Consider the following 121,896-nt stretch of genomic DNA (forward strand, 5'->3'; position numbering starts at 1 on the left):
TCTCCAAGCTCCAGTACTAAAAAGGTTTGCATTTCTGGTCCGACTGAAGTCAACAACAATCACTCACATTGTGTTCCGACACCTTGAGAAAATCTTTATCACCGTTCAACAAGCGAGGTCTCGGTTCAAAGTTTTGACAGTTCCGGTGAACTTGATGTTCAAAGGGAAAAATGAGGGTTTGTGTCGGAAAGGGGAGAATTAAGTATGAACCAGTGGCAAGATTGTAAGATATGAGTGTTCGTCTTCGTGTCTTTATTTCTTAATAAACTGCTAAATTCTCTCTGAAAATAGATTGCTTAAAAGGGATAATTTTACAATACAGTTATGGTCAGCTAAAGTTTTATGATAAAAAAAGTGGGTGAGAAAGTACGAATTTGGCAGAGGTTTTGTAATTTCTCTGCGTCTTCTCTCAACACCCAAGCCTTGAAGAAGAAGAACATTAAGCACATCCAAAATCATCCCCCTTTTTTTTTTTTTTTTAATTCAAATTCGATAAATTTGAAGATTCTAAAAACGAGAAGAACAACAAACATATCCAAAATTGTGTCGTTCTTCTTCAAGATTTAACAAGAAGGCGAAGAATAACAAGCACATTCAAAGTTATGCCGTTTTTCTTTAAGTTTTGACAAATTCAAAGAATCATCAAATAACACTATTCGAGATCAAACTTGGACAACCCTCGATTAGAAATTGTTGACGGTCTTCCTCAATTACAAGTATTTGAAAAAGATTTTCAACAGTCCAATTCAAGATCAAGTTTCAACAACCCTTGAATCAGACCAACAAAGGAGATCGAATTAGAGAACAAATTCTTTCTTCTGTAAAGAATACCCTAGAGTATTGTACTAATTTTTTTTTAAATCAATAAAATTATAATTTGCTCCATATTTCGTTCTTAATTTGTACATACGAAATTTGTGTGTAAAATTTTCTAGCGCGCCCGATGGGACTTCTTGTGCCTCTCATCTCTTTCTCCTCCATCAAATCATCAAGACTCCTTTTCGTAAATATCCATGTCTTCTCCCTAGGTTCAAACAAACAAGAATGCTCAAAGGAACATCGATGCCTCAAAGGCCAACGTTAAAGCTGTTGCGAAAAATGGCACAAAGGCTAAGAACCCGTCGAACTATGGAAGTTCCTCGATAGGCCATGTGACACATAGCAAGTCCCAGACAATCAAGATATCCAAATACCAACAAGATTAGGTAAAAACCAATCCTGCTAAACTATCGAGTATGAAAACTTAACCATATCAGTGTGACAACCCAAATTTTTAAGAGATGAATTTTTATTTATTTCATTTGTCATCATTAACTTTTGTTTTAATTAAAGACTTGCCAATTAGAGATTTGGGTTATTGATTATTAAATTGGAGACTATGATTTATATTTAATCTATTTTAGAGATTTTACCCACATGAGATTTTATTGGTTTGATTTTCTCCCGAAGCATGATTATATATGTTATATATATTTAGTGTATCAGTTGAAGCAATGGGATGCACCTGCTGAATTCAAAGAGATAAAGTTATGGGTTTATATATATATATACATGTGATTCAATCTTATAGACTAGTGTGGTGCTGGTAGCGAGATTGAGAGAAAGAGAATTGAATGGAAAATGGTTATTTCACGGGGCCCACAGGGAATGATGTTTAAGGAATTATTGTTTTGTTTCATTTTATAGGATATATTTACATATATAGATTGTCTGATGGAGCTAGAAGGAGGGAGCAGCGAAATTGGAAATGGAAAAGGTAGTGTAATGATATTTTTATGGGACCCACAAGATTGATATTTAAAGTGATAATGGGATTTGGTTTTGTATACATTGTATATGTATATATTTATGTTTCTTGTCTGATAGAGGAAGCTAGCAGCTGCCGACAGAAATTGTGGCTTTTATTTGCGGGTCCCACTAGGATTTTATTTGGGCAACCTTTTTGACCTTGGTTTGTTCACGTGGGGCTGTTGAAGTGTGTGTTGTCTGTATATCGCAAATCAAAGAGTAGAAAATAAGATGAAATCAGGAAAATTAAAGTGGAGAGCAAAAAGTGGTTGGCAGTACATTATCCCTTCATATTGATATCTTTTTTGTAGGTGAGGCTATTATAAATTGCAGGGGTTGTGCACTATGAAAACACAGTGACCGAAAGAAAGAGAGTGAGAAAGCCTAAATATAGACAGTGAGTTTTGAGGGAAGACAGCGGGTCGAGAGTTGCAGAGGCCACAACGGAAGCATGAAAGCTTGATGATCCAGTGAGGAGATAATTCATTTTCAAAGTAGGGTTCTCTATACCTTGAATGGCATGGGGAGGTTTTGATTAAATGTTTTATTAAATGTTTTGATTAAATGCATATTTATTTTGTCTATATACTCACATGATTATGTACGTTTTGTGAAGCAGTTTTATTTAAACCTCCATGAGATTCTTGTTATGGTTTTTCCTACTGGGACTCTTGTCTCATCCCCTCCCAGTTTCAGGTACCGAAGATGGACGGGAATTGCTAGATTCGGGCTTAGGTTGAAGAGTTAGCGTGGCAGGAATTTTTTTTTTATTTGGAGATTTTTTTTGTGTATTTGAGGAAACTGACTTTGTATAAAAGAGAGGGCAATTTTTCTGATCCTGGGTGTATTTTGATGTATTTGTATATGAATAAATGGAGAATTTTATTGGAATTGTCGGGTCGTGACAATCAGTACCCTTGCTGCCTTGAAGGTTAAGAATTCTAACGTTGCCCTAGAAAAAGGGCTTTGTCATCATATTCACCTTATTCTATCTCTAATGCCAACTCTAGCGTAGGTTCACCCTCGGAGTCACCACGTGAGGCTTCAGAATAATCAATCACTTCAAAGAACGTTGACTCTCAAGGTCTTTCCTATTCGGATGTTGTTGCTGCTATAATAACTGAAATAGACACGGTGGAAGGCCAACTAGCAATGACGACACATGCGATTAGCAACCTCACAAGGACTGTTGAAGAGAAGACTTGCAGATCACTACACTGATGAACAAATTGGAAGCTCAAATGTTTGGCGAATCGGCACAACTGTCTGGGGATTCTACGAATTCTGCGGCACAAGGTACTCGCACAGAAGACCCCGAACATACGCTCGTGATAGAACAAGCGACTGGCCAAACCAATCATATTTCTCCACTCTCCTCATTATCTTTCGAGCAATTGCAGGTTATGACAATGAATACGATCTGAGCACAATATGGAGGTGTCTCCAAAAAGCATTCTTATGTACTCAAAGCCCTAAAAAAAGAGAATTGACAGTATGAGGATACCAGTGGAATACCAACCTATGAAGATTCAGCAGTGGGCAACCCCAGTCAACACATTACCCATTTTGTCTAAACTTGAAACAATGTCGGAACTGAGGGAGATTACTGGTCAAACAGTTTTTCCACTCTTTTAAAGAAATGCGTTCGAGTGGTATACCAACTTGAAACCTGAATCGATTGATAGTTGGGAGCAAATGGAATGAGAATTTTTGAACAGGTTTTATAGCACTCGTCGTACTGTTAGTATGATATAATTTATTAATACGAAGCAATGGAAGGATCCACCTGTAATCGACTACATCAAAGTCATGCCCATAAGATGTAGTAAGTTCATAGTTTGGGTTACCATGATCTGATCAATATGTTTATATAGTTTAGGCTTTACCATGATCCGATCAACACGTGTTTCGGTTTAAGGACCCTAAGGCAAGTTCTTTTGTGGGCCGAGTATGGATTGGGCCTATTCTCCGTTTGTTGAGTGTGGGCCTGCCTGCAAAATGGGAATAATATTTTATCTTGAAACCCTCCAAAAGATGAAGTCTATCAAAAAGTTGGATAAATTACATTTACCTCTTTTGAAATTTGGACAAATCACACATAGTTGGAGCGTTTAACCTTTTTTACTTTGACCTCCCTTAAAATTTGGTGTGTGTTCTTATGATTCCCCCTTTCTCTCTCTCTCAAAATTTCATAAAATGACGAAATTACCCTCACCTTTTAAGAAAAGACAATAATAGCCTTAGAAGTTTTAAACCCACCATTACGTGTATTGAAATACCTTTACAAGACCAAGTAAAATTACATACCCAAGTCTCAAATTTTATTTTATTTTATTTTTTTGGTGAAACCCACTTGCTCCCCCACACCATCGCTCACCACCACGGCGTACAAATCAATCTGGAACCATAGCCTCCATTAGGATTTTCTCTTTCTCGCTGACATTTATATGTATTTATATACAAGTGAATCTAACACCTATACATCTATACATATATGTATGTGTGTGCAGAGATGAATTTAGAAATTCATATGAGGGAGGGCAAATTTATATAGAAAGGATGTGGACATAAATGCAAAAAAATACAAATCTAAGAGTATAAAATGTAAAACAAATAATTTCAGTGGGGGCGAATGCCCCCTCTGAGCCCGCAGTATATCCATGCTTGTGTGTGTGTGTTTGGGTATATATACATATATTGTCTCTTCATCCTTTGCCTTAATGCACAACAAATAAAGGTTTTTTCAATGGGATTGTTCTTGTTGTTCTTTGAAGATTTGATAATTGATGATGAATGGTTGGGTGACGGTAAAACGGATATTATAAATATTTTAGGGAGGTTAAAGTAATAAAGATCAAACGCTTCACTCATGTATAATTTGTCAATCTAATTTATCCCAAAAGTTCCGTCAAATGATTTGCTATTTATATAATGACCCGAACCCGAGGGTTCAAATCACTAACCGGGTCCTTACCCAAACGCGAGGTCAACAAAAGACGTTACCATTCATTCCTATAGCAATACATAATATACGTGTCATCCTAGGGTTTATAAATAATAATAATAATAATATGGATTATAGCTACAAAATAGGTCAAACAGTCCACTAACCCATCAAAACCTGTGGAGAAATGTCGTCCGCTACTTCATTTCCCAAACCTGAAAAATGTTAAAATAATGGGTTGAGCTTAAGCTCAGTAGGAGGTATCTAAGACACAACTCTTATGAGCCCGTGAATCCACGTATAGAATAGAAATCAAGAGAACGGGATCATACTATACCAGGGATGTAATTCATATCCACAACGTCAAATATAAACGCAATGTCATCCAAGTCACAAATACACCATATATGCTAATGAAGTGCAATGCCATGCCCATGTCGCTCACCATTTCTGAAACAATTCCGTTTCAACTTCCAAACAGTTAGTGTAATCCGACCCAAGGCACCTCCAAGGCATCACAAAAGGGGGATTAACTAACTATTCATGACCACAAGGCACCTCCAAGGCATCACATCCAGCCTAGTTAGCCTAATCCCTAATCCTCTCTAGATTACACTAACACCACGGACCACTAGGCGCCTCCTAAGCGTTCGGGTTTTCACAAACATTATTCCAAAAACTTTTTATTCCAAAAACAATTTCATTTGTTTTTAAAACAAACATTTCCCTTTTACTTTTCCCAATGAATGCATGAATGCTTCATACTTCCGAATGCCAAATTCAACAATAAAATTTTACATACTGTTCTACATCATCATCATTTTATTATTATTATTATTATTATTATTATTATTATATATTTTTTGATAGAAAATTCTAAACAATTATTTCACAATCACAATATAAATTTTCATAGCAATTGGGAATTCACAAGTCACACAATATACCAAAATTAGATATGCTTCTTCACAATAATGTAAATAGCCATGTATATAACTCAATTAGCATGTAAAACACATTCGTCATTTTGAGCACATACAACCACAATAGCAATGGACAAGATAATTAAAATTAAGCATGCTTAAGGTCAAATTAAAGAGAAAAATTCACAAAAATCCAAGAAGTCATGGATTAGAACACCCCTACCTCAATTTTATAGAAAACCCTTAAATTTGCCGAATCCAAACCCTAGAATTCGAAATTCTTAGGGTACACCAAAACCACCTTTGCTCTAATCAAATCGAAGATCTCGACGCACTCTTTAATTTGCCGCAAACGGCATCTAAAAACTCCAAATGGTGAGGGAGATATCAAGGTTTGAATTTTTTAAGCAAAAGGAAAAAGAAAAATCTAAAAAGAGAATGAGAGAGAGACAGTTACAGGAGAGGAAGAGAACTGAGAGGCCTAATTGGCTTCTTTGCCTTTAAAAGAGGTGGTGGGTCCCACCACAAAAAACATTTTCTTTTTCTTTATTCCTTTTCCTTTTATTTTCACCACACAATTTATACATATATAAATAAATTACAACCATTACAATCTACCCTCCTTAAAAGATTTCATCCTCGAAATCTACCCTCCTTAAAGGAGGAGACCCATAACCACACACCTTCCCGAGAACACCTCATAAAACCCCAAAACCATGAACTCACCAACATTATTGCCTTTGACATCGGACGTCACCAGACAATCACACACCATTGTCATAAAAACACAATGCTCACCACCCTATGAGGGTATTCATTACTCACAACATCAGAACACGAGACCAGCTAGGCGCTACATCCGACTCTCAACGGACATCATTCTATTCTACACTGCTACATAAGACTCCGAAGCCCGAAAGAATAGTGGTCTCTAGACCACCGAACATGACAATATCCTATCTCAGCTCATCCTTTAAAGGACACATAAAATCCCAAACAAGGAACCCCGTTCATGACACAATCAAGCTCAACTCTAACCTATACATCTCTATCAGACCGAACACTTACTACCTAATACTTAACTACACAATTACATACCTGTACAACTACTACCAACCACACCAAGTAGTAATCACTAAACTTATTATCCTCAAGATGACTAAACAACAAATCTCCCAACGACTGCATAATCATGAGTCACTAGAGCAATAAAACGTACTATCTTGAACTTAGAACCCAAATCCTCAAAACAAGATTTTCGATAATCAATGATCATACCGCAAACCCTTTACTAGGCACTTGGTACTACCTAACATACTACGTCACCCAAAACAAACTATCCGAATCCACACTGTCACACCGACACAACTCGCGATACCGTACTCTCACTATTCTTGACAACCCAAAACAATCATGGACCTTTGACCCGACATCGTGCTAAAGAGGGATTGATTCAGGAGAAATGGTTGGCCAGGCCATTCTCATCCTCAATCCGGTCTCAACACAGATGTTGTCCCTGTTCTCAGGTTTAAACCTCAAACACACAGTCCACAAAATAACTAAAAGATCCACTCACTATCCACCCATCGTTCCACATAACCTCAATAACTATACAGTCACATATCAACATGCTAAAAGCAACACGACAATTATTCCTCGATCACACAATCATAACAAGCTAAAAACAACACGACACCAAACGTCACAATCATCGACCAATATTAAAGATCCTTAATTTCCTCATAACATCCACACCAGGTAAACAACTCATAACATTACTCGTTTCAATTCTTACCATATCAAAACACACAATGCGATTATCTCATGCCTGAAACCTTAAAAACCAAGGTTAATCATTCATACAGTTCTTCAACAGAATCCCATAATCACACTTTAGCTGCAAAACATTCAAACAATACCAACACTTGTCCTCAAGACACTACTAGAATCAATCACCTCTAAAAATATCCAAATACATGAGTCACATCACATCACCTAATTATCCTCAAGCTGTGATTCGCGACACATTTCCTAGCCATCACCGCTAGTAATAAACATCGGAAACACAACCCCTATTCAGCAATCCGTGCCTCACATCCTCCAGTCAAAACCACTCTCAAATCAAACACTACAAAAATCGAAGACTTCACCTCCCCCCATGGCAGTGAGTCAACCCCTTCAATCAGGACCTGAATCGATGAACTCTAACAGCGTAACAAACTGCTCACAAATCCGTCCGCCCACGAATGCGCACAACTCCTAGATGGAGTACAAGTCTCGCGACAAATGACGTCCTTGCCAGGACTAAAACAAATGGAAAGGGTAACAAACCCAACTCTCACAAGAGACTGACGACTCGCACCTGAATGCACCCGACACCTTGTCACATGCTACACACCAACTGACCAACCATAGACACCTAATCTCACCTGAGATTCACTAAACTCCTTACACACAAATAGAAGAACCAAATAGATACCCGTACGAAAATACGAACTCAATAATAGGCCACCCTGCCACTAACGGACCATCATATACTATTAACACAAAAACTTCGCATACGATACCCCGCAACACCCATGCCAACCAAAACCAATCAAATCCCTACCACCCATTCGTTGAGTACTAAGATACAACTCACAACACAACCATCAGACAAGAACATCAATGCTCACAACACACCAACACTGGAAACGATCACAACCCATCGAACATCGTATCCCGTCATTCCCAAATGACAACCCCTATGCCATAAAATGACACTTTACCACCTGTTCCATCACTACCTTCCCAGACGATACTGCCTCGATCACCGTGCACACTCAACTCGTGACCTTAGTCACAACAACCCACTGACTCGTCAAAAGAAAAGGGTGCCTATCTGGCAACATCGTCCTCACTGGCTCTAAAGACTAAGCTGTGTAATGGGTATGAATATATATATATATATATATATATATATATATATATATATATATATATATATATTAAAGTTATAAAGTGTTTTTTTTTAAAAGCAAGTGGGCCCCACTAATGTATTAAAAACACCACAAAGGGCATAAAGCCATTTCACAGACCAATTTCTCTCTCTCTCTACGTCTCTGTCCAGAAGCTTCCCTTTCTTTTATTTTCTTTTTCTTTTACAATTTTAAGCTTTGATTCCTCTTACCATACTTGGAATTTTTGGGTGCTATTTGTAGCAAATCGAAGAGCACGGCGAGCTCTACGTGTGAGTACCAACAATTTCAGTTTTAGTGCACTCCAGGGAGTTCGAAATTCTAGGGTTTTTGCGCTCAAATTGGGGGTTTTCATCAATTTAAGGTAGGGGTGTTCTAATCTACAATTTCTTGGCCTTTGATGAATTTTTCCCCTTAAATTTGATCTTAAGCATGCGAAATTTTAATTATTTAGCTTGTTGTTGTTATAGTTATGTGTAATTACAATGATAATTGTATTCTATGTGTTATTTGAGTTCATATACATGTCTATTTTTATTACGGTAAATGAGCATGCTTAGTGTTTGATGTGTTGTATATTCCATGATTATTTATTTATTTATTGTCTTGAAGAAACATGGGTGCTATGGTTATAAATAAATAAATAAAAGAAATGAATGTTTAGAAATTTTCATTAAATTGTGATGATGATGTAAACGGAAATGTGTGAAAACATATAGTTAAATTAATGATTTGAAACATGAAGCATTCATGCATCCATTGGGAAAGAGAAAGGGGGAAAAATAATTGTTAGAACAAATAAAATTGTTTTGGGGAAAATATTTTCTAAAAGTGTTGCGAAAACCGGACGCCTAGAAGGCGCCTAGTGGTCCGTGATGTTGGTGTAGTCTAGAAGGGAATGTAGTTGAGTTAACTAGGCCGGATGCGACGCCTTGGAAGTGCCTTGTGGTCGTGGATAGTTAACCAACCTTCCTTTCGTGACGCCATGGAGGTGCCTTGGATCGGATTACACTAACGGTTTGGTTGTTGAAACGGAATTGTTTCGGAAATGGGGAGTGACATTTGCATAACATTGCACTTCATGACATCGTGGTAAATTTGTGATTGGTTGATATTTGTTATATACTTGTTATTGTGGTTGAGAATGTGTGTTTTCCGATGGCATGATCCTGTTCACTTTTTATCTATTCATTGTATGGATTCACGGGGACATAAGAAGTGTGTTTTAGACACTTCCAACTGAGCTTATGCTCACCCCATTATTTTTAACATTTTTTCAGGATATGGAAAAGAGGTGGCGGACGACGGTCCACCACAGGTTTAGATGAGCTTGAAGACCCATTCTACTTTGTTATCTTTTGTATTAGACTCTAGTATTTTGTAAATGTAATATTAACTACCTTGTGACACTTTAGTTTAATTAGTATAATATTGTAAGCTATGGACTTTTAATTCTAGCTACATTTTATGGACTGTAATTTGATGTAACTTAAGTGGGTTCCATGTTTGGATGAGATGGAGGAACGGGACTTTTGTATGTATGTAACCATTTTAGGAATGTAGTATAATATCTGAATTGTGCGTTGGGACATGATAAGTTAGATTTAAGGCCCAGTGAGGCCATTGCATTTATTTTTTTGTATTTCAACAGGTTGTTGAGGGACATTTTCTACGGAGGTCATGCCAAAATTTTTATAGATTTTTATTATTATTTTGGTATCTTTTCGGATCATTACAAATTTGGTATCAGAGCCATGGTTCGAATACCATTGGGACGACGGGTAGAGGCCTACCTAGAATTGCATGGGGAGTTGAGTTATTTGCCTACTTGTTTAATTGCTTACGTGATTGTATGCTTATATATTTATGTGTTAAGGTGTTTAATTATTTGAAAGGCATGCTTAATTGTTTAAATGCTTATATCATTACGTGTTAAGTGATTAATGTTGTTGTATATTATTATGATTATGTTTATCCTTAGTTGGGTATTTTGGAAGTATGGAAGGTGTTTTTGTGTTTCCATTCTTGTCAAGTTATTCGTGTGAAGACTCCATTCTCGTGCGTATTTTAGTGTCAACGTAATTGATCCGTTTTCTTTTCTTATAGCTTCATGGCAACACGAAGGGATCCCGGGGAAAGTTCTAGCTCCAATCCCGTGGAAAGGGATCAGGAGCAAGTTGAGGAAGACATCTTATTGCATGATTTGGTCCCACCAAGAGAGGGACAAGCGAGGGGGACCGTTGATCCACCCTTTCAGATAAATAGGGAGCAGTTAAGGTTAGCCATTCAGGAGGCTATTTTTGATGCATATCGACCGACAGGTGCGTTATCGTCACAGTTTGTGCCACCACCGGCACCACCACCACCACCACCAAAGAAAAATGAGTTAGAAGATACTCTTTACCACATTGCAAAGTTTGTGAAATTGATGCCAACTTTGTTTGAGGGCAGTCCAGATCCGTTTGTTGCGGATAGTTTCATGGATAGGGTGGAGAAGCATATTAATGCCATGAATTTGGCAACGGACAAGTTGAAGATTATATTGGCTACTTACAATTTTATGGGCGATGCTGAGATTTGGTGGAGGACCGTTTCTCACACCCATAATCTGGATACTATGACATATGCTACTTTCAAGAAGTTGTATTATGAGAAGTACTTTCCGGCGCCTAAGCGGAGGGAACTAAAGAAGGAGTTTGATGGGTTGAAGCAAGGAAACATGACAGTTACAGAGTATGAAAACAAGTTTACATCACTTTTGAGGTTTGCACCGGGAATTGCTAATGATGAAGAAGGAAAGATAGAGAAATTTGTTGATGGCCTTGATCTTACCATTAGGCCAATTGTAGCTGCTTCAGAACAGACAGAGTATGCAAAAGCAGTGCGAAAGGCTTTAGTGGTTGAGGCTGAGAGCAAGGACAACAAGGCTATCAGGGAGTCCTACAAGCACAACAGGGGTATGAGTACTTTCTCCGAGGGTCAATCAAGTAAGAAGCAGAAGCATGAGCAATCAGGGTTCAAGGGACAGCAGCCAGTCAGATCTGCACCCACTTACTTGTTTCAGATGCGGGCAGTTGGGACATTACAAGTCCCAATGCACTCAGACTCAGGTAGCTCAGGTGATTTGTTTCAAGTGTGGGCAGCCAGGGCATCACAAGTCCCAGTGTACTCAGATTCAGTTAGCGTCTGGTGGATGTTTCGGGTGTGGCCAGCAGGGCCATAGGGTGAAAGATTGTCCACAGCGGGGCAGTGGTTTGGGCAGAAGTGGAGGTTCACAGCAAAGGCAGATGCAGTCTGCCATAGTTCAATCTGGGTTTCGACCACCACCACCACCTCAGCCGTCTCAGCCAGCTATGTCAGCCCAGAGTTCTCGACCTGGTAGGGGAGCTTCTTCTAGTGCACTTACTCAGCAGTCTGGTTATCAGGTAGACAGTTCTCAGGGGTAGAGGACCCAAGGTCGCGTGTTTGCACTCACTCTAGCTGAGTCACCATTAGTACTTCAGTTGTTGGGGTTATGTTTCTTGTGTCCCATTCTTAGGCTCGTGTATTGTTTAATTCCGGTGCTTCTTCTTCATTCATTGCTTTATCATTTGCACGGGCATTGGGTTTGGAGGTCAGTCAGTTAGACAGACCGTTTTGTGTTAACACGCCTATCGAGGGTTCAGTTGCTCTTAGTAGAATTTGTAGGAGTTGTTCCATCATAATTGCCGGACGTGTTCTTGAGTTCGATCTCATCCTTCTCGAGATGACGGGATTTGACGTCATTCTTGGGATAGACTGGTTGTCATCCTTCAGAACTGTCATTAATTGTTTCAGGGGCAGAGTTTCAGTGTGTACCCCGGATGGGGATTGTTTCTGTTTTGTGGGAGATCGGTGTGATCCTCTTACTCATTCATTTTATGGTGTTAGGGGTCGAGATCGGCAGACATTCTTCTTGGCTAGTCTTCTCGCTGATGATGACGTTGAGTTTTACGGGGTTGATTATCCAGCGGTTGTGCGTGACTTTCTAGATGTGTTTCCAAAGGACTTGACTGAGTTGCCTCCACACCGAGAGGTATAATTTGCTATTGATTTGATGCCTGGTACCACGCCAATCTCTATGGCACCGTATCGTATGGCACCGATTGAATTAGAAGAATTGAAAAAGTAACTTGATGATTTGAGAGTGAAAGGCTTTATACGACTGAGTGTGTTATCGTGGGGTGCACCGATCTTGTTCGCTAAGAAGAAAGATGGTTCTTTGAGGTTGTGCATTGATTATCGAAAGTTGAATCATGCCACCATCAAGAACAAGTATCATTTACCAAGGATAGATGATTTATTTGATAAGTTGAGGGGAGCCAGTTATTTTTCGAAGATTGACTTGAGGTTAGGCTATTATCAGTTACGGGTTAGAGAGGAGGATATTCCAAAGACCACGTTCCGTACACAGTATGAACATTACAAGTTTCTTGTTATGCCTTTTGGTTTAACCAATGCGCCGGCGGCATTCATGAATTTAATGAACCGTGTCTTCCACGATTACTTGGATCAGTTTGTGGTAGTTTTCGTGGATGATATTCTTGTGTATCCACGGACTCGGGAGGAGCACGAGGTCCATTTGGGTATAGTGTTGCAGATTCTACGGGAGCACCGTTTGTACGCCAAGTATGAAAAGTGTGAGTTTTGGCTACAAGAGGTGAAATTTTTGGGTCATGTTGTCTCGGAAGGTGGGGTTTCAGTTGATCCTTCAAAAATAGAGGCAGTTTTGAGTTGGGAGCAACCTAAGAATGTCTTTGAGATCCGGAGTTTCCTTAGCCTAGCGGATTATTATCGGAGATTTGTGAAGGATTTTTCCCGTTTGGCAGCTCCTATGACCAGATTGACCAGGAAAGTTATCAAGTTTGCATGGAATGAGGCCTGTAAGTCATCCTTTCAAGAGTTGAAAACAAGGTTGACTACGGCTCCAGTGTTGGTGATACCTGAGCGTGGTTTGGGTTATGTGATCTATTGTGACGTCTCACGTGATGGTTTGGGTTGTGTACAAATGCAAGATGATAGAGTAGTGGCTTATGGGTCTCGACAGTTGAAGACTCACGAGCTTACCTACCCTACTCATGACTTAGAGTTAGCGGCAGTTGTATTTGCTTTGAAGTGTTGGAGACACTATTTGTATGGTGAGAGATTTAGGGTGTTCTCGGACCACAAGAGTCTCAAGTACCTTTTCTCCCAAAAGGACTTGAACACTAGACAGAGGCGATGGGTTGAATTCTTAGAAGACTACAACTTTGATTTGCAGTATTATCCTGGCAAGGCAAATGTGGTAGCTGATGCTTTAAGTCAGAAATCTCGTGGGACTTTGGCTAGTTTAGCCATTCGGAAATGGAAGATACTGGAAGATTTGGCTGAAATGGGATTGTATTGCTTTGAGGATGATGATGGCAATGAGTTAGCATTCTTGTTTAGTCTCGTGGCTTAACCTACTATTGTTAGACTGGTGATTGAGTCACAGAGACAGGATTCAGATTTGGTTGCCATTTACACTTTGATCTCCAGTGGCGAGACCGTGAAGGATTGGACCTTACATGCAGATGGAGGTCTACGGTTTAAGGGTTTGTTGGTTGTTCCTACAGTTTGTTGTGAGGACGTCTTACGGGAGTTTCATACTTCCCGCTTTGCAGTTCATCCGAGTGATACCAAAATGTATCACAATCTGAGACGTTAGTATTGGTGAAATGGAATGAAGAAGGATGTTGCACAGTTTGTAGCTAAGTGCCTTACCTGTTAGCAGGTGAAGGCCGAGCACCAGAGACCAGCTGGTTTATTGCAGCCGTTGCCGGTAGTGCAGTGGAAATGGGAGGAGATTGCAATAGATTTTGTGACAGGTCTTCCTAGGTCACGGAGGGGAAATGAAGCCGTATGGGTCATTATCGATAGATTGACCAAGACGGCTCACTTCTTGCCTATTAAGGCAACAGATGACGCAGAAGCACTTAGTGTACTTTATGTGAAAGAGATTGTGAGATTGTACGGAGTTCCAGTGGATATTGTGTCGGATAGGGATGCTAAGTTCACCTCGAAGTTCTGGGAAGGACTTCAAGCAGCGTTTGGCTCAACATTGCACTTTAGTACTGCATTTCATCCACAGACGGACGGCCAGTCGGAGCGTACCATCTAGATCTTAGAGGATATGCTTCAAGCCTGTGTACTTGACTTGGGTGGTAGTTGGGAGGATCACCTTCCACTTATTGAGTTTGCTTACAACAACAGTTATCAGGCGAGTATTTAGATGGCTCCATTTGAGGCGTTGTATGGTAGACCTTGTAGGTCTCCTGTCTGTTGGACTGAGGTGGGTGAGACAGCCGCCTTAGGACCCGACATTATACTCGAGACTACCGAGAAGATTAAGCTGATCAGACAGAGATTGCTTATAGCTCAGAGCCGACAGAAGAGTTATGCAGATAGGCGGAGACGACCGCAATCCTTTGAGGTGGGAGACTATGTTTTTCTTCAGGTTTCTCCAAGGAAGGGGTTGATGAGGTTCATAAAGAGTGGCAAGTTGAAGCCACGATTTATTGGACTTTTTGAGATCTTGGACCGCGTAGGAGAGGTTGCCTACAGACTAGCATTGCCACCACAGATGGACAGGGTTCATAATGTCTTTCATGTGTTGATGCTACGGAAGTACGAGCCAGATCCGTCTCACATTTTGAGTTGGGTTGATGTGGACATTGATAAGGATTTTTCCTACGAGGATGGACCAATTCAGATCCTTGACACACAACAGAAGGTGTTGAGGAAAAAGACGATACCGTTGGTAAAGGTTCTTTGGAGGCATTATGGAGTTGAGGAGGCTACTTGGGAGCTCGAACAGGAGGTTCGCTCCAAGTATCCAGAGTTGTTTTCTCCCTCAGGTATGGCCTGATTTCGGGGACGAAATCTTTTAAATTTAGGGAGAATGTAATAGGTATATATATATATATATATATATATATATATATATATATATATATATATATATTAAAGTTATAAAGTGTTTTTTTTAAAAAAAGCAAGTGGGCCCCACTAATGTATTAAAAACACCACAAAGGGCATAAGGCCAATTCACAGACCAATTTCTCTCTCTCTCTGCGTCTCTGTCCAGAAGCTTCCTTTTCTTTTATTTTCTTTTTCTTTTACAATTTTAAGCTTTGATTCCTCCTCCCATACTTGGAATTTTTGGGTGCTATTTGTAGTAAATCGAAGAGCACGACGACCTCTACATGTGAGTACCAACAATTTTAGTTTTGGTGCAATCTAGGGAGTTCAAAATTCTAGGGCTTTTGGGCTCAAATTGGGGGTTTTCATCAATTTGAGGTAGGGGTGTTCTAATCTACAATTTCTTGGCCTTTGGTGAATTTTTCCCTTTAAATTTGATTCTAAGCATGCTAAATTTTAATTACTTAGCTTGTTGTTGTTATAGTTATGTGTAATTACAATGATAATTGTAAAAACGTGTTATTTGAGTTCATATACATGTCTATTTTTACTACGGTAAATGAGCATGCTTAGTGTTTGATGTGTTGTATGTTCCATGATTATTTATTTATTTATTGTCTTGAAGAAACATGGGTGCTATGGTTATAAATAAATAAATAAAAGAAATGAATGTTTAGAAATTTTCATTAAATTGTGATGATGATGTAAACGGAAATGTGTGAAAACATATAGTTAAATTAATGATTTGAAGCATGAAGCATTCATGCATCCATTGGGAAAGAGAAAGGGGGAAAAATAATTGTTAGAACAAATAAAATTGTTTTGGGGAAAATATTTTCTAAAAGTGTTGCGAAAACCGGACGCCTAGAAGGCGCCTAGTGGTCCGTGATGTTGGTGTAGTCTAGAAGGGAATATAGTTGAGTTAACTAGGCCGGATGCGACGCCTTGGAGGTGCCTTGTGGTCGTGGATAGTTAACCAACCTTCCTTTCGTGACACCATGGAGGTGTCATGGGTCGGACTACACTAACGGTTTGGTTGTTGAAACGGAATTGTTTCAGAAATGGAGAGTGACATTTGCATAACATTGCACTTCATGACATCGTGGTAAATTTGTGATTGGTTGATATTTGTTATATACTTGTTATTGTGGTTGAGAATGTGTGTTTTCCGATGGCATGATCCTGTTCACTTTTTATCTATTCATTGTATGCATTCACGGGGACATAAGAAGTGTATCTCAGACACTTCCAACTGAGCTTATGCTCACCCCCTTATTTTTAACATTTTTCAGGATATGGAAAAGAGGTGGCGGACGACAGTCCACCACAGGTTTAGATGAGCTTGAAGACTCATTCTATTTTGTTATCTTTTGTATTAGACTCTAGTATTTTTTAAATGTAATATTAACTACCTTGTGACACTTTAGTTTAATTAGTATAATGTTGTAAGCTATGGACTTTTAATTCTAGCTACATTTTATGGACTGTAATTTGATGTAACTTAAGTGGGTTCCATGTTTGGATGAGATGGAGGAACGGGACTTTTGTATGTATGTAACCATTTTGGGAACCTAGTATAATATCTTAATTGTGCATTGGGACAGGATAAGTTAGATTTAAGGCCCAGTGAGGCCATTGCATTTATTTTTTTGTATTTCAACAGGTTGTTGAGGGACATTTTCTGTGAAGGTCATGCCAAAATTTTTATAGATTTTTATTATTATTTTGGTATCTTTTCGGGTCGTTACAAGCTGCTCACCACCACCTCGACTGATGCACAACCCCCATCACCTACCTGAAAACATACAACAAACAACTCATAATCTCCAAACCACCCTATGATCATACCCCAAACCATTATGCTCATCAATACTAAACATCACGTCATAACGCCTCTACTACCATCATCCTTGAATGACAACTCAAACCTTTCATCTTACCACATCACCAAGTAATTCAACTGATGACACCGTCATAACAAAAAAATAAGCATTACTCTCAATACCTTCCACAACAACCACTATTTACCACTAGGAAATAACCTCCATACGATAATGTCATGCCGACAAATCCTCAAAACAAATTGAGCACAAATCTCAGAATGTTCAACACTCAACTGTTACCTCAAAACCATCAATGAGGCAATCAATCACAAACGTTTATCTGGTTACTCAAACCACTCATCCTAAGACAATCTATGTGCCTAAACAATAAAACTTCATACCCCAGGTTCAACATCACTACCTCCCCCTCTACAACGTTCCTCAAAACACTCTTGGCCCCGATAAAAGTCAAATGGGGCTACCAACTAGACCTACGAGATCACCCTCGTTCCAATCATTTTAATCATCTGTTTATCTCTTCGGATCCTTAAACAACATGTATTACTTCCCTATACCCTAGACACAACATAAAATTCAACTCTAGTCCACAGTTTTCAATTTCAAAAACACAATCCATTAGATACACCATACTTATCCTCTTTCACTCAGTCCTCAAATGACCTAGTACTCCAATGACCCCATACTACCTACCTTATCGTGCAATCTTACACTACACAGCTAAAATTATCCACTATACACCACCTCGAGACTCTCTCGACAACTGTGACAACCTATAATCCCACTCATCCACCAAGCCATGAAATTAACTCACCGAGAGTTAATTACCCGCAACTGTGATAACCCAAATTTTTTAGATTTTAATTTATAATTTATAATTTATTTTATTATTATTATTATTATTTTATTTTATATTTTATTTTGAGTATGTTTTAGTGGAGGTTTAGTCTTGTTATTTTATATAGTTTATATATATATATTGTATCTTGTTTTGGAAAAGATAGAGATAAGGATGGGTTAGATGGACGGCTGAGACGAAAAGAAAGGAAGAACAGGTTGGTCACGTGGGCTGTTGCTTGAAAGATATATCAGATGAAATGAAATAATGTTGTCTGACATTTTGTTTTTTAAGTGTGCTGAGCAGATTGAAGTGTGTGTGGAGTCGGTGGAGAGCAGTTGGTGAGTTGGGTCGGTGGAATTGCCTTTAAATTGGGTGTTTATGACTTGGTTTGTATGCAAAAGCAGAAGGAAAAATTAGAGTGATATAGAGAGAGAGAGAGAACAAAAAGTGAGTTTTGAGGAAAGACAGATGGTTGAGAGTTGCAGAGGAGGCCGGAGCTTGAAGGTTGATGATCCAGTGAGGAAATCTTTTTCAGTGTAGGGTTCTCTATACCTTGAATGGCATGGGGAGGTTTTGCTTAAATGTTTTGATTAAATGTTTTAATTAAATGCATATGTATTTTGTTTATAAACTTACATGACTATGTATATTTTGTGAAACTATTTTGTTAAACCTCCATGAAATTTTTGTTATGGTTTTTCCTACTGGGACTTTTTGTCTCACTACCCTCCAGTTTCAAGTACCGAAGATGGATGGGAATCGTAGGTTCGGGCTTAGGCTGAAGAGCCGGCGTTGCAGGATTTATTTTATTTAATTGGAGAATTTTGTATATTTGAGGAAATTGACTTTGTATAAAAAGAGGGCAATTTTTTTATGATCCTAGGTGTATTTTGATGTATTTGAGTTGAACAAATTAAAGATTTTATTAGAAAATTTGGGTCGTGACAGCAACACACTCCTGTAGCTTCCCGAAATGGGAATCACCCTTGACTAACAAGTCTCTAAGACATACTCTTACATGACCATGAAATGATCCACATCCCCCAAACTGGTCCTACGTCACCCTAGACCTACAGAGTCCAACAAGTCCCATTAACAATCAAAACCAACATGCTTCTTTATACCGTACCAAAATACCCGAAATACACGTCTACAACCCATAGACTGCACTCGTGACTCAAGCAACCTCTATCACACCCACCATAAACCGGTTCGAAGAAAACCTCAATACTAAATCGTGACCTAAGTACAAACACTAAACCCCTAAGGTCATACCTTTCTCCTACGAAACCCTCACTCGTACACCTGACCTCCACGATCATAAGAACCCATACATCGATGCATGAAACTCACACACAACATAGACACCGTGCCATAAAATGCGAGCTCATTTTAAAGTCGTGCTCTAAGTACCGTACAAAATGCAACAAGAAGATCAAAATGACTACACTCCTAATCACTCAATCCATGAGCTAGAAGTCAACACCTGTAGTTCGATAAGAACCAGTACCTAACAACCCTGGAGCAACCGAGATCCTCTCTTACTTAGGTCAAAACTCACATAACCATCCTTGCTTGACTACATAAACACATACGAAAATATGTATATACACAAGACATACTTATATATATACACAATAACTGAAGCATAACTCTTGACACAACCGTGTCCTATCACATAAGTTTAACCAATGAATCCATTAAATTATTATGTGAAATTAAATATTCCGTTCATTCTCATCATCATCTCATATAATACACACTTGCATAACTCGTGCTCAACTGTCCGTCACATTACAATGCACCACTTACATGCCATAACTCATACTTACAGCTCGCTATTTTATTACGTATAACATGCTTTCAATCATTAATACATAAACATTCTAGCCATGTAACACATATTTTAACATTTAAGCACATAAGCATGTCAACACTTAGCAAGGAAACATGTCTCTTAAAACCGTAAACACAAAAGCAATAAAGCAAATAATTAGTTATACATGATTTTCAACAATTAAGCACCTTAACACATAAACATATAAACATGTAATTCAACTTCTCGTGCAATCCTAGGTAGGCTTCTACTTGTCGTCCTAATGGTATTCGAACCATTTCTCTGATACCAATTTTGTAACGACCCGAACCCGAGGGTTCGAATCGCTAACTGGGTCCTTACCCAAACGCGAGGTCAACAAAAGACGTTGCCATTCATTCCTATGGTAATACATAATATACGTGTCATCCCAGGGTTTATAAATAATAATAATAATAATAATAATAATAATAATAATAATAATAATAATATGGATCATAGCTACAAAATAGGTCAAACAGTCCACTGACCCATCAAAACCTGTGGAGGAATGTCGTCCGCCACTTCCTTTCCCAAACCTGAAAAAAGTTAAAATAATGGGGTGAGCTTAAGCTCTATAGGAGGTGTTTAAGAAACACCTCTTATGACCCCGTGAATCTACATATAGAATAGAAATCAAGAGAACGGGATCATACTATACCGGGGATGCAATCCATATCCACAACGTCAAATATAAACACAATGTCATCCAAGTCACAAATACACCATATATGCCAATGAAGTGCAATGCCATGCCCATGTCGCTCACCATTTCTGAAACAATTCCGTTTCAACTTCCAAGCAGTTAGTGTAATCCGACCCAAGGCACCTCCAAGGCATCACGAAAGGGGGATTGACTAACTATCCACGACCACAAGGCACCTCCAAGGCATCGCATCTGGCCCAGTTAGCCTAATCCCTAATCCTCTCTAGACTACACTAATACCACGGACCACTAGGCGCCTTCTAGGCGTCCGGGTTTTCATAAACACTATTCCAGATGAGCGCTGAAAAGTGCATATTTAAACCCCTTAAGCTTAGGCATTCTAGTACCCTTATTTATCTTACTTTACCATTTTAGATTGATTTCGTATTATTTCCATTTTCAGGTACTTATCCTAAAAATAAGCTAACTCAGCCAAATAAGAGCAGAAATGAAGTAATTCTGGGATGAATCAAAGAAAGGAGCCAAGTGGAAGCAAAAGGTGGAAATCAACATCTTTGATCGATCTCAGATCAAAGTTCGATCGATCTAATATGATCGATCTCAGCACTTCAAGATGGATTAAAGCCATGATGACATTTTCAGAGATCTCAAAAGTTCGATCGATCCAACACCATTCTTCGATCGATCGAACTATTTTGTCCTTATCCAAATGATTGATCTTATATAGTTGTATCACCCTACCAACCACTTTTGTCCTTTTCCCAAAAATATCTTCAAAATATCTCAGATTTGTCTTTATCCAAAAAGCGCCACCAATGAAGATCATTCTAGCCTAAGTTCGATGGATCTCAGCAATGTTCGATCGATCCAAGTCCAAGGTTCGATCGATCGAACTACCTCCAGTGCGAAAAAGTTAAATTTCCAACTCATTGAAAGTTGTCCTTTATCCAATCATTAGGGAATATTGTGTGCATGACCGCATCTCATTTTGGGTGTCATTTGACCTACCTATATAAGGATAAGGATTGCTTTTTACAAGGGGGAGCTAATATCATATCATATCATCTCTTGGAGAGGAAACTTAGAGGATGAGGAGGCTAGAGACACAATTGGAGACTCTTCATCATCCAAGGAGCAAACCTCTACTATGGAGTTAGCCCTTGAGGGTTGGAGAAGCACTACCATGAGTGGCTAGACATCCTCTTGGGGCTAGAGTTAGCCCCAAGCATGCTTTCTACATCCTGATTTTGTGTATTATTGAGGGATTAGTGTTGTAATACAAGTTTTGACACTTTTATATATATAGATCTTGTTTATTCAATGACTTATGTGGTTTAATGCTTCCAATTGATCATTTCATTCTATCCATATGTCTATGTATGCTAGAATAGATGTTTATGTGTTTATCTCTATTTCTTGTGTTATTGATGCATGTCTATGTGTAGTAATGCTATAGATTTAAGATTGTCAAAACATTGTGCTTAAAAGAATGCTTTTGCGATTTTCTAGATGGTCCATGCTCATTTCTTGATGGATTGTGTCTCTCCCTTAGCTTAATTAGTTTAATTTCATGTCATTAGCTTAATTGTAGTGTAGGGGTAGCATAATTGTTAGATGGGAAGACAATCCATGCTTGTTGTTTGATGTTCCATACTTTTGAATGCAAGTAACATATGTCTCTAACCTTGTGGTGTATTTGGCTTGTGAGCTTAATGAAAGGATTAATGACTTGCTAGATATGTTGTGCTTTTCACATGCTATTTAGACAATATATACTTAATTGCTAGATATATTGTGCTTTTTACATGTTGATTAGATAATGTATGCTTAATTGGTCACCCTTGCTAATTGAATCAACCAAACACACACACACACATCAATATTGTAACACACATTACCCTCATTAGTCACTAATTAAGGGTGTAGAAAAGCATTGCTTGGTGGTGACCTCTAAACCCCAAGATCTCTCTCTCTCTTACTTACTCTTATTTGCATTCAATTATTTAGTTTAATTTGCTCTCTAGTTTAATCAACCAACCAATCATTTGTTTGATCACTCGACCTACTAACCTTAATTGTGATTCTACAACCTTATTCGACCCTCACAATCCCTTGGGACAATCCCTACTCACCCTAGCTATATTTATAGTGAAAGGTAGTAGTGGCTTTTATTTGACCTAAAAGGCTTTTCTTGAACCGCACATTCACTACATCAATTTGGTGTATAGGAACGGCCTTCCGACCAAATTTTTGCGCCGTTGCTGGGGATCTAGGCAACGTCGTATTTGTGGAATTCATTAGAAATTAGTACTCTTTTGATCATGTCTTTACTTTGTTTTTATTTTTCTTTAGATTACTTATTGTGTTTGTTCATCTTTGACAAGGAGCATTGAGCTGGGATCCAAGCAAAGGAGCATCCAAGCAAAGAAGCTAAGTAAGCAAGAAAAAAATGCTATAAATTTGGAGTTGAAGTGCTATAGGACCTTTATGAGCTTTTTCTTACTCAATCCCTTAGTTAAATCGTCAGCCCGCGTGGAAGCTTGTTTTTAATTTCTTAGATAAATCGTGAGCCCGCGTGGAGGCTTTCTTAATTGTTCTTGCATATTGTTGAGCATGGGAGTATGGGAACATTGTATGTGGAGGAGGTTTGCTGATTGTTGATTTGTTGCGAATGAGGAGTGCTTACTTGTTTTGTTGTGTTTTGTGTGTCACTTGTAGTCTTGTATAGACTTTGTCATATCATTCATTCTAGGCATTCACATGGAAAATCTAGAGGGTAATCTTGGCTACTTAGGCCCACAATTCATGCAAAACCTACCTCTTAATCAACATGACCCCGCAGTTCAAACTCCAATTCCTCCAATGGTCCTTCGTGATCATTATAATCTTCATGCATACCATGCACCTATTTGCATTGTGTTGCCTAATTTTGAGGCTAATCAATATGAAATCAAGCCCGAGACCATTCAAATGTGTCCACTCTTTTATGGCTTGGATGAAGAGGAACCATATAGGCATTTTAATGAATTTCTTGAACTATGTTCCACCGTGAGGTACATGGATGTCCCAGAGGAAGTACTTAACTTACTTCTCTTCCCTTTCACGCTGAAAAATAAAGCAAAGCATTGGTTCAATACTTTAGGGGTAAATTCAATAACATCTTGGGCACAAATGTAAAATGAGTTTTTTTAAAAAATCTACCCCATAAGTTTGACCAATGTAATGTGAGCTTCAATTAGAGAATTTTCTCAAAGGAAAGGAGAGTTGTTGCATGAGGCTTGGGAGAGATTGAATGACTTGCTAAGAAAGTGTCCACACCATGGTATTCCAAAATGGCAAGTTGTCCAATACTTCTATGAAAGCCTATCCGACATGCAAAAGGACATAGTTGATACTTCATGTAGAGGTTCGTATTTTGGAAAACATGAAGATGACATTTGACACCTCTTTAAAAAAATGAGTGAAAACTCTTTGCATAAATATTACATTTCTCGGCTTGATCATGGTTTTAATAAAAAGGAGAAAAGTGTAACAGTGTGTCAAATTGAAAGTTCAATGGAAATTGTAGCCGAGGTTAAAACCCTTTCTCAAAAACTTGATCAATTCTTGTTGAATCAAAAGCTGGCTATCAATTCATCTCCTTTTCATCATACAACTCATCTTTGTGAACCTTGCATGACATGTCCAAGTGTTTTGCATACTAATTTCAATTGTCCCCATGGACATGTTGTTAATAAACACTTTGAACAAGTTAATGCTATATTTGCTCACCCCTATTCAAATGCATATGTTCCATTGTAGAAAGAAAGCTCAAGCCCTTATTAAGAAAAAAAATTTCAAAGAAAATATATTCCACCTCATAAAAGAAATGGAGGTTTTCAAGGGTTCGTCTCTTCTTCTTTCCATCATCAAAGGATGAATGACCTCTCACCTTCTCAAATGTGTAATTCCCAAGTTGGCTTTCATTATCCTTAAGCACTTCCTAGTAATTCCACATTTGAAGGCAAGGTTTTGATGGCCTTTGGTAGCTTAGAGAATGATACCAACTTGTTGCATTCCCACTCTCAATCCATATCAAAGCTTGAATCCCAAATTGGGACCATAGCTAATGCCTTGAATGAAAGAGAAATTGGGAAATTACCTAGTTGTGATAGGATTTTCGAATGCGAGTTGGCCAAGCCCACGCCCGAATACCCGAGAATATCAAAAACAAATCGGTAATAAACGAACATAGAGTACAAAAGAATAAAGAAGAATAAATAAAATGCTGACAAGAAACTAAAATGATAATCTAATAATAAACCTCAGAATATATTTCCATTAATTAATAAACTCTTCTGATACAACTGACCCTCCAAAATACAACTCAGGAATCCATACTGTGTGGACCCCTAAAAAATTTAAACTAAACAAATGACAACAATAACTGTCTAAATCAGGAAACTGAATCATAAAGGAACTCCTATGTAGCATCGGAAGAATGAAGTAGACTGATCCCTGCTTAGCACGAACAACCTCTACTCCTAACGAACACCTGAAAAATAATGGTGGGTCAGGCCCACAAACAAGTTCTACTCTACTACAGTCCAAGCAGAGATCCGATACACGTATACATCCTAGTCAATCCAACAGTAACTAGTAATCCGTATATATATATACACACACTAAAGGAACCTCACTAGACTATAGGGTTGTCTCAACCTGAATAGTAGGCAACATGCAAAATGCACATATAGTGGGCATGAGTACCTATACCTACCAGGGTATACAACTACACTGTATCTAGCTATAAATCCCTGGCGATATACGCGCCTTGACCACTGATCCTGAGACTCTAGCTCATATCATGGCACCATACTTATATATATATATAATTTAGTAACCATCCTATCCAGTATAAATTAATCCCCCATAAGTCATTCAACTTGTTCAGCTGACCTGACTTGAATATAAGTAGGACTTAACATTTTAGTTAATCCATTCCCTTATATAATAAATTAATCCTCCATAAGTCATTCAACTTGTTCAGCTGACCTGACTTAAATGTAAGTAGGACTTAACATTTTAGTTAATCCATTCCCTTATATAAAATAGGTAGGACTTAACTGATAAGTTAATCCGTCCCTAGAATGCCACCGTCCCATACCGGTGCATTAAATCACACAATCTAACAATTAATGTAACGATTAAGGAAATACATCAAACAATCCAGAAATAATTATGATAATATGATATCAAGTTATCACAAAATAGGAATGACTTATTATTTATTTAAGCTTCCTATATCATATGTCCTACACAAACTGAATCTTATACATGATGATATTTTATTATACCGTCAAATAAGCATTCTCCGTATCCAATTCATCCTACACATTTAATCTTAATTGCTAAAACATTTTAAAAGATTAAATCCATTCGTTTGTTTAAAACATTCAAATAGCAAACATCATTATGATTGAGTCTATTTAAATTTATTTAAACCCAAACTTAGTTCTTATTTAATGTTCAGGAATCCTAGGCATGTTTCTACGTTCCATCATTCCACAGATATGAAAATTACATAATTTAAACATATAAAAATTCACACCGAAAATCAAATCAAAATCATGCATTTATCAATTCATAACACAAGAACAGATATGAACCAATTTCATAAAACCTATGTTCTAATCCAATTAAACATGCATAATTATTTAATTTTATGTGTTTAATAAATCCTGGAATTTCCTAGGCATGTACAGAAACACGAATCAAAGGGAAAGAGATAGAAGAAAAACTTGCCTTAAACTTTCGGATCAAAAGTTAAACTTCTTCTTCCTTGATCTTCTCTCTACAGAGTTTTTATTCTCCTTCCTTTCTTTTTCTCCTTCCCTCTCTAACTCTCTCTCTCTCTCTCTCTGGAATATATCACGTGAATATTTCAAACCCCCTCTTATAACCTATAGCTATATATTTATAGGTTAAATAAAATAACCCTAACCCTTTTCCAAATCCAAGTCAACTTAAAAAATAAAAAATAAAATATTAAAAAGGTAAATAAAATATGTTAAGTATATAATTTATGTATATCTTTATTAAATAAATAAATTATACACATCCCATTATTTATTACTGGATTATCCAATAATACTTAAGTTACCATAATATTATAAAGTAACTTAAAACATAACACTTATCAAATATATGTATATTTTTATTATTTAAATATAAAACATATACATCAAATTAAATATTACTACCCAAGTTACCATAAAAGTAATTAATAAATTACTTTCCCTTTTATATATATTAAAAAGGTAAGTAAAATATGTTAAGTATATAATTTATGTATATCTTTATTAAATAAATAAATTATACACATTCCATTATTTATTAATGGATTATTCAATAATACTTAAGTTACCATAATATTATAAAGTAACTTAAAACATAACACGTATCAAATCTATGTATATTTTTATTATTTAAATATAAAATATATACATCAGATTAAATATTACTACCCAAGTTACCATAAAAGTAATTCATAAATTACTTTCCCTTTTATATATGTATATAATATATATCTATATATATACATGCACAACTATCCATGGGTAATAATCCATACACATCTAACCTCCTATCCAAGTAATCCGTGAGACCCAATTGGTTGGCTCATTACTATTAACCATAACCATAAAAGAAAAATAAAATAAAATAATAAAAGAAAAGAAAACATTTAATTTACGATTAATCAAAACACAATTTAAGCACATAATCTAATTAAACAATTAACACATAGAAAAATACAAATAATACATAGACTCATAATCAAATAATCAAGTAATACCTAATTCAATTAAACACATAAGCAATTAGTCAAATAATCAATTAAATAATTGACAATACAATTAAAAGAAATAAGTAAATACTGAGACTATCCTTTTAAAATTAGGGGTATTACATTCTTCCCCCCTAACAAAAGGAATTTCGTCCTCGGAATTCGCCGTTACTTTCTTCTATTATGCTTGGAAACTGTAAGCGAAAAACATCATCCTGTTCCCAAGTAGACGCAACCTCACTATAAGGGCTCCACTTAACTCCAATATACCAAGTGGTATACAGGGTTCCTATATTTTAAGAAGCACAATAATCATACGATGCGTAGGTTGTATCAAATAACAACGTAATCCTCCTATGTCGACAAGGGAATGATCTACATACCTCCAAGTGCTATAGAATATACACATAAACTCCTATGCACCCAGTGCTAGTAATTTGGTAACGCTAATTCAGAGGTGACTGCCTCAATTGCGAAACACAATCTTCTAAAAGTCAATGTAATAAGTAAAATTGACCTTTCTCCAAAAATCGCCTTCTTCCTACATAGAAAACAGAACGAGTAAACTACTCCCTGATAGAAAAACTCTAGTATACGAGTTCAACTATTTACATCATCCTACTGTTGCCTCCCAACCGCATTTCAATACAAAGGGAAGTATCTCTTTCCGGCATATTTTTAAATGAAGTCGAGGTCTGATTGTACAACCCTTACTTCCATTTCCAACCAACAAATGAGAGGTATGCATTGTGAAAGATACAAAACCTCCAAAGTTCACACTAACCTCCTCGTGCCAACAATATCACAGACAAAATTTTGACAAGTGAAGTAAACATTTCCAACTATCCATGAAAATCTAGGATATACGCCTCAAACATATCCTGTATAGTCTAATTTAATCTCTTAATTAATTCCTCCGTCTATAGATATGAAGTACAGCTGCTGCTCCAAAATCTTCATAAAGCTCATTCGAAATAGCACTTTACATCCACTAATATGGACATTCACATGTTATAACACCACTATCACTAAACTATAGAACTACTATGAAGTTCTAAAATAAGCATCACTCAAATTTATGTCCTCAAGCGATCTTTCTCAATCCACCACTCGGATTACATATGGAAAATTGAAATTCCAAATCAATGTCGATCCTTCCCACCGACCGTCAAACCTGTTTAGTTCAACTTCCATATTTGTTATAGGAAATGGCTAAAGATTCCTGCGATATCCGATGATCAACTTTCCACCTTTGTAGCAGGTTTTACACTTAGGGCAATTATATATGCATCCTTATCCGTATCTGTTCACCAAAATCGACATTTGATGTCATGATGTATCTTCTAATTGTCTGAGCACACCGAGAAAAATTATAAACTTTCCAGCTTAGTCGCCCGATCGTCATATCACTATTTACAGAAACTACTAAATCCTCCTCGAGTACCGTAAACTCCATTTGAGTAAGGTAATACCGTCTCCAAGGTCAGCTCCAATATTCAAAGTTGACATTCTCAACTACCGTAGTAATAACAAGTGTTATTATAACACTTGCCATAAATGCATCTGATAACTCAACAACTAACCGAAAGATTTAAATAGTATATCGTTTGTTGAGAGCATCCATTTACATCATTACTTCCACCAGACGGAACTTGATATAAAGTGTGAATCACCACTGTAATCTATCTAAACCGTTTCGTGATACATTATATTTATATGAACTGAAGTCCTACCAGTTCGAAATAGACAAGAATCAAGCTAACCTAATGTATCAGTCAACCAATATCCCATCCAGAATCCTGACCATTGTGTAAAATCAGAAATCCCGTAACTAAATCTGTAAAATGCTCTCTCATTTCCACTTTAGTATAAGAAATGGCTTCAAAGGATCTAATGATCTTTGATGGTCCATCTCTTCTATCTAATAAATATTAGACTTGGAGAGAAATCACTATGTCCCTTTTCCTACCTATCGTGAAGCATCATGTTTCCACCAGGATGAAGCACTAAAAGTTGTGAAACTCAGTCCGTGCATCCTCCATCCAATTTGTTTATAGAAAGTATCGTTAGTCTGGTACCACCAGCTTTCGTCTGTACCCAACGTTTAAATTGGAGCATCTTCAAAAGCGAATTCTGTAACTAAATCTATCCACCACTGATCCGTGATAAACTTGTCTATATTGAAAATCAATCGGTAATTCTATTTATCAATAGTCAACTATGACTTTAACTCAACAAAAGTCAACAAACTATAACCTTTCCATACATACCATGCACCTCATCTTTATATAAATGTTTGGTCTCACCATCTTGTCTTTGACACACCCTGCTTCTTTAAGACAAGTTAATGACAATCCGACTTCTTTGTCTAACTTCAAAAGAATATGAAATCTTTCCATCCTCTACATAAGTCATCAATTTCCTTGCAACAGCTAATTGTTGCAAATTGTGACTAAAAAAAATAATTCCATATTATTTATGGAAATGAAAAGACTTAGTTTCCTCTTCCTTGTGCAACACCAGCAAATTCCTCCTAATGACACACCCTCTTGAATAAATTCTTGATTAAGAATTTACTGATGAATATTTATTCAGTCTCCTATCCTCACTCGGTATCATTCCAATAAGTACTTAATCCAGTACTAAATCCTCCATCCGACTTGGTAACAACTTCTAAAATTTTCAATAAGATATTCAGCAAATCCAGCACCTCTGACAAATCATTATGGCGTTACAGTGATCTTTATTTACCACTACCTCACGCATACCGAAACATTAACAATCACCAATATCATGGCGTTGTAATATGATACGAATCCATACCTAACGTAAAGTATATCAAACTAATCGTTCTAGATTGTTTGACTCGTAGTGATGGTTTAATTATCCCATCCCCAAATACACCATAATGACACATGTCCAAGTCCAATAGATTGGCTAGATTTATGTGTATCTACCAAATCCTACGACCGTATGCTCACAAATCTAGCGTAAATAGCGCTATGACACTATGTTATTAAAACAATAATTGGCTGATCACACACTTATGTCCCCAACTAAACCACATACCAAATCCCGAGTAATTAACAAAAAAAAAAAAAAAAAAAAAAAAAAAAAAAAAAAAACACGTATGATAAACACAATAAAACAAAATATATTCCTACTTAGGACATCGTTCTTTGTAGAAAAGAAAATCTCCTTTGAAATCAACCTTACTAGATTGTTTCAAAATTTCCTTTTATAGTTTCATAAATAATCATCCAACCTCAAAACATATCCTTTAAAACATAGTGTAAAAACATAAATGTTTGCCTAAGCAAATACTAAGGGATTAACCCTCATCCTTCTTATATGCGGAATGTAAACTGTCTAACTTAGTTTTATAAAGCAAATTAGAATGTCACAACATAATACCAATGCCCTCTTGTATGTGATTTAAAAATTATGTATTTCGTTCTGATAAGAATACATCCGATTCCCAAAATCCTGAACAATACTTCTTATATACCTCTTTTAGAGATGATAAGAAAGCTTAATTATTTGTAGATTGATCAACCCCAATTCTACTAATAACATTCGCTCTACTATTAGCAATTCAGATCACCTCGCGCGATCACCATCTTCAAGATTTAGTACCCTCTCTATTAGATGCACATAAATCTCCTCCATTAGGATCCTCTTCGGCTCTTACTCCTTGCTTGTCTCCTTTTTGAGATCAACTGAAGTTGTGTTGGCCCTGATATGCGGTGACCTATCACGTACACCTAAATCCTTCCTTAGCTTATACTTTTAAAGTAACGCCAAACAAACCTAAACCATCGATCCCTAACTCTGCCTTCTGGCAACGAAATCGATAACGTACTCCTTTACTCCTTTGTATCTTTATCGCTTTCGCCTTGAACCCATCTTTTTCCTAGTGCTAACCATTCTATGACTATAGAATATAATTGACATCAGCTCCTCCTAACAAACCGTAAATAGAGTACAACGAATCTTAATACGGGCTCTAAATTTTAAGAGACGCAACGCAGAAGTCACATAACGAAAGATACTCCTAAGGACACTTGAACCTGGAGTGCTCTGATACCAACTATGATACCCTCGGATTTTCGAATGCGAGTTGGCCAGGCCCACGCTCGAATACCCAATGATATCAAAAACAAATCGGCAATAAACGAACACATAGTACAAAAGAATAAAGAAGAATAAATAAAATGCTGACAAGAAACTAAAATGATAATCTAATAATAAACCTCAGAATATATTTCCATTAATTAATAAACTCTTCTGATACAACTGATCCTCCAAAATATAACTCGGGAATCCATACTGTTTGGACCCCTAGAAATTTTAAATTAAACAAATGACAACAATAACTGTCTAAATCAGGAAACTGAATCATAAAGGAACTCCTATGTAGCACTGGAAGAATGAAGTAGACTGATCCCTGCTTAGCACGAACAACCTCTACTCCTGACGAACACCTGAAAAATAATGGTGGGTCAGGCTCACAAATAAGTTCTACTCTACTACAGTCCAAGCAGAGATCCGATACACATATACATCCTAGTCAATCCAACAGTAACTAGTAGTCCGTATATATATATATACACACTAAAGGAACCTCACTAGACTATAGGGTTGTCTCAACCTGAATAGTAGGCAACCTACAAAACGCACATATAGTGGGCATGAGTATCTATACCTACCAGGGTACACAACTACACTATATCTAGCTACACATCCCTGGCGATATACGCGCCCTAACCACTGATCATGAGACTCAAGCTCATATCATGGCACCATACTTATATATAAAATTTAGTAACCATCTTATCCAGTATAAATTAATCCTCCATAAGTCATTCAACTTGTTCAGCTGACCTGACTTGAATATAAGTAGGACTTAACATTTCAGTTAATCCATTCCCTTATATAATAAAGGGTTAAATGCAAAAATTCCCCCTAAACTATTGGGGTTTTGCAAAAAACCCCCCTGAACTAAAAAAAAAACCCCCTAAACTATGTTTTTGTTGCATTTTACTCCATCAGGTGATCGGAAAAGATAAAAGACAATTTCACCCTTGTTATGAAAGGATGTAGTTTTGAACTTTTTATATATATATATATATATATATATATATATATATATTTCCCAACCAGAGAGAACTTCCCACTTCCATGGCGGTCAGTCGCCGGCTATCACTTCCTCACCTCCCACCAACAACACTGACTCTGCCGCTCAACGTGAAACATACGCCACCACGCAAACCTAGTGGCACCACCCCAAACATACACCACTGTCAAACCCAATTTAACCACACACAAACCCACTACCATTACTCCAAAACATACACCACTACCACACCGTCAAACCCAATTTAACAACACAAACCCATTGCCATCACCCCACCATCGCCGTTACTTCTGTATATAACTCAAATAATTCAGTGTGATTTAGGGATTTAATTTTGGGATTTTGTCAAAATGAATAAGGGTTATACAGTCACGTCCAAACACTACCTTCCCTAACTGAGAATTGGAAACACCATATCAGCTTTAAAATTTGGCGACCAGGCAAATCGGCGAGACCACGGCGAATCACAAATCTACAGTCTTTCTAGCTTTTTTGTTCACTGGTCATCCAAACAACGACGGATTGGTTAAAGAAGCCCTAGCTGCGACCGAAAATCAATGCATCTCTGAACAATGCCGAGATGAGATTGCCCTCGGAGTACTCTTCGGTCATCTTCAGAACCTCTCCGGCGCAGCGAAGAGGCGCGACGTTGGACAGCTAGAGATCGATCTTGATGCCGTAATAGAACTTCGCGGCGGTTTCAAAAGCCTCAGAGCAGCAGAGATTATTTGGACTCTTCTGGGTTTGTCTCTTGCTCTATTATCAGCTCGTGAAGCTTATTACTTTTAACATCAGAGAAACTGAAATAGTAAAACAAAAACACATACTAACACACATCGCAGAAAACTCTAAAATTAGGGTTGAACCCTCTGCAATCCAGTCGGGTTGGGCCTTAGCAGGTGGGTCAAAATCCACAAGCACTGGACACAGCGATGACGACGACGAACAACGAAGGCGACGACGGCGATCCAATTGGGTTTCAATTTGAACATCAATTCGGCGACGAGACAATGCTCTCGATTTGGGTTCGGCGAAACAAGCAATTGGGTCTAATTGGAACCATCAATTCAGCGACCAGTGAAAGGGAGGTGTGTCGCCGGCTGAGTTACGGTTCCGATGAGGAGTGTGAGGGTATCGACGGAGAGGAGTGGTGAGGGTTTGTTTGGATTTCAATCCCTCTGTTCTATTTCTCCGGCAAATGCTTCCTCTGGATATCTTCAATTCTCCGAACAAGCACACACATACACACATATATATACACACACACACACACACACACACACACATAGAGGGAGGGAGAGAGCGGCTGCTTACGCTGTCGTAGTTGGAGCGACGAATATTGTAGCTGTGATTGACGAAGAAGATAAACAGTGTAATGATAAGGCTGTGTTTGGGTAATTAGGCGTAACAGTACACTAAGGCTGTGTTTGGGTGTAATGTTCATAATAAGGGGTAATACAGTCTTTTTATATTCATAAGGGCATTATGGCCATTAAGTTTATATTGTGTGATCATGTGACCGCACGTGATGGTTTTAACGGCGAAATTCAATCGGTCGGTCGCCGAATAGAGCTGTTTGCAACAAAAATTATAGTTCAGGGGGGTTTTTTGAAAATTTTGAAGTTCAGAGGGGGTTTGTTGCTGATTGACTAATAGTTCAGGGGGGTTTTTTGCATTTAACCCTATAATAAATTAATCCTCCATAAGTCATTCAACTTGTTCAGCTGACCTGACTTGAATATAAGTAGGACTTAACATTTTAGTTAATTCATTCCCTTATATAAAATAGGTAGGACTTAACTGATAAGTTAATCCATCCCTAAAATGCCACCGTCCCATACCGGTGCATTAAACCACACAATCTAACAATTGATGTAACGATTAAGGAAATACATCAAACAATTCAGAAATAACTATGATAATATGATATCAAGTTATCACAAAATAGGAATGACTTATTATTTATTTAAGCTTCCTATATCATATGTCATACACAAACTGAATCTTATACATGATGATATTTTATTATACTGTCAAATAAGCATTTTCCATATCCAATTCATCCTACACATTTAATCTCAATTGTTAAAACATTTTAAAAGATTAAATCCATTCGTTTGTTTAAAACATTCATATAGCAAACATCATTATGATTGAGTCTATTTAAATTTATTTAAACGCAAACCTAGTTCCTATTTAATGTTCAGGAATCCTAGGCATGTTTTTACATTCCATCATTCCACAGATATGAAAAATATATAATTTAAACATATAAAAATTCACACCAGAAATTAAATCAAAATCATGCATTTATCAATTCATAACATAAGAACAGATATGAACCAATTTCATAAAACCTATGTTCTAATCCAATTAAACATGCATAATTATTTAATTTTATGTGTTTAATAAATCCTGAAATTTCCTAGGCATGTACAGAAACACGAATCAAAGGGAAAGAGATAGAAGAAGAACTTGCCTTAAACTTTCGGATCAAAAATTAAACTTCTTCTTCCTTGATCTTCTCTCTACAGGGTTTTTCTTCTCCTTCCTTTCTTTTCCTCTTTCCCTATCTAACTCTCTCTCTCTCTCTCTAGAATATATCACGTGAATATTTCTAACCCCCTCTTACAACCTATAACTATATATTTATAAGCTAAATAAAATAACCCTAACCCTTTTCCCAATCCAAGTCAACTTAAAAAATAAAAAATAAAATATTAAAAAGGTAAATAAAATATGTTAAGTATATAATTTATGTATATCTTTATTAAATAAATAAATTATACACATCCCATTATTTATTAATGGATTATCCAATAATACTTAAGTTACCATAATATTATAAAGTAACTTAAAACATAACATGTATCAAATATATGTATATTTTTATTATTTAAATATAAAACATATACATCAAATTAAATATTATTACCCAAGTTACCATAAAAGTAATTAATAAATTACTTTCCCTTTTATATATATTAAAAAGGTAAGTAAAATATGTTACATATATAATTCATGTATATCTTTATTAAATAAATAAATTATACACATTCCATTATTTATTAATGGATTATTCAATAATACTTAAGTTACCATAATATTATAAAGTAACTTAAAACATAACACGTATCAAATCTATTTATATTTTTATTATTTAAATATAAAACATATACATCAGATTAAATATTACTACCCAAGTTACTATAAAAGTAATTCATAAATTACTTTCCCTTTTATATATGTATATAATATATATCTATATATATACATGCACAACTATCCATGGGTAATAATCCATACACATCCAACCTCCTATCCAAGTAGTCCGTGGGACCTAATTGGTTGGCTCATTACTATTAACCATAACCATAAAAGAAAAATAAAATAAAATAATAAAAGAAAAGAAAACATTTAATTTACGATTAATCAAAACACAATTTAAGCACACAATCTAATTAAACAATTAACACATAGAAAAATACAAATAATACATAGACACATAATCAAATAATCAAGTAATACCTAATTCAATTAAACACATAAGCAATTAGTCAAATAATCAATTAAATAATTGACAATACAATTAAAACAAATAAATAAATACCGAGACTATCCTTTTAAAATTAGGGATATTACACTAGTCAACCCGAAAGGAATCCAAAAGCCCAATTTTGTGTGGATGCAAACCCCATATCGGGGTGTTTTTCCCAAGCTCAAGCGCAAGCCATCACCACCTTGAGAAGTGGTAAGCAAGTGGACAATAGAGTTGAACTACCAAAGGAAGATAGTGAATCGGTGCAACCTAAAGTTGTCACCCATCCAATTCCCAATTCCGCTCCTACTCCTTTGAATGAAAGTGTTCCTAACCAGAATTCTCAATCTTCTCCATAATCCTCTCAAATTATAAAGTTTTGTGAGCCAAAAGCTCCATTCCCTTATACTTTAAAAGAAACTTAGCCTTATGGGAGGCAAGAAGGGAAAACACATGACATGATGGAAGTTTTTAAGCAAGTCAACATCAATCTTCCTCTTCTGGATGCCATTAAGCAAATTCCGCCTTATGCAAAATTCTTGAAAGATCTTTGCACACAAAAGAGGAAGAGGAATGGACCAAGCCCTAAAAAAGTGTTGCTCACGGAGCAAGTGAGTTATATTCTTCAACAAAACACTCCACTTGAGTTCAAAGATCCCGGTGTTCCGACTATTTCTTGTGTAATTGGAACTTATAAAATTCGTAGAGCTCTTCTTGACTTAAGTGCAAGTGTCAATTTGATTCCTTACTCCGTATATGTCCAATTAGGGTTGAATGAATTGAAGCCAACCTCGGTGGTGCTTCAAATGGCCGATAGATCCGTCAAAACACCTAGGGGCATGGTTGAGGACATCCTTGTCAAAGTGGATAAATTCTACTTTCCGGTTGATTTCGTAGTTCTTGATACTGAACTAGTTACTAATCCCTCCAACCACATCCCAATCATCTTGGGAAGACCATTCCTTGCCACCGCAAATGCAATAATTAATTGTAGATCCGGGATTATGGACCTCTCTTTTGGCAATATGATGATCAAACTTAATGTTTTCCATGTAAGTCGACATCCCATAGATGAAGATGAGTGTTGCCTTGTAGATGTGTTAGATGAGGTTGTTGAGGAATCAATTCCAACGATGGTAATGAAATAACCAATTGAGGATAGTCTTTCATCTCTTTTATCTGATGATCCTCTTGCTTCTTGTCTTCTTGAAATGTATGGAAGTTGTGGGTTTGATGATGAAAAATCAATGAATAAAGTAAGCAATCTCATGGAATCTGTTGCAAGCTTAGATTTTCCATGTTGGAAAACTCCAATAGAACTTCTTCCTCCACTCTCTAGCACTCCACCGGTCTCATCTTTAGTCTCTCCACCAATTCTTGAGCTTAAAACTCTACCTTCCAATCTCAAGTATGCATTCTTAGGACCAAAAGAGACTCTTCTGGTTATCATTTCTTCAAGTCTTGAAAAAGACCAAGAAGATGCTCTCTTAAGTGTGCTTAAAGAAAATAAGGAAGCCATAGGATGAAGTGTGGCGGATCTTAAAGGAATTGACCCTTCTATTTGTATGCATCGCATACTTATGGAAGAAGATGCAAAACCCTTTAGGGATGCCCAAAGGAGACTTAATCCAAACATGAAGGAGGTAGTTAAGAAGGAAGTTGTCAAACTCTTAGATGCCAGAATCATTTACCCAATCTCCGACAGCAAATGGGTGAGTCCAACTCAAGTAGTTTCCAAAAAATCGGAGATTACGGTGGTGGAAAATGCAAAGGGTGAGGAAATCTCTAAGCGTACCGCCAATTCATGGCGTGTATGCATTGATTACCGCAAATTAAATGCCGCCACTAGAAGTGATCACTTCCCCTTGCCATTCATTGATCAAATTCTAGAGAGATTGGCCGCGCAAAAATATTATTGCTTCCTTGATGGTTATTCGGGGTACAATCAGGTAGCTCTCGACCCACTAGATCAAGAGAAAACCACCTTTACATGTCCATTCGGCACATTTGCTTATAGACGGATGCTTTGTGGTTTGTGCAATGCACCCGTCACATTCCAAAGGTGTATGATGTCAATTTTTTCGGATATGGTGGAAGAGTGTCTAGAGGTTTTCATGGATGATCTTTCTGTTTTTGGGTCTTCATTTAATGCATGCTTAAAAAATTTAGATCTAGTGCTTAAGAGATGTCGTGAAACCAACCTTATACTTAGCTGGGAAAAGAGCCATTTCATGATTCAAGAGGGTATTGTTTTGGGTCACGTTATCTCAAGGAGAGGAATAGAGGTAGATAAAGCGAAGGTCGAGCTTATTTCTGAATTGCCTCCACCTTCAACGGTGAGAGAGGTTCGCTCTTTTCTAGGTCATGCTGGCTTTTACAGCTGTTTTATCAAAGACTTTAGCAAAATTGTTTGACTCTTGTGCAATTTTCTTGCTAAGGAAACTCCTTTTGTCTTTGACCAAGCATGCCTAGATGCTTTTCATAAATTGCGTGAATTATTATCATCTGCTTCTATCATGTAACCTCCCAATTGGTCATTGCCATTTGAAATCATGTGTGATGCTTCTGATTATGCCATGGGGGCAATTTTGGGACAAAGAGTAGGTAAGCTTCCTTGTGCCATATACTATGCAAGTAAAACTTTCACGGGAGCTCAATTGAATTACTCCACTACCGAGAAAGAATTACTTGCCGTAGTGTATGCTCTTGATAAATTTCGTTCCTATCTCTTAGGGTCCAAGGTTGTTGTTTATTCTGATCATGCCGCCTTGAGACATCTATTGACAAAAAGGGAAACAAAACCTAGGTTAATTAGATGGATTTTGCTTCTTCAGGAATTCGATTTTGAAATCAAGGATAAGAAAGGCACCGAAAATGTGGTTGCCGATCATCTTTCTATGTTATCGATAGAGTCTTTCCCTAGTCTACCAATTTGTGACTCTTTTTCGGATGAACAACTCTTTCAAATTTTCAATGGAAAAATGCCTTGGTTTGCCGACATTGTGAATTTTTTGGCAATAGGCAAACTACCAACTTCTTGGTCGAAGAACGAAAAGAATCGTTTCTTTGCCAACATCCGGAATTACTATTGGGAAGACCCTGTCTTATACCGATATTGTTCGGATCAAATTGTGAGAAGATGCATTCCGGAGAGTGAAATTCCAAGCGTCCTAGTGTTTTGTCACACTCTTGCATGTGGTGGGCATTTTAGTGCAAAGAAGACCGCCTTGAAGGTTCTTCAAAGTGGGCTCTTTTGGCCCACTATTCATAGAGATGCCTACAATTTTTGCAAATCATGTGAGGATGTCAAAAGATGGGGACAATGTCTAGAAGAGATATGATGCCCTTGACCAATATACTTGTCGTTGAGATGTCGTTGAGATCTTTGATATATGGGGCATTGATTTTATGGGTCCATTTCCTATGTCCTATGGTTTTCAATACATTCTTCTTGCCGTTGATTATGTTTCCAAGTGGGTGGAAGCATGTGCTACCAAAACAAACGACCACTCCGTGGTTATTCAATTCATTAAATCCAATATCTTTGCTCGTTTTGGTATGCCAAGGGTTATAATAAGTGATGGAGGAAAATATTTTTGCAATCAATTCTTGAGGCACTTATTTCTTAAGTACTTCGTCACTCATAAGGTAGCCACTCCCTACCATCCTCAAACAAGTGGGCAAGTTAAAGTGTCTAACTGGGAAATTAAGCATATTATTGAGAAAATGGTTAACACCACCCAGAAGGATTGGTCTAGGAAGCTAAATGATGCTTTGTGGGCTTATCGGACGGCATACAAGACTTCCATTGGCATATCTCCTTATAGGCTTATTTATGGAAAGCTTTGCCATCTTCTGGTCAAGTTAGAGCATAAAGCCTTGTGGGCGGTTAAAAAACTCAATTTTGACCTTGATAAAGCCGGAGAGAATAGGCTACTTCAATTGAGTGAGTTAGAAGAATTGAGACACAATGCTTATGATAATGCCAAACTCTACAAAGAAAGAACTAAAGCCTTTCATGATAAGCAAATTGTGAAAAAGTCTTTGGAACCCGGTCAAAAAGCCTGGCTTTTCAACTCTAGACTGAAACTCTTTCCTGGGAAATTGAGAACCAAATGGGAGGGTCCTTATGAAATCATCTCTATTGCACCTCATGGGGCGGTTGAAATCAAAAATTTGAAGAAGGGAAACATTTTTAAGGTTAATAGACAGAGGTTGAAACCTTACATCGAGGGTCAAATCTTTCAAAGACATTTGGAAGCTGCATATCTAGTTGACCCGGTGTATGAACACATAGAAGATTGCATTGACAAGGGATCAGAAGTTTCGTTTGAGCTTAATCCAACAAGTTCTTCAAAGAACCATTTATTGGGTGGAGTTCAAAGCATCTATCACCCCAACAAGGAGGGGATGCATTACAAGATCTTTGATCCGGGCTAAAAGCACCCAATGTCTTGCTAGAGACGTTAAAGACTAGCAAAAACATTTCGTAGGGTGTCAAAACCCTATTATTCCCTCATTTCTATCTTAAATTTCATTTCTTGCGAAGTCTAGATAATTGTTTTTGGTTTATATGCATTGATAGGAACTGTGATTAGGATTGCATGAAATTTTGTGTTGTGATTGAGCATTTTGCATAAGTTCGATCGATCGAACTTCCACCTGCATTCAACACTTAGAAAAATTTTCTACCTGCATCCACCTGCATCCAAATCACCTCTCTATCCCATCGTTCGAACTTATTATTAGATCGATCAAGAGACCTTCTATCGATCCAACTTCAAAGTTTGATCGATCTCATGATCCAACACTTAGAAAATATTTGAGCTTGCATCAACCTGCATATTTCACCTCTCTGTCTCATCGATCGAAACATTTCAAGATCGATCGGAAGTTCTTCGATCGATCCAACTCCGATGTTCGATCGATCTTTAAGTTCCAACACTTAGCCAAATTTTTGAACCAAAAACCTGCATATTTTTGCCCTCTGTCTGATCGATTGAACATTTTGTTCAGATCGATCTCAGTTCTCCATTTCATTATTTGACTTTGTTTTGACTTTTTCAATTTTTAAAATCCAAAAATATTTTTATTTTATTTCTCAAAAATATTTCAAAAATACAAAAAAAAATTGTTTTATTTTATTTATTGTTTATTCAAAAAAAAAAAAAATACTTTGTGAAGAGATCATTCAAAGTTCGATCGATCTGTGATTCTAGTTCGATCGATCGAACTAAAGAGCGACAGTTTTTAAATAGAACCGAGGATAAGATCTCATTCTCCCTCATCTCCAAACCCTAGTTCCTACACCGCTGTAACCTCACCCATTTCTTCCATCTCCGGCGAGATCTTCGAAGTGAACCAGGTGTCGATCTCTCCCTCTTCTCGAATCTTCTTCCTCTTCACATTTCATCTCTCCTCTCTTTGATTCAAGGTAAGATCCGAGACTCTATTATTGATTTCACACCTCGATTTGTTAAGAGTATGCTTTAAGTGTTTGATCCGTTCCAATATTCATGATGATTGTGGACCATAGATGAAGTTTTAAGCTTTTCATATATATGTCTATATTCGTCTTTATGCCGTGTCCATTGTAATGAGTTACTTTGATTTTTGGGAGTGTGAGCCATTGGGATTGATGTTTGTTGTGTTGATGGGCCCACGAACATATTGATGTGGGTTCTGTGCTTTCACAGTCACAGATCTGTGACTTCTCGTTTTTCACAGAATACAGTTCGATCGATCAAACTTGTGTCTCAGATCGATCGAAGTTGTGAGATCAATCTCATTTACTTTCGATCGATCCAACCTTTGTGATCGATCTCACATACACACTTCATTCATCTTATATTCACTTCATGATATCATATTTATGCCTAACGCCTGTGATATTCCACATTAGATGCATTTCATACTTACATTGCTTAGCATGCTTCACATCCTATCACTTGCATAGATTCCTGTCATATATGTTTTGTCTATCTTATTTGACATACATGTTTCTATTGTGCTTTCAATTATTTATTCTAGCGCTAACTCCCATTGCAAGATTTCCTTTTTGCAGACCATGACTAAGAATGACAATTCTTCTACTTCAGCTACACCTGAGGCTCATGATCAGATATGTCACTTAGAGGAGTAACTTCAGAGTTTGGAGGATATACTGGTTGCCCTTAGAGCTGACATTGCTACTTTTTGTCTGAATATGATGGCTGCTATTAGAGCTGACATTGCTCGCCTCTATACAAAGATCTTGACTGCCAATGATGACTTAGCCAGGGAGATCCGCGGAGTTCGCTCTACTCGTCCTGCCCCCTTTGCCTGAGACTTCCAGTCTCTTTATCTTTTTATGCTCTCTATCTATGTTGTGTGTCTACTACACTTGTGATACTATTATTTTTGCAGCCAGGTCTGTCGGTTTTGACACTGGATGTATTACACTTTATTTTTGTTTTTATCTATGATGGATGTCATATGCTTTTATTGATACATCTGTTATTTTAACTCCATCAGGTGCATCACAGTGACTTCAGTGAGAGAGTGCAACCCGATTTTCAGGACCACCCTTATACCTCTCTCATCTCTTTATCTGTTTATCCCATTTACACTTGCATATCCACTGTGCACTAATTATCCCATTTTGTTATCTGATGAGTTTATCCAAGTGCCAATTTTCAGGACTACAGTTCATCCCAAATTTGGGGGGGCCATGCCACCCACTTCGGATATTTCAGTCTCAATCATTCTATGCCTTAGTTGCACTAGTATACTCTTTCCTTTGTTCTCTTGCACATTGAGGACATTATGCCATTTAAGTTTGGGGGGAATGGTGTTTTGCAGTGTTAGCTTTAAATTTCAAGATTTTGAGCATGACTTGTGTAATTGAGGGATTTTTCTATGATTGGTCCATATCTAGCGATGATTTTGATCTTTTGAGGACTATATTGCTTAAAATTTAAAAATTGCTTGACTTGAGAGTCCAATACTCCTTGTATGCCTTATAGATGCCATTTAGGAGTAAAATTTTTCGAAAGATTAATATCTTGCTTACACTTGTGGTCCACATAATCCTGATTTTGTGATTGTTTTGAGATTCATTTTAGTATTCTACATTAGTACCGACACACACTAGCATTCATTTGTAGGGTACATGCTTTGTTGATTATTGAATTGGTTATATCCCAATTGAGTTAGTAGTGCATTGAAAGCTTTCATTCTTGATAAAGGTGGATAACAACCCCTTTTCACTAAATAGTCGGGATTCTAGCCTCATCAAGCACTGAACTTCTCGTGCCGAAAGGTGGAGGGCCCAAACTCTAGGTTAATAATTGAACTTGCTTATAAAAAAAATTAAAAAAAAAAAAGAGCAAAAGCAAAAGCAAAAGTAATAAAAAGTGAGGACTTCTCCCAAAAGGTGAGAAGTGGGAAATGATTAGATGGAGGTTGTCTTGTCTTGATTTGTAGCGTAGTTGATTTGAGCTTGTAAGTCCGTAGGGGTATTTGAATGCCTAATGCCCTAAAGTCGTCTGGTTTGGGAGTCATTGACATAACGCTCGACCTCATGAAACATTAGAAAGCTTAATAAATCAACACATTGCACCATGCTTCCATCTTTGATCCTAAAAAAAAAAAAAAAAAAATCGAGTGAAAAGAATAAGCACACCTAGAACAATAAAGCTTTAATAAAAGGTCCACTTTTTGTCTTGATGATCGGTACTAGATTTGTGTGCTAGTTTGAGAGTAAGGATGTGATTAATTCTTTAGTTGGCTAAGATAGCAACACATTTGATGCCGGTCCACTCAAAAAGGATTTTAGAGTTGTTTTGATTTGCATGATCATTTTCTTGATGTGTGGAGAACCATACTTGCTTGCTTGATGTTGAGATTTTGGGAGATTGCTTGGAAATGTTTGAAAAATTACATATTTGAGGTAGTTTTCTCCCAATACTTGTTTGCAATATTGGTACCTCTTTTGAAAGAATGAGCTTAATGTTTGTGGGTATCATTTCTGGAAACCCTCACAAGACTTCACTCGTCCACTAGGGATAACCTAGGGGTTTAAAAGGCTTGTTGCATATGCTAAATGCAATCGTGTTCCCTACGAAAGTGGCGTTATCCATTTATTGTTTTCTAGATTCATACTTGTATAGTTGTTCATTTCATTCCTTTACTTTCTAGTTCATTGCTAGGGACTAGTAATATTTAAGTTTGGGGGTGTGATGAGCACTAAAAAGTGCGTATTTAAAACCCTTAAACTTAGGCATTCTAGTACCCTTATCTATCTTACTTTACCGTTTTAGATTGATTTCGTATTATTTCCATTTTCAGGCACTTATCCCGAAAATAAGCTAACTCAGCCAAATAAGAGCAGAAATGAAGCAATTCTGGGATGAATCAAAGAAAGGAGCTAAGTGGAAGCAAAAGGAAGAAAAATGTGGAAATCAACATCTTCGATTAATCTCAGATCAAAGTTCGATCGATATAACATGATCGATCTCAGCACTTCAAGATGGATCAGAGCCATGATGACATTTTCAGAGATCTCAAAAGTTCGATCGATCCAACACCATTCTTCGATCATCGAGCTGCTTTGTCCTTATCCAAATGATTGATCTTATCTAGTTGTACCACCCTACCAACCACTTTTGTCCTTTTCCCAAAAATATCTTCAAAATATCTTAAATTTGTCTTTATCCAAAAAGCGCCACCAATGAAGATCGAACTAGCCTAAGTTTGATAGATCTCAACCATGTTCGATCGATCCAAGTCTAAGGTTCGATCGATCAAACTTCCTCCAGTGCGAAAAAGTTAAATTTCCAGCTCATTGAAAGTTGTCCTTTATCTAATCATTAGGGAATATTGTGTGCACGACCCCAGCTCATTTTAGGGTGTCATTTGACCTACCTATATAAGGATAAGGATTGCTTTTTACAAGAGGGAGCTAATATCATATCATATCATCTCTTGGAGAGGAAGCTTAGAGGAGGAGGAGGCTAGAGACACCATTGGAGACTCTTCATCATCCAAGGAACAAACCTCTACCATGGAGTTTGCCCTTGAGGTTTGGAGAAGCACTACCATGAGTGGCTAGACATCTTCTTGGGGCTAAAGTTAGCCTCAAGCATGCTTTCTACATCCTGATTTTGTATATTATTGAGGGATTAGTGTTGTAATACATGTTTTGACATTTATATATATATAGATCTTGTTTATTCAATGATTTATGTGGTTTAATGCTTCCAATTGATCATTTCATTCTATCCATATGTTTATGTATGCTAGAATAGATGTTCATGTGTTTGTCTCTATTTCTTGTGTTATTGATGCATGTCTATGTGTATTAATGCTATAGATCTAGATTGTCAAAACATTGTGCTTAAAAGAATGCTCTTGCGATTTTCTAGATGGTCCATGCTCATTTCTTGATGGATTGTACCTCTCCCTTAGCTTAATTAGTTTAATTTCATGTCATTAGCTTAATTGTAGTGTAGGGGTAGCATAGTTGTTAGATGGGAGGACAATCCATGTTTGTTGTTTGATGTTTCATACTTTTGAATGCAAGTAGCATATGTCTCTAACCTTGTAGTGTATTTGGCTTGTGAGCTTAATGAAAGGATTAATGACTTGCTAGATATGTTGTGTTTTTCACATGCTATTTAAACAATATATACTTAATTGCTAGATATATTGTGCTTTTCACATGTTGATTAGACAATGTATGCTTAATTGGTCACCCTTGCTAATTGAATCAACCAAACACACACACACATCAATATTGCAACACACATTACCCTCATTAGTCACTAGTTAAGGGTGTAGAAAAGCATTGCTTGGTGGTGACCTCTAAACCCCAAGATCTCTCTCTCTCTTACTTACTCTTATTTGCATTCAATTATTTAGTTTAATTTGCTCTATAGTTTAATCAACCAATCAACCATTTGTTTGATCACCCGACCTACTAACCCAATTTGTGATTCCACAAAGTAGTACGACTCCAATCCCTTGGGACGATCCCTACTCACTCTTGCTACGTTAGTAGTAGTGGTTTTTATAAATTTAAATTTGACCTAAAAGGTTTTCCTTAAACTGCACATTCACTACATCAATTTGGCGTGTAGAAACGACCTTCCGACCAATTTCAAAAACTTTTTTTTCCAAAAACAATTTCATTTGTTTTTAAAACAAACATTTTCCTTTTACTTTTCCCAATGAATGCATGAATACTTCATGCTTCCGAATGCCAAATTCAACAATAAAATTTTACATACTCTTCTATATTATCATCATTTTATTATTATTATTAATATTATTATTATTATTATATATATATTTTTGATAGAAAATTCCAAACAAATATTTCACAACCACAACATCAATTTCCATAGCAATTGGAAATTCACAAGTCACACAATATACTAAAATTAGACATACTTCTTCACAATAATGTAAATAGCCATGTATATAACCCAATTTGCATGTAAAACACATTCGTTATTTTGAGCACATACAACCACAATAGCAATGGACAAGATAATTAAAATTAAGTATGCTTAAGGTCAAATTAAAGAGAAAAATTCACAAAAATCTAAGAAGTCATGGATTAGAACACCCCTACCTCAATTTTGTAGAAAACCCTCAAATTTGTCGCATCCAAATCCTAGAATTCGAAATTCTTAGGGTGCACCAAAACCACCTTTGCTCCGATCAAATCGAAGATCTCGACGCGCTCTTTAATTTGCCGCAAATGGCATTTAAAAACTCCAAATGGTGAGGGAGATATCAAGGTTTGAATTTTTGAAGCAAAAGGAAAAAGAAAAATCTAGAAAGAGAATGAGAGAGATAGTTATGGGAGAGGAAGAGAAGTGAGAGGCCTAAATGGCTTCTTAGCCTTTAAAAGAGGTGGTGGGTCCCACCACCAAAAACATTTTCTTTTTCTTTATTCCTTTTCTTTTTATTTTCACTACACAATTTATATATATATATAAATAAATTACAACAATTACAATTTATATAGTGAAGGAAACACAAATTTGAATAATTAAATCCAATAAACCATGTCAACCAACAATGTTCATGAAATCTGATGTTGAGCCTATTGTTTTAGATTCGAATTATTTCGAGTGCAATTAATTTTTTAGAGGTTACGATCGCAAACATTGTCTAAATTTTACTTGATTTGTATGAAGGAGTCACTTTGCACGAGTCCATAAATTAGTTGGAGCAAAATTCGATCACCCCAATTATCCAAAAAAAAAAAAAGAAGAAGAAGAATAATAATAGCAAAGTTGGCCATTTGCTTTTTTAATGTAAACAATGTGTTGTTTGATAAAAACTTTGCCTACAAGTTAGCGGGAGGAAAACTAGATATAGATTCAATCTTTAGAATTAAAAAAAAAAAAAAAAAGAAAAAAAAAAAGAAGGGTGATTACTAAAGTAAAACGTGCGTATTCATGCTTATTATCAGTTTTTTTAGCATTGCCACTAAACAATTATGCTAATAACATCATAATATAGTTAAATACTTTGCATCAAATGCCTTTAATATTATGTAATTAATTACATTCAATATTGTAAAAACATAAATCCAATTTACAAGGTTTTCATTAAGTTTTATGTTTTAAAAAATTCATCTGCTTAAATTATTCAGCACTTCCAATACTAATTTTTAAGACCTCAATTTTCAATTTTATTGTATCCCTTTGTAACACAATTAAATTTAGAACTTAGAAGCATGTTTTCCACTAACATAAAAAAAATAATAATAATAAAATAAAAAATTCAACTTACAACCTACATTGATTTGACTTTCTGAATATATTTTTAGTTGAGGTATACAGTATTAATAATGCATTCATTAGATAACACCACTATCTCAGTCTATATTATTCTGTTTTAATGCCAATTAATCAATTTCCTAACAAGTAAGTCAACTTACTATTCGAGAATTTTTTAATATAAAATATTAAACTACATGTAACGGTTCTTTTTAACATGATAAAATATTCAACCATGTAACTTTGATTTTTACTTGAACTTTAAGGACATTGAGGCTCTTTTTGACATAATAAAATATTCAATAAAATAAACTTTGATTTAATTGAACTTTTAACGCTTTTGATCTAATAATATACTGTATTATACATAAACATATATTAGAATGTTAGGTCTAGGTAGTGGTTTCTTCACCATATCTGCCCACGATGGATCGTACGGTGGTGATAGAAGATGGATCGTACGGTGGTGATAGAAGATGGATCGTACGGTCTAATCACACCATAGTGGCGGGGACTAACCAATGCTGGACTGGCGCGAAAAGACAGCGGTCCAAAGTTGGCAATTCAAATCCACGCCATTTTTCTTCTCAATGGTCGTGCATTCCACTGTGGTCCACACTCGTTTCTCTCTCTCAAATTCCATTTCGATTCATTTTCTTTCCTTTATTTTCTCGGCCACCAATCAAGCCATAAAGATTTTGTACTCCTGTATTTAAGATCATCGTTGGAGCTATTAAACTAATTTGAATTAAGTTATTACTACTATATCGTAACCCAGCTAGATACTTGATGTGCAAATATTATGGTTTGATTTTCTTGCAGTTTCTTAGTAACCAAACAGGTAAAATGGAATCCAACTCAGCACTGAATAATGTTCTTTTTCTCTGCATTGACGAAGATCTACTTTCGTTCTCTATTGTACGGTTTATCCAAGTGTTATATTAGGTCAACTTTGTGGTTGACGTTCATAAAGCTATAATCGAGTCACATTTGCACCACCACCATTGCCTTTTGAACATTATCTCTCTCATTATGATCTTTTACACATATATATACATACATTTATGTGTGTGTGTGTGTGTATATATATATATATATATAATTTTTGTATGAAACCGAAATTTGGTGGGATTTAATTCTGCGAGTGTCCAGCTTGAATCGGGTTGGATTCAGCTCAACATGTCTTTTTCTACAGCTTTGATGGATTGATTTAGAAAGTAGATTACTCTTTACGGGATTAATTAATATTTCGTGAGCTTGTCATTGCTGTATGTGGGGACTACTGTTCTGCTACTGATCTGTATAAATTTTGCATTACATGTTTGACTCGTTGATGCAGTTGTTGTTGGTTTCGTGTTTGATTTTCTAGGCTGTATCCAAAATTGACGGTGGAGAGATGCCTCCATTCCCGTAAATCATAGTCAAGGATTTTGAGGTAATCAAGAACTTGCCTTTTTATATGATTTGAATTTGAATTACAAATAAATTTCATTTGGTTTGACAGATTGGTATTGCCAAATGCATTGTGTATAAATATCAATTCATGATGTTCAGCTTCCTATTTATTTTTTCAGCTGTTAATATCAGCCAGCTGTTAATATCAGCCAACTTAATTGTACCCATCCATGTGCTTCTGTTTTTTTTTTTTCAAAAGGGGAACGCATCCCAAGAGAACAAACACAGGGCCAAAACAATCCTTTAAGCCTTCAAAGAGGCCAAGAAAACAACACCATCCATGTGCTTCTTTTGCCACCTATGTCTTGTTAATCCCATTATTCTGTAAACTCTTGAATCAAAATTTTGTCGGGATCTTCATTTTTCTTTCTTTCAAGTACAAAGCTTATGGTATTAAATCAACCTCTGTACTTAAAACTGTTAGTTATGAAAAGTTGAGGTTAAATTTTTAAATGAAAAAGGACTTTGTGCAGTTAAAATATTTTCAACTGTTTCTTCTTGTTTGATTTATGGTTACCGAGTGTATAATAGAACAAAAGTTCTATTCTTCTTTACTTTGTTCTGTAAATGAAGTGAAATTTTTTCTTTGAAGGGAAAACTAAAAAAAGTGCTTCACCCACCTCCACAATTCCATGAAATTTAGTATTATGATGATCTCTCCTCTTTTATAATTATTATCAAACTAAATGTTTTTGTGAAGGAGGAGAAATTTTTTATGACAATTCCTAATTGCATTTTTACATTTTCCGCTTTGAAGCATTACATCATATTTCTTGATATTTTGCTACTGATTTAATCAATTGTTTTTATACTCGCTCTAAGTACTAAAAGTAGTTTTCTTAATGAATTTTGTCAAACCTGAGTTGTTCATTAAAGTATAAAACATTGAAAATTGCTGGTGCTGACAAAATTTCAAGCCTGTATTTGTTTTGCTCACCTAACCAAAGAACTTTTTATTTCCTCGTCTATCTGTTGAATCAATGTCATTGTCACATGAAGCAGCTGTACTTATTATACATGGTGTGAAAGCAAGGTTATTGCATGCTAATTCTATTTATACTGGCTCCTATTGCCGGTAGGCGTGTGTTAGATATTTTTAAGTTCCGACTTTGTCACCCTGTACTCACTGCTTTTCCCAAAACACTATTTTTGATGAGAATTCTCTTGTAATTAACTTGCTTTCTCCAGTGAAGAGAAGAGTATACCATATTTTGGTGCTTCGACGGAACTTGGATCTTGGATCAACCTGCGTGCAGAGCTGCTTGCTTGGTAGAGTGCTATTGGTGTTGAAGGTCCAAATTGTTTTTGACATTATCACTAAGGAGCTTTAAGGTTAGAATTTGTATTACTTATTTTTTGGTATGTAGTTACTGATATATTCATCTTGCTGTATGTACGGGATGTTGTGAATACTTTATTAATTATACAAATGAAGGTTCAATTCAGAGTCTATAGATTGCTTCTTTTGATATGCTAATGTTTGGGGCTTTAGAGGGATTGAAATTTGGGATCATAGATTAAATACATGAGATACCATCTTGTCTTCTATCAACACTCGTGCATGTCACAGTAAAATTTTGTTGATTTTTTATTAATTTGTCATGCTAGTTCGATGCCAAGAAAATGACTAAATGAAAAGCATGTTTGTCTCTCTAATCTGCAAGTTCTCCTATAATTCCATTTCGGTTAAGAGATTCCCTTTTCTGTAATACCGTCATATGAACTGCGATGACTGATTTATTTTACGTTTCTGGAATGCACCAAATTATGTGAATATTCCTCTTCTGAATTTTTTCATGTCGACGTCATCTATGTAACGAGTCTGATTTTTTGTTGTACAGACTCTAAAAATTGGTAACATAAGATGGAAATGAGCATATTGTCATAAAGTGCTTGAATTAGTTCAGATATTGCTCTGCCCTGTTAGGGTTGTCGCCAATTGATCGTTCTTGTTTCAAATAGAATACTACCAGAAAATGCATACCATTTCTTGAACTTTATGCCAGAAGTAATTTAATTCCCCTTGTTCTTTCTGTCACGATAGGGTTACTTCGTGACCATATCTGAATTTATGAGATTACCTGACACTGGTTCTTTCAAGTATTACCTTGAAGGAGATAGCTTTGGACTCGGATGATAAACTGGTATAAAATGCGATGGAAATGGGGTTAATACTTGTTAAATTTGAGGAAGACGTGTATAATCATTTTATCAAATAAGGCAATAGAAAGATGAAATTGAAAGTTCATACTTTACGAGTGATGAGTGGTATGCTGGTATGGATGAGAGTTCTAGTGCATTTAATGACAGCTAACACGGATATGCTCCATATGTATCTTCATTTCTTTAAAGCGGCATCTAGTGTTTGCTCTTTAATTATTATAAGAACCCTGTATAACAGAACCATTTAATTTGTAGGTATAGTTGCTTTATCATGGAAAACAGCAAACATCAGGGTTTGGCAGAGCAGAATTCCCCTGAAGTGATTCCATCACTCATCAAATTTATAACTGCAAATGAAGGGGCCAAGTTTGATGGTGTTAAAGGACAGAGTACTTTGAATGATCAGTTTCAACCAACCGGCTTCAATTCTTTCAGCCCCTCAGCTGCCGTAAGTTTTAATCGTTGTTCTGTTCTTGATGGTCTAGCATATCCATGTAAACATTTATTTCTATATGACTCTTTAGATTTGTGGTAGGTTTGTCCTTAGACATGGTTTTCTTGAGGATATCTTTTCTTTTTAGGGTGGTATAGAAGCTGAGCTACCCGATGTAGCTCTTCGACGCATCATGAGTGAAACCTGAGATGGCTTGTGGGCCACGACTAATTTTTATGGCAAGTTCATTCAGTTACATTAGTTTGAGCTATCATATGGTGCTTAGCTTGGTTTAGGCTTTAATATTTAGCATATGCATGTCATTGTGACTAACAATCAACTCTGATATTTTGTTAGTGCTTTTGGCTATAGTTTTAAAATACCAAGAAGGATTGAGAAAATATACGTAAAAGTAAAACAGGCTATTTTGTTAATTTGGTGATGCATCGAAATCTTATTACACAGTGCTTCCTTAAATAGACACAGAGAAAAACTAATTGATAAGATATAGTAATTCAAAAACTCTTTATCCTATCCTACCAACTTATTTTAATTTCAAATACAATAAGATAACAATGAAGTTACGTTTGAATTAACTTCTAACAATATTTACTTACCACTTTATTTTTCCCCATTTTTTTTGCATCAGCATGAACTCTGATAACACTCTATCAGAAGGTGTTAGATTTCTAATGCTTTGTTCTTAGATACATGGTATCGTAATGTTCTTAAAACCTGAAAGAAAAAAGAAATATAATCTGATCCACACATAGCAAGACCAAGCTGTAAAACTCACATTTGTGAGTGTGACTTTGGAACTCAGGTCTGTTACTCAGAAGAGTCAATTTTCAGAACTTGCCATTACAATTGAGATGACTCCTATCATACTCACGATAAGAGGCATCAACTTGTTTCATTTTGCAGCATAAGAAGTATCGAAGCACTCTTCTTTCAGTCGAAGCTCAAAAAATAAGATAAATTGGGCTGTTCTGGGAAATTATTTACACCTGAATGAGATGAGTTCTACAGGGAAATTTTAATGCAAAACTTAATAAATTTGCAAATTGGGTCAAATAATTTTCCTCTTATTACTAACAATTTAGTTTTTTCATAGGAGAAAATAATTATATTTCTTTCAATTTGCATCTTTTGAGTTATAGTCCCCATCCTGTTCAGTTGATTTAAGATTTGATGCCACATGCAATAGTGAAAAGTGACTTTACTTGGTTCAATGGTAAAACCTGGGCTGAGATATGTGAGAATGTGGTTTCATGTATGAGAGCAGCCACTTTGTGCAAAATAAGACCAAAGCTAGGCCTGACTAGCATTGGCCTTGTTATATATTCACTTTAAGAATTCTGGTAGCGTCTACTTACAATATTTATCTGACTCTGGATTTTAATAATAAACTCAGGCTGCTTTTTTAAATTATTTTTTGTCAACCTGGCCAGTAGTTTGTTTTGTTGTTGATATTTGCAAAAGTTGTAAAATTTGTGCTTGTTTTGTTGCCTCATGTGGATCAACTATTAGGTAGAGTGTTATTGCATTGGCTTAATATTTTCTTTTTCATTTGCAACAGGGAACTGAAGCCGAAGTTTCTGAAAACCAGACTGATCTTCCCCAGCACCAAAGAATGCATTCTGTTTGTATCAGCATGCCGTCCTCTCCTATGGATGTTCATTTACATAGCAGTAAAAGAGTTCCCTTCAAAGACGAGGAAACAATTTTTGACAATGATATTGCAAATTCTTCCGCTACATTGAATACTGCTGGCTCCAAAGTGGCAAATCAGGCAAAATTTCACTCTCAGCCAATACCTACAGGATCTGCATTTGATGAGGCAGTTGCAAATGGAAAATTTCCCTACCGTCCAAAGCTTCCGCTTAGGAATCCAAGGATTGAGAGACTGAAGGATAACAGATTTGATTCATTCAAAACATGGTCTGGGAAACTTGAGAGACAATTATCAAATTTGCATGGAAAGCAGAGGGAAAGTGGGCTAGAAGCAAACATGTCTCAGAATGTGGAGGTGGAGACTTTACCTGCGGCTCGATACTTTGATGCCTTGGAAGGGCCAGAGTTGGATACCCTTCGGGTATGTGCTTTCTACCCTCCTACCCATCCATGAAATTAGTTTTTTTTTTTTTTTCCTGAATTTTTTGAGTCCAACATATCTTGCAATTTTCATAATTGACATCACCTATTCTAGACGTCTACCGGACAACTTCATTTATCACTTTATGAATTATTTTTATTACATATGCCCTAATAAATTAATGTAATAGATAAAATTACGCACATTTTATAATTTATGTGGTTCCCGAATTGAATATTAATATAAAAATGCCATTATTTGAAACTCGGAAGATGTGATATATAATCTCTATTCTACAGGCTTCAGAGGAAATACTGCTTCCAGAAGACAAGCAATGGCCATTTCTTCTTCGCTATCCCATCTCTTCATTTGGTATCTGCCTTGGCATAAGTAGCCAAGCCATACTGTGGAAAATGTTGGCCATTTCTGCTTCCATGAAATTCCTCCATGTAAGCCTGCATGTAAACCTCATACTGTGGTGCATATCTGTTGCTCTAGTAGCCATTGTAGCTTTCATTTACTCTCTGAAAGTGATTTTCTACTTTGAAGCGGTCCGTCGTGAGTACTACCACCCAGTCCGTGTTAACTTCTTCTTTGCCCCATGGATAGCCTTTTTGTTCTTAGCTCTTGGAGTTCCACCTTCTGTTACTCAAAACCTGCATGCAGCTCTCTGGTACATTCTTATGATACCAATCTTTTGTCTAGAGCTTAAGATCTATGGACAGTGGATGTCGGGAGGACAGCGCAGGCTCTCAAAGGTGGCTAATCCTTCAAACCATCTTGCCATTGTTGGAAATTTTGTCGGAGCATTACTTGGTGCATCAATGGGACTAAAAGAAGGACCTCTATTCTTCTTTGCTGTTGGATTGGCTCACTACACTGTCTTATTTGTAACTCTCTACCAGAGACTTCCAACAAATGAGACACTCCCTAAGGAGCTCCATCCTGTGTTCTTTCTGTTTGTTGCAGCACCCAGCGTTGCGTCTATGGCTTGGGCAAATATTCAAGGCTCCTTTGATTATGGTTCACGAATTGCTTACTTCATTGCCTTGTTCCTCTATTTCTCTCTGGTTAGTCTCTCTGCCACTTAAAACACATGCATTATTTGCACTGTCATCTTCACTTAATCTCAGCCAGGCACATTAGGATCCTTTCTTATGTAACATTATGGCAGTATTTTTTATGTGGGTACCAAAATTATGTTTTAGCTTCACAGGTTGCTACTAAATTAATGGGCAAGTATAATCCAGCTTGGGCTAGAACCCTTAGAACTTCACAGACAGGCTTTCCGAGGCCCTTATACATTTTCTCTTGTAAAACCTAACTCATTGAGTCATTGGTGAAGACAAGAAGTTTGTTTAACCAACTCTGGGAAGGATCTACTCTTGTAAAGAAAATATATTCCTAGGCTGTTTTCACCAACCAAACAAGACCATTAGGGCTTTGTTCAGGAGTGGGATGACAAAGGACCTAAGTTTGGTCTGGCTTTTGATTCCGTCTTACGTACCTTGCAACTTGATGGTAAATTGAACCAAGTTGCAGCCCTATCACTGACACAAGTAATAGTTCTTTTCGTTATGGTTGCTGGCTCTAACTTGGCTGCTTTTTCTCTGTTTTTACAGGCTGTTCGGGTTAATTTCTTTCGAGGGTTCAGGTATAGTACGACTTACATACTTGGCATCTGAAACTGCCTTCCAATTCCTCTTTTGGTTTTATATTCTGAAAGTTCATTTTCACTGTTTTTACAGGTTCTCATTGGCTTGGTGGGCCTACACTTTTCCAATGACGGGAGCTGCAATTGCAACAATCAAGTACTCAAACGAGGTCACAAACATAGTAACTAAATGCCTTTCTGTTGTGCTTTGTATCGCTGCCACACTCACAGTAACAGCACTGCTTATAACAACTATCTCCCACGCCTTCGTGCTCCGAGATCTCTTCCCAAATGACAATGCCATTGCAATTAGCGACAGAAAGCCAAAAACATCCCGGAAATGGTACCATCGGAGAACTGGCAGCTCAGACACCAAAGACATTGAAAATTATCTTAAATTTGCAGACTCAGATAGCAAAGATATTGAGGCTGCTTTGAAACCTCCAAGCTCCACTACTAAAGAGGTTTGCATTTCTAGCCTGACCTGAAGTCAACAACAATCACTCTCATTGTGTTCCAACACAATGAGAAAATCCTTGTCGTGTGTGAATTATCACCGTTCAACAAGCGAGGGGCTAGGTTCAAAGTTTTGACAGTTCCGGTGAACTTGATGTACAAAGGGAAAAATGAGGGTTTACGTCGTAAAGGGGGAGAATTATGTATGAACTAGTGGCAAGATTGTAAGTTATGAGTGTTCATATTTGACATTTGTGTCTTTTTTTCTTAATAAACTGCTAATTTCTCTCTGAAAATAAATCTCTTTTAGTATCCAGAGTGTTCATATTTTAAATCTCTCTCTTTTAGTTATAGTGAGCTAAGTTTTATGGTACAAAATGTGGGTAAGAAAGTATGACAAACCCAAAATAGAAGTGAATTTGAAATTGATGGGTAGCGTGGAGTCTGATAGATACTGTATACCTGTTGGCACCAAAACTTGGCAGCCACCTCAGCGGTGACGTGGACCAGCGATGGGCCGACACTTGTTTAGTATGATTTCAAGAAAAGTCGGCCAATTGAGAAACAAGAGGAGAAAATCTAGAAATTTAGCCACATTATCCAATAAGGTTGTTGCTGAAATTTGGTAATTAATATTTGAGTTAATTCAAATATATTATTTGAGTTTGGATAAAAGAGATTTAGTTGGAATGAGATTCCTATGAAATAGGAATTTCGTTGCAAAGGAATAAGGAATTCAAAGGAGAGGCCGTCACGTGAGGGATAATTTGGGCAAAAGTTATAAATGGTCTTCCAGCCATTTAAGGGAAGTTTTCAGCCTAACTTAAGGAAAGGAGTTGCTAAAAGTTAGCAACTTTCCAGCAACTTTTCAGCATATTTCTCGACAACTTGCATTTGACTGGATCAATGAGAGATTTCAGCAAGGACTTTCCTATTGAAGCAAGAAGAGAAGAGACGCAAAAGACTACTGGAACGTGGTTTAGTTTGAGTAATAAAGTGAAGAAAATCAAGGAGCAAAGAGATTTTCTAACAATTAATTAGGAAAATAAGTTGAGATAGAACTTCTATAAATAGAAGTATTGTATTCCATTTCCAATTCGTCCAGCACCACCACAAAACATGCATTTCAACTAAAAATGTTTTCAATTGACTCTACGTCATTTTTCCTATCAATTTCTTTATTTCAATTTAATGGCAATTGATTAGATCATTGTCAACTATTTCGATTCAGCCATTTACTTTCTTTCAATTTCAATTATGCCAATTTTAATTACGCAATTTTAGTTAAGCTTTCAATTCAATGGCAATTGATTAAATTCTTGCCATTGAATCGTAGTGACAATTGATTAAATTCTTGTCATTACTTGGCTGATGGCAATTGATTAAATTCTTGCTATCACGTTTTAGTGGCGATCGATTAAATTCTTGCCATTGTGTTTGGCTGATGGCGATTGATTAAGTTCTCGCCATCACGTTCGGCCGGCGATCGATTAAGTTCTTGCCGCCTGTCTTCACTCGGCTATTCCATCCATTCGAACATTCATCAGCCGTTGCATTTCTTTAGACACTCTAAAAAGTCCTTGCTACAAACAAGGCATAAAAGAACCTTGCTGGGAGTTCTTACTAGTCTCTCTCCCACACAATCGCCTGAGAGTCAGCCATCGGAAAAAGGGATAGGCTGGTGTTCAATTACATATTTTGGGTATTTTGTACAAATACTCTGGCACGCCCGCGAAGAGTCTATCGACCGGCGTAGGGAACAAAAACCGCGCGAACACGTTTTGGCACGCCCGGTGGGACCACTACTAGAGTGTTATAAAAGAGGCAAATATGCCGCGGCCCACAAAAAATTCTAAGGCCGTGGCTACTGATGAAGATTTGGAGGAAGGCGATCAGCCAGTACAGGCTGAGAACTCTGCAGCAGGTCCTACTGATGAGTTAGCCGTACTTCAGGCACAGGTTAGCTCCTTGGTAGATGTAATGGGAAGGATGGGAGCACGCTACAACGACTTGCATGAAAATATGTCCCAACTCTCAGCCTTTATTTTGAACAAGCCGACTCAAGCTAGCAGCTCCAACAATCAGGAATCGGCTTCTCAGCCGAATCTATCCCAAGCTGCTCGGCCAGAGAGGGCCATTGAAACATCACAGCCATGGCCGCCAGTAGTGACACTCCAACCAGTTGCAACATCAAGTCAGCCGGTTCATACGCTACTCACCTGGGCAGAAAGCTATCCTCAGCCTACGTTGGCAGGTTCTAATCAGCCACCAGTAGTAGGTTCGCAGCCACAGGTAATTCTACCAAACCCTCCTCGGATGCCTTTGAACTCGGGGGGCAATCAGATCAGGTGGAGGCCACCGAACCCACTGTATACTCATGTGCCGCCACAGGTAGGGCTCAGGGGGCAGAATATGGCTAATCAGCCACATGATTGGCCGAATTGCTATCAACCAGCGGCTAATCAGCCGTCAGTTTTTAATCAGGTACCACCAATATTAAATCAGCCACCTCAAGTCATGTTAGATAGAAGACAATTAGCTGATTTACTCACAGAAGAATATGGCCTGGAACTTAGAGGTACCGGCCGACCAATTTATAGAACTCCTTATCCAGAAGTGGTAGACCAAGTTGAGTTCCCTAGAGGATATAAAGTCCCTGACTTTGTAACCTTTAGTGGAGAGGGGAATCAATCGACCGTGGAACACATTGGCCGATTCACGGTTCAATGTGGAGAGGCCAGTGTTAGCCCGTGGTTGAAATTGAGACTTTTTCCTAACTCTTTGATAGGGGCAGCTTTTTCATGGTATATTCGTCTACCTCCTAACTCTGTTTTTAATTGGCCACAGATGGAGGAATTATTCCACAATCAATTCTACCGTACAGAGACAGAACCTACTCTGGCCGATTTATCCAGGCTAAGTCAATTGCCTAGTGAATCGGTCGAGACATTCATTGCAAGATTCAGGAGAGCAAGATTAAGATGTCGTGTACCTCTTCCAGAACAGGAGTACATTCGTTTGGCTTTGAACGGCCTTGATTTTGAACTTCGGAAGAGGTTTGAAGGAGTTCCATTTCGTGACATGTATGACCTGGCCGAGAAAGCTACCAGGTATGAGTTGGTTCTCAAAGAGGAGAAAGAACGAAAAAATTCCTCTAAAGGTACGTACTATAGGGACCCCAACTATGAAGTTTATTCAACTAATGTGGTTGAAGAGGAAGATTTTGAAGCTAATTTAGCCGAAATCATTCTAAAGAAGCCTTATGTATGTGACGCTTTAACAAAACCAAATGTATCCACCAGTAGTACTCAGCCATCGACTTCATCGGCCAGGAAGGGTACGACTGATACTGGTAAGGTTTATACGTTTGATCTGGCCAAAACAGAACAAATTTTTGATCATTTGTTGGCCGACAAACAAATCGTTTTGCTAAAAGGACACAATAGACAGAATCATGAAGAAATCAATCGATCAATATTTAGAGAAAATGGGCCGAGGGCAGTGAGAATCATTCGGTCATCGGTGGCCGATAGAGTCCTGCCAGACCAACATTTTTATCCTAGTTTCAAAAGGAAACCAACAATTCAGTCAGAAATATGGGTTCAAAAAGGAGAAGAATCTAGCCGTGTAAGAACGGTTAGACCTCCTTTGGTTGACCATGGCAGATGGACTCGAGTAAGTCACCCAAAGTTTCCTAAGCAGCCTCCTACACGTACCCAAAAAAGGAGGATGCAGAACTCAAAAGGAAGGAGGACAAGATCGACCATGATCAACTAGAAAGGAAAAATGAACCAATGGTGGCTGAAGACATGGGGGTCGCTACGTCCTTAGAGAATAAGGCATGCTTTTATGAAGAAACAGATGATCAGCCCGACCAGGATCCAAAGCATGCGGCCAAGTACAGAATTCGTTTTGGTTCTCTTCCGGATAAGGTAAATTATAACATGGTATTTGTTTTGCCTTCTGTGTTTGAAGCAAGGATAGAACCAACGGTGAACAGGGATGTTGAGTCAGCCAAGCAGGAGGAAAAGGCTGAATCTTCAGAAATTAAGAACGATTCGACAAGTTCATCGGCCGGGATAGGATTGATCTCTCAGGATCAGCCATCTAAGGCCGATAAAATCATTTTTGAAAAACCACCTTTGTCCATGACACAGCAGTTGAGGCCGTTGTATGTTAAAGTATGGGTTGAGGGTCAGCCAATCAATAGGGTTTTGGTTGACAATGGTTCGGTGGTGAATGTCATTCCATCAACTACTTTGAAGAAATTGGGTAAAACCATGGATGATGTAGTTCCGACCGACGTGGCCATCAGTGGTTTTAATGGAGGATCTAGTAACACCAAAGGTATTCTACCTTTGGATATTACTATTGGCGGTAAGACATCCTTTACGGCTTTCTTTATCATTGATTCAACCGCGGCCTATAATCTCCTTTTAGGCCGAGATTGGATTCATCCTAACATGTGCATCCCATCAACCTTGCATCAAATGTTGATTTTTTGGGATGGAAATGAGGTAAAAATTGTTGAGGCCGATAACAAACCCTTTATAGCTAGGGTGTATTCGGCTGAGGCTGCACTTTATGATGAAACTGTTGTACCTATCAAATTTGTTGGCATTAACAGGATGGGACGACCAGCAGCGGCAACAATGAAGAAGAATTTAATTAATGCTGATATTAAAGAATTATTGTCAGAAGCAGCTCGGCCGAAAATTGATATTTTCAGGTCGACCATCAAGGACATTGAAGATGTTACTGATGGATCACAAAACCAATGAAGAAAAGAAGCGGCAAGCTTTCAGGGCCGCTTGCATCAGACTGAAAGCATATCTGGCTGAGAAGAGACTGGCCAAAGAAGAACAACTATATGAAGAGGTATCGGCCAGCACGGCCGATATAATTGAAGAGGGTTTCGAAAAACTGGATGCAATCCAACTTGAAGATTTGGAGTCAGCCCCTTCCAGGATGGAAGATAATAAAGCAGAGGTGCAAGATCCTTTATTGGAAATAAATGTTGGTACTAAAAAAGATAATCGGCCATTATTTGTTAGTGCTTTGCTTGAGCCTAAATTCCAGGCCGATTTGATTAAATTATTAAATGAATATAAGGATTGCTTTGCTTGGAGTTATGAAGAGATGCCTGACCTGTCTAGAAAATTGGTAGAACATAGATTACCGATCAAGAAAGATTTTCAGCCATATAAACAACCACCAAGAAGGATGTCTTCGGAAGTAATGCTCAAAATTAAAGAAGAAATTGAAAGACTTCTTAAGGCAGGATTTATTCGAACAGTTAGGTATGTTGAATGGTTGTCTAATGTTGTTCCTGTAATGAAGAAGAATGGCAAACTTAGAGTTTGTGTGGATTTTCGCAATTCAAATAATGCCACTCCAAAAGATGAATATCCAATGCCTGTAGCCGATCAACTTATTGATTCGGCCGCTAAGCATGAAATATTGTCTTTTATGGACGGCCATTCAGGTTATAATCAAATCTATTTAGCCGAGGAGGATGTTCATAAAACGGCCTTTAGATGTCCTGGGTCAATTGGTACTTTTGAGTGGATTGTGATGCCATTTGGCCTAAAAAATGCCGGGGCTACTTATCAAAGGGCAATGAATTCTATCTTTCATGATATGATTGGCCGATTCATGGAAATTTATATAGATGATGTGGTTGTGAAATCATCGGCCAAGAGACAGCATTTGGAACACTTGAAAAGGGCCTTTGAAAGGATGAGGATTCACAAATTGAAAATGAACCCATTGAAGTGTGCATTTGGAATTTCAGCCGGGAATTTCTTGGGGTTCTTGGTACATAAACGAGGTATTGAAGTTGATCAGAACAAGGTCAAAGCTATTATAAATGCTAGGGCCCCAACCAACAAAAAACAAGTGCAAAGGTTCCTCGGCCAGGTAGGTTTTCTTAGAAGATTTATTTCTAACCATGCTGGCCGAGTGCATGTCTTTTCGACTTTAGTGAAATTAAAGTCACATGAGAAATTTCATTGGGACGAATCCCATCAGAAGGCCTTTGACAAAATAAAAGAGTATTTGGCAAACCCCCCGGTTGTAATGCCTCCAAGAAAGAAGTGGCCGTTAAAGCTTTATTTATCGGCCGTAGAAGAATCAATTGGTAGTATGCTCGCACAAGACAATAAACATGGAAAGGAGTAGGCTGTCTACTACCTGAGTAGAATACTAACTGATGTAGAATGCAGATATTCCTCAATTGAGAAGCTTTGTTTATCTTTGTACTATTCGGCCATGAAGTTGAGAGTATACATGCGGCCTGTTGATGTTTACATTCTTTGTCAGACTAACGTGATCAAGTATATGCTATCAAGGCCATTGATCACTGGCCGAATAGGTAAGTGGGCTTTGGCTTTGATGGAATTCAATTTAATCTACGTCCTACAAAAATCAGTAAAAGGAAGGGTTCTGGCTGATTTTTTGGCCGATCATCCTTCAACTGATATTGATCCATGGGTTTATGATGAATTGGAGTCATCAACTATATTCTTAACTCCTTGGATCTTGATGTTTGATGGATCAAGCACGGCTGATGGAGCAGGAGCAGGTATTGTTATTATTTCGCCAGCTGGCAGAAAGGCTTCATTCTCTTTCTTTTTAGATTTTAAATGTTCAAATAATCAGGCCGAATATGAAACGCTTATAATCGGCCTGGAGATTTTAATTGAAATGGCTGTTAGAGATGTAAAGATTTTGGGAGATTCAAACTTAATCCTTAGCCAAATTTCGGAAGATTTTAAGTGCCTAAGTTGGCAATTAAGGCCGTTTCATTCTCTAGCCACTTCATTAATCAATTAATTCGATAATGTTCAACTTAAGTTCTGGCCGAGAGGGCAGAATAAGGAGGCCAACAGCATGGCCCAAGCAGCCTCAGGAATAAGAGTACCAGCCGAAATAGAAGATCAGTTGATAAAGATAACACGAAGATCTTTGCCATCGGCCGAATTGAGAAATACTATATTGTTTGATACTTGGACAATTGATGTAGAAGATTTGGCAGACGATGACTGGAGGTTACCATTTATAATGTTTCTTCGAAATCCAAACATCAAGGCTGATAGAAGTATTAAAAGAAAAGCGATCAACTTTGTGCTTCTAGATGGGGATCTATACAGAAAAGGGTTAGAAGATGGGCTCCTACTACAATGCACAAGCAAGGAGGAATCACTTCAGGTTATGGCCGAGGTACATGAGGGCAGCTGTGGGGCTCACCAAGCTGGGATTAAAATGAGATGGCTGATTCGCAGGTATGGATATTATTGGCCGAGAATGAGAAAAGATTGCATAGATTACTCAAAAGGTTGTCAAGCTTGTCAAAGACACGGGCCGATTCAAAATGTACCAGCAAAAGAATTACAGCCAATAATCAAACTTTGGCCATTCAGAGGTTGGGGCCTTGACCTTATTGGTAAAATTAATCCACCATCAAGCGAAGGCCATCACTGGGTGATTGTTGCCACAGATTATTTTACTAAATGGGTTGAGGCTAAGGCTTACAAAGCGGTTGATCAGCAAACAGTGATTAATTTCATGGAACAAAACATCATCCACAGATTTGGGATTCCAGAAACAATTGTTTCAGACAATGCAACAGTATTTAGGGCAACTGATGTACTACAATTCGGCCACAACATGAATATTCATATGTCAGCCTCTACGCCATACTATGCTAAAGCAAATGGCCAGGCCGAATCTTCAAACAAAATTTTAATAGAGATCATTGAAAAAATGATCAAAGATAAGCCAGAAGGTTGGCCGAATTATAATCAGCCGCTGGTGGTAAATCAAGATCGACCGGTCATTGATTATCTTAATCAGCCAACGACGGTCGATAAGGTTCAGTTGGCTGATCCTATTAAGCAAGAATATGGTAATGGCCTTAAGCGAATAGGTCGACCAATGTACAAAAAGCCAAAATCAGCCACATCCGACACTCAAACATCTACCATATCTGCCAAAAAGGAAGCAGATGATGAAGTCATGGAGGTCGATAATGATATTTTCATACCAGGTAGTAATGTGATTGGCCAGGCTCCCAAAAGGAAGGTTGATGAAGGGAATCAGCCTAAGGTTACCGAGAGTACACCATCAGCCATTCCGAATGTCAAGGCTCTCATACAACACGATTGTTGCCCTGAATGGAAAGGTAAAAGAATTTCAGAATTAAATCGGCCAGATTACCAGAATACTTGGCCGAGAGTGGTATCTAATCCTCAGCCAGAATCATCATTGGCTAAGAGAATTCTTTTAGCCTGTCGTTCTCAACCGAATTTCAAGAAAAGAAAGCGGGGATGGAAACTAAAAAGGGTTAAGTGAAGAAGAAATTCGCGGAAGAAAATGAATCGGCCAATTAATGCAAAATTTTGCATGGCCGATGCAGTGCTACATGAAGAAAATAAAATGGAGCGACCAATATCGGCTATAATGAAAAGAAGTCTAGCTGATATTAACTCTAAAAGGTTAGTCAGAAAGGTATTTTGGCTGAAGATAATGTTTCATCGGCCAGCTGTTGAGGTGCCAAATAAAAAATCAAGGACGAGACAGGCCATAGCTGCTGGCATTCTAAAAGCTTACCCCGGCAGATAAAAAATCGGCCACAAAAGAAATGCTATTCTTGGTATTTTTGGCTGATATAGCTGAAGTCATCAAAGAAAATGACTATTCAAAAACATGGGATGGCGTACTTTCAGAAGCTCCATGGGAGTATAAAAATTCAAGAGGATCAGCCATCAGAAAAGCTCCATACTAGCAGAATTTTGTTCTTTCAAAACAGAAGCCAGTTAGATCGGCCCAAATGACATTACATAACTGCTTGATCCCGGCCGATCACGATCATGCCTTACTAGTAGAGTTGGGAAACTTCAATGGTGAGGTCTATCATGGGTTTATAAATAGCCAATATTTTGAGGGGTATCAGCCAGCTTTAAGGGAATAATGGAAGAACCAGGATCGGCCAGTTCTGGCTGACGCAAAATAAAGACCAACTTGAGGTGGCCTGGAAGAAATAAAGTTTAGAAACTCCTAAGCTGCCAGTTTCTTTTCAATACATTTTTAAATTCCAAAAATCTTATCGGCCTGAGTGGCTGATAAGACATTTGAAATTCAGGGGGCATTTGTTGGCACCAAAACTTGGCAGCCACCTCAGCGGTGACGTGGACCAGCGATGGGCCGACACTTGTTTAGTATGATTTCAAGAAAAGTCGGCCAATTGAGAAACAAGAGGAGAAAATCTAGAAATTTAGCCACATTATCCAATAAGGTTGTTGCTGAAATTTGGTAATTAATATTTGAGTTAATTCAAATATATTATTTGAGTTTGGATAAAAGAGATTTAGTTGGAATGAGATTCCTATGAAATAGGAATTTCGTTGCAAAGGAATAAGGAATTCAAAGGAGAGGCCGTCACGTGAGGGATAATTTGGGCAAAAGTTATAAATGGTCTTCTAGCCATTTAAGGGAAGTTTTCAGCCTAACTTAAGGAAAGGAGTTGCTAAAAGTTAGCAACTTTCCAGCAACTTTTCAGCATATTTCTCGACAACTTGCATTTGACTGGATCAATGAGAGATTTCAGCAAGGACTTTCCTATTGAAGCAAGAAGAGAAGAGACGCAAAAGACTACTGGAACGTGGTTTAGTTTGAGTAATAAAGTGAAGAAAATCAAGGAGCAAAGAGATTTTCTAACAATTAATTAGGAAAATAAGTTGAGATAGAACTTCTATAAATAGAAGTATTGTATTCCATTTCCAATTCGTCCAGCACCACCACAAAACATGCATTTCAACTAAAAATGTTTTCAACTGACTCTACGTCATTTTTCCTATCAATTTCTTTATTTCAATTTAATGGCAATTGATTAGATCATTGTCAACTATTTCGATTCAGCCATTTACTTTCTTTCAATTTCAATTATGCCAATTTTAATTACGCAATTTTAGTTAAGCTTTCAATTCAATGGCAATTGATTAAATTCTTGTCATTGAATCGTAGTGACAATTGATTAAATTCTTGTCATTACTTGGCTGATGGCAATTGATTAAATTCTTGCTATCACGTTTTAGTGGCGATCGATTAAATTCTTGCCATTGTGTTTGGCTGATGGCGATTGATTAAGTTCTCGCCATCACGTTCGGCCGGCGATCGATTAAGTTCTTGCCGCCTGTCTTCACTCGGCCATTCCATCCATTCGAACATTCATCAGCCGTTGCATTTCTTTAGACACTCTAAAAAGTCCTTGCTACAAATAAGGCATAAAAGAACCTTGCTGGGAGTTCTTACTAGTCTCTCTCCCACACAATCGCCTGAGAGTCAGCCATCGGAAAAAGGGATAGGCTGGTGTTCAATTACATATTTTGGGTATTTTGTACAAATACTCTGGCACGCCCGCAAAGAGTCTATCGACCGGCGTAGGGAACAAAAACCGCGTGAACAATACCAAGTCCCAATTTTGCGAATATGCTGTTGCTTTTGAAGGGTATTTTGATAATTTTGGCACTTGTTATGTTGCCCAGTGCAGGGGTATTTATTCATTCAAAACTCTTTGTATCCGCTGCTGTTTTTGATCATCAGAGTGAAAATCCCTGCAATCTTTGAACGTATCCAGATTTTGAATGAAGCAAGTAAAATTTGTGTATTCTTGTGTGTGTGTGTGTGTTTGATCTCTTTTTTGTGTTTTCTGTTTAATTTCGCAACAAAAATAAGAGTGTTAAGATGCAACAGTGACAATACAAGAAACGTTGGAAATAGTATCAAATGCCATATTTGAAAGAAATTATGATTAAAGTGGAAGGTGCTGTGAAACAAAAGGAATGTCAAAATGAGAATGGGCTTTGGAAATGAGAAAAGGCATGTGGTATAATGGTTTATATGACCTGAGAGAGCAATATAAAGAAAAAGAATTTGTGTGTGTGTTTTGTCTCCATGCATTTCATCTACTCAAAGTGGGAAAAATTACTGTTGTTTCATTCTTGAATCTTGATTGGTAAAGAACCAAGATCTACTTTAAAAATATTTTGTCCCCATGCTTTTTATTTACTCAGAAATGGTTCGGCAAACAAGTGATTGATATTAACCCTGTCCTGCACGTTGGATGTTCGCAGACAGCATCACAAGGTCTGAACACACAGAAATATTATGTAGTACAAAATGTGTAGCAATGACCTTAGCCTGAATAATTCCGACATGCCTATAGCATGCAACAAGGTTTCCATCAGCCAGATTGTTTACTTCCACATGTGACATGTCTACATGTAACATGTGTTTCCAAAAAAACCTATGCAACACATTTCTTTGCTATAAAGATTGCCTCTTTAACCACTGGGCCGATCTTTAACCACTGGGCCGATCCGACAGCCCGATTCCTTCGGTCGGAACAATATGTACTTCGGGGTGCTATGCTGGAAAGGAAGAAAGAAAGAGGGGCGGATGAAAAATAAAAAAGAAAGAATAATGAGAGAAAAGATAACACGAGGATGGGTCTTCTTTCTTCTTTATAAATTTTTATTCATTTAAATATGGCCGAAGACAGGAAGGAAGACAAATAGTTCTATTATAATATTATCCTCTATAAATTATAATATTATAAATAATGATGGATGAAATTGTAAAAATAATTTAAAACTCTAACTTTTATTCTCTTATGAGGAACATAATAAATTGTGAATTTGTTTTATTCTATTCCAACAAAGTGAATAAAAAGATGAAAGTACATTATCTATTCTCTAGGATGTCTCATTTATTTCACACACACATACCTCAACTGAGACTTGAACCCTTAATATCCTTTTGAGAAGTAAGAGCCTGATACTGCTAAACCACCGGCCTGTTGGTTTAAATTTTTTTTTTCTTATTGAAAGTGAGTATTATTAATGTATGTGTTTGCTTTAATTTTCAAAAGTAAAATATAATAAAAATAATAATACAAATTTACCTCTTTACACTAACCTTAATCACTTCTGCTTTTTATTTGGTTCTATTATCTGCAAATATTTTTAAAAGCAGTGAAAAAAAAAAAAAGGTGAAAGCAGAAACCATTTCAAACAACAAAAATAAAATATTACCTTATTAAATGAATAAAGATGTGCACAAAGAGATTAAAAAATTTAAGAATTAATTTTTTTAAAAAAAAAAAATAGCAGAAAACTAAACATTTTTCCATAACCGATTAATCTAACAAGAGCTGAACTAAGACATAAAAGAATGTGGTGTAGAAAAATTGGAATTAATAAAACAAATTATAGACTAAACAAATATGAAAAGATATATGCATTGGACATGTGGATAAAAATGAGTAACTAAACAAACAATGTACTAGCAAACGCAAACATAAAAACAAAAATCATACTGGAGTCACTGGACTGGCATATGCATTGGGTTATGATGTTGTGTTTCTGATGTATTGGAATTAGTTGATACCATTGACTTTTGATATTGTGTACCTGAAGTAAAGGAGAAATATTTTAATGAGTTTATAGCCACATGTTAATAGAGAGTTCTGTTATCACATGGGCTGTTTACCATGTGGGTTCAGATTGGGAGGCAAAATATTTTGGAATGTTATTGTGAGGGCCTTGGCGCAACAGATAATTGTGGAAGTCAGCAAGGGTGTGTGTATACGAGCCTCACCGATTTAAGTTATACAATTGTTGCTCTTGTGTTCCAAACACTTTTTTATTTTCGTATTTTTATTTATATATATATATATATTTTTTTTTTTTTTTGTGACTTAAATTTTGTTATTTTCATACTCTCATTTTCGAATTCACTCCCATTTTATGTGATTTATTTCTTAACAGGAATCTCATACATGAATTAACTCTTTGATCAATTTCATTTATATGTTGCAAAGACAAAAATGACACAGTATGATTTGGGGAACGATTTCAACTCTTACTTGGGACACTTAGCGAAATTTTGTAAGATTTGGAAGGGCCAGATTTCAAATATCCAAAACTCAATACCAAAATTTATTCCCATTTTGTATGATTTACGGAGTATTTTTCAACAAGAACCTCGTGCACTGAACTAGCTTTTTCATCAACTATATCTATTTGTTGCAAAGACAAAAATGACACAATATGATTTGGGGGGTGGGGGGGCAGATTTCAAACATCGTAAACGCAAGACCAAATTGAGGGGTAAAATTTTGGGGGAGCCCTAATTGATGGTGGACTAAAAAAAAATTAAAAAATGGTGGTTGATGGTGGTATTGACGGCAATACTTGAACAATTCCCCTAGAGCTGGCAGTTCATCTGGCCAGAGAAGACAAGAAGGTAGGGGATTGCAGTAGTTGAGGTTGATTAAAATAAAAATGTTACAACCAAAGCGCATGCTCAAACCTAGAATTAATGACTTAGAAAAAAAAAAAAAAAAAAAAGTCAGAAATGGTTGATTAAAATAAAAGTATGATAATCTTAACTATTCTCTGGAAAGTCCCTCCTACCAGCACCCTAGAATAAAAGGTTGGTAATCAACACCACAAAAATGTAGAATTCATGATCTTATCAAAGGTTGTCATCTAATATAAAGGAAAACAATTTAGGAAAAATATATATATATAAAGGAAAACAAGAAAAAGATAATATTGATTTTCAGATGAATAAATGAGGTTGAAGAGATTCCTTCTAGCCAGAAAAATTCCTATCACAGGGAAAATACATACAGAATTATAACTGATCATTTTTCTCTCTGCTCAAATTGCTATAATTTCCCTAAAAAGACAAATGGGTATTATCATTGCAGGAGAAGAAGAAAGGGACAAAGAACAAGTGATGGGCGATCACTGAATTTCTTGAGACGTCTCATTTCCTTCCTTTGATTGTGTATCTCCTTTCTTCTCTCTCTTGTTCTCTTCTGAGCAAGACATCTACATTTTCACTTGCCTGAAAATAACAGAGTTCAATAGAATATCAAAAACCTGAGTGAATTTTTCCATTGGCAGTATAATGTTAAATCTTCAAGTAAATGGACATACCAATGGATCTTTTGCAGTGGAGAACCGCTTCATAAATTGAGCTCTCGTCATCACAAGACCTACGACAATTATCAGCAGAGTAAGCTACGCTTGGCCTTGGAGGTGTTGCCGGAGAATATATCCAGTGCTTCAATTCTTGCATCTTTGTACCTAAAGTATCAGCTCCAGAGCCAGATCTTCGACCTCCCAGTCTTTGACACAGTGGCCTGAGAAAATCCAAGTACTTCCAAAACAGTCGCCTTGATAATCTTCGACACCTTCTTAATGATGAACAACGGAATTTATTAGCTGAATGCACACTTTTTTGCGCATGTGAGGAGATGGGTTGTAGTGGAGTGGAACTTGAAGCATCATACTCTTCCATCTTCGATGGCTTCACAAAAAGAGGCACAAGGAAGCCGTTGGAGATGAGCTCATCGGCATGAACAAGAGAAAGAGGAGACTGTGATGCAGGAAAATCAAAGTTGCAATCTTGGGAGCCACTAAAGAACCTCTTTGAGGGTGGTAATTTTGGGTCCATCTCGATGAAGGAAGCTTCTTCGAACGTGTCAATGCAGGCCAGGAGGGTGTCGTCTAGGCTCTCATAAGATGGCTTTATGTTTACTAACCATCTATACGAGAAACTTTCGATGGAGAGTGGTTGACAAGTTTCCATGGTTGCCAGACAACTGGAGTATGCACTATACACAGAATGTGAGGAGAACAGACTCTTAACTTCTAAGGTGTGTGTAATGGCAGAGGTCCTATCATGGACCATATCTCCAATTTCTATATATTCCCTTACAATCCTCTCCATAACAATTCTATAAGTGGTTGTCTGACTACAGACAATCATATTTAATAATTGAAAAATATATTAAAAAAAAAAAAAAAAAAAGGAGAAAAGAAACAAAAATGCAAGGCCCACAATCATCCATAATGTAGTCTTGCATCTTTAGTTTAGCCTGACTTTTCCTCATCATATTCAATAAACTTCTCAAAGAAGATGGTCTCTCTTCAAAACTTTAATATACTCATAATAATAGATAAGAAGCAATCAAAAGAAATCAAATGCTTAGGGAAACACGTTATCAAGCACACTCCATAGGACCATAAAATATTCCAATTGCTTCGAATAACTAAAACAAAGGGATAAAAACCAGAACTAAGGCTCCATAAACTGGTATTTTTATTCATTCTGCACATTTTAATTTTGTTTTGCATGTTTTATTTTGTTACTATCTTCTATTTAATAAATTTGGGTGAGCAGAACCAGATTAGTGGTGCTCTACTAATGTTACTATAATATGATTTCAAGAGGGAATATTAAAATTTATTGTATGTAACCTACTTTGCATGCTAAGGAAATATTTAGCATCAAACATATAATATCATACTGCAATGTTTGTTAGGCAACTCAGGTTACCTTAATCTGTTCAGAATGGGTCTAGTCAAACCAACAACAATGAAAAACAAGTGAGACACTCTAAAAGAATTCAGAAAAGCATCAAACAATTATACCATGGACATGCCTACCCACTCTATAAAGGATGTGACAATATTTGAAGGACAAAGTAACTAGTGGCTTCACTTTCACCTAACATAACCTTTAACTTTATATAGGAAGTTACCAGATAAAGAGACCAAGTCCCAACATATTCTTGATTCCAGTGAGAAAATTAAATGCCATCTGCTCATAATATTCATCAGATTTCACTCACAGTACCTAAAAGGCAGAATCAAATATATGGTGAAGGAGGGGGGAAAAAATAATTGGGTGAATTGAATACATTTAGACATTTTGATCCATCAGACAAGATATATGTTTTGTTTTAGATTACTAATCACATAATACTCTTTCCAACCACAAACTCAAAAGCAATTTACAAGACAGAAAATTATATTTCTAACACAGAAAAACAAACAAACAAACAAAAGAACAAAATGATATCCATCACCATGTAGCTATATGTTGACCTTGAAGAAGATATATATATATATATATATATATCTGAAATCTGGAGAAGAAAATATCACAACAGTTCTCTTGGTAAGGAAATCTCAGGCTTTTACATCCACTAACCGTCTTGAGTGGTGGTGAGTTCAACTCCTCCCAGGTTTTAATATAAAAGAAAGTTGTGTCCTTTTCATTCAAAATTTTTAACTAATTATTATTTGCAAACAATCTAAAAAATATGCATATCCGGACGGGGGTCACCAGAGTTGTTGGAAAAAGAAATGAACATCAGCCAACATTACAGGGCCAAACACAAGTAATAGAAAGTGATTTGAAACCAATTGGTCCCCTACAATGTTTCCCTCCAAGAAATAAAGGCAAAGTATCTAAAATTTTGTAGGCACAAGGAAATTTCAAACAGTGTTTCTGATTGTTTAAAATTTTATGAAGTGGTGGAGAAACAAAAGTTTCCATTCAGCATACCATGACCACAAATTTACTGCTATGCAATCACCATAAACTTCATCCACATGAAATCGGATAGTTTTTATTCCATGGCCAATAACAATATCTAGGATCTAAAAGGAGAGGCCTATCACCTGTGTCACTAGGAGGAGTTGACGCACCGACGGACAAGACAAGATTACTCTGTACATATAGTAAATCCCATTCTTCTTCATTTTTTATTAATTTTATATTCCAGTTAAAACATATATAGTCAATCCCCTTGAGTGGGCTACTCTTGGAAACTGGAAAGTGGGATTATGTGAAAATTGGAAGATTGATCCCAGGACTTGCACTTGTCTTATGGAAGTATTGATCACCTTCATATTATAGGTTAGTAGTCAAGAACTTTTAAAATGAACAACTACACGTAGCAAAGGGACAACAATTGGTCTGTCATATAATTAGACCTCTAAAACAAAAGCTTGACCACATCCATCACCAGATAAAGCTTCTCTCGTGTAATTTTTCAGCTCACAAGTCACCAGCCAATATGCACCACATCAAGACATCAAGAGTTGTGAAAGAGCAGAACAGAACGTCTAATCAAACCCCCTACCCCTGGCTTTTTGGAGAAACAATAGCAGTATGCTCCATATTATTATGTGACACATGGTGGAGTCAGGATTTTCAGAGTTTGTCAAATGGCCTAACCGTTCCAAGTAGCATGAACTGCATGAGAACATCCTCTAGATAAATTGTGGGGAATTCCTATCAAACAACAAGATAAGTAAACACAGCAAGAAAAGAGATGGTAACTTAGACCTGATTAATGAATATAAAATACACTAGAAGAATGTTATTTCATAAGATCTAAGAATACAAAGGCATTCCAGAGGCTATGCAAGAGCATGGATGCTAACAGGTTCCTTGATCGCGCAAAAACAGCACCCATCACCACCCCAAGGAATACAAGTGGCAGCATCCTTTGCACATTGAAATGTGCCAAGGCAAATGCTACTGAACTCACAAGAATTGCGCACCATACAGGCATGTACCTGGTTAAGGAGGGGAGAAGAAACCCACGGAAGACTATTTCTTCCCAAACAGGGGCACAAACTGAAACTACTACGGCATAAAGGGCCATTGCCACTGGATCTCGTGCGACAATTGATTGTTCAACACTTGAAACTGTGACAGGCGTGGAGGGAAGAATGGGCAACAAATTTAAGTTGACCTGTGAGAGCCGATTGACCAGGGGAAACATGAGACAGCCCAACCCAACATCAAACTGCCAGTTCCCTTCAAGGCTGAACCTGAACCAGTCGGAAGGAAGGGGATAAAATTTCGCAAGGCAGCGATGAAGGATCGCAATTCCAACAAGACCTTCAGCCACGTCTGTCAAAAGGCTGTACAAGGCTTGTCCTCTGTATGTCAGGGTTTCCTTTCTGAAACCTGCTGAGTGAGCCAGGAATGGAATTATCCAAGATCCTACCAACCAGAATGAAGCTATCCAGAGGAGCATGACCTGCACACCAAACAATTTCACTTTATTACTCTCTATATTTGTTGTTTTCCATGTGCTTGTATCATAAACTTCAGCAACAAAAATGATTTTTCAATTATTTGCATTAAGTATTATGGTGTCCAAGTGTGTAATATAGCATGATTAAGTTAGTTAACCTGCATCTGATTTTTTTTGTCAGGGGCAGACTGAAGACACAGTTCAAGCTGCTTAGAGACTTGAACTATCATCAACCTTGCCATTTCTCCTACTAGATTTAATTTTTAAAAAATCATTTTTTATCACTTCATTCCATGTTAGTTTTGGAGACCTCTTTGTCTTTTACCTTGTATGAAAATCAATTTTCCTCTCCTCACTGGTGCATCTATAGGTGAGCGTTGAATATGTCCATACCACCTAAGTCTACTCTCTCTTATTTTCTTGCTAGAGACTTGCACTATCAACATGCTTTATTAGCTATTCTAGCTGGCACCTTCAACCTTCATCTGAACACATAAGAAGTAAATCATGATCTAATCTGGTAAATTATGTCAAGAGATAATGCTTTGTGTTCGGAACAAAAAAATTCTTGTGTGTCTACAAATGTACCCTGTATTTCTAAATACCCAGATGATGAGTATAAAATTAATTTAAAAACACGCTTAATAAAAGCTGATTTCTAGAAAAAATTTAGTATTAAATTTGTTAAGACTAAAACACACTGGTCCTCATGGTTGGGATCACCGCCACCATAGTTGCTGCCACCTAAACAAGTTATGGTTATATAAATGATTTCAATTAAATCTAATTAAAATAGACTATAAAATTACACCTAGACCAACAGTATCAAGTTTTCAATATGACAACAGTAGAACCTAATCAATACCATCACCACTACCACAAGCAGTGCTAACTGCTTCCACCACCTTCACCACAACCACCGCTACTATCACAATTCCACCCCCCCCCCCCCCCCCCCCCCCCCCCCCCCCCCCTTGCACTGTCTCCCATAGTTAACCTATCAATGGCATAACCTCTTGCCCCACTACTATTATCAACTCCACCACCACCACCACCACCTCACAAACCAGTTAACATCACCATCATCTTGTGACCATCACTTATTTGTTAGATCCCCATCATCACGTTAACAATTCTATCACCGCCATTTTGTCACCAGCTGCTAATCAAGTAATGCAATTACTGCTACAAAACTATCAACTCCACCATCACAGCCCTTATTTATTTATTTACTTATTTTTAATTGCCACTTCTGCTGTCATAGCCATCACACCACCCACATTGTTGCCCCGCTACAACATGATACCTCATTTTATAACCACCAACATGCTGTTGGATTGTTTGCCACCAAGAGCACTCATGTTGAAGTACCAGATATAAGTCCACCTCTCTCTCTCTCTCTCTCTCCTGTCAAACCCCCAGAGGAAGAAAAAATATTCTAGTTTTGGCCCCCACTAATCTTCATCACCATCTTACATTGCCAACCCATGCAACTAGCTACTATCACCTCCCACCACCAACGCTACCTCTTTTATCACAAAACCAACACTGAAAAAAACACTAAGCCCCATTGCCTGGAATCATATAATTTAATATATTTCTAAGAAGTTTGTCAATTATATTTGACAATATTATTATCTAACGCACTCAAAGGCTAATTCACCAAAGTTGCCAAGTCCAACACTGTCATGTTGAATTCCAAAATATGTTCCAAAATATGTACACATGGCAACATAAATATTTCAAATGTTGAATATATAAAACCTTTATGTACAACATTTCCAAAATTTTGATAATTGGGATTTTTCTTCAATATATTTTTTTTTATAAGTAAGATTTTATTGAAAACGCTCAAAAGGGGAGCGGAACCCAAAGAAACACAAGGGCCAAAGGGCGCCTTAGACCTTCAAAGAGGCCCAAAAAACAATAATCTCCTCTGTAGATCTATAATCTCTCCCTGAGACCCAACAAAAAAGAGTGGAAATAATAGAGAACTTTAGCATAGAAATAGGTTTCTTCTTTCCATCAAAATATCTCCTATTTCTCTCTAGCCAAATGCACCACCAAATACAAAGAGGCGTAACCCTCCAAACATCCTGAATGAGAGCCCCAACAGAGACAACTCTCCAAGCCTCGATCAACCCTCTAAAGGAACAAGACATAACCCAATGGGCCCCAAATAATCCAAGCATCAAATCCCAACAGTCCCTGGCCATGCTGCAATGTAAAAGAAGGTGATCAACTGTCTCCTCATCACACAAGCACATATAACAATGATTGACCACCACTTGATTCCTCCTCCTCAAATTATCCTGAGTTAAAATCTTACTCAAGACGGAAGTCCAAGCAAAGAAGGCTACCTTGAAGGGAGCCTTAGAACGCCAAATAGACCTCCAGGGGAAATGGTCACCGGAACCAATCGAAAGGCACCTGAAAAAGGACCTAACCTCGAAACGACCCTGCGAGTTAGGATCCCAGAGCCAACAATCCGACTCCCCAACAATGATCACCTGGCGATACAGAACCTCCAAAAAACGAGAAACATCCTCAATCTTCCAGTCTTGAAAGTGCCTCCTAAACTGAACATCCCAAGTCAATCTCCCATTATCAAGGTGATAACAGTTAACCACCATGGCCTGTCGGTGAGAAGCAATCCTGTAGAACTGTGGGAAAGCAAGAGCAAGAGGAAGCTCCCCACACCAAAGATCCTTCCAAAATCTGATCCCCCTACCATCCTTAATCCGAAAACGAACATGCTTGCAGAAGTCATCCCAACCCCTCCGAATGTAAGTTTAAACCCCCACCCCCCTAGGACCACGCATCTCAAGAGAGCACCACCCACCATTGTTTTCCCCAAACTTGCACGTGATAACTCTCCACCAAAGCCAATGCCTCTCAATCCCAAACCTCCATAGTCATTTACCAAGAAGAGCCTTACTGAAAGGTAACAACCTCCTTAACCCTACGCCCCCACTCCGAATAGGACGGCACACATGCTCCCATCGAACCAGATGATACTTGAACTCCTCTCCTCTCCCCCCCTAAAGAAAGTTGCACTGTAATCTCTCAATTCTCTCAGCCACTGAGGAAGAAATCTGAAAGAGAGAGATGAAATAAGTGGGGAGGCTAGAAAGGGTGCTCTTAATCAAAGTAACCCGACCCCCCTTAGAAAGATACTGCTTTTTCCAACCCGCCAACCTCCTCTCGAATCTATCCACTACCGGATCTCAGCTCCCCACACATCTTAAAGGGGCTCCCAAAGGCAACCCTAAGTAAGAAATGGGGAAAGAACCAGTGCAACATCCAAGAATCTGAGCAAACATCTCAATCTCAGGAAAATCCCCAACAGGCACAAGAAGGCTCTTGCCAACATTCACCTTAAGACCAGAAACAACTTGGAACCAAATCAAAACGCATCTCAAATGTCTCAACGGGGACGCATCAGCATCACAAAGCACTAAAGTATCATCCGCAAAAATCAAATGGGAAATCTCCAATTGACTAGCAACATCCCTGCCCACCCTAAAACCTCTCAAAAAACCCAACTCCACAACCCTCTTCAGCAATCTGCTAAGAGCTCCATCACAAAAAGGAACAAGAATGGAGAAAGCGGATCCCCTTGTCTTAAACCCCTCGAGCTAGAGAAAAAACCTGTCGAAGCTCCATTCACAAGGGCAGAAAACCGAGCACTAGAAATGCAGAAAAGAATCCATCTCCTCCAACGGCCACCAAACCCCATCCTCTCCAATAAGTAGAGGAGGAAGCTCCAACTCACATGGTCATATGCCTTCTCGATATCCAGCTTACATAAAACACCCGGAACTCCGCTACTCAAACGGGAATCCACACATTCACTGGCAATAAGAACTGAATCCAAAATCGGATAACTTCCTACAAAAGCATTCTGAGAGTCAGAAATGATGCCATCCATAACCTTCCTCAACCTAGAGGCCAAGACTTTCGCAATCAACTTGTAAAAACATCCCACCAAACTAATAGGGCGAAAATCCAAAAAAATATTGAATACGCCCAAAAAAATGATTTTAAACTAGACTATGAAATTTTGCATGATCAATAAAGGTTAGATTTATCATATTTTTAACCCTTGGTTTATTACCTACATCAGAAAGATGCCGCTTAGCCCTTAAATTAAAATTCATGTCAATGAGCACATTAAAGAAAATTTCTGAAATTCATTGACTTGTTGTTTAGTGGTTCAGTGGAATATGAGGCCAAAATGGACTGTTTCAGAATCACTGAGTGATAAAATAAAAAACTCTTTACCTGCAGTAAGGTCTTTGCTGTCCATGGAACTGTCCAAGGTTCCGCACTAAAAACTGAATCTGTAGCCTGACACATAAACAAGACAACTCATTAATCTGGAACAGTCTGATGTGTTACAGTTTTACTCTTTCTATGAAATCAATAGACCTTAATGGAAGGGGAAACAAGTTGTGGCGCAATCCTTGAATTTGATGTCAGCACATATTTTCTAAATCTCCCTACTTCAATAAAATTAGAAATAGGATAGAAAAAGAGGACATCGCACTTCAAAATTTAATATCAACACCCGTTTTTCAAGTTTCAACTTAGCCTCTTTGAGAACTGAAATTTACCTACATATTTTCTTAGAAACTGAATATTATGCGAGGATTACATGCATGGACACGAAGTTCCCCATTATTTTTTTTTTGATAAGTAAGATTTTATTAAAAACGCTCAAAAAGGGGAGCGAAACCCAAAGAAACAAAAGGAACACAAGGGCCAGAGGGCGCCTTAGACCTTCAAAGAGGCCAAAAAAACAATAATTTCTTCCACAGATCTATAATCTCTCCCTGAAACCCAACAAAAAAAAGTAGAAATAACAGAGAACTTAAGCATAGAAACAGGCTTCTTTTTCCCGTCAAAATATCTCCTATTTCTCTCAAGCCAAATACACCACCAGATACAGAGCGGCGTAACCCTCCAAACATCCCTAATGCCAGCCCCAACAGAGACGCCTCTCCAAGCCTCAATCAACCCTCTAGAGGAGAAAGGCATAGCCCAATGAACCCCAAATAAACGAAGCATCAAATCCCAACAATCTATGGCCATGCTGCAATGTAAAAGGATGTGATCAACAGACTCTTCATGACACAAGCACATGAAACAGTGATTAACCACCACCTGATTCCTCCTCCTCAGATTATCCTAGGTTAAAATCTTACACAGAACAGAGGTCCAAGCAAAAAAGGCGACCTTGCGGGGAGCCTTGGACCGCCAAATAGACTTCCAAGGGAAGGGATCTCCATGACCAAACGAAAGGCATCTGAAAAAGGACCTAACCTCAAAACGGCCATGCGAGGTAGGAATCCAGAACCACTGATCTGATCCCCCAATAGAAAACACCTGGCTATACAACAACTCCAGAAAACGAGAAACATCCTCGATCTCCCAATCCTGAAAATGCCTCCTGAAACGAACATCTCAAGACAGTCTCCCATTATCAAGATGATAACAGTCGACAACCATGGCCTATCGATGAGAAGCAATCCTGTAGAGCCGTGGGAACGTGAGAGCAAGAGGGAGATCCCCACACCAGAGATCCAACCAAAAACTGATCCTCCTTCCATCTTCAATACGAAAACGAACATGCTTGCAGAAATCATCCCAACCCCTCCGAATACAATGCCAAACTCCCACTCCCCTTGGACCACGCATTTCCAGAGAGCACCACCCACCACGACTTTCCCCAAATTTGCAAGCAATAACTTTCCTCCATAACCAATGCCTCTCAATCCCAAACCTCCAGAGCCATTTACCAAGAAGAACCTTATTAAAAGGTAACAACCTCCGAAACCCTAAGCCTCCAAACCGAATTAGACGGCACACTTGTTCCCATCGAACCAAGTGAAATTTGAACTCTTCACCTTCCCCCACCCCCCCCCCCCCCCCCCCCCCCCAAAAGGAAGTTGCACTGCAATCTTTCAATTCTCTCAGCCACTGAAGAAGGAATCTGAAACAGAGACAAGAAGTATGTAGGCAGGCTAGAAAGGGTGCTCTTAATCAGGGTAACCCGAACCCCCTTGGACAAGTACTGCTTTTTCCAACCCGCCAACCTCCTCTCGACTCTGTCCACAACCGGATCCCAGCTCCCCACACATCTCGACGGAGCACCCAAAGGCAATCCTAAATAAGAAATGGGAAAAGAGCCAATGCAACAGCCAAGGATGTGAGCAAACACCTCAATCTCCGGAACATCCCCAACAGGCACAAGAATACTCTTACCAACATTAACCTTAAGGCCAGAAACAACTTGAAACCAGATCAGAGCGCATCTCAAATACCTCAACTGGGACTCATCCGCATCACAAAACACAATAGTGTCATCTGCAAACATCAAATGAGAAACCTCCAATTGACTAGCAACATTCCTGCCCACCCGAAAGCCACTCAAAAAACCCAGTTCCACAGCCCTCTTTAGCAATCTGCTAAGAGCCTCCATCACAAAAAGGAACAGGAAAGGGGAAAGCGGATCCCCTTGTCTCAAACACCTCGAGCTAGAGAAGAAACCCGACGACGCTCCATTCACAAGGACAGAGAAACGAGCGCTAGAGATGCAAAAAAGAATCCATCTCCTCCATCGCCCACCGAATCCCATCCTCTCTAACAAGTAGAGAAGGAAACTCCAGCTCACATGAAATGAAACTAACCTACACGGACCTCCCCTCCTAGTGACGGACCATCAAATGGACTAACGGATCTGTTTAATTTACTCTTCTTTTTATTAAAAAGAGGTTTTTCTCTCTAATTTAATCTTTGTTGGTTCTTTCTCTCTCTTCTCTCATTCTAGTCCTCTAATTATTGTTGCCAGAACGAGAATCAAATTACCAAAGAGAGGAGAAAGGGAGCAACAACTTTCCGATTGAACGAGCACAACCGGAGGAGTTAGAGAAGATGCCAGTTGACCTCGGAGAATCTAGACTTTGCCGAAAAAGCTGCTTCAAGGCGGAGATGAAGTCCTCTGTCAGATTGGCCGGAGGACTCAAAAATCTGAACTTGGTGCAGAAGCTCAAGTGCCGATTCAGTGCTCTTCGGTGCCAATTGGCCTCTCCGACCTCACAATCTCGTCTTCCACTGCCTCTGAACAGAGTCCGCATATCAACGGCCTTCATACCTTCCGCGAACGCCGGAGTACACTACTCCGTCAATCCACAACACTCGCATTTCGCAAAATCAACGTCACTCTCAGTAGTACTCATCTTTGTGGCCACTAATTGAAACTCCATATATATGAGAATCTGATCAAACTTCTTCGTATGTCTTGAATCACACAATTCAAATGCTACAATTCTTTTTCAATTTTAGTGAAATTGCCTCCAGATTTATCTTTTCTTTTCCCACTGGCTTTCTTCTTTTGCAATCTCTGTGTCACTAAGCAAGGGAAGGAACCTATGAAGGTACAGATAAGAGGAAACGAAGAGGCAAAAGAAGAGAGAGAGAGTGAAAAATTGACCCAGATCTAAGGGAAGAGAGATAAACATGTTTTGCGTGAAAAACGTGGCTATGCCAATCTTCCACCTTCATATCATCAGGCATTGATAGTAAACATCATCTCCCAAATGACAAGGAGTTATCCAAATCCCATCATCAACCCAAGACATGGCCTGAATTGGTAGGAGGCAGAGAGAGGAGAGAGAACGAAGAGGAAAGAAAAATAATCATTGGTAGGGATAAGGGTATTATGGGTATTTAATTTTATTACGTAGATGACATTAGCAGAAGCTAGCAGAATCTGTCGTTGACGGGCGTTGACCGTAACGGAAGGGAGGTCCGTGTAGGATAGTTTCATTTTTAGAGGAGGTTCGTGTAAATTCCCAAACCAGAAGGGAGGTCTCTGTAATTATGGCAAACCATAGCGCAGGTTTGTGTAAATTACCATTAAATAAATACAAACTTACAATTAGATGCCATTACCAAATAAAATTTTGTAAACTAAGAACTTATATGATCAAATAATTTTGGGTAAACTACAATGACCTCCCATGAGGTTTGGCCTAATTGCAAACAAACCTAAGGTTTGTCATTTTTTTGCAAAGACCTCCCTATGTCAGAATTTGATGTGAATTTACTTATCTACCCTCATTATTATATTATTAAAAAGGTTAAATATTTGAGTATGCCAAATGACTATTTTACCCCTATAATTTTTTTTTTCCACACAATTGTTATACTTGGTCAACATATATATAAGATATATATATGCACATATACATATATATTTATATACAAACACATACTGTATAACCCAAGGAGATATAAACACATATACACACACACAACACACATTTAATGGTGAACTTTGGGGATGAAAAGTGGAAGCAGAAGCTTTGTGTTGATGGGGCAATGAACAGGGACACCGTGGCTACCGCACCTCCTCCCACCATGGCCACTGCCACAGCCACTCCTTCCTCTCTCTCCTTCCCTCTATTATCTCTCTTTCATCTTTATCTTCCGCAACCCCCACCGCTTCCACCACCATCACTGCCATCCCACCACTTCTACCGCCATCACCCATGCTTCTACCACCATCACTGCCACCCCACCATGTCTACCACCATCACTGCCACCCACCCAATCAAACCCTTACATCAATTTGACCATTGTGGTAGTGTAACAGATCGACCCAGCACCCAGACAGATCTTTATTAGAGACCTGGTTATGAATCAAAATTTGAATACGAGCCCTAATTTGCAACCAATGGTGAATTGTGAAGATAAGAAGTTGACCTAGACGAATTCAAAGAGGGGTTTACTTGCGAATTTGAGGATTTAAATGTGGTAAACTTTAAATTGCCTAGAATAGAGAGGGGAATTGCATCGTGTAATGCGAAACAAAAAAGTGATGGAGAAAACATAGAATTATGTATTCAGATGGCACCAAAGGTGGACGAAAATGGGGAATTAGAGGATAAAATGGGGAGATTTCATATTAGGATTGATCCGAAAAGGCAAATAGCAGCGCAAAGAGGATGATCGATGTCGTCCGGTGGTGTCGTGAGCTTATTTTCCGGTGAGGGTGAAGATGCCGGAGTCGACAGAGACGAAACCAAGCCGGATTACGTGCCACCAAGTAAGGTCGCACTTCATCTCAATTTCGCTCTCTTTTCGGAGATCGACGAGCTCGGTGTAATCATCGGTGCAGCTGGAGAGGCATATATGTATAAGAGTGACTATATATTTCTTGGCTATATATAGGGGTGCACATGGTTCCGGTTCTCACGGTTCCGGTCGGAATCGGAACCGGAACGGTATAGTATGGAACCGAACCGGAACCGAACCGTTGAACCGGAACGGTTCCGGTTCGGTTCCATGAGAACCGTTAAATTCGTTAATGGTTTGGTTTTATTTATTATCAAAACAAAAATCTAGAACTGGTTTCTTAAGCACACTCAATAATCAATATCACCAAAAGTGCACAATCATACATGTGTGTCTATATATATATAGATACAAATAAAAGATGAAGATAGTGGATGCTGGAATGAGCACGAGCAGTAGCTTTACCTGGATTGGAGTGAATCAAGAATTGTAGCTTTCCCTCCTCTGTGATTGATTGAAGACAACAAGTATGGGTCATCTCAAAGGCCAAAAACTATGAAAACCAAACAGGTCAACGGTGAGATGGGCATTCTCACAACAAAGGTTCTACTGTTCTAGACAAATTTGATTCTTCTTGCTATCAGATCTGTTCAAAAGCTATGAGCCTATGGCGCAAGCTCACGTGGGGAGAAAGAAATTGATTAAGAAGAAGTCTTTGCAGAGAGAGAGAGAGGGCAACTACTACTGGGCAAGTTCAGAGTCCAGAGAATAGAGATGGAGATTGGAGGCGATTGGGGAGGCTGAGGATCAGATTTAGGGAAAAAAAACTAAAAAAATAGGTATATATATATATATATATAGGGTTAATTTTATATAATATATAATTATATATTATATATATATATACGGTTCCGGTTCTTACCGGTTCCCACGGGCTGGAACCGGAACCGGAACCGTATGTTCACGGTTCCTAAATTTTTCCGTATGTTCACGATTCCTAAATTTTTCCGGTTCTCACGGTTCCGGTTCCGGTTCCACAGTTCCGGTTCTTTTGTGCACCCCTAGCTATATATGTATAGGAATACCATTCATAAGGGTTGATAGAAAACGTTTCCAACATATTTTTTTTGCGGTAATAATAATAATTTAAGAGAGATGGAGATTAAATGTTGGGTGTATAAATAAATTCATATATATGGTATGAAAAAGATAAGGGAGATGGTGGTGGTGGAGGAGGAGGAGGCAGTGGAGGTGGTGGAGTTAGTGGGTTTGGAAATTGCAAGGGAATTAGTGGTGGTGGTGGGATGAGTGGAGAGATAAAAGGGCAATTTTGTCCCTTTGAACATTTTCCTTTGTAATTTGATGACACAACAAGGGTAATAGGGTCTTTTCTATTTAATTAAAGGGTATGTTGGTCACTTCAAACCAATTTTCTGACAAAAGTACTCTTTTTTGTATAGAGGGAAGGTTTTTGCAAAATTGGGCAAACCTCAGGGGGACATACTATAAAAAAAAATGCAAACCTCAGGTTTATTTGCAATTAAGCCAAACCTCAGGGAGGTCATTGTAGTTTACCCAATAATTTTATATCATCATTTTTTGTAATTACACATTAAGTGTTTTTTTTTTTTTCATAATTTTGAATCAACTACTTGCAACAAAACCTATGTTACAGGAACTCTTTTAAATGTGTAAAATATCCGTGTGTTGGACGCGACTGTTGGATGTGTCCAACATGTCATCTTCAACACGCATTTAACAAGAATATATGATAATTCACATTTATTTTATAATTGTTCATACAGTTTACTATTAAAGTATGCAACTAATTTGTTTCCATGTTATAAGTATGTCATTATTGATTTGTATAATTCATAACCTTTTTCATTTCTACTATGGGGAAGAAGCAAGAAACCAGTAGCTTCCAAAGAAAATGTCATGTTCTATGACGCTTAAGCCACATCTGACCCAGGGAGGCCCAACTGCTGAGGCATTGCCTAAACAGCTGAATGCCTAAACAGCCCAAACAACTATGATCTTACATTTATGAGATATAATTCAAGCTTTAAGTGGTTACCACAATCTGCAAAGTAAATTCTCAAAGCTACTCATTGAAACTCACTATTTCTGTTCCAAAATTTCAAATTTCAGAAGAATCACAGATTTTAAACATTTTTCATAATAAAATGAAATAATGTCAATTAAGGTGCTTTGGTACTGAATATGGTGTATAATTCTACCGTACCATCAAAAAATTTACAAAAAGAAAAGAAATTCATCGTCATGAAAGCAGTACCTTTCTAAGGTTTAAAACCCAGTTATCTTTGAAAATGTCAAGTTCAAACAACTATGATCTTACATTTATGAGATATAATTCAAGCTTCAAGTGATTGTCACAATCTGCAAAGTAAATTCTCAAAGCTACTCATTGAAACTCACTATTTATGTTCCAAATTTTCAAATTTCAGAAGAATTGCACATTTCAAACACCTTTCATAATTAAATGAAATAATGTCAAGTAAGGTGCTTTAGTACTGAATATGGTGTATATTTCTACTGTACCATGAAAAAATCTACAAAAAGAAAATAAATAAATAAGAAAAATTCATCATCATGAAAGCAGTACCTTTCTAAGGTTTACAACCCAGTTTTCTTTGACAACATTTTGTTGATCGAATTCAGGGTTCAATTCTCCTGACAACTTTGCTTCTGCATAATTGGAGTCGAGAAATTCTGAAGACTCTTCTTTCCTAAAGCATGAAATTCTCCATGTCTACAAAACCCAAAAAAGAAAAAGAAAAGTTATTAGTAACATTTTTGAAATATGAAACATCAAGATGAATTGAACCCTCCATTGGCAGTAAAAAAGAGGAAAAACAAGTAAATCGGAGGAATTTTCATTTATCCTGCCTTGAGTTGTTTTGGTTTTTCTACTAATGGAAACCACACCTCAACTAAGCCTAATAATTGCATTAACATCAGTTGCGCAAGATTCTTTTTTCTCAGGCATGAAAAATGAAAACTTTTTATAGTTTCAAATCATTAATTAGCATTCTTTTCAAATCATAACAAAACGAGATGGAGTATAAAACAAACGATAATTAAAAATCTATCTTTCCTCATTTAGTTGACGAGAAAACAAATGAAAACGAATCCATGTTTCCCGTTGCTTTTGTTTCCAAAGTGAAAAATCTTTAAAGAGTTAACACTCAATGAAAAACTAAGAATCCTCTTTCACTTTTCCCATTTTTTCCAGAAAAACCAATTGGAAACTAATAAAAAAAAAAAAATTTCAAATTCGTCACACGTGTATTTAGAGAAAAGATTGGAGAGTTTACCTTCTTCGAAGACCTAGAGAGATAATTGACGATGCGTGAGGTTCGATTGAATGGCAATGAGGTTTTAGAGAGTTTCAGATCCTTGAATCCAGAAATGGGAGGAGAGAGAAGTGACGAACGATTAGAGAGCGTGTAACAGCTAGGAGCTGCCATGGAGGCAACACCGGATTGGTTAGAACCCGGAGATTGAAAACCCCAAATTGATGCTGCATCAGATAGAGAGAAAACCCTAGCTCATAGAATGCATCGTATGAGAGAGACGAAACAAAACCCTAAAATTGTGTGATTCAACGAACGCGGAAGAGTCAGCTCCAACGAAGTTGCCAGTAATTAGAAAGAGAGAGCCAATGCGTGTTCCTGCTGTGCATTGAGGAAGCTAACCATCCATGTCACGACAGGCTCGAACACCGAAGGATGAACGATATTACACGACGACGTATTTAGCAACACTAATGGATTGGAGAGTAACAGAGGCGGGTGGATATCGAACTCGGGTTTTCTGAAGGGTTAACCCGATTCAAATCATCAATCAAAGTTTATTTTACTAGCATACCTCTTAAGTAGACCTGTCAATGAAGCGGATCCTGATCCGGATCCGATCCGATTAGTCGGATATGAATTGAACAAAAAATTCGATAATCCGATTACGATCCGAATCCGATAATCCGTTAGTTTAACAAATCGTATATGGATTATGCCGATCCGATCCGATAAAAATCCGATCCGATCCGATTGAAATTATATATATATAATTATTTATCAATAATTTTACACATATATATATATATCAATACTCCTATTAGAATTGTATTAAAGGTAAACCAATAATCCAAAATAATAATAATGTTATATAAAAATATTGTGGTGTTCTCATCCACATGCTGATAAATCTCTTAGTACACATACTAATAAAATCATACTCTTTATAATTATATATGTTAGTAAATATTAATTTAATCCGATTTTGAATCCGATCCGATCCGAGTCCGAGCTAAATAAGGTATGGATTGGGACATTCAGTCCGAGAACCCGTTAATGATCCGAATCCGATAATTCATTTGCTTAACAAATAGGATATGGATTTGATCGATCCGATCCGAATCCGATCCATTGACAGGTCTACTTTTAAGTGCGTCCCACCAGTTTTATTATTATTATTTTTTTTGACAATCGTGAGTATCCGGTCATGAGGTCCTGAAATTAACGACGGGCAAAACCTCCGGTGGTGGGTCTCACTATAATGGGTAAAGTTTTATATTTAAGTATTAATTTTCTTTTAATTAATTAACTCATGAGTTTAACTCATGAGTTTAGTTATTGACACTTTTTCATACCAACGTCAATATATATGTCTTGAAACTTTTTAAATTAACTTCTAATTGAATTCGAATTAGTCCATCCAAGTTACACTCAGTATTTAATATCAAATGCATAGTGTTATGGCACATTAGTGATTGTGCAATCACATTTTTTGAATTTTACTTCGCATAATCTACAAAGTTGAAATTTTGAATCTTACCTCGCATAATCTACAAAGTTGAAATTTTGAATCTTACCTCGCATAATTTACAAAGTTGAAATTGTGCATTCGCAACTGCACTTAATATTTCCTTAACATAAAATAAGCAAATAACTAGTTTGACATTACATTCAATTCCAAACTCAATTTTGTCTTGCATGCGTCCCCTCCAAATTATGATGTGCAATTACCCAAATTTCAACTTGTGATTTATATGGACTAACCCATGCACAATGACTCCATAACCACAAGCTTCTAAAGGTTAGAAAAAGTTGCAGATAAGCTCGGACTTCACTTTCCATTAATGGCAATCTTAATGGAGATGTTTCTTGTTAATGTCATAATGAAGGGTTCTATAGGGAAATCCAATCAGATGTGATGCTAGAACCCTAAATCTACTGTAAATGGTTAAAAAAATCAAGACTTCACTTTTAGATGGCATCAATTTTCTCCGGCTAATCTTTTACCTCTTTAGAAAAGGAAAAACTAGCATTTCCAAAAAAATCAAGCTTCTCCATCCTAGATTCACAGTTGCCAATTTAAGATGCACCTTTGCCAATTGCATATCGACATTCTACAATATTTTATCAAATCAAAATACAATGATCTTATTACACTGAATTTTAGTCTGCAAAATCCAATGAGGGCATTCTAGGTATAAAATCCAAGCTATTTTTTAGACACTAAATGACCAACTTCCACTGATGAACAGCTGGAGTAAATTTACATAATGCCCTGCATCTCTCTGTGCTCACTGCTCGACCAGCCATTAGGATAATTCTTCTTTTATGTACAACATATAAAACCACATTTTAAAAGCTGCCCATATAACCGCCACCAAAATTGATCAGAAGAGTGATCTCTGACAAAAGAAGCCACAACGAGTTCATTCATCATCTTCAAAATCAATTACCATCCGCAACTTTCTTCTGACTAGAACACTTTTTTGGGATACAACAGGAGTCTCATCATCCTCAAGACCTGTCAACTCATCAGACAATTTATCATGCACTAGCTGATACTGCAAATGATCTACATTTTCGACGGATGCAACACCTAATGGTTTTCCACTGCTGATGCCAGTTGCTTCAGCTTCTGCATTGCCAGCAAGGTCAAAAGTACCATCATCAGTTTCTGCAGCTTCCATCCCAGTGTGTTGTTCCTGCCCATCCCTGGAAAGTAAAGAATTTTAGATTATACTCTAGGTATTCTAAATTAGTACTGATTGTTTACTGAACTTCATGGACTAAATTGCTTAGGGTTAACCAATCAAAAGTAAATCTACAAGTCCTTGACCAGTTTCTAAAAAGCAGGTTTAGTAAAAGTTCAGGTTCCTCCAGACAATCTTATTTCTATACTACTGTTTGTGAAGGAGCAACAGCAGCTTTAGCAACAGAGTCCCACAAAGAGGGCGGAAACAGGTAAACCTAAACTTTTGCTTCAAATATGTTCAAACATTCTCCAGATGAAGTTAAACGACACAAATGGGCAAGATCTGGTACCTTCCTATTAGAGCCTGAGAATCCCCATATCCATTGTCATTTTCAACCACAATCTGCTTAACTGAAGTGGTTGTGGACTTCACATCCATTGCCTTGGGAATTCGTCTCCTTGTTTTTCTGTGTCAAATAGTTACTCTTAAGTACTGTAAAATACAAAAGGAAAAGAAAAAGGAAAAAGACAGTTTCCATTCTAGGTGATTTGAACAGGATAATACCTTCATAATTCATTGCAGTATTAGAAGTAAAAATATTAATTATTATGTTAATAAACTGCCAACTGGATAATAAACCTGAATAGCAGTAAGCAAAAGCGAGCAATCAATAAAAAATTTCTGAAAATTTATTATGACAAGGTGAACTTGCCTGCACTAACACTGACCAAAAAGAAAAAATGAAGCATCAAGGTTATGCACAGTGCGGATTTATTACTTTATTCATTGGAAAGAAAAAAATTTACAAAAATAAAAATTGCTTGAAGTGCAGCAGTTACCACCAGGTGGAATAAAGGAAGTGCCAGAAGGAAACAAGGCCAAATCAGCCTGCCTGCTGTGATACCATAGCAAAAGACAAATAGGGTTCACATTCAATTGCCAGAACAAACTCTTGACGATGCATCTCCTGGCATAATATTCATATAGTTGACTCAATGAAAAAATTTCACGTGTAATTTTTTTTGTAAAAACATACATTCACTTGTGTATTCACATGCAAAACTCATCAAAACTGCTTCTTAACTTGTCAGTTCAGCACCATATTGCATACTGTAAACCACTTGATGTAATGCTAAAATAAAAAATTATGAAACAGAAAAGAAATACTGTAAAATATAAGCATTTTGCGCTTCTTATCAATCTGTGTTTCCATTAAATCAGAATGTCAACTTCTGAAAGCAGAGACAGGAGGATTATTACCACCAGTAACATTCCCCACTAACTTCATCTATAGGATCCTTTTCTTTTTTTGGTAAGAGTATTTAGGATCCTTCGTCAAACGAATGAGAGAGAAAGTACTTACTGCAAAACAGAGCTTAGGAATTCTTCATCAGAATGATCTTGTGATAGTTTTTCATCAATTTTCCAGCTTCGCACCCCCTCACTATCTCTTTCGTTCTGCTTGCTTTTGCTCCTAAAAAGAACAAATACTTGAATTAGAATTACGTAGTTTGGTGACGTGGAATGCCAATCACTGAAACTATAATACTAAATAAGGCCCAATTCAAAAGCTTAGAGAATTAATATTGATTATTTCTATCATTCTGCTATATCAGTAAAAAATAAATTATTTAATACTTCTAATTTCCTATTAGTTCTAGTTTGTCTGGAAATTCCCTGTTAGCAAAGCAGCAGGAGCCTGACATGAATGAAATACATGGCCTGTCGTACAAAAGTCTTTTTCACAATCATATATGGCCTGTTTGTTGTATTTCTTTTATAGTATTATTGGGGGCAAAGTAGAAAAAGAATTAGAAAGTATGAAATAGAGGGCACCACCCATCAAATTCTAGAGGGAACTGTATGAGCCAGCTATAGATCCATTCATATTTCATGGTTCCATATGATGTTCAGGAAAGAGTCGTCAAACGAATGAGAGAGAAAGTACTTACTGCAAAACAGAGCTTAGGAATTCTTCATCAGAATGATCTTGTGATAGTTTTTCATCAATTTTCCAGCTTCGCACCCCCTCACTATCTCTTTCGTTCTGCTTGCTTTTGCTCCTAAAAAGAACAAGAAATACTTGAATTAGAATTAAGTAGTTTGGTGACGTGGAATGCCAATCACTGAAACTATAATACTAAATAAGGCCCAACTCAAAAGCTTAGAGACTGAATTTTGATTATTTCTATCATTTTGCTATATCAGTAAAAAATAAATTATTTCATACTTCTAATTTCCTATTAGTTCTAGTTTGTCTGGAAATTCCCTGTTAGCAAAGCAGCAGGAGCCTGACATGAATGAAATACATGGCCTGTCATACAAAAGTCTTTTTCACAATCATACATGGCCTGTTTGTTGTAATTCTTTTATAGCATTATTGGGGGCAAAGTAAAAAAGAATTAGAAAGTATGAAATAGAGGGCACTACCCATCAAATTCTAGAGGGAACTGTCTAAGCGAGCTACAGATCCATTCATATTTCATGGTTCCATATGATGTTCAGGAAAGAGTCGTCAAACGGATGAGAGAGAAAGTACTTACTGCAAAACAGAGCTTAGGAATTCTTCATCAGAATGATCTTGTGATAGTTTTTCATCAATTTTCCAGCTTCGCACCCCCTCACTATCTCTTTCGTTCTGCTTGCTTTTGCTCCTAAAAAGAACGAGAAATACTTGAATTAGAATTACGTAGTTTGGTGACATGGAATGCCAATCACTGAAACTATAATACTTGTTAGAATGTTTTGGGTCATTATGTAATTACATATAGTTGGTACAATCATTGTGTAATTAGTTGAGTCTTGTATCTTTATATAAGCCACTGCAGGCTTAGGGTTTAATACATATGAGAAATACATTTCAGTAGCCACCATGATCTCTCTCTCTCTATCTTTCTCATCAGTTTGAACATGGAATCAGAGCGGTACGAAACAATGGGAAACTAAGATTGTGGTTGCATCTGTGGTGTTCTTCTACAAATCGAAATCGAGATCGAAGTCAGTTTTGTTTCTAGCCGGAGGTTTGAAGCTGTCGTTGTGTTCAGCGCTTCTTGTCCATCGTTCTCAGATCTGAAGCCCTTCGTTTTGTTGGCCGAGGCTGCCTTGGCTGTTGCAAGTTGCAGAGGTTCCATCACCGCGAACCCTCTTTGCTCGGTTATTAGATCGCCGCTTGTGTTGGGTTGCCGTCACCGCTGCAAGGGCTAGGGTGTGTACTAGCCTTGATTCTCCATTGCGAACCTCGGGTGTTGGAGTTTATTGTCAGTGGCAGAGTTCTGGTTCTTGCCGGCGCTGATTGTGAAGGAGAAGGGTGGTGTTTGGCTGCAGGTGTGAAGTTATCCCAACCTTGGTTTACTAAAACCGGAATGGCAAAGAACTGGTTTTGATTTGGCCCGTTTGCCCAGATCCGGTCCGTCTGCCCAGATCCGGATTCAGTTTTTTTTTTTTTTTTTCCCAGGTTCGGTTTTCTTCTCTCTTTTTCCTTCTCCATGGCTGCTGGTTCAGACCTGCTTTCTTCTACTTCTTTCAATCCTCCCATGACTTCAGTCAAGCTCAATGGGAAGAACTATATTTTATGGGCCAAGTCAGTAGCTATTTTCCTAAAAGCCAAAGGCTTTGGCTCTTATTTGGTTAAGGATAAGCCTAAAGACAGTGATGCAGATTTCAGTTCATGGGAACAAAGGGATGCTCAGATCATTTCCTTAATGCTGAATTGTATTAAACCAATATCAGCTTTAACCTGTTGTATTTGGATACTGCCAAGGAGATATGGAACCCCCTCCAACAGCTATATTCAGGTACTGGTAATATCAGTGTATCACCAGAATTTATGAGGTATGCAGACAATTCTTTGACCTCCAGCAAGGTACTAACAGTCTTGCAAAGTACTTCTCACAGTCTATGGGAATTTGTGAAGAAATGAACTTGTATCAGCCTATCACCTCTAATGTGAAGAACATGCAACAACAACGTGAGGATTTTAATGTTGTTCGGTTTCTCATGAGGTTGTCACCAGAATATGAGTCTGTTCGTGCACAGATTTTGGGTAACCCTGCACTTCCCTCTCTTCCTGATATGTTCTCCAGGCTCCAGCGTGCTACTCTATCTAGTGGCGCTTCCGGGAGTGCTTCAAGTGGTGTCACTGCTCCTCTTAGCAGTGAACGTTCTGCATTAGTTGTGAACCAGGGTGGTTATCAGTCTTCTCGTGGCAGTGGAGGTCGTTTTACCCGTGGACGTGGTCGTGGCAAAGGCAGAGACTCCAAACTCTGCACTCACTGCTGTCTTACTAATCACACTGTCAATTACTGTTAGGATCTTCATAGGAAACCGCCACCTTCTTCCTATGCACATCAAGTAACCTCTAATGAAGGGGATTCTTCTTTCTTTGCCACACCAACTGCTCCACAAGTGGCTGTTGAGCCTGCTATGGTCACCATGACAGTTTCCCGCGCTGAGTATGCTCAGTTTATATCTCAACAACGGCCTTCCACGTCATCTTCCATGGTTTCCTTTGCCCAATCAGGTAGTGCACATGCATGTCTCTTATCCTCTGGTCAGAGTCCTTGGATTCTTGACTCTGGCGCATCAGATCACATGACTGGTAGTTCTCATCTCTTATCTGATTTTCAGTCTGTTCCTTCCTCTCAGAGTGTTACTCTTGCTAATGGCTCCTCCACTAAAGTTTTGGGTGTGGGAACCACCCAATTCACCTCTTCTATGTCTATTTCCTCTATATTATATATTCCTCAATTCCCTTTTAATTTGATGTCCATTAGTCAAATTACTAAATCTCTTAATTGCTCCGTTACATTTTATCCCTCATGTTGTATTTTTCAGGATCTCAAGACGATGAAGAAGATTGGTACAGGACATGAAGTAGGTGGCTTGTATTACTTTGATCTTGCACCATCTCCCACGACTCTTCAATCATCTTTGTCTCCTTTCCAGTGGCATTGTCGTCTCAGCCACCCGTCTTTATCAGTTTTGCAGCGTCAAGTCCCCAGTCTTAGTCTTAGTCGTATTGAGTCCATGCCTTATGAAGCATGTCAGCTTAGTAAGCATTGTCGTGTATCTTTCAAACCGAGAGCTACCAATCGTGTTCCTAGTCCTTTTCAGTTAATTCATTCAAATGTATGGGGCCCAATAAAACATATTTCTAATAATGGATTTCGTTATTTTGTGACTTTTGTGGATGATCATTCTCGTATGACTTGGTTGTTTTTAATGAAAAATCGTTCTGAGTTATTCTCTATTTTTCAACTATTTCGCAAAGAAATAAAAACTCAATTTGGATGTTCCATTAAAGTTTTACGTTTTGACAATGCCAAAGAATATTTCTCGGACCCTTTTGAGACTTATTTTCATGCTAAAGGCATCATTCATCAATCATCTTGTACTTATACTCCTCAACAAAATGGAGTAGCTAAACGTAAAAATCGTCATCTCCTGGAAGTATGTCGTACCCTTTTATTCCATATGCATGTTCCCAAACGTTTTTGGAGTGATGCTATTCTTACGGCCTGTCATCTTATTAATCGGATGCCTTCGTCGATTTTATAAAAGAAATCTCCTCATTCTATTCTATTTCCCAACTCCGCATCGTTTAATCTTACTCCTCGAGTCTTTGGATGTGTGTGCTATGTCCATAACCTTGGGCCCAGTCTTGACAAACTCGACCCACGTGCCACTAAGTGTGTTTTTCTTGGGTATTCTCGCGCTCAGAAGGGTTATCGTTGCTACAGTCCTCATTTTCAACGCTATTTCACTAGTGCTAATGTCTCCTTTTCTGAGTCTCTCCCATATTTTTCTGATTCTACTACCCCTCTCAATATTACTCTTGAGCTACCTATGCCAACTGTTCCCTCTCTATTTCCTGCTCCCGCACCTCCTCGCTCCGTTGTCCCCTTGCAGGTTTATACTCGACGACCTCGACCGCCTACTTCTCTCCCTCCATCTCCTTCAGAGTCTTTGGATCCGACGCCATCTACTTTGTCTGATGATTTGCCTATTGCTCTCCATAAGGGTACTCAGTCGCGTGTTACTGCACATCCCATTTCTAACTTTGTCTCCTACCATAATGTTCCATCCTCTTTATCTTGTTTTTTATCCAAAATGTCTGCTACTTTTGTTCCCAAGACTTTGCAGGATGCTCTTTCTCATTCGGATTGGCATAAGCCATGGTAGATGAAATGGATGCCCTTCACCGTAATCGGACTTGGGATCTTGTTCCCTTACCTCTGGGCTCCAACACTGTTGGTTGTAAGTGGGTCTACACTGTTAAATACCTTCACGATGGGTCTATTGAGCGGTTAAAGGCTCGCCTAGTGGCAAAAGGGTACACTCAGACTTATGGTATTGACTACAATGAGACCTTTTCTCTTGTTGCTAAGATTTCTTCTATTCGGGTACTTATTTCCTTTGCTGCCAATTGTAACTGGCTGATGTTTCAATTGGATGTCAAGAATGCCTTCTTGCATGGTGACTTAGTTGAAGAAGTTTATATGAAGCAACCACCTAGGTTTGTTGCTTAGGGGGAGTATCGTCACACTGTTTGTCGCCTTCAAAAGGCCCTGTATGGATTGAAACAATCTCCACTGGCTTGGTTTGGAAAATTCTCTGAGGCGGCATTAGAATTTGGTCTTAACAGATGCTAGACCAATCATTCAGTATTTCACCAGCGCACTAAAGCTGGCTTCATTTTTCTTTTGGTGTATGTAAATGATATTGTGATCACAGGTGATGATTCTGAAGGCATTGCTAAGTTGAAGTTGAATCTGCAAAATCGATTCCACAGTAAAGACTTGGGTAAACTTAGGTATTTCTTGGGTATTGAAGTTGTTAGATCCAAGAAGGGTATAAGTTTATCTCAACGCCAATATGTGTTGGACTTATTAGAAGAAACAGGTATGTTGGGTGGTCATCCAGTTGATGCTCCTATGGATTCAAATACAAAACTTGTGTCGGATGAGGGTGATCTATTTAATGACCCGGGCAGATTTCGTCGCCTTGTTGGGAAATTAATTTATCTCACCATCACACGACCTGATATTTCATATGCAGTTAGTGTTGTAAGTCAGTTCATGGGAGCTCCTAGAATGCCACATTGGATTGCTGTTCTTCGGATTATCCGATATCTCAAGCAAGCTCAAGGTTTTGGGTTACTATATAAATCAAATGGTCATCTCAGGGTGGAAGGTTTTACAGATGCTAATTGGGCTGGTTCTCCTTCATTCAGGATATCTACTACAGGCTATTGCACATTTGTAGAAGGAAATCTTGTTACATGGAAAAGTAAAAAGCAAATAGTGGTAGCTCGATCTAGTGCTGAAACTGAGTACAGGGCAATGGCCCATACCACTAGTGAGTCGACATGGATACAACATTTTCTTAAAAAACTTGGGTTGACAATTGAAACTCCTACTCCATTGTTTTGTGATAATCAAGCAGCTGTTTACATTGCATCAAATCCTGTGTTTCATGAGAGGACCAAACATATTGAAGTTGATTGTCACTTCATTCGAGAAAAAATATTAAGTAGGAGCATCTCTACTCCATTTGTGAAGTTTGAAGATCAATTAGCTGATATGTTTACCAAAGCATTAGGTCATAATCGGTTAGGGTCATAATCGGTTAGGGATTATCTGTTCCAAGCTGGGATTATTTGATATATACTCTCCAGCTTGAGGAGGAGTGTTAGAATGTCTTGGGTCATTATGTAATTACATATAGTTGGTAGGGTCATTGTGTAATTAGCTAAGTCTTGTATCTTTATATAAGCCACTATAGGCTTAGGGTTTAATACATATGAGAAATACATTTCAGTAGCCACCATGATCTTTTTCTCTTTCTCTCTCTCTCTCTCTCTCTTTCTCATCAGTTTGAACAATACTAAATAAGGCCCAACTCAAAAGCTTAGAGAATGAATATTGATTATTTCTATCATTTTGTTATATCAGTAAAAAATAAATTATTTAATACTTCTAATTTCCTATTAGTTCTAGTTTGTCTGGAAATTCCCTGTTAGCAAAGCAGCAGGAGCCTGACATAAATGAAATACATGGCCTGTCGTACAAAAGTCTTTTTCACAATCATACATGGCCTGGTTGTTGTATTTCTTTTATAGTATTATTGAGGGCAAAGTAAAAAAGAATTAGAAAGTATGAAATAGAGGGCACTACCCATCAAATTCTAGAGGGAACTATATGAGCCAGCTATAGATCCATTCATATTTCATGGTTCCATATGATGTTCAAGAAAGAGAAAATAAAATAGAACGGTAGCATTGATATGCATTACTAAAGAAAATGGAAGATGTCGAGTTTTGGAAATCAAATGTAGACATGACAGCTCAAAATTATTTGCGGAGTGGGCTACGATGGCTTGGTAACACACAAAACAGAAAGATGACAGAACCACTGAAAGCAGCACGATTAAGTCAAATAAGAAAAAACACAAAAACATCCGTTAAGGTAATTAGAAAAGACAATCATACCCCCAATTAGAACAAAAATGGCATAATAATGGTTGAGTACCCAACCCACAACAGCTGGGTGAGGAATACCTATATCTTTGGTCACATGAATCTGTCAAAGACTCAAAGTACACCAGGTTTGATGGCTGTAAACTGACTGCTTATCCAGAAACTTCAATTTTTAACATATGTAAATGCATTAACCATTGGAAAAATAATTCAAGATTCATAGCTTCAACAAAACTACACCCAAAAAAAATGAATTTTGGAACAAGCAAAGAAAATTACCTTTTTTGAAGAGATATCAATGTTTCATTGTCAGAATTGTTTGCCTCTTCTGTAAAAGGATCATCAAGAAACTCATCCCGCAAATGCATGGGGGTTTCTGACCTCTTCCGTTGAGGAACATGCAGTCCAAGTTGATTGAGTTTACGTGAAATTTGTGTTGTAGTGAATTTGACATCAGCATCCAGTGCATTGGCAATCATATGGCTGCACCTCTTATGATCTTTAAACCTTCAATAAGCAAACAAAGCCCAGATCATGATTTGGAACCTTGAAATGTACATCCAAGATAAATATCCAGAATTTCCTCAATGTACTTCTTTCAAAATCCGTCATGGAAGAAAACATGTTTAAGACTGTATTTAGCATCTAGTCAAGAACTCACTGCTCAAATAGAGCTTTAATCATCGTCTCCTGGTCCTTGCTAAAGGCACGTACACTTTTTCTGGTGTGCCTGAAAAGAAAGAGCAAGAGATACAAAATTCACTCAAGAAATGGAAAACATAAATTCCATATCCTTTAACAAATAAACCAGCTGTTTTTTTTTTTTTTTTTTTTTCTTTTTTTCCCTCATTTCTCTCAGGTCATGCTTTAGAGTTGTTAGAACAGTTATATGTAAATAGGTATTTATGTTGGGGTCATATTGTAATTAGACATAGGGTTTGTGGCCATTATGTAAATAGGCCTTTCTTGTATTGTATATATATTTGTGTTATGTGTAAGGGTTTTAAGATATGAAAAAAAAGGGCTGCGCCTCTCTCTCTCAGCCATCTCTACTCTCTCATTCTACTATCTCTCTCTCTATAATCTATAAATTTAACATGGTATCAGAGCGTAGATCCGGCCATTGACATTGCTACCGCGGTGCTAGAGTGTCTACTAGCTCGTGAAGGGATCGTTGTTCGTCGTCGATCTGGCCACTCTTGGACGCGTTTTTTTTTCTTTTCCTTCATCAATGACCATTCCTAGACTGTCGGCGAGGAGTTTGCAGTGTGACGATCTCTCCGTTTGCTGACGCCGGTGGTTGTTGTGTGTAGTCGCCATTGTGACTGATTTTGTGGTCGGTGGCTTCGTTTGGAACTCAGTGTGGTTCGGTGGCTTCGTTTGGAACTCAGTGTGGTTCGGTGCCGCAGCAGAGAGCTTTGCAGCAGCTTCGCTGTCTTCCCTTGGCCGTTAATTGATTTGTGGTTGGGGCTTCACCCTGTGGAGGTCTCAAATCCTTGTTTGTTTGTTGATGGCGGCAGATTGTGGTCCTCGCTGGCGCTGATTGCGAAGAAGAAGGAGGGTAGTGTTTGGTTACAGGTATGAGGTTATCCCAGATCAGGTTAGGCTATCCAGGTTCTAAACCGGTTTTGTAGAGATCCGGTTCAAATCCGGCCCATTTTCAGATCAGGGTCTGGTTCGACCCTTTTCCCAGATCCAGCTATTTTTTTTTTGTTTGTTTCTCTTCTGTTCCTCTCGGGACAGATTCGGCATCAGCGGCTTCAACTTGGGCCAGATAAATTCTTTTCAGTTTACATATAAATTTCCAGCGGCTACTTCTGTTGTTCGTGGCATGGATTTGGATTCCTCAACTGTTTATTCTGAGTCTACTGGAATTAAAACTCCTGTAACACATGATCATGTCGGGCTGCAAATTACAACTATGAAATTGAGTAATTCAAATTACTTACTATGGGCTCAAGCAGTGAATACCTATTTAGGAGCCCGACGAAAGCTGAAGTTTATTACACAAGCTCCTCCACCTCAAACATCCACACCATCCACAACATATGATGATTGGGAAGCTGATAACTATATGGTTATGTCCTGGTTGTGAAATAGTATGGAACCTTCCATTGCATCTAATTTTATGCTTGTCACCACTACAAAGGAAATATGGGATGCAGTTAAAGAAACCTACTCTATGGACACAAATGTCTCTCACATATACTCCCTGTATGAGAAGATGTTCCATTCTCGTCAATCTGACCCCTCTGGTCAAGGCATCGGTGAGTATTATAGTACTTTCAAAAGTTTGCTAGATGAGGTGAATCAGTACCAACCCTTAACTACTGATCTTGACGTTCTCAAGAGGCAACGTGAGGAATTTTCGATTTCCATTTTTCTTGCTAATTTGCACCCTAGCCTTCAAAATATTTGGGATCACATCCTTGCTGGTGATGGAGGACTCCCATCTCTGGGTAACATTTATGCTCGATTGCTTCGTGTTTCAGGACAATCACATGGGACGTCCACTGTGAAAGAAAATTCAGCTATAATGGTTCCTTCAATCTCTCCACAGTTGTCTAGAAGCCGTGATACTCCCAGTAACAACAGAGGGTATGGAGGAACTTCGAGTAGTTCTCGTGGCGGTGGTGGTGGCCGTGATAGAGGTCGCAGTCGCCGTGGTCGTGGACGCACTGATACTCGCTACTGCAGCCACTGTAAAGGTACTAACCATTCTGTTGAGCATTGTTGGGTTCTTCATGGGAAACCAGCATGGGCAAATCAAGTAGTGTCTTCTTCTGACATTGCTGGGTCTCATCTTTCTCCTGACCACCACCACCCACCTGCTCAAAACTCTGTACTGCCATCATCTGCACCTTGCTGGTGATGGAGGACTCCCATCTCTGGGTAAAATTTATGCTCGATTGCTTCGTGTTTCAGGACAATCATATAGGACGTCCACTGTGAAAGAAAATTCAGCTATGATGGTTCCTTCTATCTCTCCACAGTTGTCTAGAAGCCGTGATACTCCCAGTAACAACAGAGGGTATGGAGGAACTTCGAGTGGTTCTCGTGGCGGTGGTGGTGGCCGTGATAGAGGTCGCAGTCGCCGTGGTCGTGGACGCACTGATACTCGCTACTGCAGCCACTGTAAAGGTACTAACCATTTTGTTGAGCATTGTTGGGCTCTTCATGGGAAACCAGCATGGGCAAATCAAGTAATGTCTTCTTCTGACATTGCTAGGTCTCATCTTTCTCCTGACCACCACCACCCACCTGCTCAAAACTCTGTACTGCCATCATCTGCACCTACTAGTGACAGTGTGATACTCTCACGAGCTGAGTTCAGTGCCTTGGTAAACTGACTCAAGCACTCAATTGTTTTGTCACTTTTATCCTTCGTTTTGTATCTTTCAGGACCTCAACACGAAAAAGACGATTGGTGGGGGCACTAACAGAAATGGCCTATACTATTTGGATTGCACACCTTCCACTAGTGGTGTTGCTTTACATTCCCAGGTGTCTGTATACCAGTGGCATTATCGGTTAGGTCATCCCTCGTTGTGGTACTTGAAGTCTGCATTACCTTTCCTTGAGTCGGTGTCTACTTTAAATTGTGAGTCTTGTCAGTTGGGTAAGCACCATAGAGTGTCTTTCCCTCCTCGTATTGTTAATCGTCGGTCTTCTTTATTTGAATTGGTGCATACGGACATTTGGGGTCCTACTCGTCAAACTAGTCAATCAGGTTTTTCTTATTTTGTTACCTTTGTTGATGACTATTCAAGGATGACTTGGTTGTTTTTAATGAAAGACCGTTCTGAACTTTTTCCCATATTTCAATTATTTTTAAAAGAAATTGAAATTCAATTTGGTTGTGTTATACGAACTTTACAATCTGATAATGCTATGGAATATGTCAAAGGTGCTATTTCTACCTTTTGCGACTCTCGTGGCATCTTGCATCAAACTTCTTGTTCTTATACTCCCCAACAAAATGGTGTAGCCGAACGGAAAAATAGGCATTTAATTGAAATAGCTCGGACATTGATGATCCATATGCATCTTCCAAAGGCATTTTGGGGAGATACTGTTTTAACTGCTTGTTATTTAATTAATCGTATGCCATCTACTGTTCTTAATTGGAAATGTCCTTATTCCCTTGTTTTTCCTACACGACCATTATTTGCATCACCACCTCGTGTTTTTGGGTGTGTGTGCTTTGCTCACATATTACGCCCTGGCACTGATAAATTATCTCCTCGTGCCATTAAGTGTGTCTTTATTGGGTACTCTCGGACTCAAAAAGGTTATAAATGTTGGGATCCTAGCACTCGTCGTGCTTTTGTGTGCATAGATGTTACCTTTTTTGAGGACACTCCTTATTTTTCTTCACATGGTTCGTCTTTAGATACCGAGTTCTTGCTTCCGTTGCCTGTTGTGTCACACTCATCAGCCTATGTCCCACCACGACCACCTCCAGTACCACCGCCACCTCAAGTGCCACCACCACTTCAAGTGTATAGTCGACAATCACGGCCAGCACCCCCCCAATTGTCTACTTCTATTGAGGCTCCTATTGCTGCTGATGATCTTCCTATTGCCTTACGCAAAGGTATTCGATCTTGTGTTACTACACATCCTATTTCTAACTTTGTCCCATATACTCATGTTTCACCCACTTTCTCTTGTTTTTTATCCACATTGTCTGCTATACTTGTTCCCAAAACTTTGCAGGATGCTCTTTCTCATCCTGGTTGGCAACAAGCCATGGCCGATGAAATGGATGCTCTTCATCATAATGGGACATGGGATCTTGTTCCCTTACCTCCTGGTTCCAAACCGGTTGGTTGTAAGTGGGTCTACACTGTCAAATATCTCCACGATGGTTCTATTGAGCGTTTGAAAGCTCGTTTTGTTACAAAGGGGTACACCCAAACTTATGGTGTTGATTATGATGAGACTTTTTCCCCTGTTGCAAAGATTTCTTCTATCCGGGTCCTTATTTCCATTGCTACCAATCGTAACTGGCCGTTGTTTCAATTAGATGTGAAAAATGCTTTCTTACATGGCGACTTAGTTGAAGAAGTTTATATGGAGTAAGCACCTGGGTTTGTTGCTCAAGGGGAGTATCGTCATACCGTTTGTCGCCTTAGGAAGGCCCTGTATGGATTGAAGCAATCTCCAAGGGCTTGGTTTGGAAAGTTCTCTACGGTAGCATTAGCATTTGGTCTTAAGAGATGTCAGACAAACCATTCGGTGTTTCACCAGCAAACTAAAGCTGGTTTCATTTTCCTTGTGGTATATGTAGATGACATTGTGATCACAAGTGATGATTCTAAAGGTATTGTTAAATTGAAGTTGTTTCTTCAAAATCAGTTCCACACTAAAGACTTGGGTCAACTCAGATATTTCTTGGGTATTGAAGTTGCTAGATCCAAGGAAGGTATAAGTTTATCTCAAAGGAAATATGTGTTGGATTTATTAGAAGAAACAGGTATGTTAGGTGGCCGTCCTGTTGATGCTCCTATGGATCCAAATACAAAACTCTTATTAGATAAGGGTGATCTATTTGATGATCCTGGCAGATATCGACAGCTTGTTGGGAAATTAATTTATCTCACTATCACTCGACCAGATATCTCATATACAGTTAGTATTGTAAGTCGGTTCATCGGATCTCCTAGGATCCCACATTGGAATGCAGTTCTTCGGATTATCCGATACCTCAAGCAAGCTCCAGGTTTTGGGTTGCTATATAAACCAAATGGACATCTTAGGATAGAAGGTTTCACAGATGCTGACTGGGCTGGTTCTCCCTCAGATAGGAGATCTACTACAGGCTACTGCACATTTGTTGGTGGAAATCTTGTTACATGGAAAAGTAAAAAACAAACAGTGGTAGCACGGTCTAACGCTGAAGCAGAGTACAGGGCGATGGCCCATACCTCTAGTGAGTTAACGTGGATACAACACTTTTTTGAGGAACTTGGGTTAATAGTCAAGACTCCTATTCCATTGTTCTGTGATAACCAAGCAGCTGTTCATATTGCATCCAATCCGGTATTTTATGAAAGAACCAAGCATATTGAAGTTGATTATCACTTCACCCGAGAGAAAATATTGAGCAAGAACATCTCTACTCCATTTGTGAAGTCAGAAGATCAATTAGCTGATATGTTTACTAAGGCTCTTCGTCATAATCGGTTAAAAGCAATTTGTTCCAAGCTGGGATTATATGATATATATTTTCCAGCTTGAGGGGGAGTGTTAGAACAGTTATATGTAAATAGGTATTTATGTTGGGGTCATATTGTAATTAGACATAGGGTTTGTGGCCATTATGTAAATAGGCCTTTCTTGTATTGTATATATATTTGTGTTGTGTGTAAGGGTTTTAAGATATGAAGAAAAGGGGCTGCGCCTCTCTCTCTCAGCCATCTCTACTCTCTCATTCTACTATCTCTCTCTCTATAATCTATAAAATTAACAGGAGTTACAGAATTTCCACTATAGGTACCCGAAAACTTTATATTAATGCTAAAATTGTTTTCTTGACAACACAGATGAAGAGAATGAGAAATGCAACATTTAAAATCATGGATGTAGTAGTACTTACAATGGTTGTCTCAGCAATGAAGTTTCCTCCAAGTCATTTAAATGAGGAATATCAGTTCCCAACACCTTTCCTTCTTCCACAAGTTGATTAGACCCACCAGCTTGAAGCATCCGTTTCTTTGGTCTGACTTTTAATCCCAACTGTCTAAGCTTGTTAGAAACCTGAGCAGGTGAAACTTTTCCATCCGGATCAAGGACTTCCGCAATAAGTCTACTGCAGTACTGATTATCTTTGTACCTAGAATGGTCATGTTTGTCAAACATGCAGGACAAAAGTAAAATGAAGCTGTACAACCGTAGAAACATAACTTAATAAAAGAACAAAAGCTAAAATATAAGTGTGCAACCACTACATCTTTATAAAGTCGTGCTCAACAGCGAGTCTATATACAGTACAGTCTCTAAAGAGCATGTCTACAATGAAATCCACATGCTACTTCAAAGTTCAAAGAGCATGCCCAGAATCAATTAAAGCATATTAAAGTAATGATGGACAATAGCATTCAATAACTGTAGGTTCTTTCATGAAGAAACATAACTCAACAAGGCTTTTTCATAAAAAATCCTGGTAAATATAGGACGGATGCATCAAATGAAACTTACTTTTCATAAAGATCTATAATTTTTCCTTCCAGCTCATCATTGAGAACAAGGCTTTTCCTTCTTTTATGTACCCTTTCAAGCTTATGTTCGACAGAATTTCCCTCACTGTAACAACCAGAAGCAACAAAATAAAATCCTTAACCAAGTAAGACATTCCAGTTCATTTTTCTTAAATTTATTAAGAAATTACAATCATTAATTGTTATGCTATTCTGCACAACCAAGGGAAATTAAAAAAAAAACTATATATGGTTGTGTTTGTGTTTAAATAAAAAGAATCTTCCCCTCTGAATAGCTGGACACCAGCAAGATGCTAGAATCATAATAATGGTTGAGTACGTAACCCACAACAGCTGGGTGAGGAATACCTATATCTTTGGTCACATGAATCTGTCAAAGACTCAAAGTACACCAGGTTTGACGGCTGTAAACTGACTGCTTATGCAGAAACTTCAAATTTTAACATATGTGAATGCATTAACCATTGAAAAATAATTCAAGATTCATAGCTTCAACAAAACTATACCCACAAAAAAAAAATGAATTTTGGGACAAGCAAAGAAAATTACCTTTTTTGAAGAGATACCAAGGTTTCATTGTCAGAATTGTTTGCCTCTTCTATAAAAGGATCATCAAGATACTCATCCCGTAAATGCATGGGGGTTTCTGAACTCTTCTGTTGAGGAACGCATAGTCCAAGTTGCTTGAGTTTACGTGAAATTTGTGCTGTAGTGAATTTGACTTCAGTATCCAGTGCATTGGCAATCATGTAGCTGCACCTCTTATGATCTTTAAACCTTCAATAAGCAAACAAAGCCTAGATCATGATTTGGAACCTTGAAATGTACGTCCAAGATAAATATCCAGAATTTCCTCAATGTACTTATTTCAAAATCCATCATGGAAGAAAACATGTTTAAGACTGTGTTTAGCATTTGGTCAAGAACTTACTGCTCAAATAGAGCTTTAATCATCGTCTCCTGGTCCTCGCTAAAGGCACGTACTCTTTTTCTGGTGTGCCTGAAAAGAAAGAGCAAGAGATAGGAAATTCGCTCAAGAAATGGAAAACATAAATTCCGACCATAAATTCCACATCCTTTAAAAGACGCTGATTTTCTTTTCCCCCCTATTTCCCTCATTTCTCTAAGGTCATGCTTTGGAGTTACAGAATTTCCACTATAGGTACCCAAAACTTTATATTAATGCTAAAATTGTTTTCTTGACAACACAGATGAAGAGAATGAAAAATGCAACATTCAAAAATCATGGATGTAGTAGTACTTACAACGGTTGTCTCAGCAATGAAGTTTCCTCCAAATCATTTAAATGAGGAATATCAGTTCCTAACACCTTTCCTTCATCCACAAGTTGATTAGACCCACCAGCTTGAAGCATCCGTTTCTTTGGTCTGACTTTTAATCCCAACTGTCTAAGCTTGTTAGAAACCTGAGCAGGTGAAACTTTTCCATCCGGATCAAGGGCTTCCGCAATAAGTCTACTGCAGTACTGATTATCTTTGTACCTAGAATGGTCATGTTTGTCAAACATGCAGGACAAAAGTAAAATGAACCTGTACAACTGTACAAACATAGCTTAACAAAAGAACAAAAGCTAAAATATAAGTCTACAACCACTACATCTTTATAAAGTCGTGCTCAACAGCAAGTCTATATACAGTACAGTCTCTAAAGAGCACGTCTACAATGAAATCCACATAGTACTTCAAAGTTCAAAGAGCAAGCCCAGAATAACTTAAAGCATATTAAAGTAATGATGGACAATAGCATTCAATAACTGTAGGTTCTTTCATGAAGAAACATAACTCAACAAGGCTTTTTCATAAATAAATCCTGGTAAATATAGGACAGATGCATCAAAGGAAACTTACTTTTCATAAAGATCTATAATTTTTCCTTCCAGCTCATCATTGAGAACAAGGCTTTTACTTCTTTTAGGTACCCTTTCAAGCTCATGTTCGACAGAATTTCCCTCACTGTAACAACCAGAAGCAACAAAATAAAATCCTTAACCAAGTCAGACATTCCAGTTCATTTTTCTTAAATTTATTAAGAAATTACAATCATTAATTGGTTTTCTATTCTACACAACCAAGGGAAATTAAAAAAAAAAACTATATATGGTTGTGTTTGTGTTTAAATAAAAAGAATCTTCCCCCCTGAATAGCTGGACACCAGCAAGATGCTAGAATCACAATAACATTGTAACTAAAATTTTAGTGTTACTTTTACTTAGATTTATTACTTCAGAATCAGTAAGTCTTACTTTTGCTCATCTATCTCATGAGAGAAAACAAAATCAGCTTCATCATCTCCAAGTGCATCTCCAATGCTTCTGGGGACCCATCCTTTCCCTTGAGATGAACCAACTTCGTCGTCTTTAGAATGACTTCCCCATTTTCTGCTTTCTTTCTTCAAATCACCTAGCTCATGCAGTAAAGATTCGCAGTTGATGTAATGGCATTCTTTACGTGTCTTCAAGAAGAGTACTTCCACAAAAAGAAGGGGTTGACTTTTCATTTTCCTCATCATCCTCCTAACCAAACTTTTCAGAAATACAACAATATTCTCATATTCCTTGCACGGACATGACTGCTGCTCAGCCAGGATATTGTAGAATGTGGTGAGGTGTGATAGCTGCAGAGTTTTTCAGCAAAAATATACATGTGAAATAAATTTACAACTTTAATTTTAAGTAATTCTAAAAAAAAAATCCTTTCAAATTTTACCTGATATAGCATTGGAGAAAGCTCCAGTTCATCACAGATTCTCCTTAACATAGAAATGATGTAGTGATTTGTACTGGTAGAATTGCTTTTATAAAACTTCAGCAACCAACACAAATTTTGAATAATGTTGTTGTTTGCAAGGGCAGATACCAAAGAAGATACCTTAAAATCAACTTCATCCGTCATAGCTAGCTGCTCATCACCAGAAGAATTGTCTGTTCCATAATAGGGATCATCATTATCATGAACGGATTTTTTGTTTTCCATCTCTGGCAATTTGTTCCCGAGTACTGCCACATTCTTATCAGATGTTTCAGGTTCATTAAGGTGATAATGAATGTCCTCTCCTTCCCCATTAGAACTTGTATTTGTTGACTTCTCCTTTTGTAACATGCTCAGATCTACAGATGGTTCACAACCAGAGATGCCAATCTCATTTGGAACAGCAACATGATCAGAATTTTTGTTTTCCATCTCTGGCAAGTTGTTCCCGAGTACTGCCACATTCTTATCAGATGTTTCAGGCTCAATAAGGTGATAATGAGTTTCCTCTCCTTTCCCATCAGGACTTGAATTTGTTGACTTCTCCTTTTTTGACATGCTCAGATCTACAGATGGTTCACAACCAGAGATGCCAATCTCATTCGGAACAGTAACATGATTTCCAACTGGTTCATCTACATCATCCTTCTTCTCATTCAATGTTTTCTTCGTTCTCTTCTTCCTTGACTTTCTAGAAACCTTAACCACAAGAAAATTTTCAAACTTTAATGAAAACAATTGTGGCAAAAGGGTTTTCCAGTCCAATGTAACAGAGGAAAACAATTCACAGAAAGATAGAAGATTAAAAGAGAGGAAGAGGGGGGAAAAAAAAGGGGGGCATTTCAATATGCTAATAAATGCGGCACTTTTTCCAAGCCGAACAACTATGAAGCATGGACAGGGATATGAGATACAAACATGGTATGGCAACTTCAAAAAACAGGATAATAATGCAGCAAGGATACAACAATACATATGTATATATATTTTATTAATGTAAATATGTACAAAATATGATATATATTTATATATGTGCAATTTAAAATAATCATTGTTTGTCATGTTTGGTATTATTTACAGCATAACTTTATGAAAAACTTATATCAATAAACAAGCATAGAGTATCTCAATTTGAAGTACTTGGAATCCTTGTTATGCTTTTCAAACAATTATACTATGATACTAACAAATTTACATTTTAATGTTCAAAACTTGTTAAAAATGAGTCTGGAATTATCTGAACGGTATTAAATATGTGGCTGGTGTATCTTAACCTTTTAGATTATGGTAGATTAGGTTAAATGTGTTCTTTTGAGGGATGTGCGAGCATTTGATATTGCACTGCATGAGTTTCACTGTAAATCTTGTACTCGCTTTTATTTTCTGTTCAAAAATTTTTACCTACCAAAAAATGACAATAAGCACAACTGTGTGTAGATAATCAACAGGTCTCTCGTTTCTGAACCATTTGCCATATTCTATTTACTGGCCTGAGATAAAGCCGAGTGATAGGTAACCCTTATTGGGACAAAGTCTTTATTGAGCATAGTTGCCATACCAAATTGACAAATCAGAAGAACGGAAAAGACTGGCCAACTTGATGTGTAAGGATTCATAGAGGGTAACAGTATTTCTATCCACTTGATGTGTAAAAAACTGTGCCAACAATTTCTGGACTTTTATAAACAAAAACATAAGATGAAGAAACAGTAACAGAAATCAAACAACCCCAATCTAGAATTACCCACATAATAGAACAGATCATACCCTTAATGTCCCGCGTGCTTGAAGATTCTCCATAAGTCGTACAATTACATGTATGGTTTCCACCAAATCGGCAAGATCACTGACAAACAAGAAGATTGCACCAATAGCAACACAATTTAGCAAATATGAAGTGTATCAATTTTTCATCAGTGCATAATGTCACACATGCATATAGCCAAGAAAAAATTGCGTGTGTACATAATAATATAATTCCAAGGAGAAGCCCTTATATCAATTTTTCATCATGTGCATATTGTTCAAGGTGAAATGAGATTTCGTGCTACAATAATTCCAAGGCAAAATGCCATGTAAGGTAACATAAATAAATAAAACAACTGCAGATAAAGATGGATATGGTTTGTTCATATAGAGCAGAGCAAAATGTTGACTAATTTTGGATAGGCTTTCTTTTTATTTCTTCTAATAAAAAAAATATATTTATTTTAACTTCATTCACTTTCTGTACAAATATCAAGGCTACTAAAAACTAAAAAGCCTATGAAGTTCTATCAGGAAATCCGACATAGACCACCCTGCTTGAAGTGGGGATTGGAGAACAAAAGGGTAACAATATAATATAATCAAATCTGCAAAGCAGAATAAAGTGTGCTAGTGACCAGTATCATGAATTAAAAAAAAAATAAAAAATCCAGTTCTGAGACTTGCATAATGTAATTCGATTCTCTCGCAAAAAATTCAATTGTTCTTTCCCTGCTTAGTCAAGACCATCATCGTAGCTGTATGATATGAATTTCCATAGTCACAGTGAATTAAATGTCAAACTTTAAAAGGAAAAATATAATAAACCTTCTAAATTGTCAAAGTCAAAGAGTGAAACCTTTTGGCTTGTTTGTGAGTGTCAAATGATTTAACCAGGTTCAAAAGGAACTGAGTCATCCCTTGATCAGTTTGATCATAAAATAGCTTGTAAAGAAGGATACGAGCTGTCTGAGGCTCCTTAGAATCTTCTGGTGATAGCTTAAGCACTAAATCTAACATGCGAATCTGCACTACGTAAAAAATATCCAATTAGAAAGGAAACTGTGAAGATAATACCAATGCAAGTATCTTAACTGTCACAGCCAAAACCCGAACAACATTTCCAAGAGAATTTCACAAATGCAGCTTAAAAGATTCACTTATGAGCAGTATATATAGCATTGTGATTCAATTCAATGAGTTGGAGGCTGTATCAAAAGTATTAGTGCAGTGGCCAGTAAAGTGTCAAGTCCTGGCCATGATACAAAGCAATGCAAACTACTCCACTAGGACAGAATATTAGGCAATTATTGTATTAATATACAAATATATATATATATACACACGCACATACTAGAAAACAACCATCTTCGCAAGGGACAACTTGCAACTTACTAAATGCAAACCAGATATAGACATATGATACATGATATTATCTTTATACACAACGTCCATTGAAACCCCATAACAGAGAAACAGAACAGACGAGACCAGACGTTGGCTGTCTATGGTTAACTGTTCCAAAAGGAGTGGAAATGGGAGGAGAGATTGCAAATTCAATATATCCGAAAAGGGAAAAGTCCAAAGTAAGTGAAATTGAGGTAATGGTGAAAGGCCTAAGTCAGCCACCAGGGAGAGAGAGAGAGTTTAAAGACAGGAATGAGTTGTGACTTGTGCGTTCAAGTTGTGGGGAATGCAAATTACAGTGGTGATGCTTATGTTAAAAATTATAACCATCATGATTCTTTTTCTATTTCGTACTTCATGTCTCTCACATCATTAAGGTGATGAAATGCCTATGCATCATATGAGAGACTTTCCATTTTATCAACTCTTAATAAAATATGCAAAAAAAAACATTACAAGTGATTGCCTATGATGCAATACCACAGCAGATTCTGCAACAGAAGACCACACAATTCTGAGTTCTATTTCTTCAAATGATTTAATATGCTTGCTCAAATATGTAAAATATGCTAGCTTAAATATGTAAAATAATAATAATAATAATAATAATAATAATAATAATAAAAAATACAAAACTTCAATGGTGGTAACTGTGACTACACTGCTATTGATATAAGATGTGCAACCAGCATATGCCATGAAATAGAGAAACTTGTTGCATTCAATTTCACAAATATCTAACGATTTTGATCAACTAATTCTATGCAGTTCTAAAGCAAATGCTGCTAATAATTTTTCAACCATAAAATTCTAAATTGATGCAAGATCAAAATCTGTGGAAGCCTAAATCACCAGAATTTTGATAAGAGATCCTGCTGTAGACAGAAATTTGTGGTCATTTGTCTCCTTCAAGCCATCAAAAGCATTACGCCACTTTAAAAGGACTAGTAGGAACATTGGCTCATTCATTGAAGCTGCAATTGGTCCACATATATTGCCTTCAAAGAGCATGCTATCAGCGTGATGGGATACAGAAGCATCAATTGTGTCAGCTTCAATGCTAGGCTGTTGAAGCACCAAAAATAAAACAGTTAAATTTTATATATTAAGAAAGAAAATATTGAATGGTAACCATAAAGGCTATGCTACATGTACTCTTTGAAAGTAGATGAGGTACCCGTATCAGACACTCAATTCTCAGACATTCAATACTCAGACATTAGTAAGGGATATGTGTTTGACAATTTTAATTGGACATGCACCTAAAAAGTGTATCAAATAATTCAATTTATTATATTTTTCTTTCCAAAATGAGTAAAATGTCTATATTAAACGCTAAGTTAAATAAAGACACTATTTTACTCTAGAAAATAAAATAAAAAATTTAAAAAATATGAATATTTAGCAGTGTTCCTCTTTTGTTTGAGATTTTACTCATTCGACAATTTGATATACACCCCGAGTCCATGTAATGTAGCATAAAGGTACAATATATTTGAATAAGAATCAATTAAGCAGCAAAAAGAAATCCATATTTTGCAAACCAAAAAGTTCCATAGATGGAAATTATAGTTTTTCCTTAAGCAAAATGTTCATTTTCAATTTCAAGGATCACAAATGATTCAAGGCAAAAAAATTTCCTACCTTAGAGAATTACATCAAGTACACCTTAAAAGTTACATTAATCGACTCAATGAAAAATCTTAAATATCAACTACTTGGGGCAAACAAGTTAAACAAGAATCCTTGAATACTAGTCACTCTTTATAAGACACATTACTACTCCATCATACATGTCCTCCATTACATCAACAAATGCTTGCTTCACAATCAACACACTTCTCCAATTGTTTCCACAAATTACTACAGCATCATACATGTCGTCCGTTACATCAACCCATCAAATTAATAACTCCTTTTTCCTCCAAATCCTACAATTTACCCCTCCAAACTCCCTAAAAAATGCTATTTCTTAGGTAATATATGCTACAAAAGTCTTTCTTCCATGTTCTGGTCTTTTCTTATTCTCTCCCACAAACTTTCACAGCATGACAACTAAGCTTAGCACCATGAAAGTTGGCACAACTACAAATATCACTTTTTTGTTTATAAGTACCATAGTGCGTTCCTTCATTCATTGGGCTGTTCTTGATTTATACAATGATATCAATCAAGATATTCACCCATCTACAGCATCATCAAACATAAACTACCAAACTTCAATGAAAATGCAACCGCACTTACAATTTGCTACTTTTATATTTTTCAAAGCTTCTTTAGCTTTAAGGCCTTAATTTTCAAAACATATAATTGACTTCCAACCTGGCTATAGGGTTAAGTTCACAAAATAAATACCTCAGCACTGTCTGTATTTTATAAAAACTAAGAACTCTTTTGATAAGAAAACATAAAGAATTATCTTCCCTTGATGCATGCACGTGCATTAAAGAAACATCCCTCCTGTAGGCTTACTCTTAGGTCAAGCTCCTTGTATGAAAAGGGGGGTTGAGAGAGAGAGAAGGGGGGGGGGGGGGGGGGGGGGGGGGTTTGGTATGGGGTAAAAATATGCCCAAACCTTCTCCAAGTTTGTAACGTTACACTGCTTCCCATATAAAAGTGATGGTGGCAATTGCAACAATGGCGCAATGCCAACACATTCAATCTTAGAGCAACTTAGAGATAACTGAAATCAAATCAAGATTTGTAGGTGTTTGCAACATGTTTTTTGGTTTTTGTTTTCAGTCTACATATGACCAAAAGATTGGAAGGAGGTAAAGAATATCTAATGAAGAAAGACGGGAAAATGAGCATCAAAAGGTTGTCCGAAAAATTCATGGAGCAACCTAACGTGGGTAGATTATTTGCACTAATACCATAAGCAAAAATACAGTTTTCATTTTTAAAACCTCCCTACAACCAAACCATTGATGGATTAATACATATAATACTAATGGAAGAGTATAAAAACAATTAAAATAGAAACTAATACAGTCTTCATAACCAGCCTTGCCTTAATACCATGTGAATGGGGTCGGCCGCATGAATTCTCTTTTTTATTGTTTTCTGTAACACATTATCTCACCTATTATATTAACTTTCTAAAACCGCTTCTAATAACTTCATCCCACATTAATTTTGATTGCCCTCTCCATCTCTTGCCTTCTATGAGAAAAAATCTTCCTCTTTTACTAGCGTATCTATAAGTCTTCATTGTATATGTCCATACAATGTCACGGGTGGAGATTCTAATGGTTGGGTGTAGGTCCCTGCTTCTCAGGGTCATTTTGATGTTCGATCCTTCTATAGGTGTCTTACGGAGGTGCCAGGGGCTCCTTTCCCATGGAAGGCTGTTTGGCGCTCCAAGGCCCCCCTCAAGGTGGCCTTCTTTGCTTGGACGTCTGTTTTAGGGAAGATTTTGACACCGGATAATTTGAGGAGAAGGAATCAGGTGGTAGTCAACTATTGTTGCATGTGCCTTCGTGTTGAGGAGATGGTGGATCACCTCCTTTTGCACTGCACCATGGCTAGGGACTATTGGGATTTGATGCTTTGTTTGTTTGGGGTTCAGTGGGTCACGCCCAGATCCTCCAGAGGGTTAATTGAGGCTTGGAAAGGTTGTACAGTGGGGGTCCAAGTCCGGGATGCTTGGAGGGTTACGCCTTTGTGTGTCTGGTGGTGTATTTGGCTCGAGAGGAATAGAAAATCTTTCGAAGGAAAGGAGAATCCTATTTCTATGCTTAAGTTCTCTATTATCTCCACTCTTTTTTGTTGGGTTGCGGGGAGCAATTATACATCTTTAGAGGAGATTGTTAATTTTTCGACTCTTTGAAAGTTTAGAGGCCCTTTTTGGCCTTGTGTAGTTCTATTGGACTTCACTCCCCTTTTGAGCGCTTCCATACAATTGTCTTACTTATCAAAAAAAAAAAAAAAGTATACGTCCATACCATCTAAGTCTACTATCTTATTTTCTCACTGATGGGTGCCACTCCTAATTTTTCTCTTACACTATCATTAGTAACCCTATCTCTTCTAGTCACTTCGACCATCCATCTTAATACTCTCATTTCTGTTTCATCAAAGCATTGTTCTTGTTTCTTTCATCTAAAATTATTGCAAATGCTCACGTTTACAGCCCATTTATTATGGGCCATACATAAGGGAGAGTAATTGGAATAAATCAACAAGCTATACTCCTCTCTATCAATGTAATATATTTGAGCAGCAAGTTGTTAATTCATATTATATATGATTAATATTCTTGAACCTACCTCACCTGATTACAGCTTTAACAAGGATATTAATTCGCTCAAAAACAACACAAGTACTGATTCAAGCAGATACTCAATACTATCTAAAACAAATCAAGGTTCAACTATTTACTATCAATTGACATAAAAAGTAACTTGCTAAAAAAAAAAAAGTAAAGATTATTCATTTGAACAATAAAACTAAAAAAGAAAACCTATATCGATTAGGAGTAACACAACAATAGAAAATCATACATCAATAAATAAGAGAAACACTGATGGAGATCAAGTTTCATAATATAACTTCTCACCTTTGAAGTCGATAACTTGTGATATTGAAAAGATGTAACAAATTGAGCAACCTGAAAGAAAATAACAACATCGCTGTTCTGAATTGCATGATGTTCCTTCTCAATATCCTCACGAATTGACTGCATCAGAACTGAAAGGCATCGAGTTCAGAGTGAAAGCATGCACCAGTAACTATATGAAATTCAAGGAGAAGAGAAAATTTGAATTTCATTTCAATTACAAAAAATTAAAAAATAATAAAAGTACCATTGTAACCCCCTGAAAGAAACTGGTTAAGAAAATCATGGAGCAATTCCAGAAGATTATCCTTTGTTGATGGTAATTTTCCGTGGTCCCACACCATTCTTTTCAATGGACCTCGGGGGTTTTTATGAGGCTTGAGCAGGGTATCACCAGAAGCAGAACAAGGGATCCCCTTGAGTAATGTTTTTGAGCCATCCTATTGGAAGTGACGAGTAAAGTTAGTAAGAGATTAAATGTGTCATGTGCATCTATGACAGCAATAACCTCATACCATGGTAAGCCGTGTAAAGGTTCCACTAAACTGTGAATAACAACTCAATTTGTGTAATCTGGTGAGCTTCTTTTTTTCTTCTTCTGCTTCCATAATAGATTTGAGACTGTTAAGAGAAGCTTCAGCATCTCCGCCCACCTATTGAATGAAATTTCTTTGTAAGCAAACCACCACAAACATGCCATTTGATTGTTTTTGTTATGAACTAGTTCAATGGCTAGCATGAGAGATTGAAACAACAACTAATAAGAATTAAAACAATAAATAAGCAAATCAGAATACCACTATATTAATTTATGTTACCAAAAAATCCCTGACTACAAGTTTTGAAGGGGAAAGCCAACAGTTCAAACCCCAATATTTTAGAAGCTTGGAGAGAGAGAACTAATAAGCATTTAAAAATTTTAAATGCTGATTACTGTCAAGCCAACATAACAAGGCCTGTTCCATTCAGCTTTCCCATAGTCTCTTATCCATGAATTATGAGATCCTGTGATAGTCATATAGATGGTACAAACTATTTTCAATTATTTTTACAAAAAAGATGCTGAAGGGACAAAAAGAAACCAACCTTAGAGCACTTTAAATATGCTTTGGAAATCAACTCTGGCTCTTGATCCATAAATATGTAGTGGAAAGTTTCCAATAAAAGCAAGTTATCTTGACGGAGATAGCCACAGGAACCACCAACATGTTGTGTTAAAACTAAGATCAAGTCCATTACATTCTCACGGAACAGAAGTTCTAGAAATCTATCCCTGAGGAACAAGAACTGTGTAGCTGATCCCCCAGCCTTCTGCAGCACTGAGATATCTTGGATAGCTAGAATGTTGCGAAATAAAGTAAGCAACAGCTGGACCAACTTCCAGTCATCTTCTGTAAATGCTTCACTGCTTGGCATAAATTAGACATGAAATAGTTATATACTGACAATAATAATGACAATGAGAAACAAGATTACGCATGCATAAAAGCAAAGGATAGACAGAAATTTGACAGACGAGAAAATGACATATGCATGACCATGTGGCTTATTGGGGGAAGAGAAGCATTTTTAAGGTAAATAAAATGCATTAAAAACATAAGGCTCTAGAATCAGTGCCAAATGAATTGTTCACTCAAATGTTTTGCTTCCTATCAAGTGAAAATATCACACGTTCAGATTTAAGATCGCAAATGCACGTCAATGTTCCTATCTTGCTAATAAATTTCACATCATACAAGTTGTTCCAAGTCATACGGCCAATTCTGAACAACTGAAATTATTGCCAGCTTACTAGCTCAGCATCAATTCTAAACTGAAAAGGAGATTAAAAAAATGCATTAGAAGTGTTATCAATCATAAAGTTCATGTCTGTGGAGAAGTGAAGAATCTGTGTGTTTTCCCTGTAAGACTTGTAAAGTCATTTTTAACATTTGGACTTCATGTTGAACAATCAGGCCTGTCTATAAAAGCGGCAGCATTCACCTCCTGGTGTGGATTTGATATACAGTTGTCAGTAAGCCAGTCACTCATGCTCTGAAAATATATATATTTATATTAAAAAATAATGACTCTCTTACCAATGCATTACTGAATCCTAAAACATAATACTACTGAACCACCACTTGATTATCTGAAAAGGCATGGAGATAATATAAGAAAATAAGATTTTGCGCGCAGCTTGGTTTCTAAGAATAGGAATGCTCAACCCCACTAAGCCGGCTCAGGTAGACAAGTAAAGATGAGGTTTTATTTTCACAGGATCCAAACAACAAAATATCAGACATTTGTTAATTATTAAAATCCAGTCTCTTCCCTAACCTTTTATTATTGGAAATCAGACATTAATCTGGGGATAGCCATTCATCAGTCATAACTCCACAAACAAAAACATGAATGCTGAAAAAATAAAAACAGTAAAATTCGGGAAAAATTAAATTTTATGATCCGTGATTACCATTCCAAATTTTCCAATGGACTATCCAGAAGTGAGACGATCACAGGAACAGTGTCGCTGCGAGTGATTGAAGACTTCAACCCCCAAAGATACTCAATCTGTTGTGGTATATCACTGGATGTGGGTTCAACAGGCATGGTCAGAAACACCAAAACCTTCACTGCAAGATCAATGAGGAGAGAGAGAGTTAATAGCATTACTTATATATATATATATATATACACACACACACTAGAACTCATCATTTGCAGTACATTCATAGACATGTAATGAAGCAATATATAAGTAACTACCAGCATTCAACACCATATTGCGATCATCTTGGCAATATTCAATAATGGGTACCAAATCCTTGCCGACAATATTCCATTTACAAACTTGCTTGAACACTTCTCGCGTCTGCGGATCATCACGTCTCAGAAACCTAAGCAGATCTTTCAAATTATCTGCCAATAAATTGGACAGAGAAGGTAAGTTATCATCAATCCATTGAATAAATTATTCAATTTCCACTTCTTTTGCCAAGAAAATGAGCAAGTCACTGAAAGAACATTTGCAACCAAAAAATTCCATCGATACCTAAACAGTATTCGTCTTTCGTGTAACCAATGCGATTGCCATTTTCGTCCTCCTCGATGATTCCAAGACCAGCACATATAGTGGATAAGCCCTCCATGTCCATCCTTCTTGGATCTTAAAATTGTAAATAAATTAGAGCTTATGAAGGATTGAAATGGGGTTTACGAAAAGTGATTAAAATGGACTCGAAATTGGAATTGATAACTACAATCAGATGAGAAAAGAGAGAGAAAATTAGATTTCTGCGCGTTGCTGCTAATGGAAATTTTGCGTGGTTTTCAGTTTAGGGTTTTGTGGCGGCAAACCTTGCGAATTTTCCCGCGCTTTTGAAGATTTTGGTTTTGTGTAGATCGGGGATTGGAAATTATTTCTTGCTGCTGGACGCACCTGGCCCATCAAGTGGCAGAATGCAATTCGCCCACTAATGATTCGTTGATTTTCCAAAACGGCCATATTAACATGGTAATGCTAATTGTACCTAAATGGAATTATAATTGGCAATAAATTTTCGACCAATATACGCAATGGTAATTTGCAATACAATTTTAACATATGAACTCTACTTTTGAAATTGAAAATTTTGAAATTGTTATCTCTATTTAATAAATAAAAGAATCAAAGTTAATAAGGTTTTCAACACTTAATTATTGTTTCTTATAAGGTTTATTTGGTTAAATGAAAATTAGAAGGAGAAAGTTGAAGTAAAATAAAGTTACGTGATACTAAATGAAAATTAAATTTACCACGTGTGAGCAGTTGCAACATTTATGATGAGATTTATCAACTTTAAAAAGAAATAATTTTCTTTAGAACTTAAAAATAATAAGTTCCATGCAGGTATTTTTTACGGATACATATCCTTTCTAGCTCTGTACACATTTTAGTGATTGAAGATTGAATTGATAAATAAACCCAATAATGATGATGCAATCTCAACCACTCAATTATGTGCTGGACCTCTCCAACGCTGGAGAGGTTCCTTGTCCATTTTTTACAGGTGCTCTGACCGACTGAGCTATGAAAATTTGACATCCATTTATGTGATATTATTTTGTCAAGAATAATAATTCTTATACCGAAGATTTATATGAGTTGCCTAACCGACTTACTTTTGATGAATTATTTATGCAAAATACAAAAAAGTGAGTGTGTCCATTCATTTATTTATGAAATAGATGATCAATTAAAAACAATAAATGTAGCAATTCATTGTAACAAGTCAGTGTAAAAATCATTTCTCTTTGGTTAATTATGCAAATCAAATGATGAACCATAAAATGATTATTTATTTATTTTATTATTTTTAACTTAGTAAGAAACACATCCATTTGTCCCACAAAAACTTAAAACTAGATTGTTAAACTACAATTTTGATGAAAAAAAAAAACCTACAATTTAATTTTTATGGCACATGCAAAAGGAGTCCATCCATTTTGGCTTAGTCAAACATATGACTTAAGATCAAGTCAAAAGGTCTAAAAGAAAATTAAGCGCTGAAAATTTATCGTATTAAATTTTAAGCGCTGAAACTTTTAAGTGCTGAATGTATTAATTTGAAAACTTGTTTAATATCGTTTTAATTTTAAGCGCTGAATTCATTAAGATTATTTGTTATATAAAAAAATTAAAGTCTGAAAGTTGTACATATTGCATTTTTGCCCTCAATATCAAAATTCATAACATTTTTATATTTATAATACAAAAATATTAATAAAACAACCACATTCACTCAATGAATTAAATAAATTTAAAATTTTAAAATATATAGAGTTTGTATTACATAATATTTATATATGGCATCAAAAAGAGTGTTACAAAGATTAAAGAAAGTAAAATTTTAAATATATGAGTTTTTGATTGAATTATATTTAGGTAGGGTATTGAAAAGGGTGTTACAAAGATTTAATTAAATATTTGAAAAGGAATTCTTATTTAAGAATAAAATTATATTATATAAATAAGTGATGGAAATTTTAAATATATGGGTTTTAATTACATAATATTTATGTAGGTATGATATTACATAAATTAAAGAAAGTTAAATTTAAAATATATGTGTTTTGAATTGTATAATATTTTATGTAGGCTATTGAAAAAGGTATTACAAAAATTAAGGAAAGTGAAAAAGAATTATTATTCATTTTCATTAGCAACAACAAGCAACCAAACTACCGTGATCTAAAAAAAAAAATTGTAGAGAGACCCTAGAGAAATCACAGAGAGAAACCCTAAAAGAAAGAGAATGCGATTGTACGAGGGTAAAGTAGTTATTAAAAAGTTAATTTTTCAAACACAGTCACTTACCGTCCTTTGCAATAAGTAACATTTTCCACGCTTAAAATTGTACTTATCGTGTTACGCGGTGTTCTAAAATTTTATTAAACAAACTTATTCTTAAAAATCACTTACCGTGTTCTGCATTCAGCGCTGAATTAAAAAATCAAACAGGCGAGGTTAACTAGGTTGAGAAATTAATATTTATGATTTGGGACTACACAATTGCATAAGCATATGTGTGTGTGTGTGTATGGCAAAATTACATAAATAACTAATGTATGTGATTGGCCGAGACAATGTAGGCCAGATCATGTAATAGCCAATTAAACAAGTAATGGCTAGCCACCACATCAATCACAGCCCATTTGTTCGGCAGTCAGTTTCAACCACCTACCACTATTCTTAAACCTTTTGGGGTTTAACTAGAGGATGTTCTATTAAAAAGCTTGTAGTGCTAAGGATCTGAATGTCAACATGATGTCTTTTTCATTTTGTTAGCCTTTTGTGTAGTCGGGATGGCTTTTCCTTTGTTTAGAGTTCAGACCTTGTTTTGTGAGCTGTATATGTCTCTCTTGATTCCTGTATATTATCTCTTTTTAATATAGTTAAATAAAAAATAAAAAATTATGAATAGGGACAACACTCGTGCATTAATTGATGCATATATATATGATTTTTTTCTTTTCCCTTTGAATCAGTGTGTGCATAAAGAAGGCAGATTCTCTATCTGAACAGAGTATTGTCCCAGCATTGTTTGAAAGTGTCAACTAGACTAGATTTACCATATATTCCGAATTATTATATACATATATATTAATTTATATATAAGATTATAGCTTTCATCCATAAAATCCATTGAGCCTGCAGTCCTTATCAATCCTATCTTTGCCAGCGTCAAATTAGTAACACTCGAGCATTAATCGATGCATATATATATATATGATTTTTTCCTTCGAATAGGTGTGTGCATATAGAAGGCACATTCTCTATCTGAACAGAGTACTGGCCCAGCATTGTTTGAAAGTGTCAGCTAGACTAGATATACCATATATTCCAAATTATTATATACATTAATACATATATATTAATTTATATATAATA

At 37.3% G+C, this 121,896-nt stretch overlaps 5 protein-coding genes across 10 annotated transcripts in view; 2 read left to right on the forward strand and 3 right to left on the reverse strand.

Moving 5' to 3' along the window:
* LOC132312696 (S-type anion channel SLAH2-like) overlaps window positions 1–331 on the forward strand; it is a 7,515-nt gene extending 7,184 nt beyond the window's left edge. For all 5 annotated transcript variants that reach the window (XM_059811167.1, XM_059811163.1, XM_059811164.1 and 2 more), the window contains one exon: window positions 1–331. This exon is cut by the window's left edge and continues 346 nt beyond it. In XM_059811167.1, coding sequence (XP_059667150.1) covers window positions 1–87 — 87 coding nt within the window. In that variant the 3' untranslated portion in view covers window positions 88–331.
* A 48,740-nt stretch (window positions 332–49,071) lies between these two features.
* On the forward strand, window positions 49,072–56,610 carry LOC132312698 (S-type anion channel SLAH2-like). Its single transcript, XM_059811168.1, has 8 exons — window positions 49,072–49,316; window positions 49,418–49,483; window positions 50,692–50,835; window positions 51,922–52,114; window positions 53,679–54,194; window positions 54,494–55,264; window positions 55,817–55,848; window positions 55,943–56,610. Exons 4-8 carry the CDS (start codon window positions 51,938–51,940, stop codon window positions 56,334–56,336), a joined length of 1,890 nt encoding a protein of 629 aa, XP_059667151.1. The 5' UTR covers window positions 49,072–49,316; window positions 49,418–49,483; window positions 50,692–50,835; window positions 51,922–51,937; the 3' UTR covers window positions 56,337–56,610.
* Window positions 56,611–69,894: 13,284 nt separating this feature from the next.
* LOC132312700 (probable membrane-associated kinase regulator 6) lies at window positions 69,895–71,125 on the reverse strand. The gene is made up of 2 exons (XM_059811172.1): window positions 70,311–71,125; window positions 69,895–70,218 (listed from the first exon to the last, which is right to left on the reverse strand). Exons 1-2 carry the CDS (start codon window positions 71,104–71,106, stop codon window positions 70,211–70,213), a joined length of 804 nt encoding a protein of 267 aa, XP_059667155.1. The 5' UTR covers window positions 71,107–71,125; the 3' UTR covers window positions 69,895–70,210.
* A 2,375-nt stretch (window positions 71,126–73,500) lies between these two features.
* On the reverse strand, window positions 73,501–87,041 carry LOC132312699 (uncharacterized). Of its 2 annotated transcripts, XM_059811170.1 has the most exons (4): window positions 86,635–87,041; window positions 85,923–86,069; window positions 78,500–78,565; window positions 73,501–74,218 (listed from the first exon to the last, which is right to left on the reverse strand). In XM_059811170.1, exons 1-4 carry the CDS (start codon window positions 86,785–86,787, stop codon window positions 73,550–73,552), a joined length of 1,035 nt encoding a protein of 344 aa, XP_059667153.1. In that variant the 5' UTR covers window positions 86,788–87,041; the 3' UTR covers window positions 73,501–73,549. The 2 variants fall into 2 exon arrangements, with proteins under 2 accessions (XP_059667153.1, XP_059667154.1); XM_059811171.1 differs by lacking the exon at window positions 78,500–78,565.
* A 1,634-nt stretch (window positions 87,042–88,675) lies between these two features.
* On the reverse strand, window positions 88,676–118,892 carry LOC132312701 (uncharacterized). Its single transcript, XM_059811173.1, has 25 exons — window positions 118,519–118,892; window positions 118,233–118,385; window positions 117,940–118,099; window positions 116,571–116,889; window positions 116,000–116,137; window positions 115,732–115,924; window positions 115,485–115,615; window positions 111,779–111,991; window positions 110,379–110,545; window positions 109,541–109,619; window positions 107,732–108,472; window positions 107,269–107,639; window positions 106,874–106,978; window positions 106,271–106,507; window positions 105,937–106,005; window positions 105,555–105,782; window positions 104,986–105,090; window positions 104,384–104,620; window positions 98,444–98,512; window positions 98,062–98,289; window positions 91,850–91,960; window positions 91,259–91,369; window positions 90,670–90,780; window positions 89,656–89,772; window positions 88,676–89,325 (listed from the first exon to the last, which is right to left on the reverse strand). The coding sequence occupies exons 1-25, from the start codon at window positions 118,619–118,621 to the stop codon at window positions 89,040–89,042; spliced, it is 4,782 nt and encodes a 1,593-aa protein (XP_059667156.1). The 5' UTR covers window positions 118,622–118,892; the 3' UTR covers window positions 88,676–89,039.
* Window positions 118,893–121,896: the final 3,004 nt, after the last annotated feature.

The sequence above is a fragment of the Cornus florida genome, unplaced genomic scaffold (assembly GCF_030987335.1).
Source record: "Cornus florida cultivar Cherokee Brave unplaced genomic scaffold, ASM3098733v1 CherokeeBrave_3.0.0_Hap2_Chr06, whole genome shotgun sequence".
In the NCBI taxonomy this organism is placed as follows: Eukaryota; Viridiplantae; Streptophyta; class Magnoliopsida; order Cornales; family Cornaceae; genus Cornus; species Cornus florida.

Excerpts from the sequence above, each read along its gene's own strand:
- LOC132312698 (XM_059811168.1), top strand. The coding sequence starts at position 51,938 with ATGGAAAACAGCAAACATCAGGGTTTGGCAGAGCAGAATTCCCCTGAA. Across the intron at positions 54,195-54,493 it reads CAGAGTTGGATACCCTTCGG|GCTTCAGAGGAAATACTGCT; the intron begins GTATGTGCTTTC and ends TCTATTCTACAG. Across the intron at positions 55,265-55,816 it reads TGTTCCTCTATTTCTCTCTG|GCTGTTCGGGTTAATTTCTT; the intron begins GTTAGTCTCTCT and ends CTGTTTTTACAG.
- LOC132312699 (XM_059811170.1), bottom strand. The coding sequence starts at position 86,787 with ATGGCAGCTCCTAGCTGTTACACGCTCTCTAATCGTTCGTCACTTCTC. Across the intron at positions 86,070-86,634 it reads TCTCTAGGTCTTCGAAGAAG|ACATGGAGAATTTCATGCTT; the intron begins GTAAACTCTCCA and ends TGGGTTTTGTAG. Across the intron at positions 78,566-85,922 it reads GGGTTGTAAACCTTAGAAAG|GCTACAGATTCAGTTTTTAG; the intron begins GTACTGCTTTCA and ends TTTATGTGTCAG.
- LOC132312700 (XM_059811172.1), bottom strand. The coding sequence starts at position 71,106 with ATGGAGAGGATTGTAAGGGAATATATAGAAATTGGAGATATGGTCCAT.
- LOC132312701 (XM_059811173.1), bottom strand. The coding sequence starts at position 118,621 with ATGGACATGGAGGGCTTATCCACTATATGTGCTGGTCTTGGAATCATC. Across the intron at positions 111,992-115,484 it reads ACAAGTTATCGACTTCAAAG|CCTAGCATTGAAGCTGACAC; the intron begins GTGAGAAGTTAT and ends GTGCTTCAACAG. Across the intron at positions 98,513-104,383 it reads TCATTGCTGAGACAACCATT|GCACACCAGAAAAAGTGTAC; the intron begins GTAAGTACTACT and ends CTTTCTTTTCAG.